At 41.3% G+C, this 144179-nt stretch overlaps 3 protein-coding genes across 13 annotated transcripts in view; 1 reads left to right on the forward strand and 2 right to left on the reverse strand.

Annotated features, from left to right (window-relative positions):
* The window catches only part of EMILIN2 (elastin microfibril interfacer 2), a 51762-nt gene extending 38488 nt beyond the window's left edge, over nucleotides 1–13274 (forward strand). The window contains exons 5-8 of one of the 2 annotated variants that reach the window (XM_049620383.1): nucleotides 7841–8254; nucleotides 8855–8887; nucleotides 9436–9564; nucleotides 11477–11880. In XM_049620383.1, the coding sequence (XP_049476340.1) occupies nucleotides 7841–8254; nucleotides 8855–8887; nucleotides 9436–9564; nucleotides 11477–11526 (626 nt within the window). In that variant the 3' untranslated portion in view covers nucleotides 11527–11880. Of the gene's footprint in view, nucleotides 1–7840; nucleotides 8255–8854; nucleotides 8888–9435; nucleotides 9565–11476; nucleotides 11881–12148 lie in introns of those variants that run through there. The other variant, XM_049620382.1, reaches the window with a different exon arrangement.
* Nucleotides 13275–15937: 2663 nt separating this feature from the next.
* On the reverse strand, nucleotides 15938–100427 carry LPIN2 (lipin 2). 3 transcript variants are annotated; one of them, XM_049620387.1, is made up of 20 exons: nucleotides 100345–100427; nucleotides 56950–57150; nucleotides 49161–49256; nucleotides 45789–46090; nucleotides 39507–39614; nucleotides 38703–38829; nucleotides 37521–37866; nucleotides 33330–33429; nucleotides 30207–30394; nucleotides 28347–28440; nucleotides 27832–27901; nucleotides 26861–26950; nucleotides 25802–25884; nucleotides 24162–24306; nucleotides 22941–23089; nucleotides 22295–22381; nucleotides 20765–20917; nucleotides 20218–20332; nucleotides 19457–19560; nucleotides 15938–19108 (listed from the first exon to the last, which is right to left on the reverse strand). In XM_049620387.1, exons 2-20 carry the CDS (start codon nucleotides 57139–57141, stop codon nucleotides 18964–18966), a joined length of 2694 nt encoding a protein of 897 aa, XP_049476344.1. In that variant the 5' UTR covers nucleotides 57142–57150; nucleotides 100345–100427; the 3' UTR covers nucleotides 15938–18963. The 3 variants fall into 3 exon arrangements, with proteins under 3 accessions (XP_049476344.1, XP_049476341.1, XP_049476343.1); XM_049620384.1 differs by lacking the exon at nucleotides 100345–100427 and adding an exon at nucleotides 99770–100251; XM_049620386.1 differs by lacking the exon at nucleotides 100345–100427 and adding an exon at nucleotides 80294–80966.
* A 36534-nt stretch (nucleotides 100428–136961) lies between these two features.
* The window catches only part of MYOM1 (myomesin 1), a 168652-nt gene continuing 161434 nt past the window's right edge, over nucleotides 136962–144179 (reverse strand). For 5 of the 8 annotated variants that reach the window (XM_049619691.1, XM_049619689.1, XM_049619687.1 and 2 more), the window contains one exon: nucleotides 142887–143720. In XM_049619691.1, the coding sequence (XP_049475648.1) occupies nucleotides 143427–143720 (294 nt within the window). In that variant the 3' untranslated portion in view covers nucleotides 142887–143426. Of the gene's footprint in view, nucleotides 137341–137575; nucleotides 137659–142886; nucleotides 143721–144179 lie in introns of those variants that run through there. The other 3 variants (XR_007455299.1, XR_007455300.1, XM_049619690.1) reach the window with 3 other exon arrangements.

The raw sequence follows: 144179 nt of genomic DNA on the forward strand, positions 1-144179 counted from the left end.
GTCCTTTGTCCTTCTGTCTGATGTGGCCATAACGGTTTGGCTGTCTGCCTGGGCACGCTCACTCCCATTGTCATGCGTGGGTGGGGCACTGTGCTTCTGGCCAGCACCCCCTCCATTTCCCTTGGTCAGCATCTTGTGGGGCAGGAGTTCCTCTGTGGCGGGCAGCTCCAGGGTCTGCTCCCTGCATGAGTGAAAGGTGTCTTTTCCTGCCTGGGCCTGAGGACTGCCCTGGCCTGTAACGAGCGTTGTCAGCAAGGCTGTGGCTGGCTGCCCTCTCTGACAGCCGGCACATCCCAGCCTTCTTGTGTGACACAGACGCTGAGCCCTGGCTGGACTCCAGCATTTCTGCTTACAGTAGGAGAGAGGGGACTTCCTGGTGTTAAAACACCTGGGGCTCCCGCTGGGTGGAGATGGTGGGCAGAGGAATATTTCTGTGCATCAGGGAAGCTCTCTTTCCCTACGTCACTGTTCCAAGAAGGGACATGCCCGCCTAGATGCCATGATGTTGTTTCAACAGACTCTAGTGACAGGAGTATCACTTCCTTTTTCAAATCTCCCCCCCCCCCCTCTTCTGCTCAAGTCTGAGGGCTGTTTCTCTTATAACTTGAATTATACTAAGCACAACATTTCATTTAGTTGTGTTAGAGATTTAGGAATCCCATCTTTATCAAGTTGCTTAATTCAAGCTCTGCTACAAGAATGAAAAAGCATGGATTTTCTAAATATTTAACCATAAAACCTGGCCAGGGGAAGAGTGGCCTGATGCCACAGTCATGCCCTCAACTTGAAATCGGCTGGGTTTGGGCCAGTTTAGGTCCAAGATGGCATGATGGACCAAGTCAGGGTTTTAGAAATAATTAACGTCTAAAATAAACTGCATATACTCAGACCATCCTGACCCCTGCAATGTGCTCCCTTACACCCTGCGGGCATCTGGGGTTCGTAATGCCCTTTGGTGGGGGTAAGTTGCGGCTGCCTTTCTGCATCTTAACCATTGAATTTAGAACCATGGTATTCTCAGGGCTGAGGTGTCCCATAGCTGCATGCAAAAATCCTCTGGGAGCTTTAGAAAAATAAGAACTCCTGGGCTCACTCAGGAGATTCCTACTCAACAGGGATGAGGTGAGACCCAGGAACTTGCAATTAAATTTGTTATTAAAACAAAACAAACCCCCCTAGCTCTGGTCCCAGAAGAAGAAGGAAGGCCACCTCAAAGGCAGCAGGATATAACCACCCAGGGAGAACTGTGCCCAAAAGAAGGGGAGAAACAAGGAGGAAAGAAGAGGAGAGAGAAGGAAAGCCATGACTTGGACACCGCACCAGCAACAAACGTGGACAGCGTGTGTGCTAGTTCACCTGGGGACTCTGTTGTAGTTGTTGAGACATGCTCTAGTCTTGAGTATGCAGCTTTGCCGTAGGTCTTAAAACCGGGGAGTGTAGACCCTGTGCGGTTCCGCAGAGATTTTAGAATCAGGTTGTGAAATTCTACAACAAAAAAATTCCCAAGCGATGCTGAGGCTCAGCTAGGTGAGAACCCCTGCCCACCCAACCCTGAGATTCTGTGATTGCAGATTCCTTCCCACTTCGGATGTATTTGTACAGCTGTCTGTATCTCCGTGTTCTCTAGGTTGTACTTTTCAGAAATGCAGAGCCGTTTTCGCTGTTTAGCCCGATTCCGGGGCTGCTTGTGTGGGTCACGTGGGGACTCATTGTCCCCTCCGTGGTGTAAGCAACACAGCCCTCCTCGTAGGCGCTGAGGCTTTCTTTCGTTCCAGCCCAAACCACAACAGCTTCCGGGTCACCATTTGCTCCGAGTAGAGTCATTCCCGCGAAGACCTGGTTTCCCTTCAGGTGTCGTCAGAACAAGTCCGGTTTTCTGTAGGTTGACTCCTCAGCCCTGAGCACACCTGCGGCCCTCCACCCCCGCGCCTCCGCCGCCCTTGCCCTTGCGCCTCAGCCTTTCTGCGGGGAGCAGGAGCAGCCGCTTCCTCCAGGCAGCCCCATTCTCATGGGCGCACAGTGTGACCGTCTACCGGCTTTGCCGGACGCACGTCGGCGTTTGGAAGGATTTTTGTAGAAATCCCAAGTCTTGATGGCCCCCGGGAAGGAGGTCGCGTTGTTGCCGGCTGTGGCCTGCAGGTGCACCCCGGCTTCCCGGGAGATCGGATGCCCCCTCAGCCGGACTTCGCGCCTGCGCCGTGTGTCCCCGTTAGGGATGAGCACGGGCGCCCTCGCTCTGTCTCGCTGGCACCCAGTTCTGCCTGGTTGACGAGAGGGCGCCGTGGAGCCGCCCGTTTAATGGACGGGGTGGTTGAGGTAGGAGGGGTCAGTGGCTTTTGCACGGCCGGGGTCCCGGGCACAGCCTCTGACACCCGGGGTCACCGTCTGTCCCCCGGCCTCTGGCAGTGTAACAAGACCCCACCACGCTGCCAGGCACACCTAAGGGCCCTCATGCTTGCAGTTTACTTTCCCGTGGCCGCCGGCCTCCCTTCAGGCCTCCCTGACAGGAGGCAGAGACAGCCTGTCAGGGGAGCCAGACACACGTTCTTAGCAGCTCGAGGATTAGGGCGGATTTTCTTCGGCAGGTCTTTGTTGCAGTGAAGTCGAAATTGGCTTTTAGTAAGATAGACTCTAGAGGAGAAGCAGCGGCCTTCCCTCCCCGGGTCCCTCTCCGTCTTCGGGGGGAAGGCTGTGGCCCTGCCTGAGGCCACACGGGCGCATCAGGACTGGAGCCTGGGGCAGGTTCCCGACCCGAGGCAGCACCCGTGGGGCCGCGCCGTCCCTTCCTGCGTGAGCCTCACGCCTTAACCACAAGGGCAGCAACTCTGGGCTCTCCGGGGGAACGCGGTTCAAATGGTCATTCTCTGAATTGGAAACACATGTTGAGTTCAGAAAGCCATCCGCTGCCAGGAGTGATCTTTCCAGAATGAGCAAAATGCTGTCCAGTCTGTGTTACAGCTTTGTAACAAATGCGTATACATTGGAAACACCTGGCATGAGATGGGGGAGCAGGGGCTGGGGGAAATGACTGCACCCAGGGCAGCATTGCGTGAGGTGACAGGTTGTCTCGGAGCAGTCAGTTGCCCCCGGCCAGGCATGGGTGTGCTCGCCATGGAGATGGGGGGGGGGGGGGGGGGATATTTGGCCCAAGGGAAATATTTGTCCATTCTTTTCCTTCTGCCTTCCACCGCGTGTGATAAACCTGAGTGTTGAGGGAGTGATGGACATAAAAGAGCCTTCACCATCTCTGTGTACCAGCATTACCCTATTTGGCCCCAGAACGACAATGATTTTTTGGCAGAATTAGGATGCCTAAGGTAATGGCTGGTAAGGTGTGGCCCATGATGCCTGCCCTCCTTCCAGCCTTCATTCATTCACCACACCCTTAAATGTCGGCAGTGTCGTGTACCAGGCCCTATGCCAAACCCTGGGGACAAAAGATCATTAAAATGTGTCCTCAACTGCTCATCATCCAGCATGACAGGAACAATAGTAAAAAATTGAAAGAGCCCTCCGAGGCTCAAAGGGCCTCAAGGTTCAGAGGCAGGACTATTCAAGCTCTATTGGGCTAATCCACGATGGCGTCCCGGAGCGGGTGGTCTCCGAACCGGGACTGAAGTGAGGGTGCTGGAAGAGGCTGTTTTAGGCAGCGTAAACACTGAAAGCAAAGGCGTGTGGCCAGGGAAGCTCAGAGGAGGGCTGGGCACCAGTGAGGACACGGAGGGTGCAGGAGGAGGTGGAGCAGGTGGCAGGGACTCAGGATGTCAGAGGAGATTTGATTGGATTTTATAAGCACTGGAAGATGATTGCAGATTTTTGAGGAGAGAGAGGGAGGGAGGGAGGGAGGGAGTGAATGAATATGACAGCGCCTGGGCGGGGGGGTCCGGGAGAACCTCTGAAAAAAAGCGGTGGCTTTCAGAGGAAGAGCGGTGGTTTGGAGGGTGCGGTAGGAACAGGTAAGAAAATAAGGACCAGTGTGAGGGGCTTGTACTTTGCTGACTGCAGTCCACTGAGGACGGAGGAGACGTGTTTACTTTTAAATTTTGGATGGAGACCCATACACTTGGACTAAAGGGCAGGAGCCGTGGGGGCAAGGAAAGAGGCCTGAGGGAGTGGATGGGGCAGCCCCCAGAGGGAAGACAGGCCAGCTGGGAGGAAGGGCTCTGAGCCAGGGGCTCCCTGTGAGGAGGAGGGAAGGGAGGACCCACCCAGAGTGCAGGCAGGTGCGTTTCTCTGGATGGCAAGGGTAGACGCAAGGGAGGGTCTTCTGCAAGTACGTTTTATAAAATATAAAATAGTACAGAGAGATTCATAATAAAACCAGGCCCTGGCCCCCCCGTCCCCGGCACTTCTAGCTTCCCAGAGGCAGCCATGTGCAATTCTTTTGGCTGTTTTCCCCTGACATTTACCTCTAGGTTTCTAAATTCATTTATTACTTTTAGATTTCTCTTTATACAGATATTATATATGTAGTATTTAGACATTATATATATCATGTAGCAGCTGTAGGCATTAGTTTATATATTAGGCTTGCTTATATCTCCCCTGCTTCCCCTCCTCCCCACCTCCCACTAGAATTTACCACAATAGCCAGTATTTATGCTGTTATCAATAGCCAATCAGTCGCCAATATTTATGCTGTTATGAGCTAAATAGCTCAGTACAGCTGAATATGATTATGTTGCTTTTTGTTTTGCTTTTCTTTGAATTAGTAGTAGTGTATTATTTGCTAGATTTTACGTATCTATTTTGGATTCCTCTTACCCTAGGATACCCTCTCAATATAATTTTCTATACCATAAAAAGTATCAGATCATTTTTTTGTTTTTTGAATTCATGACCTCCCTTCTGGAGTTCTCTTTTTGCTCCAATCTGGACTGTTTATTCTCTGGACTTGCTAAAGGACTTCAATTTGAAACTTCTTTCACTACCATCCTAGAAATTTCTTGAACCTCTCTCCTGTCTTGAACTTTTTTTTTTTTTTTTTTTTTTTATGTTTCTTTTTTGTATGGTTTGTTTCGGTGGAGTATGTTTTCTAAACTTTTTAAGAAAAGGGGCCTGAGGGGTACCTGGGTGGTTCAGTCAGTTAAGCATCTGACTCTTGGTTTTTGGCTCAGGTCATGATCTAGCAGTTTGTGAGTTTGAGCCCCATATCGGGCTCTGTGCTGTCAGCACAGAGCCTGCTTGGGATTCTCTCCCTCCGTCTCTCTCTGCCCCTGCTTACTTTTACTCTCTCAAAATAAATAGCCTTAAAAGGTGGGGGGAGGGGGGGCTGATCGTTTATTTATTTTTTTTATTGCATGTCTGAAAATACCTATTCTTGAATCATAATTGATAGATATTTTGGTTGGGTATAGAATTCAAGGTTAACAATTTCTCCCTCAAAATTTGAAGACCTTGTTCTTTTGTCTTCTAGTTTCTAGTACTGTTATTGACAAACCTGATGATGCCTTTTGGATTTGAAGTCACACTTTAATTTTTTTTTCCTGAAAGCTTGTAGGATCTCCCCTTTTCCTCAGTGCTCGGAATAGATCTTGGTTTAGGTCTTTTATTCAATAATTTTGCTGAAATAAAATGGTGTGTATGTGTGAGAATTTGATAATTCTTGCCTTACCACCTCATCATCCTATGTCCCAGTTTTTCTGATTTTTTTTTCAGGAAAGATTTCTTATTGTTTCCTTCCTGATGTCCATTATTTTGTCTTGTCCTACCTTTTTTTTTTTTTTAAGTTCTTTCTTTCTCATTTTCTCCTTCCTTCCTCTCCGTCCCTGTCTCCATCCCTTTCTTTCTTTGAGACAGTGCAAGTGGGGAAAAAGAGAGAGAGAGAGAGAGAGAGAGAGAGAGAGAGAATATCCCAAGCAGGCTCTGCACTCAGGGCTTAAACCCCCAAAGCTGTGAGGTCATAACCTGAGCTGAAACCAAGAGTTGACCGCTTAACTGAGCCATCCAGGTGCCCCATGCCTTCCTGTCCTACCTTCTGAAAGATTTCCTTGCTTTTATCTACCAACTCTTTCATAGAATTTGCTTATTTTTGGCAAGAATATTTTTATCAGCAAAGGCTCATCCTTATTCTCTGATTATGTCTTTTTAAAAAATGTTTTGAGAGAGAGAACATGTGGGCACACATGTGAATGGGGGAGGGGAAGAAAGGGAGACAGAGGATCCAAAGCAGGTTCTGCACTGACAGCAGAGAGCCCGATGCTCAACTGAGACACACAGGTGCCTCTGATTATGCCTTTCTTATACCAATGTATTCTTGCATCTTGGACTGTGTCTTCTGTTTGAGGGTTTTACCTCTTTATTTTCTTGCATTGTGTGTTTCCTCAGAGTTCCTTTTCATTGGTACGTTGGTTGGCTTGTTTTGATCTTTCTTATCAGAGGTTTTCTGTACATCAAGTGATCTTGACTATGGTTCACATTTAAAGGTGAGGCACTGGATAAGATTTTATGCTGGTGGGTTTCTTACAGGGTCATTTTGAAGATTCTCCCTATCCCCAACCTAAGCTATAAATAAGTAGGCGTCCTGGGTGTGAGCAGGAAATGGGGGCTGGGAGCTTCTTGATTCAATGCGTAGACTTCGCGTTTCCATGTTCTCATACTCCTGTCCTCCACTGTGGCTGGTGTCCACATGTCTTTAGTCCACCTGCCTCAGTTTCTATCTAACCCAGCCCTTCTCAGTGGTGGTTCTGAAGAGAATTAAGGCCTGATGCTATTCCACAGAACCACATGAATTCTCTTCTCTGCATCTAGGTGTTAGCTCTGGATTATCTTTGGGACTACTGAGGAAGTGGTGAATCATTCTCAGTAGGGCTGAAGTCTCTCATGGAGCACTGGTCAGGAAAGGCTGTTTGAGAAATAGCCTCCCTTGGGGGCCGGAGGTGGGTAAGCAACCTGGCTCTGTGGCGGAAGGGGAGGGGAGCATGTGTTTGATTACTGTAGTTATCTTAGCGAGTTTCAAAACTAGACAGTGGGTCAAAATGCAATCACTGATTTTGCCTGGACATTAATTGTATAGCTTTGGAACCTGGGCACACTGCAGGTACCACACAGACTGAAAAGTTGGGTGGGCCCTCAGGAAGCCTTCGTGGAAGGCTGGTTCCAGGAATGTATTCATAGGAGGAAGGAGCAGCCGCTTCCTGGCTGTGTCACAGTGCCCTCCCATGAGGGCAGGGAAATGTGAATCAGAAACTTCCTCCCGTGGAAATCCCCTTAGTTGGTGATAAGGCTGTGGCAAGAGGTGCTGGGTGTTTCTGTGCCTGCTGCTGAGGTGGCTTAAGCGCCCTAACACCAGCTGGGGTCACTGTGGCATCTGCTGCTCTCGGCAGGGTCCCAGCTTGTGGAGCCACCCACAGTGACCCCAACACTAGCTGGTTTGGGAGAACATTTGTTGGTTGGGATCAGCAGGTCCCTTTCAGTAATTTGTGATATATCCAGGGTATCATCATGTGCTGAAATCAGAAGTTTTGGTGCTGGGGCCAAGAATGGTGCTGTTTTGGAGAGCATTACTACTGTGTAGAAAGGAAGGCTGAAAATCTCCCCCCACTCCGCCCCTGTGCAGGGGGTCCCCATGGCTCTTCTTATCGGCTCCTGGGTGACCCGAGGGCAGCTTGACCTGTGGCTCCCTTCTGAAGCCGTGAGGCATGCTGCCCCCACACTGTGGTGGCTGCTCTGTGCTGGCCCAAGGCAGTGCCCGTGACTCTTGATGCTTTGGGGACAGCCACCAAGCCCACATCTTCACAGGGGGCCCAGCCCATCGAATCTCACAGAGGCGCCTGTGGCTGAGCAGTCAAGTCTGAGGTTTTTAATCCTGCATATTTCTCTCCATTTTCCAAATGCCCAGCGGAGGAGCCCTCAGAAGCAACGCAGCCCCCACCGCGAGGGAAGGCCCCACAGGTGCCTGGAAGGCCCTCCCACCCAGGGCCAGTGGAGGCCCCCACGGAGGCCTCTCATCCCAAGCCAACCCCTCTGCCGAGGCCAAGTGCTCCCCCGCTTCCTGAGGACCCTGGAAAACGTCCGCCCACAGGCCAGCAGCCTGTCCTACCCAAGAGACCCCTGCAGCCACTGCCCCCACCAGCATGGCCGCGCTGGACGGGGCTGCCCTTCCTGCCTGGCTCCACTGGGGTCATTATGGAGACTGGAGAGGCCGGGCCTCCAGGGAGGATGGGCGTGTCAGGGCGGGGCCTGCCCCAAGGAGTGGATGGCCAGACGGGGCAGGGACCCATCCCCAGTGCCGAGGGCTTTGCAGGAGCACCAGGTAAGGGCCCTGCGGCTGGGCACCTCCAAGTGGTGGGGGTGACACTAGATGGAGGGGCAGCCTGAGCCTTAGGGGGTCTGCTGCAGGGTCTTTCCGGGTGCGAGTTCCAAAATCCCCGAAGGACCACGGCTGCCAGGCAGGCAGGGTCAATGCTGGGAACACAAGGAGACACCTTTGCCCTTAGCCGTTCTCTTCCTTTGTTCCTGCTCAGCCACCCCAAGCTGCAGAGATCACAGGGCTCCCCCCAAAAACATGCCTTTCCCAGGAGGATACGCATTAGGGATGTTTATACTCCTTGGGGCTGTGCATTTGCCTGTCCATCCATGCTTCCGCCCCCTCCCATGCATCCATCAAACACTCGTCCAGCCTCACTTTCTTCTCGGATCCCCCCAGCCAGCTTGCCCTGACGGACCTTCTCTGCCCTGTGAGAGGGGGCTAGTGAGGAAGCAGGCACAGTGGGGGTACAGCTGTGCCCATTTCTGGGAGGGCAGCTTGGGAGGGGCGCTCTTGCTCTAGGTCTAGTTAAAGGAGAACAGTGGGAGGAGCCGGGAGAAACAGAGGAGCTCCTGTTTGATGTCCCACTCCCATTTTGTTTTTCAGGATATCCCAGCTCACCTCCTGTGGCCTCCCCAGGTACGTCTGCTGGGAGACCTTGGTGGGAGGCTGGTTCTCCTCGGTGGCCTCTGCCCCTCCCCTGCGTGTCCGGCCTCCTCCCTCTGAGCTATTAGCGTGGGTGGAGGCCCGGCCCAGCTCTTTTGTGCCCACCAGCCGAGGGACAGACCTCTGCTGACGGGACTCAGGCCCCCGCCAAGATTTGCTCCTCAGAGAGGGTCTGAGTCATGCCTGAGACTAGGACTTTTCCCTCACACATCTTCCCAGCCCATGGAGTTGGTGGTGAGGCTTACTGGCTGGGTCTCTGCCTGGTGTGGCTGTGCCTAGCTTCCTGTTCCTGCCACGAGCCCCCGACACTCACACACACAGTGTCACAGGGTCTCACATGTCCACTCCCAGACAGTGCTTGTCCTGCTGCTCACCGTCCCCACCACCGACCCGACGAGGACCGGCCTGGCCCTGTGTCCCACAGTGCTTTGCCACCTTAAGGCCAAACAGCACCGTGAGGCTGCCTCTCCAGACTGGCGCAACCTGACCCCTGTGAATACTTCATGTCCTCTCTGCTCCAGGGACTCCAGCGCCTTCTCTGGTGTCTTTCTCTGCGGGGCTCACCCAGAAGCCTTTCCCCAGCGATGGGGGTGTCGTCCTCTTTAACAAAGTGCTGGTAAATGACGGGGACGTGTACAACCCCGACACTGGTGAGTTCTGAGGCGGTGCATAGTCTCCACATGCCAGCGGGCCCCCTGTCCTGTAGGCGGGGTGGGGACGCCACGCCCGAGGTGCCTGAGCAGCTGTGGGTGCCTGAGGGACCAGTTGGCCCCTGTTGCTCCTCCCCTGATTTGTGGAGTTTTAGGTGAAGAAGTTTGCAGCTGCCAGGCTGCAGGGTGGGTGGGTGAATGTGCAGTGACCTTTTCTAGTCATGAGAGCAGCATACCAGTCCTTGGCACTGTTGTTAGACTCTGCCTACCACTGACTGCACCCTGGCCCCTCCCCGCTGTCCTCCAAGCCCTGGGGAGGTCTTCTTCCTAAGCATCTATTGTCCCAACACCCCGGGACAGGATGGGGGAAAGCCCACCCCTGCCCTGTCTCCTTCAGTGGCTCGTGGCTCATTAACAGAGCCAAAAAGGGTGACAGCACTCCTTCCTGAAGGGACCGGACCCGGTTGCGGGGTCTCCTGCTCTGGAATAGAACTGCTTTAGCTGTGGGCCTGGGTCCTGGCTGCAGCATCTGTCTTGTCGCCCAGATTATCAGTACAATGACAACGGAGGTCACCCTGGGTTCCTGGCTTCCTCCTTCCCACCACACCTGTGCCTGGGCTTCTGTCCATCTTTGTCCCCGGGGACTGAAGTGAGAGCCTTCCTTCCTGAAAGGCCAGACATGGGCATCTTGTCTCCTCTATAAGGGGAAGGCGTGTCAGGGCCCCACTTCCTGGAGGGAAGCACAGCTCCAGGTGTGGCTGGGGCAGGGTAAAGCAGGACCCAGGGGCTTGTGCCGAGGGCCCAGTCACCTTTCCTGAGTAGCTCACAGAGCTGGGGAGGCCCATCTCTGATCCCATCAAGTGCCAGCATGCTGCGGTGCCCACAGAAGTCCTCCCTGAGGAACTGCAGAGGTGTGAGGGCAGGAGGAGGTCAGGAAGGTTACAAGGGGTGGATGGAACAGGCAGAGATTTTGGGCCTCACTCTCGTGTTTGTCCTGCCTGGCCACCATCTAGCTAAATCCCACTGTTCCTAGGACAAGGCTTAGGTTTTAGTGAGCATAAAAGTTACCTACGGAACTTGGGAAAGGAACTCGGGGTCCTCCAGGCCAACTGGAGTCAAGCTCAGGACTCTACTGTTCTCCAGGCTGGGGTGTGGGAAGAGACTCTGCTTTCAGAGACCTTCACTTTCTCCACAAGCTCAGGTTCCCCCTGGGGCCCTCACCCCATGCTGCCTGGGTGGTGGGGACAGCTTGTCCACCCTGACGGGTCAGGTGACGTTTGCAAGCAGAGATGGTGACTGACATTTCTTTCACATTCTGGGTGACCCCGAGTGAGGCCTCCCCACAGGCAGTCTCTAAGCGGTGTAGGAGGCCGTGCGTTCTGGTGCCTCAGGAAGACTTGTGCAGCTTTATCTTACTTGTCATTAAAAGCTGAGGAAGGGAGCAACAGGGCCTGGCAGTTTCTGACCATTTTTCAGGGCAGTCCACAAGATTCCTTCTCGGCTCCTGGGCCCTCCATTCTGTCACTCTTGGCCTGTGGTCGGGGTCCATGCCTAGCCCTCCCCACAGCCCATGGAAGTGGCTGCTCCCACCAACATTTGGTGTAGGCTCCGACCCTTGTGGCTTTGGGGCATCTACAGTTGCTGCTTTGCAAATGGGTCTATCTACCAACCCATGTACCCTTCCTCATGCCATCCCCCTCCCTCCAACCACCACCTCCCCTGCTTCCCCAGGCTCAGAACCTGTGGGCCACTGGCTCAGTGAATGCCTGCTTATTTTTGGCCACAAATGGATGCCACCTGTACACTGATCCCGTGCAGGGGGACTGGCTCTTCCAAGTGAGGAGGGCTGGCTGTGGCCTCTCCCTGGGTTAGTGACAAACTTTATGGGTTCTTTTTGCTCTTGCCTCCTCAGGAGGCAACTCAGGCATTTTGTGGATGTCGTGCCCAGCACACAGGTTGTGAGGCTTATTCTAAGTTGGCCCTGGGGTGCTCTCAATGATGGAGGAAACTCCCAAAATGCAACCAGGATCTGGGCAGCTGCTGCTTCCCCACTAAACCTCGGGTGAGGTAGGAGCGGACCCTGCGTCTTCATACCTGCGCCGTGCACATAGCACTGCTGAAGCTGGTGTGTACCCCATCGCCAGGAGTGTTAAAGCAGCTGAACTCTCTTCCAGCAAGGGTGGGTGGTCCTCTCCGTGCTCACCGCATGACAGCATGGGGAAGGTTATTCTGACGGCTCCTCCGGGCGTAGGTGAGAGTTCTAGTCATCAGAGCACATCCTGGGAGTTTTGCAAGATTTGTCCTCTCCTGGATGTTCCAAGCAGAAGACAGGGGGTGTCACAGTGAGGACTGGGCCAGCTAAGGAGTCTGTCATTGGGTCGGTGGAGGGCAGGTGCGAGTACAGAAAGGGGGTACGTCCCCTCAGGGCAACCTATCTTCTAGAGGTTGGGTGACCACCTCTCCCCGTTGGGTCTCCTGGGACAGTCCTGGACAGAGATGGTTAGTTCCCCAAATCTGGGTTAACCGATAACCTGTCACAAAGGTCCTGTGATGGTGTGACAAGTGCCTGCCTTCATCCTCCCAGGGATCTTCACGGCTCCATACGATGGGCGCTACCTGATCACAGCCACCCTCACTCCTGAGAGGGACGCGTACGTGGAAGCTGTCCTGTCGGTCTCCAATGCCAGTGTGGCCCAGCTGCATACAGCCGGCTACAAGAGGGAATTCCTGGAATACCACCGGCCCCAGGGGGCTCTACACACTTGTGGGGGCCCAGGGGCGTTCCACCTCATCGTGCACTTGAAGGCAGGAGATGGTGTCAACATCGTGGTGACTGGGGGCCGCTTGGCTCACACGGACTTTGATGAAATGTACTCCACGTTTAGTGGGGTTTTCTTATATCCTTTCCTTTCTCACCTCTAGGGTGCCTGGGGAAAGGGAAGAGGAAAGATAGTTGTGAGAACTGGGAAGCTTTAATATATGCAGTTTATTATGTATGTTAACTGGAGCACTGGTCTAATTTTCTGCAGACTCCCCAACACCTCCCCCAAGATACAGACCTTACCTGGCTGCTGAGGCCACACACCCGAGAGTTCCCAGGCAGGTGGTGAGGACACATGTGCCTGATGGGGCCACCACCTTCTGTCATTCCGACTGGACACCTGAGGAGCTGGGGCCTCCCCTGCGGCTTCGCTCACAGAGCCTGTGCCGGGCACGTTGGGTGCTAACCGCGGAGCTTAATCTGCTGCCCAGATCCTTTGCCAGGATCTTGCTGATGGAGAAGAGCTGCTGGGCTGCAGGGCTGAGAGGCGGCGGGCCGGCAAAGTGGTTCCTGTGGACGCAGTCTGCATTTACACTGCCTGCAGGAGAGAAGTTCAGATGCACTGAAGTGCCAAGGTGGCACGTGCCACCCCAGAGACCTCAGGTCTCCAGGGTGGGCTGTCCCAGGGCTGGTTGGCACCGCTCACTTGGGCCCATGCCCAGCTGTGAAGGAAGGCACAGGGGGCTTGTGCAGCTCGTGGGGCTCCTTGAATGACATGTACATTTGAAGTGCAAAGACAGGGAGTGTCAATAAAGATGAAAAACCACTTCAGGTTACTCCAGTCTGGTGCCTTATGGACTGAGAGTTGCTAAAAAGCAAACTGCAGAAAGGTAATTTTTTTATGCTTGTAGAAAGTAAGCTTGAATAAATCTCAGCCATATCACTGTTACCCCTCACTATCCAAGCTATATACTTGGGGGTTGATTTTTGCTTGTAAAGACAAACCAGATGTGCTTAGAGGTCAAGGCCCCCCTGTGATCTCTGCAGCTAAAGAGGGGCTCCTCTAGGGGATGCTTAAAATTCACATCTAATCAGCAGCTGGCCGACTCAATGAGATCGCTCACTGCACGGCTCAGCTCACAGCAGATGCGGCTTTACAGACTTGCGGGTTCCCCGGCAACAACAGGCCCAACATAAAACTGATCACACGCTGAAAGCTGAGATCATCGGAGAAAAGCAGGCATCTTCCCATGGAGAGCACATTCTGTTCCAGGGAAGCCCAGGCACATTGCTCCTTTATCTGCAGCCACAGAAACCCCTAGGACACAAGACTCTTAGCTTTAGGTGGTCTCTGCTCATCAGGCTGGTAAAATCTGTTGGCCAATCAAGTGCCCCTGGGAGAGGCAAGTCGCCTAGAGTCCCAGGGAAAGTTGTAGATCATAGAAACAAGTTTCCTGGGCCTGAAATCAAGCCACTGGATACTCTTTTTTTTTAATTTATTTTTTAATGTTTATTGTATATTTTTGAGCGAGACAGAGCATGAGAGGGGGAAGGGCAGAGAGGGAGACAGAATCCAAAGCAGGCTCCAGGCTCTGAGCTGTCAGCAGAGCCCGATGCGGGGCTCAAACTCATGAACTGTGAGATGAGCTGAGCCAAAGTCAGACGCTTACCTGATTCAGCCACCCAGGATACTCTCATATGCTGTAAAAATTCTGTGAGTTTCTAGGCCTGCTTGCAAATGAGATGATAGGGTGGCCCCTGGACACTTCGGAAAGGAGCCTTCTTCCTCATCCCCTTCCCCCAGGTAAGCAGAAGTGACCCAAGAATTTCAGGTTTGTGGTTTTAGGACTTTAAAATCTGGATCTCTCTATCCAGGAGTTGGGGGGAGGGGCACTCTCCTTCCCTGTTTCCACAGCTGGGGAATTGGCTAACGGTGGCTGTATCACCGGCCGACCTAGACATGACTCATGGAAAAAAAACCCAATGCAGTGGAGCATTTCAGGAAAACCCAGCTGGCACGTGCACATACTTTAGCCCTCTCTCCCTCACACCTCCCTGTAAAGACCTTATCGCCAAAGGGGACAAATGCTCAGCAGCTGGAAAGACAGGCCAGACAGAAGGGAGACAGGGACCATTCTTTCTACTCCGTAGATGGTTGTCTAGAGCGCCAAAAACTTGGTCCTCTTCTCTCAGTGCAGACTGACTCATTTACCAAAAAAGGTACATTTCAGCTCTCTGTATCCAAGATAGGCAAGATAAATGAAGTCTAATGACAGCAGGTCCTGCATTTACTTCAAGATAAAATAAATGAAAACTCAGAAGTTTCTTCTCAGAACACAGCATCTTTCAAAAAGGAAAAGGCCGTCCTCTGTACTGAGGGAAACCGCAAGGCTGGCCAAGCTCAGGACCCTGGGAGCTCTGGAGCAGCCCCTTCCAGGAGCTGACAGGCTTTAAGCTAGGAATCATGCCCAGGATGCAATCAGGTACCAGAAAATGACTTCTCAAAGGTGCTGTTGCCGAGGAAAAGGTCAGGGCACTTAAACAGAGACAGGACTGGGACCCCACCCCCCCCAACATTAACAAATGGCCTCATTTAAATGATTAACCACAAATAAAGAGTGCAAATCAACACCCACTGCATTTGAAATTATTTCCATGGTAGCGCATTGATTCAGCTTTCTCAGTGACCCGATCATCTTTCGAGTGGTCTCACGAGTGATCTGCGGTTTGAAAGAAGGGTTTGCAATCAGGGAGACAGACCCAATCCACGCTTGCAGATCTAAAACATGGCATCGTACATATCCATGTCCACTTTCTAAACAAGTTCCTTTCCCCCCCTACACTGTCCTATCCTCAAGGTAAGGAAAAAGGCTGCACTCTTCAGGGCTGCAGGAAGAAGCCCATGCTGCTCTGCCCCCAGGCACTAGAAGCCGGTTCCTTACAGTCAATCTCCCTCCGAGCACTTTCTTTCTATTCCCCAAGTACATCCCCAAGACCCTCTGTCCCCTCACCCTGTCCTGCCCTCCCGTCAAGGTGAAGAAGCATGAAATGAATAGCTCTGCCATACTTGAAGGCAGGCTCTCGAGGAGGGCTTTGGGATTCGTGTCCAGCGTATGCTGCACCTGGTAGGGCCAGCAATCTGAGGGGACAAAAAGATATTTAAATAGTACGTGGATGTGGTTTTTGATCCAAGATCACTTGGACTCTCCTAGGCTGATGAAAACATCAGGAGTGCTAAGTGGTACTCACCTTGAGGGAGGGTCTAGTGAAAGGTGGGGTGGCGAAGGCTCAGAGCAGGTCTCCCAGGGGACCCCTGAAGGGCTGAGGGGGCAGCAGTCTAGAGGATGCCAGTGCGGACACACCAGGAATTACATATGTATGAATGAATTATTCTCTGGCAGAACGTACAAAGCCAGAGAGGTTGGTTCCTGTGGGTGCAGCCGCACTTTTAGAGTCAGGTTTTATAAAAATAAGCACCAAAAAGAAGTCCTTTCTGTAGACAAATTTAAGTGTCAGCAAAGATCAAAATGCTAATTTATGGAAATTATCAATTTCTGGCAAGAGTACAGAGAATACGGTTTAAATGTCCTCTGAAGGAAGGAGTCCAATGCACTCAGTTTACGTTTGTTTATTGTTGTAACATTCTGTTTTGAACATCAAACACTGCACCAAAATATGAGCCATTTATCTTAGGATAACTGTCTTTGCCGTGACTGAGTACTGTACTGATGTTTACAAGTAATTTCTGACAACTCAAAAATTGTTAGTGGCATTGCTAATAATCAAATACTTCATCATAGACTGAATGTAATTATTAAATTAAAACAACAAAGTTACCCCCTCCCTTTCTTACCTTCAAAACAAACCAAAAAAACTAGTTTTCACCTGGAAAGAGCACTTACTTTAAACAAAAACTCCATTTTTAACCGGTTTCATTAAACACAGCATGTTCTAAAGCAGAGGAAAACAAGGCTTCCCACAGTAACTTAAAAAGATGATAAAATTTCCTGGAAGAGTTTGTTTTCACCAACTAGCATTTACTAGAAAGCATTTACTTTCTACCTGATTTTAAAAGGTCTTGCTCACACCTTCAACAATGAAGTCCGAAAGGGCCACACGCAGTCCCTACAGGGCACAGGCACTTTCCAGTCACGTAGCTGTTGTTCCTGGCTGTTCTCCCAGTGATTATCAGCAGCTTTCATTTAGGACATCACACTAGGAAGTTTTTTCTTTCTCCAGTTGGAAACTATGCAGATGGTTTTAAAACACAGCAAACACAGTCCTCACGCAGGGGGGCTAAGTGTGCAAGCTCCGGGCCTGCACGTGCACTTCCTAATGCCTGCCAGAGACGCAGATGTCGACAACACAACCAGACAAGCTTCTTCAGCACATGGGCATCAAGACAAATACTCAAGTCAGGGTGAACTGGAGAGAGGGAGACGGGCCAAGGCCGTTTCACCAGGGGAACCTAGAGAACGACTTAGAAAAGCCCGATCAGCTTGCAATCACCCCGTGATACCACCCATCACCGAAAGCAGCGCGAGGCTAACGCTTCTTCATTAACTCACTATCGTAAGGGTCTGTGTACAAACACACTCGAGGGTAACGCTCTTTCACAGAAAGAACAAATGTCATTTGTACCAAATGGCAATGGGTTTCAGCACAAACTTAATACTTTCAGAACACTATAGTGATAGTAATCTACTTTCAGCAAGAGGGACTCCTTTTAAATAAGGAAAAAGACTCACGTTAATTAGCAAACGTACCCACTGGATCGATCAATCTGCAGCAACAAAATGACAAAGTCTAGTGCTTATGGACACCGGGGACAGAGGAGTCTGCCACCCTCAGCACACAGCTGGGAGACCCGGGTTCCTGGCCTGGACCTTGACAAAGCCTGTGTGTCCAGAGGCAAGAGCTTATCAAGGGAAAAAAACTGTCTAATCAAAAACTCTTTAAAGGACAACCTGAAAAGCACTACAGAAGGTATAGAAGATTTTCTGTACCGTGCATGTGCAGAGAAGCCCTACTAAAGCTCATGTTCTCCCTCTAAAGCCAACATGGGGGGGACACGCTGTGGCGTCTATGAGATCAATAGCGGCACGCTGCTCTGCCAGGATTTTGATTCGCTAACTGGGCAGAATTTCATATAAACATAACCTAGTTTGCCTAACCTACTGTACATAAATAAACTCATTAAACAATTAGTCTTTGAACTGTTTAAGGTGGGCAGGTTTGCATTGGAAGAAGCAGGTGTCATTCCTCCTCTGGGAACACGTGCCTCCAGGTTCTGCCACTGAGAACTGCGTTCAGGGGACTCTACCATTGTCACCGCATCCAACAGCGCTGGGAGAAACAGCTGAACTCAAAGGACTTCGACTCTCCAATCTGGAAAAATAACTACTCCCATTTCTCCGTCTCTAGATCACTATCACTGGGGTGGGGCCAACTAAAATGGGGGGGGGGGGCGAGTGCCACAGTACAAGTATGGGCAAGCGCTGGGGGCGGGGGGGGGGGGGGGGGGGGGACAGGAAACCATCCCCAGCGGGCGCCTGGATCTGCAGGTCCCCTCGCTGCTCTGGAACTCGGCTCACCGCTTCCCTCCCAGCTGAGGCCTGCGTGTGTACAGAATCCTTCTCTCCAACAGTTCTCTGGCTTCGAACACTGAGGTGACTATTGACACTGAGGCTCCCAGTTCTGGAGGGGCTGATGGGGCAGAACCCTCCCCCGGTGCTGTTCTGAGACTGACATGTCTCATTACAACCAGGCGGAGAAACTGAGCTGCAGGCAGAGCAAAGGACTCTCCCGGAACCCCACACAAGTATGTATTTGCATTTCTAAGGCCTCTCTGAAAACAGATCAGTTACTTGTTCAATCTACTTCTGCTGTTGGCAGTACTCTTCCTACAGGCACCAAGCAGGCCCAGCAACACCTGTCTGTCCTGGCTTTGTCCACAGCTGAAGGGACGGTGATCTAAGGGACTTTCCTTCCCCAGAAGCCCACATCTGTGGGGCTGGGACGGTGGCCTGGGCCCCTGTCCAGAGCAGCCCGCCTGAGCAGGTGTCTTGTCTCACCACAGGAGGGAAGGAGGCGCCCACAGAAGAAATGTGCATAGGCGGTGTGAACCAACATCAATCACTAACTGGACCTTTGGCAGCTCAGTGGACCCTGATCCCATAAAGAAAGCCCTGGTTTTAGAGAGAAACGCTCTCAACTGCCCAGTGGAAACGATAACACTTTTACTTTATACATTTTTTTTGTCCACTCTTATTTAGCTTCTTTTTTCTTCCTTTTAAATTATTCAGTTAAAGAAGCACCAGCACACACTTGACACAGCGCGTGTATGAGGACGACCAGTGATAGGAGCCCAGGCCTCCAAGGTCAGGTCCGAGTCCTCCCCTGCCCGCTTGCCCAGGGCACTGAGCCACAGCTCTGCCAGGCCTGGGAAGGGGAAGGATGACAGCAGTTCCAACTTCAGGAGCTCTCCCTGTGCCTGCTGGTGCCTGGCTGTCAGCATTAAGTCCCATTCTGCACCTGTGGCTTGGAGGGTAGCCCAGTGTCCTCTGTCCAGCAGAAGTGCTGGTCACCTTCCCTTGCTGTGAGGCGAGTGACGGAGGATCGCCCCTGGAGGTGCCATTTCACGCCAGGTCGTCCAGGTCCACTTTGGGGATCGGGTCTCGCCAGTAGCAGAAGGAGCTGAACTCTGGGCACGGAAAGGCAGAATTCTGTTCCTTATTGAGAAGTGGGAACACGTGCTCCACGAGCTCGCTCAGTCTGTGATACCTAAGAGAAGGGATTGGGGGAAAAACGCACAAAGTGTTACTCTGAAATTGATGTAAGAGCACAGGATTGCACGTCGTGAAGCTAGTTACAGAGATTCCTCAAAGCAGTAGGATCTGAGATGGGCATGCATCCCTTCCCAGGACATAGCCTTCCTCTTCGAAGTCTAAAATTGTCAGTGATCCCAGTACAGACACTATTACAGAGAAGGACACACCCAGGCAAAGAGGAAAGCCTCCAACAGACAGGTACACTACTGATATTTCGAGCTGGGCCTGATCCTCAGAACCTCTGTTCCCAACTCCACCCCTCGCTGCCGGGCGGCGGGATGAGGAGGAGGAGCACACTTACGATGACTTGTTTCCTTTGGTCCTTTCTTGTATTAATTCACCCTTGGGGTTCACGGTGAATATTCTGCAGTCTGGAACTCCAACTTGCGTGTAAGCATAGACATCCTGCAGAAGAAAACATTAAATAAGGTGATTATGAGAGAAGAAATCAGGAGATGTTTCTCTGGTTCCTTGTGAGCCAGAAAAACAGTATGAACACAAGGCTGTCTTGGGAACACGTGGCGCAGGCACAGTGTCCCTCTGCCACTGCTAAAACTGAACTTGAGACAAACTGAAAGAGTGGGGCCAAACCCAAGGGCACTCGGAGTCAGAAAACTGGGGGCTGACAGACGCCAGGGGCCCTGGAACAGGAGAGGGGCCCTGCTGCCTGACAGAGGCCAGGTGGCAACACCTTCCGCACGCCTGGAAACTGAGGGCCCGTGTGTGGGTAGGCAGGCCGGGAAGCTTTTGCGAAGGCGGAGCACTCTCTGGGGTGGATCCAAGGACATGGCTTAGAACCACTTGCACAGGAGTCAGGACTGCCCGAGGAGATGGAATCAAAGCCATAAAAACAAAGAGAAAGTGCCCTTTCTCATACACCAAAACTCTAGGGCAGATGTCCTACAGGACCCAACAGCAGAAATTTGGAACAGATAAATGAAAACCCGTTTAGCAGAACATTCATTCTGTTTATACAATTGGTTTGACAATTATATCCAGGCTGTACCCTAAAAAATACACGCCTCTGAATTTTACCCACCATACCAAAGGCTACACACTTACATTTGGACGGTTTCCAAAGGCGGCATAGAAGGGCTGCTTAGAGGGGGTAAACAGATTCTTGATATCATTTAGACACTCTATTTTGAATTTCTCTGGTTTCTTTTCTATCACTTCCCTAGGGAGAAAAAAAAAGTACAAATACAATGACCAAATCTGAAATGGTAGTTTTTCCTGGTATGTGATCCTGAAAAGATTTTAGTGCTCACAATCACTCATTTCTTAAAATATTTTGTAACTGGTATCTTTCTTTCTCTTCCTTTGCCAGTCAAGAAAGACTAAGACTCTGACTGATGGTGTTTAGGGAAGGAGAAAACGTGACAGCTTGATTTTTGGACTGTGTTTGACCGGACTAGGATGAGCTCTGAGTTAGAATGCTCTGGGTCTGGGGGAGCCAAAGAACCAAGAAATGCCGAAGCTCAGAATCAGATACAGACCCTTACGATGAGCTTGACCTCCAACTTCCCCATTCAGACCCTTTCCCCCAGTGCGAGCAGGCGCATGCACCCACACATGTGCACACACACGCATGCACACACAGAAGGTGTACCTGTGGAAGGCAGAGAACAAGCTGCTAGGGGATAACATCAGAGGGCCCCGAGGCAAGATTGTGCCCTTGTCATTGACCCAGTGCAGGTAGCCACGGGTCATGTCGGCCATGCCGATGGCACGGGCGGAGCAATACAGAAACTTGTAGCCATTCCTGAAAGAAAAGAAGAAAGAAACATCCTGTTTAGAAACACACACTCTGGCAAAAATGGAAAAAAAAAAAAGGCACTATTCTTTTAAAAGATCCAAATAAAGTTCCCTTCGTTTGTTGTGAAAATCAAATTCTTGAATTTAATAAGGAAAGTAGTTAGGATTATAAAGATCTCACTTCTCCATAGAAAACATCATAGGGAAAAATGGGGATATATGCAACTAGGGATTATGCTAAATTTATAAATACTGATATATCTTCAGCAACCAGTCAATGAAAGTCAGATTACGGAACAAAAACCCTGGACTATCTTTAAGTTATCTGCATAAAGGAAAGATGCAAAGGATCTCATTTATAAAGACAATTTGTAGAATGCAAACCATTCTGTAAGACAAGGAGCAAATCATGGGTAACAGACATACAATTTTCATACTATGGCATTCTCAACTAATGCTTAAGACACTAAGTTTTCTTTTTCCTTTTTTTTTTTAATATTTATTTTTGAGAGAGAGAGAGAGAGAGAGAGCGAGCTAACATGAGGGAGGGAGAGGCAGAGAGAGAGGGAGACACAGAATCTGAAGCAGGCCCCAGGCTCCGAGCTGTCAGCACAGAGCCCAATGCGAGGCTCAAACTTGCAAACTGTGAGCTCATGAGCTGAGCCAAAGTCAGACATTTAACCGAATGAGCCACCCAGGCGCCCCAAGACACTAAATTTTCAAATCAATTTAACTCATATGGATTATGGTCCCACAAAGGCCACAGCACTGTTTTCTCTGTTGCCCCAACAGAGAGGACCCCATGGGTGACCCCATGCATGCAAGTATTACCTACTCAGTGAAATCCAATTAAAAAATATCCAATTAGGGGCAACGAAGTGGCTTTTGATTTTTGAGTGTCCGACTTTTGGTTTCGGCTCAGGTCATGATCTCAGGGTTGTGAGATCGAGTCCCGCCTTGGACTCTGTGCTGGGTGTGGAGCCTGCTTCAGATTCTCTCTCTATCCCTCCCTCCTACTTGTTCTCTTAAACAACAACAACAAAGCAAACCCAATAAAAAAAATGTAAATCTGGCTCTTCTGTTAAAACTTAACCCCCCAATGATAACTATAACCACAGATATATATAAGTAGTGCCTCAAACTCCTAGCACTGTGAGGATGAGAGGTATAGGTTAAACATGTAACGCAAGGACTGATACACAGCTCATGTTCCAGAAATGGCGGCTGACACTTTTCTTTGTATGAGGCTACAGGAAAGGAAAGCAGGAATAGCTGGATCATGAAGACACGATTTCCATGGACTGATGTATGCCATTTTTCTGTAGTTCTTAAAGCAAAATTCTAGCTCACTTGAGTACGTGGCCATGTGGGACAAGATACCTACTCATTGATGGAATGGTAGAGCTTTGCTATACCCTGATGAGTCCAGTCTTTACCCAGCTGTGGAAGAATCTGCCCCAAAGCATCAGACCTGAGAGGGTAGAAATAGGAAAAGGTATCAGAAAACGAAGCATATACAGCCAAGTGTTTGCCTATTTAAATACCAGCTGCCAAAAACCACTGAGTAGAGGCAGAGTGTGGGGACAATATAATCTACAAGGGTGATTTTGTCACAGCTTGCATAGCAGTGAGGCAGTCCCCTGCATACTCACAGAAGAATTTCTAAAAATAGAATCAGACACAAGAGCCAGATGTTCATTTTCAGAGATAATTCGCAACACATCCTCTTTTTCTTCTCCCTAATCTCAACAGTTTTTTTTTTTTTTAATTTTAATGCCAGAACTTAGAGACTACATAACTAAATCTTGCTAAAAGTTTCTGATGTTAATTTGTACAGCTCCACCCATCTCCTCCATCCACAGAATGATCCTGTGTGTGACCACGTGTGACCTCTGTGTTCAAGTCTCCATGTATGTAGTTTAAAACACTTCCTGATGGTGGTCAAGGAGGGATTCCCCCACTCCTGCCCCCCATTGCACAGTGACCTGTACCTATCTCCTCCCTGCCACCCACCATGGGCTCGTGCTTACTTGGTTATTGTTCCGTCAATATCAGAGATGATGATCTTGTCATTCCAGTTCCACAGGTAAATGGTCCCTGCACACCGGCAGGTACCTTGATATTGGGTTGTAATACTAAACACAACATCATTTGGGCCATCTTGGAGCTTCAGTTTTGCCTTTTATAAAAAGTAAGAGAATAAAGAAAATCATAAAGGGAGAATTTTGAAAATTCATGGTGTATCACTTTGATGAAATTATGTGCAACTAAGTCAGTTTCCATTAATATGTAGTCACGGAGAGATTACAAAGGTATCATGTTAAGTGAAAAAAAATTCTAATCTCCTAATCTCTGAAATATATGTATGTATGTGTACATACATATATACACATATGTGTGCGTGTGTGTATACATATATATATATATATATATATATATATATGGCAGAAATGTATAAGGAATGGAAAGAAATACATAAATATGATTACTATAAGAGAAAAAAATGAGCTGAAAACATACAATTCTCAACAGGGTCTGAATATTTACAAACTACCACCAGTGTTTCAGGGCGTCAGCTCAAGGCAGGATGGTTTCTCTTGTGCTGGCACACACACAGCCCAGTGCTGCGTGCACAGCTTGTTCACAAGAAGCTGAGGGAGCCACTGCCTGAATGGTGTTTTGGAATTCTAAGAAATTTTTCTGATTCTCCAAAAAACCAAATGTCTCTGCTCTTCCTCCACACCCGACCGCCCTAGGGCACAGCGAGACCATTTCACACTGAAAATGTGTGAAAGGGAATGGGAAACCAACAGGAAAAAGGAAACTGCATTTAAGTAAGAAAATGACATTTCTCTGTTGTTGTGGCTCCTAAAAAAAAAAAAAAAAAGTGATGGCCTGGGCGCCACCCAGGCGCCCCATTTTTTTTTTTTTTTTAATTTTTTTAATGTTTATTTATTTTTGAGACAGAGAGAGACAGAGCATGAATGGGGGAGGGTCAGAGAGAGGGAGACACAGAATGGGAAACAGGCTCCAGGCTCCGAGCTGTCAGCACAGAGCCGGACGCGGGGCTCGAACTCACGGACCGCGAGATCATGACCTGAGCCGAAGTCGGGAAGAAAGTTAAAAATACTTATCTGTTGGTTCACTCTCAGAGACTGAAGTAGGAAGTCTGAGGTGGTGCAAGAAGCATGTCCAATTAAACAGTTACTAAAGTAATCTGAATGGATCCACACGGATCACACAGGACTCACAATTTGGTCTGAAGAGAGTCGAAGAGACTTTTTATAGGAGGTTGTGCTGCCATGGCTTGGGGGCTCTGTGGGAACAGGGTCCACTTTGATGGATTCTTCGAGCTCCTGTGACCCTTCATCACTGGATGAGTCATCCTCAGCCGGCCTATCAACAGCAATCCAGTTACTGAAGAGGCAGCAGGGCATTTTAATGACAAGAGCTTTTCTTTAGGATCAAGGAAACAAAAGAGATCCTAAATCCATTCCGGGGATGGGAAGAGTTGTTCACTCGATTTCCAGTGCCTGAGTATTCACATCATGAAGGGAGAAGGCCACCTTCTCCCTCTCATGATTAGCCAGCAGTCTGGCTATGACTGATTATTTTCTGCTATGACCAGTGAATGCCACTAGGTCTACTGACTCTTGTTGAAAAGATAACGTACATTTCAAAAGATAACAAACTGTAGAAAATATAATTGCTTATACAAATTTAAAAAACTAATAAAAAGGATTCTATATACCCTTCCTTTAAAAAAAATATTTATTTTGAGAGAGAGTACAAACGAGAGCGAGGGGGTGGGGGGAAGGTGGAGAGAGAGAGGGACAGAGGGAGAGAATCCCAAGCAGGCTCCATGGTGTCAGTGTAGAGCCTAACTTGGGGCTCAATCTCACAAACTGTGAGCTGAAATCAAGAGTCAGATGCTTAATGGACTGAGCTACCCAAGTGCCCTATAAACCCCCTTTGAAAGAAGAGGGTAAAGAGCAAGAAAATGAAAGCTCAGGCTCAGACCAGCAGCTGAATTAAAGAGCTGGAGCAGGAGGAGAAGGAAAAAATCTGGCTGGGCAAGTAGAAGAAGAGCAGAAATGAGAACAAGGTGCATAGTGGCACCTCCTTTCAGGGCCAGCCAATACAAATATCCAAGAGGGGCTACATTTTCCAAGAATGAAAAGGACCCACACTAATTTTGTTTTTTGTTTTTGTTTTTGTTTTTTTTTTAGGTAGAGTGCATACTCATGTGAGTAGGGGTGGGGCTGGGGCAGAGGGAGAAGGAGAGAGAATCTTAAATAGGCTCCATGCCCAGCCTGGGACTCCAACCCGCAACTGTGAGATCATGACCTGCGCCAAAACCAAGAGTTAGATGTTCAACCAACTAAACCACCCAGGTGCCCCTAATTTAAAGAAATTTCTACCCCACTGTGGGGCTCTAACTCATGACCCCGAGATCAAGAGTTGCATGCTTTATCAACTGAGCCCACTAGGCTTCCTCTGAAATTCTTTTGTGTCTCCCTTTTGTGTCGGATAGGAAGCTAGAGGGCAGAGACACCGAGGATAGCACATCTTAGGACTCCTCAAGATCCCTTTCCCAGAGGCCTCCATTTTACAGGCATCTGATTCCATGGCTCCAGGATGGGAGCAAGGCATTTAAAAAGCAGTGATGGGTGTATTTACTCCTCTAAACTGATTATAATTTTTAGAAAAGCAGAAATTATCTGCTGAGTGGCACAAACAAGCCACTTATGGTCATGGTTGTCCCTATGAGAAAGAAGTTTCTGACCAAAAATTAATCAAAATTGTCAAAATCAGCTTGAATACAATGGCTAAAAAGCAGTGAGTGAGTGAGCAAGTGCTGTGAGTCTGGAGGAAGAACAGGGTGCCCCACCTGCCACTGGCTGGCTCCTTTGCACTTGATGGCAGGTCACTGGTTGGCGGTACCTCGGATTTTCCTTCCTTGGCCTCTGGCAGCTAAAACAACAAGACAGCAATGGCGATGTGCAATTATTCCCCACCTGCCCCCAGAGACTGACAGGTAAAAATTTATCAGCAGCCCTCTCGAGCAATAAGCAAAATGGTTTTCTGAATCCCTAACTTAAAAATGCTTAAGAAACAGCCTTTCTCTACTTTGAGCCAAAGGACAGAAATCTGAGACAGAAGTCATATGCTGTTATGCAAAAGCTGTTCACTACAAAACAATTAAGAATTTTTTTTAAAGTTTATTTACTTATTTTGAGGAAGAGCAAGAGCAGGGGAGGGGCAGAGAGAGAGAGGGAGAGAGAATCCGAGGCAGGCTCTGTACTGTCATTGCAGAGCCCGATGTAGGGCTCAAACTCATGAACTGTGAGATTATGACCTGAGCCCAAATCAAGAGTTGGACGCTCAATTGACAGAGCCTCCCAGGTGCCCCAGAAGTAAAAACTTTTAAAAGAGCACCATTTCAAGTCACAGACTATAATACAACTGGTCCACATTCATTCGGTCTGCTCCAGGGACACCAGTACTACAGAACAGAGGGCCCCCATGCCGCCCGCTGTTCAGTAGGAGAACAAGCTCTTGCTTCTGTCTGGAAGGTAATATAGTGAGTGGGCAAAGGGAAAGAGGCTTTGGAGCTGAACCCTTGGCCAAACCGTAGCTCCGTCCTTCACCGTTATGCGTGTTTGGTCAACTCACCTCACCTCTTCGTGCCCTAGCTTCTTTACTTGTAAAATGGGAACTCAAACATCTATACTGAAGGGCTGTAGTAAAGGTGAAGGGTAATGAACATAAAGCATCTAGCATAGTACCTGCACATCAAACTGTTCATAAATGGTGGCTATAATTACCGTAAGACAGTATTATAAGCCCAAATTGATTTTCTTGTGCTTGGCAAAAATGTTTTTTGAAAAAATGAAAAATTTGCTTCTTTTCAGCCCATGGAAAAAAATTACCTCTCCGGGTCCGTTACCTGTTTGGCCATGCTTTCTCTCTTACGCCAAAACCACCAGCGACCAGATTTCTTTGGCATCTTATCTTTGACCCAGGACTCGACTGTGGCCTGGAAACAATCAATTTGGGTCAGTCTAGTCATCTGTCAGTCACAAAACACCCAACTGCTTTCTATCATCCCCCTGCAGGACAGTGCCTTATTATGGAATGTGAGCAACATTCTCTACACCTCTGAACTCCTCCAGAGTTTGTAACACCTCTGACAGATGGACAGTCCTCTTTTGTGGTAGCATGGCTTTGCAGCAGTTCTATGGGATGAGACTGAGTGGTCTGGCTAAACAGGAGCAGGGGGCTGGTAGGTGCTGCTCTCATTTCTCTACCACTGGAAAACATGTTCTCATGAGTTATGAGGACCAACTGCGCTGACAGATTTAGAACAAATCTTCAGGTTCTATATCACAGGCTTATTAGACATATCTTATCCAATCACGCTAACATCACACTTCTGGTGGGCACATCACCCTCGTCCCGCTGCTTCTTTCCATATTAATGAGAGGAATTCCTTTTCATGCATTCCATATTTAGCTAACAATCAAATCTCTCAACTTTTATACCCAACCAGAAACCAGTATAAACATCTAATAAAAATGACAAAGATATGGCAGCCCAGCAAATTTCCTAGATTTGGGGCATGAGATAATTTGAGTGGGCACATAAAAAATCTTTGGATCTTCTGTAATATTAATCTAATTTTATTAAAAACTTTTTTTTTTTTTATGTTGCTCCAACTCACCAACTGTGAGATCATGACCTGAGCTGAATGAAGTCAGACACTAAACCAACTGAGCCACCTGGGTGCCAGGTGCTAGAATGTTAAATTGATTTTAAATAAAACTTTGAGTAGTATCTAGTTTAGAAGTGTGCACATATGAATTTTTCTAAATACCATATGTTGTAGATACTTAGAAAACAAATGGTGGATCATCTTACCTTCGGCAGACTCTTCTGGAATACTTGCAAGCTAAGGATCATGGGAGCAGCCAAAGCCCAGTTATAGTAACTGTGAGAAATAAATTGTGTAAAACCATCACACAGAGAAGGGAGAGAGGGAGAGAGAAGAGAAGGGGGTAGAGAGGAAGGGAAGGAGGAAAAAAGAGGAGAGGATGGGGGCACAGAAACAACATGAAATTTCTTATTCTTTTCAATGAAGAGATGATCAGCTAAATTTTTTCCCCACATGAATGATCTCTGCTTCAAGCCAAACTTCTCTGAGCAGAGAAGTAGTAAAATCTATAAGACAGAATAACATTTCAATGCTTCATTGAAAAAAAAAAAAAAAAAGAAAAAAAGGCTGAGGCATCATTTTCATTTCAAAGTCACTGCCCACTAGCTCATTTATATGTGATGGCACATTTTATAACAAGAAAACTAGAACAGTTAAAAAGAGCACTTTGAAAAAAAACCCTGGAAGAGTATTTAGCAATTATGAAAGCAGGAGTATTTACCGGTTATAGATCCGTATTACAAGGTTAGGATTGTCGATAAGTCCAGGGTTTTCTGCAAATTCATGATAAGTAATGATATGCTCCATGAATTTTTCTGCAATGTAAAATAATGATCCTTTGGTTAGATATTATGTAAATTTCTAAATGAGAATATCACAATACTCTGCGTTGAAGGATCTAAAGGATAAAATGCGTCCTTTAAAAAAACTTTTTTTATATTCATCAAAAGCAAAATATCATTTTTTTTTATCCAGGACAATAAAGAACACTTCCTTTTTCTATCCTTCCCCTCTTCTACCACTCCTCCCACAATTAAAAACAAAAAACAAAACCACAACAACAAAAAACAACACAGGAAAAAGGGATATGCCACAGAATTTCAGGAAAACAGACTATACATGTGGCCAGAGAGAGAAAAAGGAAGATACACACGTGTGCACACACATTCTCTAGAATTAATGAAAACTGTAGTTTCATTCTTAACAAAGACAAACATTACTGGCAGGCAGGCAACTGCATAACTAGGGAATATTCATGGGGATCTTACAGCTGTCAGGGCATGCTACATTAGGAAAAACAATCAAAACATTTTACAATTGCTTGGAGAAAAAAAAAAACCTAATAAATACACACCAGACTATGGCTTAGGATCAGCCAAGAAATGAACCCCAAGTTCTTGAGAAATGAATGAGGATTCTGCGTGAATTTGTGTGCTGTGTTCCTAAATCTGCACGCTAGCAGATCAAGGCTAACAGGGAAATTTCTCGCTAGGACTGTTCCTCCTGGTGATTTGTAGATTATTTACGTTTACTTGCCATTTCTGCCTCCTCCAATAACAAACTCTACCTAAGTACCCAGAATTTTAAGTGTATATTTTATGGTTTATAGAACTGTGTACTTTCCATTCCACCCCCAACTTGTATTTTTTAAGATGAAGACTTATGAGGATTAAGAGCTATTGACTATAACCTGCTCTTAATTTCTTGCAAAAAATAAAACAAATAGAATTAAGAGATGGAGAAGAGGCAAAATGAGCACCTTGTGACCTGAAAAAGAGAAGGATTCAGGAAAGCACAATTATGACTCTCAGGCACCAAGTCTGCCAAACTCAGGCCTTCAGCTGCTCTGAGGGGGAGAGAAGACAAAAGATGATACTAGTTGTGGAAGGAAACTCTTTCCTTAGAGGACAGTCAATCAAAGGCCACCAGCCAAACTGAGATAATATTAAGAAGAGTTTAGGTACAAAGGAAGGTAAAACCAAAAAGGCCAAAGAACTTGGGGAAAGATACACCCGAGTGCTCACCCCACCATGGAGTCCTCTGAATTGCCTCTGCTAAGCTTCTTCCTTTCTCTTGAGCAACTATACTTTCCAGGGCCAAGTCTCAAGATTGAGACAGAAAGTAACCCCTTCTACTTTTTGCCGGAAAGACTATTTCCTCAGTGGACAATTAATTTTCCACAACTTCAGCCCTACTCTCATATCTAAGCCTCAGTGCTTTCCAGGAGGGCAGCTGGGCCCCAGTCCACACACATTTCAACTTTACAGATGAGAAAGTGGGACACAGCATGAGCTGACCCTGGCTGCTCCACAAACAGGGCAGCCTGAGAATTCTCCACCTCTCCACGTGAAATGAGAGCCTTCGAGGCACATGAACTTACTCGAGCCATTTATATGTAAGGTCACCCCATATGAGGTACCTTAAATGAGGAGCTATCTGACATTAAAGGGAGATACCTGTTACCTGCACAAGATCGTTAAAGAATTTAATTACCCCGAAGTGGCTGAACAGCAAGTTTTCTATCAAGTAATGACCAGGCTGCTTTCTCCAGTGAAGACAGGGGCATGATTGCCCAGCGTACCTTTGGAAATTTCTCCGTTCTCACTGAGACCCCCACAAAGAGAGAGGGTGACATCAGGCAAGTCCATGGCAGAATCTGAGAGGCACTCGGTGCCGCTATCTGCAGCCGCACTTCCAACGGACTGTGGGGACTGGGAGCCAGAGAGCGTGTCAGACTCAGGCCACTGCCGGGAGCCAGGGTCCGATTCACTGTGGGCAGGGGATGGGGAGAAAAGGATTTGCCTTATTACAACTTCTTGTATTCCTGGCTTACTACAGGGTTCTCTGAGGGCTTGAACCAAATAATATATCCCCTTAAAAAAAGGAACAGATTGACCTAAAGACACAGCTTTCCTTAGAGTTTAGACTCTATCACAAATGACATTAAAAATAACTTAATAGCACTGCTGAGGAATTAACTGTGAATACAGTAAACAGGTCACAAAAATCACTACAGCCATTCACAATAAGACAAACTTTTCAACTACAGCCTTTTTGATTTTAATTAAAGGATTCCAAGAGTCATAACCATTTATTTACATTTCCATGATGAAAATGACAGAGTAATTAAGAAAAATCTGATGTTTGGAAACCTTTGATCCTAACCTCCTAGAAAAAGCTGTGGTACTGTACACATCCTGTAGAAAATTACTGTAGTTCAGGGTTGTCTAGACCTTTCTAAATTCAACTGTTACTTCACAAAATAGAACAAAGAAATTAAGCAAGAGAAAATTCTCAGGATGGTAGACCTACCTTGAAAACATTTTGAGAAATAAACTGGAAATAAACTATTGTTACACTAACTAGCAAGGGTTAGGACTAAAAAGGTGAAGTTATTCAGTATTTTCATTTTTCTTGATGTTAGGGCACAGAAGCCAGGTTTTAGAAGATGATCCTAAGGGAAACTTTGTAATGGAGCATAAATCTCAATCCAAAAGAACAAGGAAATGGTACCTTAAGTTTCCTATTCATGAATGTTTACTGCTCTACACCCTTTGAAAGGATACTTAATGTCATGTTGAAAAAATGTTCTAGAAGTTTCAAATTCTTTTGTTTTATTCAAAAAGCCAGCCTACTTAATATGATCCATCAAAGTTTTATGACCTTTAGGGAAAAAAAAACCTTCAAATTTTGAGCAGTAGGTGGCAGCAAGGTACAGACAGGTCATAAATAGAGAGCAGTTTCCAAAGCTATTATGTTTTGCATTTGAACCAATGAAAGATTTAGGTGTCTGAAAATTTTCTTTTTTAGTAGCCATGCACACTCATACCACAATACTGAAATTAATTAGATCAACAGAATGTTCTTACTGGAAATGGTGAAAACGCCAACATAAAGCAGCAGTTATGGAGTCAGGGGGCAGGGATGACCCCGGGGAAAACATGAACAGAAGACTGTGATGTGTTTCCTCTTTCTCCTGGGCCCATGGCTAGGTCCCCTTATAGTGAGGTGTGGCCACATGACCATGACTGACTTTTTGGATGTGGACAGAGGGGTGTGCTGTGCCCTTCCCAAGCCTAGCCCCTGAAAACTCCCCTGTGTGAGCCTCCCTCTTTTCCCAGTCTTGGCCCTAAGGGAATGGTGGAGCCTCAAGATGGAAGAAAGCTTATGCTCCCGAATCCTTGTGTGCAAGGTGCCTCCCACCAAACACCAGCACTGGAATAGCACATGACCAAGAAATACATTTCTATTGTGGTAAGCCACTGAGGTCCTGTGTTTTGTCAGAGCAGTTAGCGTGATCCAAAGCAAAGTGACCCCTAAATAGATGGAGGAGGCCATCTGACTCAACATGTCACCAAATCCAAAGGAGTGATGTGGTTTAGACTGAAGTTTAGCTATAATTATTAATACTGGATACTTAGTCAAGATGACAGGATCGGGACGATTAACAAAACAAATGCTTAGAAGCCTTACAACAGTCTTAGTATCTTTAAGTATTTACGAAACATCTCCAGAAATAATTTGTTCAGTAGGGTCAGGAGGGAATAAGCTAATTTGGTGAACAGGTGATGACATTAGGCAGTCAAATTTATAGAGCACAGTAAGGTTCTATTGCATGAGTTATTCTCATTTTAAATTTATTAATTACTCCCCATTTTTTAAAGGGGAAACTAAGAACTTGATCTTTGGAACACTAATAAAGGACTGGGAAATGTGAAAGAAGGTGATAATTCTAGTATAGCTTACATTTTAACTTTCTTATTGAAAAAAAAAAAATTGGAGCACTTCCAATTCTTTCACCTTAAAAACCCAACTATTCCTTTATGTGAAGAAGATATTTTGAGACAAATTTAGGGCAGAGAGCTAGGAAGGTGTTTTAAGGACCTTCTAAAAATATCCATAAAAAATTTAAATATCTTCGTATTAACCCCATGTTTCTATTTTAACTAAAAACATAACAAGTTTTTCAATAATTTACTTAGAAGTGCTTAATAATATGTGCCTATGGCTCAGTATTTCAAACCATACTTTCTATGGGAAAAGTAAATTGTTTTTTGTAATCACAGAGTCCTATAATAGAATATCCTGAAGGATGGAAATAAACTTAGGAAAACAGTACAAATACAGCATATCTGAGGTTTTAGTTATTCAAAAGGGGGAAACTGAGAGGGGAGAAGAAAGGGTGACAAACGGTAAGGGGTCTAGGGAATGTGGGGTGTACAGGTCAACTGGAAATGGGGACCCAAGAGGCCCAGCCCAAGTTCACAAAAAGCCTGGGAGCTCAGACTCACTGAAGGAGTGAGGACATTCTTTGTAAAATGTTTTTGAGTAAAGATATTATTACCTTTAAAACACATAATAAATGAAATAATGCTAACGAATTTCCCCCAACATGTTCAGTTTGTATTAATGACCATAAGATTTGCTAGTCTGAAGTCATAACCATTGGTACACCCTTACACAGACTTAAGTAATGCACCTTTTCTCACTGTACTAAAACTTTCTTCATAAACAGGTAAATTATTCGTTTCATATCACTACAGTTCAAACACCACACAATTTCTCAATTTCCCCAAATCTGAAGCAATCATCCAACTTGGGTAAAGGTCATCATCACTTTGCTCTTTTTTCTCAGTGTTTTGCCCTAGATATAGCCATTATATTTCACAGCTATCCACCTTTCAACATCTAAGAAATACAGTACCTTTTAGGGAAGTAGAGGGCTGCAACTTCAGGTTCTAGAGCCTTTAAGTCATCCAGGTAAATATCATCAGGTCCTTGGTGTTGGCTTCTCTTGTGGACACCTATTTTTTATAAGAAAAACACACTGGAGGTAAGAATTTAAATTATTCTTCATTTACAACTCTGCTACAAAACAAAGGTTTGCAAACGATAAGACCAATCATGATTCAAACAGCGTTTTATTTTTAAAGGTGTCAACTAATGTTTTCCTACGTGTTGGTTCTCAACCATCCATGCCAAAGAAGGAGAAATTCGGTGTTACACACGTACAGTTGCACGATAAACATATGCTAAACTAAAAAAAGTTTTTTTTAATGTTTATATTTGAGAGAGAGAGAGTGTGAGCAGGGGAGGAGCAGAGAGAGAGAGGGAGACACAGATCTGAATCAGGTTCCAAGCTGTCAGCACAGAGCCTGACACAGGGCTCGAACTCACGAACCTGAGATTATGACCTAAGCTGAAGTTGGACACTTAACCGACTGAACCACCCAGGTGCCTCAACTAACTTTAAGTTTATTGAGAGACAGAGAGAGAGAGAGAGAGAGAGAGAGAGAGAAGAAGAAGAAGAAGAAGAAGAAGAAGAAGAAGAAGGAAGAAGGAAGAAGAAGAAGAAAGAAGAAGAAGAAGAAGAAGAAGAAGAAGAAGAAGAAAAGAGAGAACACAAGAGACAGAACATGAGAGAGACAATGAGAACATGAGCAGAGAAGGGCAGAGAGAGAGATCCCAAGCAGGCTCTGCACTGTAAGCACAGAAGCAGACATGGGGCTCAAACCCACAAACCGTGAGATCATGACCTAATCCAAAATCAAGAGTCAGATGCTCAACCGACTGAGCCATCCAGGTGCCTAAACATATGCTTATTCCTTCATCTGCTATTACATGAATAATCCTAGCTCCTAAGTCATTTATTTATATTTGATGATAACGTTTTCTTACAGTATAAATAAGCATGACCAAACCTGATGAAATCACTGGCATTGAGAAAGTGGTCCTTATTCTAAAACCATGAGGGAAGGGTTGCTAGAAAGTCACATGGTACCAAAGTATCACCAAGAATTACCTTCAGGTTGCAAAAGGACAAAAATCCCTTATAATGGATAAATCTGGAAGGTAACACCTTAAACAAGTGATCACATTTAGAATCACTAACACTGGGACATTATGAGATGCTCTATGAAGTACTCAATATATTCCATGGGTAATCTTTAACTCAAAAAATAAACAACGTTTAACCCAAATTTAATTAAGCCTCTAGGTCTGTACTGCCCACTACAGTAAGTCACCAGTGACATGTTTCTACTGAGCACTTAAGTGTCCTAGTCCAAAATGAGGTATATAAAATTTTTTTTACTTTTATTTTTTTTAATATAATTTATTTTCGGGGCGCCTGGGTGGCTCAGTCAGTTGAGCGGCCGACTTCAGCTCGGGTCATGATCTCGCGGTCCGTGAGTTTGAGCCCCGCGTCGGGCTCTGTGCTGACAGCTCGGAGCCTGGAGCCTGTTTCAGATTCTGTGTCTCCCTCTCTCTGACCCTCCCCCGTTCATGCTCTCTCTCTGTCTCAAAAATAAATAAACGTTAAAAAAAATTAAAAAAAAAAAAAAAATATATATATAATTTATTGTCAAATTGGTTTCCATACAACACCCAGTGCTCATCCCAGCAAGTGCCCTCCTCAATGCCCATCAACCCTCGGTTTGTTCTCAGTATTAAGAGTCTCATGGCTTGCCTCCCTCCCTCTCTGTAACTCTCATATTTTTTTTCGTAGTCTCCAGTCATTTATTATATCTTTGAGCTTTATCTTTTTTTTTTTTTTTACTAAAGAATAAAAGTAAAATGTTTTAAAAAATGTGTAAAACACAGGGGGTGCCTAGGTGGCTCAGGTGGTTGAACATCTGACTTTGGCTCAGGTCATGATCTCATAGTTCGTGAGTTCGAGCCCCACGTCAGGCTCTGTGCTGATAGCTCAGAGCCTGGAGCCTGCTTCGGATTCTGTGTCCCCCACTCTCTCTCTGCCCCTTCCTCACTCACACTCTTTCTCTCTCTCAAAAAATAAACAAACATAAATTTTTTTTTTTAAATGTGTAAAACACACACCAGATTTCTAAAACTTACTATAAAAAATGTAAAATATCTCAATTTTTATACTGATTACATGTTAAAATTGTGACTGTTTGGGCTTACTAGCTCAGAATATATTACTATACTTAATTTCGCTTATTTATTTATTTAAAAGTTTATTTATTTTGAGAGAGACAGAGACAGCCTGAGTGGAGAAGGGGCAGAGACAGAGGGAGAGAGAGAGAATCCCAGGTAGGCTCTGTGCTGCCTGTGCAGAGCCTGATGCAGGGCTCAGACCAACGAACTGTTGAGATCATGACCTGAGCCAAATCCAAGAGCTGGACACTTAACCGACTGAAGATTTAAAATGAATATTCAACTCACATTACATTTCTATTGGGAAGTGTTGTTCTAGAGTTAACTTCCAGTTTAAGGAAATATGGGGATGTCACCTTGAAAAAAACTAACAAATACAATCAAAACATGAGAAAGCATACAAAAGAACTGGCCAGACTCTTGAAAAGGTCAGTATCATGGTTGCAGAGGGGAAAAAAGGAGTGAGGGAACATGTGTGGATGGCACCATTCTAAATGAAAAAGGTTAATAAAAAACAAATGCAACATGTAAACCTTGATGAGATCTTGGTTTGGAAGAAAAACAGCTAAAAAGCTTTTCTTGGTACATTTGGGGAAACATGAATATCAATTCTTCAAGATGACAACTGTCCTGTGGTTATGCAGAGAGTGTTCTTATTCTTTGAAGATGTGTCTTACAGTATTAAAGGTGAAATCCCAAAATGCTTTTGAATGTTTTCAAATGGTTTAAACAATAAAAAACTGTATCTGTGTGAGTGGAGAGACAGAGAAAGCGAGGAAGGAAGCAAAGATGCATACAACTACATAATAAAAAACGAGGGGTGGGGGTGGAGAATGAACCCAACTGAATGGTGGAAACCGCTCAGTGTCCTGATCTCTATCTAGTCACTTCCTATATTATGTGCTAGGAATAGGGTCATTATTTCCTCCAGTCACTATGTGCTAGCAATAGGGGTTGTTATTTTCTAGTGTAATACAAAACATTCACCCTGAAAACTAGATTTTCCTCCCTAACATTTCTTAAAGCAGAATATGGCCTCTGGTTGCAAAAGTGCTGAGCTCTGAAAAAAGAAGGTCACAAGTTAAGCAGGATCATTACCTGGATGATCATATTTGGCCACAAATACCCCTGACAGTCAAATTCTTTTATTTTAAATAAGTTATTTCTGAATGACTCTGAAGGTTCATACCTGTAGTACTTTCTAAGTCAGTTTGTGATTATTTAACTTTTCGTGTTCATATTTTTAAAAAAGTGAATACAGTATTTGGCTATTATGTGACAGTGGGTATTTTCAATTTTTAAGTAAGGCTTTACTTCCATAAAAATAGGGCCAGTGTTCAGACAATGAGTATGTTCTGGCTCTTACTGTACTAAGTATCAATGGACAACTTTATATTTTAAATAGTAAGAATATTCTGATTTATTAAACTTGTTTTCCAAAAGTGAGACACAGCTGTTGAGCAGCCAAGAGCTGGACCCCATCTTTTAACTATTTTAGAGGAAAATAATCAATGAAAAAAAGAGAACACTAATAATTAGCATACATTTATTTATATCCCATGTTACTAGAAAAAAGGACTTAATCTGGCCTCAACTAACCAGATGCTGCTTTAGGTAAAAACATTTTTCTCTCATCCAATTATTTCTTTTTCAACATGTAATTTTTTAGGATTTCACTTCACTCTATTGACGTTTAGTCAATAAAGTGGTTAATTTTATGCATTAATTTGAACATGCTCATTAATTTTTTCAATAAGTGCTTCCCAAGGGCACACTGAGTAGCAGCAGTCAGGGGAGAACAGGGAGGAAGTCAGAATCCTGCTCCAGTGGCATCTGGAGTGCAGCGGGGAAGCCCTATTAAATAAGTGATCCCAACTGTACGATAAGTTCTGATCAGGGAGTAGAAATACAAAGGCAGCCATTGAGTATCATTTGAAACAGTGAAATAATTTATCATCTAAATTTGCAGTACCTGACGCCAAATTAAACAAACGATTACCTTTCTTCTTTGATGGTGAGTCTACTTTAGCTGCAGGTTTTGATTCTGAGGTAGCCTCCACTAATGATGGATTAGGAAGGTGGTCTGCATCTAACATAGATGAAATCTGAGGAGGCTCCAGGGGAGGTTCGAGAAGTTCTGCAGCAGAAGTTGCACTGCTCATCTGCTTACACGGGGCTCTGGGTTTGGGTTTCACTATGGTACAGACCGTTTCTCCCATGGAAGCATCTTTTTCAACTTCACTTATGAGGTTCTCCTCACTGGGAATTACCCGAAAGTGGGTATTTTCTGATGGTGTAATTGTAGCCGTCCTAGGATGATGATCAGATCTCTCTCTTTTGCTGACCTAAAAAAAGGTGAATTGTTTAAAAATTAAACTATTTTCAAAGGTATCTGTTATAATCTATTTCTTAATCTGGATGCAGGTAAACGTATTCATTTTATTCATAACATTCAGTAAGTATATTACTTTATGTGTGTGACATATTTCATAATTAAGAAGCTGGAAAAATAACTGCATTTTGTTCAATATCATGATATTTACAAGAGATCTATTTGTAACTGTTGTACTATGAAGAGTTAAGCACCAGAGAAGACTAAGGAAATACAACAATTTTTAGATGCCAAGAGGAAGAATGTTCATTATCAGGGAGAAAACTTGAGTGCTACATGAAAGGTTAGCCCTGCTTGAACTACCTCAAGGCTCTGTTGAAATAGCATAAAAGTGGGTAGTCAAGTATCAATGCAAATTACACATATAAGCAAATGTATACTTTTTATAAACTTACAGGGACTAAACATTTTCTCTCTCAAGTAATGTATCTTTCCAATTCTTCTTTCATTATGAGCTGGCAAAAAAGTTTTCATAATCAATTTCCTATTTAAAACTTCAGTGTGGAAATCCTAGTTTCCTTTAGGTACCTTTGACATTTTCCTTATTAAAATGTTAACTAACAATCAACATTACTAACTAGAAACACACAATATAATGCTGGAATCCCTCTGCTGCAGTTATGAAAAATGTTAACTTTGGATTTCTTTTATGTGACCACACGAGGGCACTACCATCATTTATATTCACGGGCACTGGCTCAGAAATCACCACTCCTCCTTTACTCAAAGACAGAGACACCTCACAGGTTTTTAACTGGACGTACTCCACAGGCAAGTGAACATCAGTACCTTGGTGGACTCTGGGAACCCTCCCCACGTCCACTCCATGTGGGACTCTGATCTGAGCAGGCTCTCAGCAGGTTTCACCTCCAGCTCTGAATCACTCTTAGGACACACTGCTGTTGGGGAATAGGGGCTGTAAACAAGGGACAAAAAAATGTGATGCCTTTAAAGTCAGAAACTTCAGTCTTGCTGAGCTCGACACATTAAAGGAAATATAAGCTTGAATATACCAACTTTATCCAGCCAGTATAAAGACTCCTATTGAAGGGAATATAAATTATTTCTTCCATTTGAGTTCTTTAATAATAATAAAAACAACATCAACCAGGATCTAATGAGGACTTGCTGGGTTCTCTATAAACACTTTATATACATTATCCTTACTGATTCTCACAAGAAACCAATGACAAAGATAATTTTACAGGAGATGAAATGTACAGAAAAGATGGGTTAAATGAACAAAATCAATACATGAGAGAAACTGGATTTAAACACAGAACAAAGTGTGACTGCGCCTTTCTTCACATTATCCGTCTACAGTTAATAGTTGACACAGTAAGATCAGAATTTAAGAATTGTAGAGGGCTAAATTCTATGCAGATTACACAGATCTACACTAACTTTGTGAGGGTTAAATCATATCAAATTTAGGAACAAAGTAATTGAGAGAAAAGGTCCATATTCGTGTTAAAAGTACACATTCAGTTCTCCTATATGAGAGAAATAGGAAATATCATTACTGTCAAATAACAGAAAACCTATTTAATATATCTTTTGTTAAACAAATGGAGAAATTTTAAAAATACTTACTTGTCTAAAGGGGACCAGTCTCCATCAGATAAGGGGTAATGGTCCCCAGAATGGAAGAGCAAAGGCTCCTTATATTCATCTTCCTTTAAGGAAGCATTTGAAGATCCTCTGTGAAGGAAAAAAACAAAATCAGGGATGATGACACTGTCAGCTTAAAAATATCCCCAAATCTACGGACACATTGTCTAAATGATGCAAATGAAGAAGACCAAATGATTAATAACTAATCCTCTTAGAAGAAAAATATGAAGGAGAAGGGGGATTCACTGATGCCACCATGCCACCCACCATACACTATTGCCATCACTATTTAAATACGGAATAAACAGAGGAAGGACAGAAAAGAATGTGTTTAAAAATGATGTGATTGGGGGCACCAAGGTGGCTCAGCTGGTTAAGCGTCCAACTCTTGATTTCGGTTCAGGTCATGATCTCACAGTTGGTGAGTTTGAGTTTGAGGTCAGGCTCTGTGCTGACAGTGTGGAGCCTGCCTGGGATTCATTCTCTCTTTCTCTCTCTCTCTCTCTCTCTGTCCCTCCCCTCCTCGCTGGTTTTTTCTCTCTCAATAAATTAAAACTGTGAAAATGATGTGATTAACAATTCCCAGGGTACCTGGGTGTCTCAGTCGGTTGAGCGTCTGACTTAGGTTCAGGTCATGATCTTAGAGTTTGGTAAGTTCAAGCCCCACACATCGGGCTCACTGCTGTCAGTGCAGAGCCTGCTTTGGATCCTCTGCCCCCTTCTCTCTGCCCCTCCCCCACTCATGCTCCCTCTCAAAAACCTAAACATTAAAAAAATTTTTTTCCTTTTATAGCCCTTCAGGGTAATTGATTCAAAGGCTTCAGGAGGAAAACTAAGGCTTTATGTATATTTCATTTAATCCTTACAAATCTGAAGATACCTTAGTTTTTTTTAAGTGTTTCTTGTGTGTGTGTGTGTGTGTGTGTGTGTGTGAGAGTGGGAGGGAGGGGAGGGAGGGAAGGGAGGGAGGGAGGGAGGGAGGGGGGGAGAGGGGGAGGGAGAGAGAGAGAAAGAGAGAGCGAGAGAACAAGTGAAAGAGGGGCAGAGAGAGAGGGAGACACACAATCTGAAGCAGGTTCCAGGCTCTGAGCTGTCAGCACAGGGCCTGATGTGGGGTTTGAACTCATGAACCCTGAGATCAGTGACCTGAAGTCAGAGGTTTAACCGACTGAGCCACCCAGGCACCCCAAGAATATCTTATTTTAGATATCAAATAAATCAAGAATCCAGAGAAGTTTAGTAATTTGCCCAGAGTCACAGAGCTAGTAAGTAGCAGTATTCAAAACAAATCCTTGTTCTTTCACTATATTCTTCTGTGTATTAAAGAAAATATAAGACTATGAGCTAAAAACAAGAGTTATGGTTCAAAAATTCAAAAATATTCTAAAAAACTCTTAAAAACATGCAGAACTTATTCTTCTTTTTGTTTGGACCAAGAATTACCTGAGAACTTTCTCCTTATTTAGAATCTACATGACATGCGGATATGAGGATGATGATACAAAAACGTAAAAAATGTTTTTTTAAGATTCATACACAGACCTTAGAACTATAGGAAGATGAGGGGTGCCTTGGTGTCTCAGCTGGTGAAGCGTCTGACTCTTGGTTTCAGCTCAGGTCATGAGTTCATGTTTTGTGAGTTTGAGCCCCCCCATGAGGCTCTGTGCTAACACCACACAGCCTGCTTGGGATTCTCACTCTCCCTCTCTCTGCCCCCTCCCCCTTGCACACGTCCCCATATTCTCTATCTTTATAGGAGGATGAACTAATGCCAATAGGGTTTTAATTAATTTACCCTTTGGTTTTTCTTGAATCTGCATAGTTAATGTAACTAACTTGCCATATAACCTTGAAAACATCCCTCAGAAGCACTGTGGGCCCCAGTTTTTCATATTTAGTTGGAAATTTATCACTTGTCCTGTCTATTTCAGAGTTTATATGAGATTTACGCAGTGTATTATGCTGAGAGCTCTGAGAAGTATCAAGAAAACTATACTTTCCAGTTTGAGAGCTTCTTATAAAAAATTCTACATTCTACCAGGACAGATATTCTACATAAAATGAGAATATCTGTATTTACTTAATACGGCAGACTAAAAATAAAGGTAAAAATCACTTTAATTTTTAATGTTACCTTTCTTCCTTTATATCTTTGTTTAACATGCTCTGCTTTACTACCTCTGCCATGCAATAGTTTTTCCATATAGTTGTATCTTCTAATTTAAGGTTTTCCCAACTCTAATATTTCTCTCAGAAGAATTAAACTCTGGTATAATACCTCATTTCAAGGGGAGAAAAACCTATACTTGAAAAAGGCAGATATCTAGCTAAAAACATTCTATTTCTCAAAAAAGGAACATCAGGAGGGTGTTTTTTTTCAGTTTTTTTTTTTTTTTTTCTTTTCTTTTTGAGAGAGTGCAAGTGGGGGAGAGGGGCACCAGGAAAGACAGAGAGAATCCCAACCAGGCTCTGTGTTATCAGCACAGAGCTCGGTGCAGAGCTCAATCTCATGAACCATGAGATCATGACCTGAGCCAAACGTTTAAATGACTGAGCCATCCCAGTGCCCCTTAAAAAATGAACATCAAATGGTAACAAAAAGGGAAAATGTGATGCTTATGAATCAGATGTTTATTTGACAAATTTGAAAGGACGCATCATTATCCATATGGTTTGAAAGTGGTTTGAAAAGAACAATGTAAAAGTCACAGAAACTTACTTATTTGGCATATATTTCACTGTAGTATAAAAGGTAAGTCAAGAAGAGCTCAGAAAGCAATCTGGTATTAGTAAAATATTGCTGAGAGAAAGAAAGATCAAGATCAGGCACCATTAAGAACTTATACCCCAGGGAAGACATGAAATGGTCTTCTCTGGGCATATCCTGACAAAAATTAGGCCCATTAGTTTAGACGATTATTTTAGGTGATGAAAAAGGTTGCTGATGTTGAGGTTCCCTTCGGTCCCATGATCCATTAAATAAAATAAGGCTTCTAAAAACTTGCTAATAAGCACTTTTCAAAATGGCACCTGTGCCTAAGAACATTCAACAAGCTAGGTAGACCATGACAGAGGAACTTAAATTCATGATATGAGGATAAAAGGGAGTGTAGATACTGGAATGGGAAGACAACAGTACCAACACTGACTACATCCATGTCAAAATATAGGACAATTACATACATTAACACTGAACAGCAGAGAATTCGCAGTAGGGTAAACAGTTTAACCCTGAGTCAGGGTTGGGGGATGTGGGAGGTCCAGTTGCTGGAGTTCATACTAAGTGTGTATAAGAGAACACTTCAGCCTTCACAGATGTATCTCAACATGGCTTCAAATTCAATACCATTTCATAAACGAATTATCCTTCCTATTCAAAAGCCAACAGAGGTTACATGATGTATATACAACTGACAAAAATCACTCAATTGCATACTTGCATATTTAAGTTCTATAAATACAACTATATGTAAATTATTATCTCATTTTTTTAAAAGCAGGGGAAAAAAAAATCAATAGAAAGTTAAAATAAATGGCCTGCTTTATTTATGTGGGATAAATTAGAGGGACTAAATGAGTCTTTGTCTATTTAACTGGGGGTATTATGTAAGAGATAAATAGGGTTGCTAACCACCATGACCAAAGATTACTAACTCGGTAAACAATATGTTTATCCTCAGCCTTAGCACAGTACTGGTCAATAAATTTCAGTGTGGCTAATGATCTCATTTTGCTTTTGGATATGGGACATTTCCGATAAAAGATAACCTCATAATAGGATTGAAAGGAGCCCTGCAATGTTTCTCTGTCTACTGTGTCAGAAATCAAAGGGAGGAAAGGCAGGGAGCAGGCTGTAAGATTCCAGTCATCAGAGAAGAACATGGAGGGTTTTCTGGAAGCCAGTTATTGATCAGGAGATGAAGTCCGCAGCCTCAGGGCAATAGAGGCTGTTTATAAAAAGTCTTAGGCTCCCTCTACTTAGCTCCCAGATACAACTTGCAAACAAGTCTGCTTTGGTGGATTAAAAGAAGAGATTCCTTTCTGATGGTGCAGTCTTAAGCCTCCATTTTTAATAGTGCTGGGTATTTTAAGTATTTTACCAGTGGCATATTTTGTACATTTGCACCCATGATTGTGCTACAGCACCATCCAATCCGAAAAGACTCTTCCCTCCAAAAGACTACTTAGCCTAGGTACAACATTTTTAATACATATACACACTAACACATCCTTCCATCCTCTGGAAGGACAAACAAGGCTTCCATGCTACACACAAGTCCATCTTGAGTAAGGGAGAGGCTCACTAGGTACAATTTACACAAAGCTCTCTGCAGTTTAAAGCTCTCCAATTTTCACTTAATGTGTTTCTCCTAGCTATGCAACAGCAACTTGGTTTAAGGGTGGTTTCATCTTTCACCTGCTTCATTCATGGAGCCTCAATTAACCTTAATTCTATTATCCATGAAATTCTTGAAAAGTAAAGAGAACGCTATTTAAGTAGGACACTATTTATCAAAATAAAATAAAAACCACTTTTAGGTATGTCTCTGGAAACAGAATTTCTTTCCTAAGTGGTAGGGGCCTGAGGAGGGGAAGATACTCGAAAGCTGCAAATGTCCCAACCCTATCTGATTTCTAGGTTGCACAACTGCAAAAGCAGTTGACTTCCTATTCTTTTTCTCTGATTAATATGCTGCTAATACTTTTGATCCTAAGTATCTTTCTCCAAATTATTTTAGAATCTACTGAGTTGGAAGGGGCCTTGCAAACCACACAGTTCAATTCTCTTATTTCATAGATTAAAAAACAAAGGTCCAGAGTAACCAAGTGGCTGCTATTCCACAATCAAAAACAGAAGAGGCCCAGTCTTCTACCTTTTAGCTCCGTGCTTATTTCAGTATACACCTGACCTGAATTCTCAAGACTGTTACATTTTGTCCTTTTTTTTTTTTTTAAGTCCTAATTTCTGTTGGCTGCATAATTAAGCAGATCCTTTTTTAAAGGAGATTTTAGGAAAGAGTTCCTCCACGTGGCAGTATCTATGATCCACGTAATCCAGAGAAAAAGCAAACCACCAAACTCCTGAAAATTATCATAAGCCACTACTTTACAAGCATTCTGACATGCCTGCTTACCAAGCAAGCAAGGTTCTGGCTCAGAGAGAAAGAACTAACAACCATGAACTGTTGACCAAATCAGTATTCTGACAGATTTGGCTGAAGCAGGCAGTTTGCACAATCTAGAAAGTAAGGCATGCACGAATATATCTGCAATGCATTCACTTTCAACATTAATTTTGTAAATTAATTCCTTTAGAATAATGATTCTTGTACATTTATCAGGTAACTCTGCATATGTTTTAGAAATGTTTTAACTTCCTAAACTGAAGCTGCAGGTTGTTCAAGAGTTCTAAACTTTGCTCAATTGTGTTATGATAAAGGACACGAATAAACTGTAAGGGCAAAAGTGTTACTTCAGTGTCCTTTCTGGTGGATCTTGGAAAAACTGTAGGTAGAACTTCAGGGTCACTGTGGGCAACAACTTCTTGTCCAATGCTCATCAGTAAAGTAAACCACCCCATGACACACATACGGTCCTCTTCCAATGCCACAACAGTCACTGAGTGAACAGGTGGGAAGATAACCTTTTACAAATTGAACTCTTGAACAAAAAAATACATGTTCTACCTCCTAACCTTCCAAACCCAGTGCTGACCTAAAAATTGGCATATTTGAGCTCTTCTACTGAGCTGGTAAATAAGTGGTCAAAGATTTCTCACTTGAAAAAAAAACACCACCACACACACACAAAAATCCTCCTTTCCTTTTCAATTTACTGGGAATGTTTTGATGATAAACTCAAAATAAAAACTCTAAACTTCTCAGAAACAGGTGAGATACCAAGACTACTGAGTAGGGATATACACCAGATGTGGCCTCAGGGCCAAGTCACTAATTCAGACCTTCTTTGTAACTTACAATTTATTTGGCTTTTGGAAACCTACTGATGGAAAGACACACACTGCCAGTCTGCTTCAAGTGGTATGTCAATACCACAGCAGGACGTCTGATGGCAAATTTTATAGAATAGCAGAAAGGAAAAAAAAATGCCTCTTACACTGATTCCACAATAAACTGTCATGGGGAAAAACAAGTGCAAAACTCACACTGCAGATCTATGAAAGAAACAACAACAATTCACTGTACCTGAGCTCTGCCCATAGCGTGTGTGGATGCCTGGCAACCACACTAAGAGCCCTACCTTGCTGACTGGGCCCCCTTGTCATCGTCAGAGCTCATTTCCACATCCACGGTATCTTCTGCAGCAGGAGAAGCGGTCTGGTCTTCCTTCTTACTGTCCTGTTTGCATTTCTTTCTCCTTCGTTTTTTCTTTTTCACAGAACTTGAAGTGAAAACTGTTTCCGTTTCCAACATGTGGGAGATGTCTGAACTCTGAGATGGTCTTTCATTTCCACCAGATTTCATCAAAGGAGTATCGATATCTTTAAAGAACTGATCTTCAGTAGGAATTGGTGAGGTGGCAAGGTAGGCAGGAAGCTTTTCCTTAAAGAGAACATGGAGAAACAAAAGTTGTCCCTGACAAAGTGGACAGTTAATCAAAACAATAATGAACTCTTTGCATATCTAAATTCACAGTGGTAGGAAGAATACATAGTCCTTAAAGGTAAGAATGTCACACTGAACTATGTTACTGCCCACTCTATTCTGAACAGGTCTTTACCCTGGTACACACAGATAATTCATCTGGTCCATGTAACTGAATATATTTGAAGGAACCAATATACCCAATCAGCACACACACATAAAAACTGTAATTAAAGCACAGCCAGTTAAATTTTCTATACAGGGAAGTTCAAAGCAGCAACAGCAGCATTCCAAGGAGGCAATACGAAGCACTCTGTCAAAAACTTACAAAGAACAGTAACAGGATAAAGCGGAAGGCAGGGATCAGGAACACCCCATCAGACAGGGGGCAGTAGGACAGGTAAGTGAAGTGAGGATCTCCGGTAAATTGTGTTTGCTAAATTAAATGAGGGTGAAAAGGTGATTAAAATACACAATACCCTATTACAAATGAAGTTGGCAGATTTTAAAACTGTAACGTTTTTAAAACATCCTTTCAGGAATTCAAAAGAAGAAAATAAGGCCCAACAGTTAGAAATAAACTCGTAATTTAATATCAAATAAATGACCAAAGTCCAGTGTTCAGAAGATTAACTTCGTAATTACTGGCTTCACCCCTTTGTATCATGGGGGAAATGGAAGGTAGGTAACATATAAATTAACTTCAAGTAACTTAGAATACTCAAGTTTTTACATAATAGTCCTGAAAATGAGTGAATTTCCATAATTGTTCTAAATCAAGCTTCTGAATTTGGCTTTGATAGACACATTACCCCGGAGCCAAAATTCTGTTTATCCAGCACTGTGATGACAGGATATTATTCCACATGTCCCCAGGGCACCCAAGTTACAGGCTGTGGTCTCTGACTTCCAGGGCCTTTTAATTCAATGGTCTTTTTTATTAATTGTATAAATAAAGTTTACTGGTACTTTTTAAAAATTTTTTAATTTGAGAGAGAAAGAGAGAGAGAGAGAGTTCATGCACGAGTAGGGGAGAGGGGCAGAGAAAGAGAAAGAATCTTAAGCAGGCTCCGTGTTGAGTGGAGGGGGCTTGATCCCACAACCCTGAGATCTTGACCTCAGCTGAAATCAAGAGTCAGATGCTGAACCGACTGAGCCATCCAGGTGCCCCAAAGTTTACTGGTACTTCTTAAAAGCTATTTTGTCTCTGGTGGTGTTTCCTAGTTCTATTATAGCACTATGTGTATTGTGTTCGGGGTGATGAAATAACCTAAATCTCTATCAGTACAAGAATGGTTAAATTGTGGTGTATCCATACTATGGATGATTGTGCAGCTATTAACAGGACAGGGTTAGATACAGAACTACCAGCTTGAAAAGGATGATGATAAACAGTTTAGATGAGCAAAGTCTGACAGAAACAAGTATGTAAATAAATGGCAGCCAGATGGGTGTTGGTAATGCTTATCCCTTTTATAACTGTAAACTCCTGGAGAGTGGGGGCGTATTTTATTCATAGTATGTGGCATACAGTAGTAATGTTGGATGAATTAATATTAAAAAAAAAAAATTTACAGAGAAGCATATGAAAGAAAATCTGAATAATTTGATGATACATGGGATAGGCAAAAGGGGCTGGAAAGTTGACACTCTCCAAGTTAACCTTACTAAGCATAGTTGTAAGTGGAATCATCAGAAATGACCACGAGAACCACGTAACAAACGATCGATAACCCAGCCCTCTCGCTCACTGATTTACACAAAGCCTAATCAACCAATGTCCTGAAATATACATGATTTTAAGGAACACATCAAAAATATTTTATTCTTGGGGCACCTGGGTGGCTCAGCTGGTTAAGCGTCCAACTCTTGATTTTGGCTCAGGTCATGACCTCATGGTTTGTGAGACTGAGCCCTGCATCAGCTCTGCACTGGCAGCGTGGGGCCTGCTTAGGATTCTCCCTCTCCCTCTCTCTGCCCCTCCCCTGCATCCATGTGTGTGCTTTCTCTCTCAAATAAATAAAAGTTAAAAAAATATATATTTTATTCTTGTGGTAACTCATTTATTGTATCATTCTGCCTCTTGCTTCTGTCTCTGATGAGGAAAAACTTTGATAAGGCCAAGCAAACACTGTTTGTTTCACAAACAAGGTAATATGAAAACAAGTAATTAATAGGTACTAAAAAAAAAAAGACTGCTCTGGACTGTTTTCATAACCATACTTTGCACTGCTGCTTTACATACTGGTATCTAAATTGTTGGTTTCTCTCTAAACTAAAAATGATAAACAATCTCATTCTATTTTTTGGTGACTTTTCTTCTTTGAAAACCCCAAAAAAGTAGTCCTGTATCCTTAATAACTTGAAGGTTATCAGTTTTGCTGAGATTTTATTCTTTATGATGAAAGCCAGAAGATGCCTCTTCTAAGATCCATCAAAAACAGTTTACCACCATCAGTGGATACATGGGGTGAAGGGGTGGGGAGGAACAAACTGTTCTCTCTTACTTAAAGAAGCCAAACATGCAATAATGGTTTAAAAAGATACAGGCCAATTAATTTAAATCTCTGGAGACCATAATAAACTCATTCACAAGCCTATTCAAGATTAGTGATCCAATGTCCCTAACCAAAATGGTTAAACATGTTTTCCAAGTTTAAAGGTCACACATGTACAAACACACACAGCCTGCAGAGAGATATGCCTTCATTACTTAGGTGGAACTAACTTCGAGTCAAGGTGTAAACTGTAACAGATACTAAATAAGAAAGCTCATTAAAGACAGAAAAAGAGCAAGTGCAAGGGCCTTCTGTATGCTCTCTGTATTCTGACACTTGGTGCTGAGAAAAGTGCCTCACTCACTCTAGCTCCTTTCTGACAGCTTAGTTCTTCAACCTAAAACTAAAGCTTGTTTAACCTGCAACAATCACCTCTATAACTAACCATGAAAACTGAACATTTCTGTCTGGGGACAGATCCTGGAGCCTGAATACAATGTGTAAAGTAAATGTGACCCACTAGAACTTACATATTCCTCTTCAGTCTCCTCCACAAAGAAAGCTTCCCCATTGTCACCCAATTTCATGTGAAGATCCACTGCATCGCCATTGATTTCTATATCAATCTAAGAAGAGAAAGTATGATTTAGTATTAAATCTTTCATTCATGCTAAACGAAGCCTAAATTCTGGGTTCTCAAGCCAAACTTAGTATTGAGGTTCCTGGAGTGATAGTCTCTGAGAAACACTGCTACCTGCCCCACCAACCTGCCTTAAAAAACCAAACAGATCTGGGAAGGAAGGGGATAGGTAACCAGGGATTGAAAGAAAATATTGTATCATTTTTAGAACATAAAATCTTGTACTTAATTTCCCAAATGGCATAAAATAGAGAAATGTTATGGTCAACAAGCAATTGAGCACTTCCAGAGTTACACCACAGACAGGCCTCAGCTGGCACGCTTCAGACAACCACAAATTTCAGTTAATGCAGTATGTTACCTGTAACTCCAGAGAGCACAGACTTCACTGCCAGCTCTCTGGCTACAGATCACTACATAAAAACAGATGCCCCGCATGATTGGTAACCCACTGCATCACTTTTTCAAAAAGTGCACTAGTGACTAGCGCACCAAATCTATTATTACTCAGTTCAGGCACAGACAGCAAAGCTTGTAGTGGTAGTTGTCTTCTTGTTTCCCACTGATAAACCCATGTGACATTTTATAAAAATGGATAATTAAGAGGAAACTGGCCAAGATCAAAATGCCACAAACTAAAAGTACCATTACTGGAAGTAAACTTCAAACTGAATGTCAACAGTTACGGAAGAAATAGCTGACTGCGGGAATGGGGACCCTGCTGCCACCTGAAAGGCTCAACATGTGCAGCCAGAGGCACCTGGTGAAGGCAGGCTCATCCACACAGAGGAGCAGAGTGGCTGTGACAAAAAGGATGAAGATGGCCCAGAGGAAGTGACGTGGGCAAAAAGTGTCCACACTGAAGGAACTCTGACATACTTCATGACATTGAATGTTTCAGAGCTGAAAACCTGAAAGGTGATCCAAATTTAGAAAAGCATACGAAAATTTGCCAAGACGAGAGATGCTTGTTCGGTATCCTAAGTTTTACATCAAGAAGGCAAGCACTGTTCAAACCAACTAATCTTGCTAAGTTATTTTACAAAGAAGACATGTTAGTTCTCAATGTTCCTAATGTTTTAAATTGCAGTGTACTAAACACCAACTTACTATTTTTCATTTTCTTACACATTTTTAACTGACAATAGAAAGTTTTTACAAAAATTTGTAAAATTCATGGAAAAATCCTAATTTTTCTCAGTTATTAAGTTTGCTTTGGGTTTTGACTTGCCCAGTCATTTTTTCTATGTATATATTTTTTATGAATAGAATTTATTGTCAAATTGGCTTACATATAACACCCAGTGCTCATCCCAACAAGTGCCCTCCCTCCTCAATGCTCATCACACATTTTCCCTCTCTCCAACCCCCATCCACCCTTAGTTTGTTCTCTGTATTTAAGAGTCTCTTGTGGTTTGCCTCCCTCCCTCTCTGTAACAATTTTTCCCCTTCCCTTCTCCCATGGTGTTCTGTTCAGTTTCTCAAGATCCACATATGAGTGAAAACATAGGATATCTGTCCTTCTCTGACTTATTTCACTCAGCATAATACCTTCCAGTTCCATCCATGCTGCTGAAATCTGCCCAGTCATTTTAATGATCTATATGACCATGCAAAGTAAGGACTGTTTATATATAATATTAAATACCACTTAAAAATAATGTAGTAGTTCATCTGTAGACTGTGAATAAATGTTTTTAAACATCTTATAATAATAAATGAACACCAACTTTCGAAACTCTTACAGATAAACTTGTAAACTCCAGTTTTAGACTGGTTCAGGGGACATAAAAACGAAAGTACAGAAAAATGTAATACGTATATAAATAGAGTAGTCCACAATTTAAGTGTACTTAACTTTGCAAAACCATTGGGTTTTTCCCAGTGAGGACCAATTAATTATCCCTTCTGACACTGAGTGCTGGGTCACATCAGGTCAGTGAAGATCATTAACTGAAATATGTTGTCAAAATGCTTATTATAAAAATCCTGTTAGTAACATAACCACACTAAGAGATAAGGAATAAAACTAAATATTCTAAGACTAAAGACAAAAAGAACTATAAACAAATATTGTAGTAATTAAAAAAAATCACAGAGATGTGGGTAACAATTCTAAAACTATTTTATGTGTATTTTAGGATTGAACAAAATAAGTAAACATATTGTAGGTAATAAGAGCCATGTTTCTCACTGTCAGAAAAAGAAGTTATAAATAAGGAGATGAGAAGGAACCTTCTAGGGATGGACTGGAATCAGAGGAATCAGTGTGAACTCATAATTTTTACAGACAAATGTAGGTACACATATTTACATACAGAGATTTTCCAGCTCTGCCTGCTGACAGGGCCTAGAGGCAATGACACCTCAGTAATGAGCATACCTAGTGACCAGATGCTTTGTTTCTAGATACGATTCTCTAATAAAAGGAACCACTGCTCCTCAGAGAAACAAAATAATTACATTCCAGGGCTGAGGCAGGTAAAGTAGATTCTTGTCAAATAGCTCATGGTGCCAAAAAGTAAGGAAGTGCTCAAAAAATGATGGGAACATATCAAAAGGACTCAACCTGAAGGAGCTACCTACTAATTGCCAAATCTGGGACAATTTGAGCAACTACATAATGATAATAATGGATTATAACCCAAAGAGTAAAATTAATATTCAGAAGTCCATACTGATCTGAATAAATAATTGAATAAGTAAACAGAAGGACAGCTCTTTGATACAGTAGAATTTCAGTTAATAAATGGAGTAGAAAGGATGGAAAACAGAAAATCATTTGGCAAACACCACAGTAATAACTACTGCAAGCAAAATTCATCAACGTATGCTAAAATCCATGGGGTGGAAGTACGATGAAAAACGGTATATTTGCACAATCTCCAAGTTTCTTCCCACAAATAAATTTTTAGATGAGAAACCTAGTAGACACCACTAACCAAGGGATCAAAGTTAACATCACCAATAATGAGATACGGCACCATGATGGGCCTCCTAAGATGATATACTGAGAAGGGCACACTATCACTCTGTGTTATTCTCCCCCAAATGAGAAAACATCAGACAAACTCAAATTGAGGGACAATCTGCATAATAACCATTCTGTCCTCCTCAAAAGTCAAGGTTGTAAGGAAAGACAGAATGGTTACAGAATATAGAATGAAAGTAATGTGGGATCCTGGATAGGATCATAGACAAAAAGACCATAGTGAATCTGAGTAAGGTCTTTAGTTAATAATATTATACCGATGTTAACTGCCTAGTTCTGATAAATTGTACCACGGTCATGTAAAATGTCAACAGTAGGGGAAGAAGTGGGTGACAGATATAGAAACTATTTAAAATACATTTGCAACTTGTTAAACATCTAAAATATAGGAGTTAAAAATATGCTAATGTCATTAAAAAACTGACTCAGAACAGTCACAGACTGGAAGAGACTGAGGACAGCTAAGTGTTCCATGTCATGACTACAGTGATGCTTTCATGAGTGCACCTATGGTAAAAGTTTTAAAATTATATCCTTTGAATATGTGTTACTGTGTTAATCACAAAACAAAAAAAGCTCTTAAAAAAGGAAAAACAATTATAACAGAAAATGAGAAAAATAGGCAACTATTAAATACAAAATAACAAAATCCTATGCAAAAGAAATTCCTATTTAAGAAATGTTAACAAAATTATTTTGTAAGAAACTCATTTTTCTTCCACTTTTTAAATTTTTTTAAGATCTTTTTTTATTTTTGAGAGAGAGAGAGACACAGCGCAAGCAGGGGGGAACAGAGAGAGAGGGAGACACAGAATCTGAAGCAGGCTTCAGGTTCTGAGCTGTCAGCACAGAGCCTTATGCAGGGCTCGAACTCACCAACAGTGAGATCATGACCTGAGCTGAAGTCAGACACCCAACCGACTGAGCCACCCAGGCGCCCCGCCCCTCTTTTACTTCTTAAAAGAAAAGTGTGCATAAAATAAGTTTCCACAGGACAAACATTAATTCATTTCCCAACTAAGTTCTTCATGTTTTAGATTACTGTGAATATTTATGGCTTAAATAAAGCTGGTTAGGACATGGAATCTAACGCTTCCAAAACCAAGTAGTGCAACAAATTCCTGGGCTAAAAAAATATTATTTTCAGGTTAAGTTTAAAATGTGTTTCATAATAAACTGGTTGAAGTCAAATAAGCATCTAGAATCATCTATTTCCGAAGCAGCTCTAATAGCAGCAGCTTCTACATAGGAAAAATGTTTTCTAAGTTCCATGAGGGCTGATGAAGTAAAGAAATAGATATATTTTCCTAGACTGTAAGAGCAAGGGGACTGGGAAAACTAAATTTGCTCCATAATGCCAAATTTTAGGTTTCTCAGGATGACTTAAATACTTAATTGCATTTTTTCAACTAGAAGTTGGACACAAAAATAATTGAAATGATCATTTATTGATTTGTGGTTGTATAAATTATTTAAGTTAAATTACACACAAATTAAATATTAAAGTTATTTTACCTTTCATAAAAAAACATAACAGATTCAAACTAGTATCCTTCAAAATTTTCATCTTTGTAGGTTATCCATTTACCCTAGGGAGCTGGGAAAATAGAACAATGCCTCTTTCAGAATGCAGTCTGGTTTTAAACCATCTTAAAACAATTCACCCTTCATTTATAGCCTGTCTGACTTTAGTGATCAAATATGACATTTTCCAATATGACTAGTCTCTTATTCTGCCTCTAAATGGAGTTTGGTTACCCCCAAATTAAATCTAACATCAAATTGTGGCAATACTAAGGGTACTAAAAGAATATGCCAGAAGCTCTTTAAGTAACAAAGCAAAAATATTAAGAAATATTTTGAGAGATGGCACCAAATTGGAATAAATGCTTCCCAAGGTGATTATTTTAAAGAGGGTACTCATTTTGATGTACTACTCCTTATAAACTGGTATCTAAAACAATATTCCTATCTACATAGTCTTACTTCCTACACTGTGGCTTAATCTTGCTCAATATATATGACTGAGATGTTGAAATAGAACTGATTTACTTTTTAGAAATACCTGCTATAGCAGACACTTGTTTTGGCAAACCACTCTTCAGGTAAGAATATCAGTGGTGTCCTCTGGAGATCTCCTCATCCTCTATTTCAGACAGTTTCAGGCGTGGCTTCATGGGGCTGCTGTCCAAGCCAAGCCAATCAGTACATTCCACCCCAGCTATAGTGACTGGTCTGCAAGGTACATGTGACTCAAGTCTGACAGGGAGATTAAACACTGATACTTCTGTGGGAAGAAGCAGCTCTCTTTCCCCTAGGGTTGCTGAGTTCATGGGAAATAAGCCAGGAGGTACTGTGGCCATCTTGCATTAGAGAGAGCATACACAAAAGGAGGCAGAGCTGAGAGGTGGGCAGAGACAGGGTTCTGGTTAACACCCTCAAAGACCTGATTAATTCAAATGCTCCTGGACATTAGTTATGCAAGCCAATAAATTCCCTTTTTTTGCTTAAGCTAGTGCGAGGTGGATTTTTGTCACCCACAATGGAAACTTCCTGTCTAATACACTGGATTATTTAACTTTGATAAGTAACCAAATCATTAGTTTTGCGTTAAATCAACAAAATTAGTATTTTAAAAACAGCAACTGCAGGTTTACCTTCTGAAATTCAACTCGGGTTATGAAATATACTGGGAGTAGTGGTGTTCTATCAAACAAAAACATACCAGTGACAGTGGGAAAATTATTATACGGTATCTCCCTAACCAGAAGCTTTAAGATGATTATGATTTCCAGTCCAGGTGCCACCATTATAGGTGTCACCATAACTGGGGTCTTAGTGTAAAATCAGTGAGTAGCTTTCCCTAGTCCAAACTGACCTAAAATAAGACAGTTAATCCAAACTGCCTGAGTATCTCAAGGCAGACATGGTTCTGGTTTTACTGTCGCAGGAAAGCTGTGTTTCAGTCAAAGAGCCAAATTTCTGCTCAAACACATCCTTTGAGCTCCTAGGGGTACTAGTGCAAAAGAAATTTTCTTTTCCTGTGTCTCATGGACAGACTATTAAAATCCAAGGGTTTGACAAGATACAGAATACAGTCATTTGGGTAGCCTGGTACTGAACTTGTACTTTCTTAATTAGAGGCACACAGCATGTAGAAAGAGGTATGTTGTCTGTCCAGTCACCATTTATAGATACACAAATGCTTACATATAACATCAGCCTGCAGATTCCATTCTGAAAGGCCAAAAGACTTAACCAATCTACTGATCAAAATCCAGATCACAGAAAAACAAACAAAAGTGCCATATAAGCCATTTCCTGAATAGATCCTTGCACAACTAATGGGAAATTTCAGCGTATAAACAATTTTGTACAGATTCTCCTAAAGCAGATAAAAACTGAAAGTACTATACGTTAGTGTTACTGGCTAGAAATAAAAAATTCCAAGAAGCTAAACTGTGGCTAAACACTGTTTTGCAAGGCAAAGTTTCCAAGTTACTAAGTGAATTGCGACTGCTTTTGGTTTCCAAAGGGTGTCTCTAAACAGAGGCCGACCATACAAACCCTGCCATCCTGCAAGGTGGCTCTCCAGTGAAATACTGATTTATAACACCTCGGAAAAAAGATGTGTGTTTTGAGGGCGGGGGGGGGGGGGGGGGCAAGTGGGGAGAATATATAGTTGTGTGCAACCCATAAGCCTTTTCTTCCACCCCCAAAAAAACTTAAGTTTAATTAAAACACAAATTTCTATTTTAAAGAATAAGATTAGCTATGCAAAATAGCCAAAATCTGAAAATAGATGATTCGAATTATGCCAGTGGTCCTCTAACACCTAGTTCTGTGACCCAAAATGGTGTAGATCTTTCATTGTGCTTTATAATCCTGACAAAATCTCCCTCCATTGTTTAGGTAAATAATGTGGGGTAAGAGCAGAAGGGGAAAATACTACCATGTACCTGCAAAGTTTTATTACTAGCTCAATTTTCTAACTTGATTGACATCAAATATACTAACATGTCTTACCATTGTTCCAATATTTGAAGGAGAGAGGATGTAAGAAAAAGGAAAATACAAATTATCTTCTTTCTAAATGAACCTTCCCTGAAATAAAACTAAACGCCAACAAGCCCATGATGTGAGTTTGCATTTAGTAAGATCTGGAGACAAGTCCTGGTATCACTAACAAAATTTAGATACAAATAAGATTCAACAGCTTTCTCAAAACAAGGAAAACTGGCATTAATTTTACTTAAACAAATGTAATGTATTCTTGATTACCTCAGTCTATTCCATTCATAAATGGTATGAAGCCACTGCTCTAAAAATTTTATAGTATATAAGGTAAAGACACTTTTTCTAAATACACCTAACATTCTCCATTTACAACTCCAGTTTCTCTATTTTGCTCCTCTGAGCTGCAACAAATGGGATTATCAAGATAATTTTCAGCTTTTTTTCCCCCTTGGAGAGACTTTCTATGCACTTATGAATTCAGCAGCAACTTCAAAATAAAACATAAAGGCTGACTTCTCATATGATTATCTTCAACATTATACAGGTTTTCCTTAAAAAAAAAAAAAAAAGAAAAAAAAAAAAAGAGCCAGAGAGAGTACACAGGAACAACTTATTCTGTTCCCATCTAACCTTTCACCCTCCTTGAGAACAAGCTGTCTCCTGTACTCACCACTTTCTCTTTGGATCTCAGGACTCCCAGCTTCCCAAATCGAACGTGAAAAGGCGAACACTGATAGGTGCCATCCTGCTGTCGCACCACAATGACATCGATGCACCCAGACAAAGTAGCTTGGTTAATGCCCTTGTAGAGTTCCTTCACAGTGACAATCACCTGCCCAGCCAGCTGTCCCACATAATTCATGGTTTGAAACTACAAAAGACAGGGGGAAAAAAAAACAGATGAGACAGTAACACTGAATCTGTGGATCTAATGACAGAGAAAAAAACAGTGGTGATTAAAAGTGTATTGAGCATTTGTATGTCATATTAGATAGTTAACTGTGCTGATCTTGAGCCAGTTAGTCTCACGCTACCACTGTTTTTACACAATTCCACACAACGACAAAATCAGATGGTTCTCCTTTGTATCATGAGAGGCTGTCCCAGCCAGGGCCTGAGGCATGCCACTAATTCACTTCTCTCCTCACCCCAGCTGGGTTAATTCATTCATTCTGTAGACATCTATTTAACTGTCATTCCCTCAGAGGAGCCAGGTTTGATTTTCTTTCGTAGGGCTGATCATGATTCTAATATATTAATTGTCTGTGTACTGTCTGTGCTTCCTGCTCCAACTCAAATTCCTTCCCCAACATTGCCAAACTGTAAAATTCTAAGTTCCCTTTCCTTTTCCATCATCATGGATTCTGCTAGCTGCCAGCAGGGGTGTCCCTCTGAAATTTAGAACCTGCACAGAACCACCAAAGAACCCGGACTACCACCACTGCCCTCTTGCCCAAGATCACTAGGAACCTGGGGCAACTGCATCCACTCTGGCCACAGCAGCCAAGCAGAAAAAATGACCAAGGATCACATCTGGGAGGAACCAGAAAGTCCACTGTTTCTGCTGAAGACAATTAAATGAGAGATGAATTTTCTACAAAACTCTACAAAAACTGAATATGGTTCAGAGGCATGCTAGATTAAATAAACAAACTCTGGGTGAGCTAGACTGGGTCTAACCTATTTATAGCGTTATTTTTATCAAAAATCCCCTCAGTGCTTGAACACAACTCACTAGAACATACATTCATGTTCTATAAAGTTCAAAGTACAGAAAAGGGTTTTAATCTTGTTGGTCAACTACAATTAACTAGTCAAATCGGGATCACTATGCTATAAAAGGATCCTCCAGAAAAGGTTAAAGATGGACATGAGTGTGCACCTGACCCAGGCTGCAGGGTCGCTAGGAAATGCTTGCTTCCTCTGCCCCACATCCGCTGTGGCTGAGGCTAGGGCTGGCTTTATCTGACCACAGGTTGGGGCGCCTACCATATAGTATGCAATGAAGACCAGCAGGGAAGTCTCCTTGAATCCCCCTCAATTCTTTTACTAATTAGAAAAAAATAGCTCTTTAGTCCTAACGTTATCAAATTTCATCCCCACTTATCAAATACCACCACATTTCATTCATTAGACAACAACAACCCTAGTATTATGTCAAAGCACAATTCAGCAAGTCATTCACTGGGGACAGAAGGGACATAGACCAAACAAGAGATCCTCCGTGGCTCTAGCTAAGCCAAAGGCCAACTTTCACTGAACCAGAGAAAAGACAATTTATTCTCCAGATCATTCCTCATAAACACATCTGTCTCTTTACCCCCAGCTTTTCAGGTGCCTTAAGCCTGAAGTTACATGCGCAGAAAAGCTACCAGAGATCACATTCTATGTTGTGAGAGAAGTCCAAAATTGAAATGGGAGAAAGAATGCTACTCCAGTGGGAAAACTTAGGGGTGTGCTAAGACATGTGCCTCCAGAGAAACTCACCCTATTCCTCACAGGTGAGCGAGTGCCTACTGGCAGTGCCCAGATTGCACTCAGACATTTTTTCTGCTCTTATACACAGATGAATGTGTAATCAAGACCCATCAGTTTTATACTACTAAGCACAGCCACAATTTTACCCCGGAAATTTGAGTATTTTAAAGCTAATGTTACAAAGGCCCCAAAAATGTACCTCCAGAAGAGATGGCTCTGAGGATGTAAACTGGCTGCAAAACTTACTAATAAATAAGGTAGTATCCTTTATAAAATAGTTGCAAGTTAGTTTTGATTTTGGTTTTAGAATAATTCATTAGGTAAGGCCAAATTAAGCATATACCAAGTGCCCAATAATTATTTCTTCAATGAATAAAGGATCAAATGAACCATCAATAAATGAGACAAAAAAAAATTAGAAACGTGTGTAGGGAGGAAATACTATCAGAATATTCGTATTACATCTCATTTTTAAAAATTAATCTTTTTTGTTTTGCAGTAACTATAGTTTTGCATGCGTGCAATTTTAAGAAATACAAAGAGACCCCACGTATCCTTTAAGCCAGGTTCCTCCAACATCTTGCAAAATTCTAGTGCAATATTACAATCAGGGTACCAACACTGATTCAGTTAAAATTGAGAACATTTCCATCATCCTAAAGATCTGTCCTATTGCCACATACACCTAATTCCCTCACTCTCTCCTTAATCCCTGGAGACCATTAATTCTGTTTTTCGTTTCTGTCACTTTTGACCTTTTTAAGAAAGTTAGGTATATAACCTTTTGTCATTCATTGCCTTTTCCCTCTTATACTGCTATGGAGACTCATCCAGGTTGTTGCATGTATCAACAGTTTGTTCCTTTTTATTGTGAGGCAGTACTGTATAATACGGAGGTACCATAGTTTGTTTAATTACTCAACTGTTGAGGAACACCTGAGTGATTTCATGTTTTTGAGTATTACAGTTAAAATTACCATAGCACTCATGTATAGGTTTTTGTGTGAAAATCAATTTTCAAGGGCGCCTGGGTGGCTCAGTCAGTTAAGTGTCCGACTTCAGCTCAGGTCATGATCTGTTTGAGCCCCACGTCGGGCTCTGTGCTGACAGACAGACCCTGGAGCCTGCTTTGGATTCTGTGTCTCCCTCCCTCTCTGCCCCTCCCCCGCTCATGCTCTGTCTCTCTCTCTCTCTCTCTCTCTCTCTCTCTCAAAAATGAATAAACATTAAAAAAAATTTTAAGAAAATCAGTTTTCGAATTGACTAGAATAATCCCCCCCGGGGATGTAACTGCTGGGTTCAATGAGAACTGCGTGCTTAGTTTTCAAAGACACTGCCACCAGAGTCACTGTACACATTATACACCCCCACAAGCAATGTCTGAGAAATGTAATTTTTCTACATCTTTGCCATCATTTGGTACTTTTTTATTTTACCATGATGACAGGTACAGGTGATATTAGTTTTAATCTGCATTTCCCTAATGGCTAATGACACTGAACATCTTTTCATATGCTGACTTGCTTGATTCAGATATCTCATTATATTTTGTTTCATAAAAGAGCACTACCACTTAGAGGAAAAGAGAATAAACATCTTTTTGTTCCTTATTTCTGGGGTCATGGTGTACAATTTTTATGTTAGGAATGTATCCAAAAACAAAGGTGAAATAAAATTTAATCTTGTATAGTTCATATTTTCACTCTCTTTTATCAGATAGTATTTTTTAGCAACCTAGAACTGTCCATCAGAATGTTCATAATATGTAATATATGCTCACGACATGCTTTTTGCTTGTCATGGCATGTACATTAATCAGCACCCAAGCAGTCCATCTTTGTATAACTGCTTGACTGACTGGTAGCCATTTAAAAATGAGCTTTGTTACAAATTTTTAAAAATTTTGTAACTAATTATATAGGCCTTTCCTTAAAAGAAACTGAAAAATGATAACTTTAAGCATCCTCATTCAGCCATAAAACAAGTCTTATAAACTAAATGTGTAATAAGCTTACATCAACTAGAGCACAGAATCCATAATTAAGTGTAACTACATCTATTCAAAATGATTTTAATTACCATGGTTAAAGGATGTGCTGTTATACAAGAAAGTCTATTGTGTAAATGCCAGTTGCTAAATGTAGAAAAATACAGGCTATCAAATGATTGGTTTTTTTCTTAGCAGATATAAAACAATTGTTTATATTACAAAGGCTGGTAAAACAAAAGTAAAGGGATGCCTGGTGCTGTAACATTCACTACACCCTGGGAATGAGGGGCACAACTCTGCTAGGAGGAGCACTCCAACTAGGTTGGGAGAGGGGGCTGCCCCATGGTTATGTCTGGGGGAAAAGCAGCTGGTTGTTATATGTGCGATATATTAACCAGTTTCATCCAGGGGCGCCTGGGTGGCTCAGTCGTCAAGCATCGAACTTCAGCTCAGGTCACGATCTCAGAGTTTGTGAGTTTGAGCCCCATGTCAACTCTGTGCTGTCAGCTCGGAGGCTGGATGGAGCCTGCTTCAGATTCTCTGTCTTCCTCTCTCTTGCCCCTCCCCTGCTCGCTCTCTGTCTCTCTCAAAAGTAAACATTAAAAAAAAAATTTTTTTTAACAACAACAAAAAAACCCCAGCTTCTTCTTTAAGCATTACCTAGTACCACAAAACTTTATTCCTACATGTCCAGCTCAGCACTAGCCATAATAAAGCCAAGTGAGAACAAATTCAGTCCTCTGACACCTGTCCTGGTCAATGCCTGGGAAAGTGGGACTCTGAACAAGGGCAGAAAGACAATCAAGTAACCCAGTCACATGTCAGGGATACACCTCATTGAAGAGACTATCTTTTGAAATAAAACAAAGATTAAAAAATATAGTAAAATAATATACATTGTACATTACTCACCATATTTTATAGTGAATGATGAGGAAAAAAAAGAGAGGAGAAAATAAATTCAAGGACAGGGACAAAGAGACTAAGAGGGATGCAAAAAGAGATAAAAACTCAGAGAAAAAGCAAAGACAGAGTAAATACATAATCAGAAAGCAGACAGATATAAAGATGCCCACACAGAGCAATGTGGAACTGAAGGATGTTCATAGAGCAGCATCCCTATCTTCAGGCTCACAAGCACAGAAAAAAATATAAAAATGCATTCTTAGAACTCAAAGTATTTATCTAGCCCAGTGTTTCAACAAATATCAAAAGTGCTTCTAGCACACCCCTGAAATATGGAAAGTTAATCATCAGAATAGCAGCAACTAATTTTTTGAGAGCTTACTATGTACCAAATTCCTAAGCATATACATAATCTCAGAACCACCTTATGAATGAGTAAATATTATTTCTATTTTTAAAGATAATAAAATTAAGGCTTAAAACAGTTAAGCATTGTTATGGACTGAACCTGTCTCCTCCTCAAATTTGTATGTTGAAGCCCTAACCCCCCAAGTGAAGGTATTTGGAGGCAGGGCCTTTGGGAGACAATTAGATTTAGATGAGGTCAAGAGGGTTGGGCCTCTACAGTGGGATTAATGTTCTTATAAGGAGAAAGAAAAACACCACAGATGATGTTCTTTCCTCCTACCATGTGAGGACACAGTGAGAAAGTGTGCAAGCCACGAAGAGGACCCTCACTAGGAATTAAATTGGCCAGCACCTTATCTTGGACTTGCCAGCCTCCAAAATTGTGAGAAATAAATGTTCAGATCACCCAGTCTGTGGTATTCTTTATGGCAGCCCAAGCTAAGACAAGTATCCTCTTAAACAACATAATTGCCGTACTGTTTTTCAATGTTGGGGTACTTCCTGTTGACAAAGATTCATTCCTTTCACCAAGAAGTTGATAACCGTATCAGACAGCCCTACCATTATGTCCACTAGAAGTCACCATGAATCTTCTAAATACCATTATACACCAAAGAGTTTGTTGTACAACTATAGGTCTCATCTATTCTGGGCTAAGCATTCTTCTAAAATGACTGGGTTTACTTTCACTTTTATGACAAACTAAAGAACTTACTTTAAATGGGAGATCCAAAACTAGACACAGTGGTGTAGATAGGCCTGACTAATATACAGTGTATACAATGTATAGTGTGTGTTTAGGTCCAGGCACTGGCTCCCATAGGCTGGGTTAGATGTTGGGAACTCCCGAGACAGGGAGGTACTTACTGATCAGTGAACTAAAAATGGGAAGAGTCGGAAGACAGAAATTAACTAACATACTTATTAGAAACCAAATGGCTCTTTATGTGTAAAATTCAATAGACTGAATTAGTCCTTCATGCATGAAGGTGCCCACTATCAGATTTTTCTCATCAAAAACTTACAAGTAAACATACACTAGTATCTGGAATAAATGGGTAGTTTAAAGATTTGCTTAGTAGCTTTTCCTAAGCATCAAAGAAACTAAAGCAACCCATCATGATATGTAGTAGAGATTTATAAATGGAATCTATCAGTAACGAGGTTCAAATACAGATCTTCTTTCTATAAAAACTGCTCAGAATCATTTAAAGGTGACATGTTCAATCAAAAACAATTTTTGCTAAAGAAAAGGGATATAGGTACTTATTAAAATACTGTAATTTCTAAATTGTTATCAATACAAAAATGGATACATTCTAAACACGTTTAATTTTACCCTCATATCTATTCAATGCTATTATTACTAGTTAGAAGTACAGCTACTAACAAACACAACTACAGTTGTTACATGTCCCTCATGTGTCAAGTGCTATGGAAAACTGTGTATTATCTCATGTAATTTTCACAAGTATCTGGAGTTTGGTATCAATATTCCCATTCATATGAGGACACTGAGGTTCGAAAGTGTCCAAGGTCACCACAGTAAGTGGTGAAGCTGATATTCAAACTCAAGTCTCACTACAGCCTTACTGCATGTCTCAGTGATAGAAAAGCTCTAAAGCACTGATCTGAATGCCTTGATGAGACCCCACCCCCACCCCAGATTTTTTGCTGCAAGTGGGTTGCTTTTAGAACCTGGAATGTTACTTACTTAATACTACTTGGCCCTTCAACTCTTTTCTGCACACTGTCATGAGAGGTAGCACTGACTACTAACTTGCCTGCTAGACCCACAATTCAAGATTAGGAAGTGGACTTCCTGGGAGATCATGTGTGGTTGGAGCTTATGGACAGAGATGAACTGCTTTTGTCTAAGAACTTGCCCTCAACATTCTAACCTTCTGCTCACAGATGTGAGGAGTGTGCTGTGGGGGAACAGAAACTTCTAGAAACTTCAGTAAACAGACAGAACACGTTCTGGCTTACACCTATGCTCCTAGACCAAACTCCTCCACGCACCAAAGCTTATATTCTGCCTTTGAGTAGCACTTAATATTTTTCAAGAACTTTCTCAAACATACCTCATTTAATCTTCAAAAAGAGAATTTAGGTTAAGTAAGGCAGATGTTTTCCTTTATTTAAAAATAAAACTTTTTTTTAACGTTTATTTTTGAGAGAGACAGAGTGTGAGCGGGGGAGGGCCAGAGAGAGAGGGAGACAGAATCCGAAGCAGGCTCCAGGCTCTGAGCTGGTCTGTCAGCACAGAGAGCCCAATGTGGGGATTGAACTCATGAACCTCGAGAGCATGGCCCGAGCCAAAGTCGGATGCTTAACCGACTGAGCCACCCAGGTGCCCCAAGGCAGACATTTTTCATTCATTTTACATTTAGACTGAGACAAAAGGTATTTAACTTTCCATTACTATTCACTAGAAACCAGCTCTACTGCACTCGTGGTCCCAACCTTCTTGCTATTTCCCACCAGTAGCTTAAAATCATGGGGCTCTCAAGATCAGCTGGTAACCCTGAGGACAAGAGACCTGAGGCTGAACTCAAGTTGTACTTAAGACTACAGCTCTCTATGAATTCCAGAGTCTCTTAGAGGTGGCCAAACATAAGCCTGGAGGGCACCACTGGCTGAGAACTTTGCCTCTTTGAAAGTAGGAGATGAAAGACAGCAATGGCACACACAGTAGCATCTGCTGCAAGCTTCTCCCTGGTCTGGGAGGTCAGGGGGTGAAAAGTCCCCCAGAGGACTTGCCCACATCCTGTCAAGACATTCTCTAAAACATTTACTCTGTGCTTAGCAGACACTATGGGGATCACAAAGAACTAAAGGAGGTTACAACTTGGCTAGACCTATGTAACGGAAAACTATTCAAAATAGTGTCATCTATGAGTGAGCTCAGACAACTGACACTAAGCCTGACAAATAACCAGTCTTCCTGGAAAAGCCACCCGTTGGCCATTTAAACTCAAATAAATGTCTTACTTTGTACCACTCAGCTTTTTATCCCCCATGACAGCAAAATGCTAATTTTTCTTATTTTATAATTAGCTGCTTTTTGACTCTCACTTTATAAAATAAGAAACAGGAAATAGCTGCAGCACAAGGAACAGCCCTTGCCCTCGGTGAAGGAGAGGGCCTCACCCCCAGGGCTCCACTGAGGCCCATCTAATCTCCTTGAAACCAAAGTCCACGAGGAAACGCGATAGCTGCACAAATTTTACTGCTCCAAGTCTCCTCAAGATCAAAGCAGCTCCCTTTCTGTCCTGCAGAACAGGGTGGCAGTTGGAACAGGGCTCTCCAATGTGTCTATGACCATTTAGTCCCCATGTACAGAATGTGTAAACTAAAACCCAGGGTCTTCCAGCAAAATTCCTGAATAATGTACAAACAATTCAAGTAAGAGATGGCACAGCTCTAAAGGCAGAAGAAGTGCAGAGAAGAATCAGTAGGACCTGTGACAGACCCAAGGCGATGCTAAGGGAAGGGAAACAGCTGGCTAGGATCACGCCACAATTTCTAGACAGAGCTACATCTGGCATGTAGTTGGGATTCAGTAAATACTGCTGAAATATGGAACTTAAATATGGAAATAAAAAGGGCAGATTTGGTGGGGAACTTCCTATTAAGGCTGAACTTCAAGAATTTTCACTTATTGCATTGGTTCAAAATTTTGTGTATATGAAAATCATCCATAACAGTTTTTCAAAAGGCAAATTTTCTTGAATTTTTTTTTTGAAGTTTAATAACTGATTGTAAAGATGAGCCAGGTTACGGAAGGATCGCTCTTTGTAAAAGCAAGAGATCCTATGATAACATTCCATGCCTATTTTTGCTACCTCCAAAATCAGTCTGTAATAAAATACATTACAAGAAGGCTTAAAGCCTTGAGTATTGTCTTGCATCTTTCTTCAGAGAAGATGTACAGGAAAGTTCTAGAAATATTTGAGCTGGCATCTGAACTCAAAAGATTCCTTCCTGAGAGACAGACTTAGCCAGGATGCGGTGTTCTTTGGAGGATCTAGTTTTCTAACCAGTACCCAGTAGATTGAGCTGTCTTTCTAAAGAGTAACCCTATTTTTTATATCAACTCCACTGTTTGAAGGCACAAAGGCCTTTTTATGTCTAAGCAACTTTTTTTCCTCTAAGTGAAGAAAACTGAGAAGGACCACAGTGTAGGTTAGTATTTCCAAAGACTAGATAGATCTCTGATCATAACAGAATCAAGTTTTGATGCTTAAGAGTGTAGATTCCCAGACCCCCAATCTAAACACAAAAAACTAGAAATGGGGTCTTAAGGATTGGTTATTTACGATTCTGATAGGTATTCATGTTTGGGAACTCAGTCTCTACTGCATGAACTTTCTCTTCCCAGTCCTCATTCAGCTTGAGAAAACCGAGTTGTTATGGGCTAACGTATGTATCCTGTCCTTTAACCGTATCTTATTACCTTGACCTGTAATCCAAACTTAATAGACCTTGAATTTCATATTTTATTTTTTTTACTGTGTATTTTTGAGAGACACAGAATGCAAGTGGGGGAGGGGCAGAGAGGGAGGGAGACACAGAATCCAAAGCAGGGTCCAGGCTCTGAGCTGTCAACACAGAGTCCGATGCAGAGCTCCAACTCACAAATCATGAGATTATGACCTGAGCTGAAGTCGGACATCCAAACAACTGAGCAACCCAAGCACCATGAATTCCATACATTTTAAGAAACAAATAGTTGGCCTGATCATTTTATAAGACTTGAATTCTAGGACTGACAGCGGTTGGGTCAAAAACTCATTTACAACTTTTTTGTTGTTGTTGTTAGATTTTAAGTAATCTCTACACCCAATATGGGGCTCGAACTCGTGACCCTGAGATCAAGAGACATATGCTCTACTGACTGAGCCAGCCAGGCACCCCTCATTTATAAAAATTCTGATCTGGGAAGACTGCTCTCCTTAGGGGTTCGTTCCCTAATTACAACCCACACAATTCAAAAACAACCATTAGGATAGACAGGTGAGTAGAGGGGATTTTTTTTTTTTTCTTTTCACATTTTTATTTAAATTCTAGTTATCATACAGTGCAGTATTGGTTTCAGGAGTAGAATTCAGTGATTCGTCACTTACATACAATACCAAGTGCTCATAAGTGGCCTCCTTAATACACATCACCCATCTAGGCCACCCCCCCACCCACTTCCATCAATCCTCTTTGTTCTCTAAGAGTCTCTTACAGTTTGTTCCCCTCTCTTTCCCTCCTCCTATATGTTCATCTGTTTTGTTTCTTAAATTCCACATATGAGTGAAATCATATGGTATTTGTCTTTCTCTGATTTATTTCGCTTAGCCTAATACACTCTAGTTCCATCCACATCATTGCAAATGGCAAGATTTCATTCTTTTTGATGGCTAATATTCCTGTGTGTGTGTGTGTGTGTGTGTGTGTGTGTGTGTGTGTGTGTGATCTTCTTTATCCATTATCAGTCGATGGACATTTGGGCTCTCTCCATAGTTTGGCTACTGTTGCTAATGCTGCTATAAACATCAGGATGCATGTACCCCTTTGAATCTGTATTTTTGTATCCTTTGGGTAAATACCCAGTAGTGCGATTGCTGGATCATAGGGTAATTCTATTTTTGACTTTTCAAGAAACTTCCATACTGTTCTCCAGAGTGGCTGTACCAGCTTGCACTCACACCAACAGTGTAAGAGGGTTCCCCTTTCTCTGCATCCTCCCCAACACCTGTTGTTTCCTGTGTTGTTAATTTTAGCCATTCTAACAGGTGTCAGATGATTTCTCATCGTGGTTTTGATTTGTATTCCCCTGATGATAAATGATGGTGAGTATCTTTTCATGTGTGTTAGCCATCTGGAGGTCTTTGGAAAAGCATCTATTCATGTCTTTTGTACATTTCTTAAGGATTATGTGTTTTTTTGGGTGTTGAGTCTGAAGTTCTTTACAGATATTGGATACTAACCCTTTACCACATATATCTTCTCCCATTCTGTAGGCTGCCTTTTAGTTTTGTTGATTGTTTCCTCCCCTGTGCTTTTTATTTTGATGAAGATATCTTATTTTTTATCTTGATGGAGTCTCAATAGTTTATTTTTGCTTTTTTGCCCCTTGCCTTTGGCAACATGTCTAGTAAGAATTTTCTCTGGCCAAGGTCAAAGAGGTTGCTGCCTGGGTTCTCTTCTAGGATTTTGATAGTGTCCTTTATCACGTGTAGGTCTTTCATCCATTTTGAATTTATTTTGGGGTATGATGTAAGAAAATGGTCCAGTTTCATTCTTCTGCATGTTGTTGTCCAGTTTTCCCAACACCATTTGTTGAAGAGACTGTCTTTTTTCCATTGGATCTTCTTTCCAGCTTTGTTGAAGATTAGTTGATCATATATAGTTGTGGGTCTATTTCTGGGTTTTCTATTCTTTTCCATTGATCTATGTGTCTGCTGTTGTGCCAATACCATACTGTCTTGAAATATAGATGGAAATCCAGAATTGTGATGCCTCCAGTTGCATTTTTCTTTTTTGGGATTGCTTTGGCTATTTGGGGTCTTTTGTGGTTCCATACAAATTTTAGGACTGTTTGTTCTAGCTCTGTGAAAAATGCCAGTGGTACTCTGATCGGGATTGCATCAAATGTGTAGATTGTTTTGGGTAGTAAAGACATTTTAACAATGTTTGTTCTCCCAATCCATGAACATGGAATGCTCTTCCATTTGTGTCCAAAGAAGGACTTTTCTTTAAAATATATGTATTTATTTATTTATTTTGAGAGAGACAGAGAGAGGAAGAGAATCCTAAGCAGGCTCCATGCTCAGTGTGGAGTCCAATGTGGGGCTCAATCTCACAATTGTGACATCATGACCTGAGCCAAAATCAAGAACTGGAGGTTTAAACAATTGAGCCACCCAGGTGCCCCTGAAGAGAGAATTTTCTGACCCAATATTCCTGTTTCGGAATTTGAACAGATACAAGATGCAATGGCTAGCTCAGAGCATAACAATAAGGCCCCGTGGATCACAATGATTTTGTCTCTCAGAGATCCCCACCCCCCCCCCCCAAACAAAGGGGTAAATCCCTAGATTTACAAAGTAAATCTGTACTTTGGGGCTTAGGCCTTGGCACAGCTGACAGTGGGGTGGGGAGACATCTGACCCAAACAGATATTCTTGAGGTATGTATGGAGAGCCAAAGTAAGAAACTAGCTGAGCTACTTGAGCAACAATCCAGAAGGCCCACCAGCTGAAGACACTGAGATGCCACATAGCCCCAGTCCTTGCTCTCTCATCATTTCTCTGACTGATGAATGGTTAGAAGTTTCTTTGTTTGCTTGGCTTAGTGTCCAATTCTGATATTTACCAACACAGTAGTTATATACAGATAAGCTGATACTGATTCTGACCTGATAAAGCCACCTGGAACTCTCTACAACACCCCTCCCATCCCCCCAACCCGGCCAAAACACCCTGAGAAAATGAGTGAAAGCCTTCCTCCCCTGAGCTCACACTTTTTTTTTAATATAAACACACAATGTTAATTTCATATGTACAACAGAGAGATTTGACAATTTGCTTTTGTTTTCTTGTTTCTGTGGTTTTTTTTTTTAAGTGAAAAAGCGTGAGGCTGGCCTTAAACTTGGCTGGTGAGTTGATGAATTCAGATTTCAAATATGTCACAACATATTCTCTTTAAGGAAGTTTGGAAGCCGAGATTTCTGCTTACTGGGCTCACTTCTCTATGATTTCACCATACTCACTATCTACAAAGTAGATGAACAATTATCTTGGGCTGAGTAAGGTTGAAAAAAGGGAAGACACTTGGCCACCACAGCAATATACTTTTTTTTCCCTAGTGGTGGACCAAAATTTTACACAAGTATTTGCTTTAGCTTTTCAGCAGGTACACTTGAAGAAAGACTATGTCACCTATTTCATCTTCAAAAACCATCAATTCCCCACTTTGTACCCCCAGTCACTGACCTAATAATTTTCAGGCCAATCCTCCGTAATCCAACCTAAGTTTTCTTCTCAATCTATCCAACTACTACTGTTGGCTGTTGATCTAATATTTTATAAGAGGAACAAGGTTTTAGTCTTCCTGGATGAAGAGGAGATGAGAACAAATAAAGTGTGCCCACAACAGACTGTGAACACACAGAGCACAATGCAAAAGATGAGAAAGAAATGGGGGTGGGGGGAGGTAGAGGCAGGGGCTCAAGGGCTGAGAAGAAAGCAGCAGGTGGCAAGAAGGGGTTTCTGGCTGCCCTGCCCTTTCCCTACTGCAGCACATAAGCACTCACCACACTTCAGTCATTTGCTTATGCACCTCCAAACTCTAAGTTCTGACAAAGAAAGTAAAAGTATGTATGCTGCTTCTTGTGTGCTTCACTGTCTCCCCAAAGCCTGGCACGGTGCTTAACAAAGGGAGGTTCTTAATGAGTATTTTGAGATGAAAGTGTATGAATCGATGAATACAAGATCTAGTGAATAGAATCAGCAAGGAGAGGGAGAAATATACACCATGTCTTGTATTGTAACCAACATGAGAGAAATTCAAGATGTATATGAAGATATATGTATATATACACATAGCCACACATTAAGAAAAATGCCAAGAATAGCAGGGACCAACCCAATGTTTCAAAAGTGATGCTCAGATATTCTGAAACCAATGCTTTTCTGCAGATGCTGGTTTAGACTTCACAGAAAAAACCTGCATAAATCTACTGTATGTGAGTGACAATTAAGAACAACACCCACCTCCCACGGGTAAATCTAAAAATATCCCCGTGAGAACAAATGACATCCATGCAAACTGCTCTGAAGAACGCTGAGCAGCTCTACAGCAACTTGTAGAAGAAGGGACCGCTCACTGGCCTGTGAGGGGAAGTCAGTGTGGTGAAGTCAGCTGAGGCAGAGGTAATGCTGCAAGTGACAAAGATCATACTGTGACCAAAGACAATTACAGAAAACAGCATGAAACGGAACAGACTCAGGTGATCATCTCCTACGAGCAAGTTTTAACTTACATGAAAATGCCCAAAATTACAATTCTATAAGGCACAGCCTTCAAGGTAAACAGCTGGTAGCAACAGTTTCTTTTCCCTAATGTTCAGCACTGTAAAAAAAATACTTTAACAATGTAATTGATGCAGAGCAAAAAAAAAAAAAAAATTAAATGTTCATTTTTACACATCTTTAGATTTCACTATACGTAATAAAATAGGTGTTCCTTGAGTAGATCCTAAAGTAGCGAGCAGCACACTAAGGAAAAGTGGGCCCTAATAATCTTGCCCCAAATGCCACATCACTCCTGTGACCAAACTCGTTTCAAACTATTGCAGCTCTGTAAAACTTAATGGTTCTTGTTCTTGTATTTCTTCTTCTCCCTTCATTTCCCAAATTACAGAATACTGCCTTGAAACAAAGGCAATTTCTGATAATTTAGTTATTTTTTCCTGTCATGGCTAAAATATGCCCAGTTCTAATCTATTTGTAACATGAGGTGACAGATTATGTTACAGGTAACATTTAACCTGACCAGAGACGAGAGAGAAACACAGAAGTAAAATCATTAGGAAATGTAATGAGTTTAAGATTCAGTGGATAATCATGAAAGACATTAAATTATTACTTAGTCAACCTTACTCTAATGGTTATGCCTATCAGCATATAAAAACTTCTAGCTAAATGTTCATATGAAGTCAGCTATGAAATGCAACTTTAAAATTTTAAATAGCTACACCTTGAACTATTAAAAATAAATTTTTTCAAAAAAAATAAAGGTGTATTTTACATAAAGTAAAATTAAGCCTTTTCTAGTGTACAGTTTTAACCATGCAATCATGTAATAACCACCACAATCAAAATACACAACCAAGTAGTTTCCCAAAATGCCCCATGCCCCTTTGCAAGTCAATACTTTATCCAATCCCCATGCTAACCCCTGATCTGGTTTTCTGTCTCTATAATCTTTACCTTTTCTAAAATGTCACATAAATGAAACCATACAGTAGCCCTCTGAATATGGCTTCTTTCACTTAACATAATGCATTTGAGATTAATCATTATTGTTGCAGGTATCCACAGTTTGTCCCTTTGTGTTAAGTACTGAGTATTCTACTGTATGGATGTTCCAAAGTTTGTTTATCCATCTACCAGCTGAAAGACATCTGGGTTGTTTCCAGTGTTTGCTGATTACAAACAAAGCCATCAAAAATGTTTGTGTACAGGCTTTTGTGTGAACATAATTTCATTTCATTTGGGTAAATAACTTAGGAGTGAGACTGCTTTAGATATATTTTGCAAGGGTGATTTTTGCAGCTACTGTTTTTAAGGTATCTTCAGTGTACTCAGAGGAGTTTGCTATTAAAATAAAATCATTCTTTAAATTATTTTACAAAGTGGGAATAATTTGATTGTTTTATGGACTTAGAGTTTCACATGTGGGAGTTGCTTAAAATATTCACTTAACACTGGTGAAAATTCAAACTACTTACTCACACTGTAACTTTTAGGCTATGCATATGCTTGAAAAAACCAACAATTCAGATTTTACTCCATATTCCTCCTAGTATTAGCCATGGGGAGGTGATGGGGGAAAAAAGAGAAGAGGGCACTAACATTTATCCCTTCCAAATGCCATTTCATATACCTCCTCTCATTTAATCCTCACAATTAAGTGAGGTAAATATCACATGCATTATACTAGCAAGAAAATTGGGGCTCAGAGAAGATAATCAACTTACATAACGTCAAACAGTTGCTCTGTGATGCACAGACACAAGCTCAGGTGTGTCTGTCTCACACAGGCTCTTTTTACTGTATCCTGGGGCCATTAGCTTCTAAAAACACTAATGCTGATAAGTTTATGTAATTTTCAGAGCTATGTATAGGAATTTCATAAGTAGCTTTTAGAAAGCCAGGATGATTCTTCCACATGCTATCATACATGAAAAATGTTATGCTTTTTATGATGAGCCCTAAAGGTATGATTATATTACAGTTACAAATATATGTTTTAAGGAACACATTCTCATCCTAAACTTTCTAGGACAAAAGAATTGTGTAGCTAACCTGTTTTGGTGATGACCACTGGTAACCGTAAGGAACTCTAAAATCTAATTGACTGGCTCACTTTCACATATGAAAGGCACACAATCTTAGCAGGTTTCTAAGGAAACCATATGTTGTATTTTCAGTGATGACTATCTCTTTAGTCCAGACACTCGTAGAACACAATTTCCTTTGAAACATTATGACTTTATTTGAAGTTCTTTTTACTCAGTGACTTAGACATCAGGAATTGACATCATGACTTCTACAGTTAAATAACAGCCGTGAGACTGGGAACAAATAAACATGTTCCTGTAGTTTGTAGGTCTAAGGAAAGACATGTTAAACTTATTTCATTTTCTTCTCATGCCCCCCAAAGAACCTCAGTTAGTGTCACAGATGAATTAGACATTTTAAACTTGTCCCATCTGTGTTAATTCCTTGGATTGAAAGTCCCTCAAGCCCCATCCCATCATATGGTACCCTGGTTAAGTCCAGGTAGGAACATGTCAGATGAATTACTCCAGTAGGATGTGAAGGTCACTGTACCTACTTTAAATACTAACTTAACAAGGGCGTGCAGGTCCTAACTTCACAGTCTACACATCCTCAACAGCCCAAGTCTGGAGGGTTTACTCTCAGCAAGTCTGATGGACCAAGTGCCTGCTTTAGAAAGAATGCTGTGCTTCAGAAAAAGAATGCAGGCAGCCTTATCAAAAAAGAAGGCAATTCAAGGACTCAAATAAATTTGGCTTTAGTGCAACTGTGAAACTTTTTGTCATTTGAGTTGGTTGTGTGTATACTAATATACACATGGCCTCCCTGTGTATTCAAACCACTAAACATTCCCTCATGTGCACTCAATTTCTCTGACAAATTTTTGTAAAAATGCTGGCCATGAGACTGGTTTCTACTCCTCTATAAAAAACTGGGGACTTTTTCTCCTAGCTGGCTGAGTTCCCTTAGTTACAAGGGCTAGGAGTGACATAAAAATTATTTTCAGTGTAAGAAATGATGACTAACCTAAGAATGGAAAATAATGATGATTCAACAACAAAGAGTATTCATCAAGAAAGACTACTTAACAAGGCCACAACAGCCTTTGGGTACACAATGTACCTTACATATCCAAAAGCCATCAATCCTCAAGTAAGATTAATTATAAACACTTGGGAAGCTTCTAAAACTACAATTTCCTAGAAGGAAGGCTAAAATGAACACTGTAGTATTGGACTAGAATTGGAAGTCTCCATGGACAGATGCACAAATATAGATGTGCTTATGCCTGGACTAGAATACATATTTAACATGCTAGCTTTCTCTGTTAAGAGGATCTGGAATCAAGGATACCATTACAAGCAACCAACACACCTAGAGCCCAGATCTTGATGTATAAATACCATTCTTCCAATAAAAACAACCATGGCTCCTTGAAGAAGTGACTGATCCCAGGGCTGGAGACAGGGAAAAATACAAGTTGATGCTGGAGCATCTAACAGTGCCAGAAAAGTAGGAAAGTGCTCAAAATCAAGAGAACAGGGATATGTTAAAGGAACACAGGAGCTAACGTGAAAAGAGCTCCCAAAGGTTACTAGAACAATCTGAGCAACAAAATGTTAGTATTATAACCTCAGAATAAAACACTCATGAGTCCATAATGACAGACAGACAGACAGACAGACAGACCTACATACATACATAACCAAGCAAGCAAGCAGGGAGACGGGGCAGTTTTCTCTTAAAGATGAATTCCAATTAATAAAGAATAAGGGAGATAGAAAACCACTATTAGAACACTACAGTTAATAATTGTGGCATGCAATGGATGTTTAAAAATAAGAGGACAAAAGTTTGAGGAGAAACAGGATGTTCACATATTCTTAAAGTCTCCCCAAAGACATATATTCATTACAAAAGGAAAAACAGTAACTTTACAGTAGAGAAACCTGGCAGATACCACCTTAAGTGAATTTGGGAAATTTCACCAGTAATAAAACATACTGATGAGGCGCCTGGGTAGCTCAGTCAGTTAAGTGTCTGACCCTAGCTCAGGTCATGATCTCACAGCTCAGGAGTTCAAATCCTGCATTGGGTTCTGCGTTGACAGTGAAGAGCCTGCTTGGGACTGACTGACTCACTCACTCACTCTCTCTCTCTCTCTCTCTCTCTCTCTCTCCTGCCTTCTCCCACTCATGCTTTCTCTCTCAAAATAAATAAACTTAAAAAAAAACAAAAAACAAAAAACCCATACTGGCATCATGGAACTCCTGATATGACATCACGTCTGTGGTATTGTTGCCAAAAAATACATGACTTCTGTCTTATTAGGAGACAACACCAAACAAACTCAAATTGAGGAAAATTCTACAAAATATCTGACCAACAGTCACTGAAAGTGTTAAGGTCACGAAAGATAAGGAAAGACTGAGGAACTGTCACTGGCAGACTACAGTGACATTACCAAACGCCAAGCTGGGATATTGGATTGGATCCTGAAACAGAAAAAAGACTTTAGCGGGGGAAAATATGAATAAACTCTATAGTTCAGGTTTAAAAACAAAACAAAACAATTCCTAAGCTCTACTGCCCCCTTTAATTGTCTGGGAAATGGGAATCTCTGCCCTTGGCTGTCAATAGAATCACGGGGGAGCTCTGAGGTATCCTGATGACCAGGCCCCCCCCCCCCCCCCCCCGCCAGATTACAGGTATAGGTACTTTTTAAAGCCCCAAGAGACCCTAAAATGGCATCTTACACCAAGCTGTGTCTGATGACTGCAAGCAAAGGGATCAATGCCTAGCCCCCTCTTGAGAACATCACTGAGTGGGGAGTGAACAGAATTGAAGGGTGTACTTCCTATTCCTCTCCTGCCTCACTTCCCGTAAAGGAATTACTTTTCTAATAAATCCTGACTATCACTCTATAATGGTTATGACTTCATGCTTTGTTAGAATATAAAAGATGACAAATGACTTTTACAATCTTAACTACTGCCCCTTGACCTATCATAGCCTATTTGCAGTTCAAATGAAGTTCAGATAAATTCCAGAGAATGCAGTAACATTCTGGAGATTACATAACTCTCCCTTCAGGTTTTCCTGGGATTCACTTTAGGCAAATTTCTGATGAAGGTCTTTCCTACACAGATATAGCTATGGTTAAGATGGTACAGCAAAGGCACACGAAGTTCTAAACATGATCTTATCACAGTTAAAATGGTACTCTAATAAAATAAGATCAGCATACTGTTACTCCTACCCTTCGAAAAATACCTTCCCTAAATATCTTAAGCAAAGAGAGCTCAGACAATGATTCTAGATAATGCAATAGGTTTCAAAGAAGGGACAAATAAATATATTTTTCTAGAACAGCCAGCAAGAGTGAAAAATAACCAAAAAAATTATTTTCCCTACTTTCAATTAGCTAAGTAATGTATAACACAAACAAAAATTATCTACTCTAGGGGTGCCTGGGTGGCTCAGTCATTTAAGTGTCCGACTTCAGCTCAGGTCATGATCTCACAGATCCTGAGTGAGTTCCAGCCCTACGTTGGGCTCTGTGATGACAGCTCAGAGCCTGGAGCCTGCTTCAGATTGTGTATCTCCCCTACTCTCTGCCCCTCCCCTGCGTGCGCTCTCTCTCTCTCAAAAATAAACGAACATTAAAAAAAATTTTTTTTAATAATCTACTCTAGAACTGGAGTCTATAATTTTTTCTTCAGTAGAAATGGGCTGATTTTGAATATTTAATACCTAAGAAATGAATATAAAACAAAGAATATAAAAAGGTAAATGTTTTTTCCAAGTGAGGTAAGATTTTTATTTCAATCCTTTCAGAGAGCTGTGTCTAATTCCTCTAGACTGGACGCACACCTGACTTGTAACATCTAAACACAGTGATGGGATCACAACTTCTTTTTCCTATGCATAAGACTGACTCACCAGCACCTGGATCAAATCTGCAATATTGGGATCATTCCAATCAAATGGGTAAAAGCTCAGCTAATAGGGAGTATGTAATCAGGACCAGGTATGTGGGTAAACTAAAAGAGGCGGCATTTATATAGCCACTTACTGAAATCTGTCCAGTTGTGTTACAAACTCAGAGCAGCAAGCAATTCAGACATATCAGTAAATGCAAAAAAAAAAAAAAAAAAAAAGTGAGTATCTAACAGATCCAGTGTGGCACAAGATTTGCTGAATGAAAATAATTTTTTCTTTAATAATTCAGTTATGCACTCTACAGAATTGTGGAGTAGTTGTGTGTATGCACATCTCTAAGTCTTTCATTTGTGACAATAGACGGGGGCACACATACAAAAATGGGTAATAAATAATTTTCAAAAAGCCTCGACATATATCTGGCCAGAGCCTCTATGCTACTCTCCACAACTGGTGAGCGCATCTGTGGCATCAGGATTAAAGAGGCAAACAAGTGAAATTCCAGGAGAATTTACTCCCCCCAAATTGCCCACGTAGGAAACAACACCACATTTCTGTAAGGAAATAAAATTCTATGCAACTAAATATTTAATTTTGTGAACACTGTCCATGCTGGATTGGAAGAACACGTTTGGTTTTGGACCCACTCATCCAGTGTTGTTCTAAGATTTCGGGCAGCAGGAAGTAATGACAAAATGTGCTATGGTTGGGGATTGAGCGGGAGGCTTCCCCATCTCCACAGAGGTTTCCCAGTTCAGTATAAAGTGCTCTGCCCCAAGCCACACGCCCCACCTACAGGGTGACTTGCTATCTTCTACTGCTGTTTGTTAGTAAACCTTGCTGTAAATAATATAAACATACAAAATTCTCACTTACAAAAAAAAAAAAAAAACAAACAAACAGGTCTTTTGGACTCAACCACACTAGTGCCCAGGTCCTTTGACAAAGAGTGCAGAGGGACAAGGACGGAGAAGGACTGCCTTCTTGGCTTCCTCGAGTCCCCTGCCACTGGTGAGGACATGAAAACACAAAGTCAAGTTCTCTCTTCTGCCCCATGAGCAGGTCTTACAGCCTCTGTTGGGGTTCTCATCTCTAAAAGGAATGGCCAGATGCTGTCTAGAGTCTCCACAGAAAGATTTGATTCTAAAAGTATTTCTTAGGATTACAAGTTTGGCTAAGAACTCCTGTAGTCAATATGTTGCCCTAATTTAAATAAGTGATGGAAATTAAGGCCAACAGATTTTGGAACTTCAGAGTATTTAAATATGAAATAATTTGGTCTTTTTCTTACCAAATAAAGGAATTATCTTCACTTGTTTAAAAATTATGGAAACCTTTTTTTCAATTCCTAATTTCTAACAAAGCACATAAGTCTTTTCATGGTTTTTTAAACTATTAGATTTTATACATTTATGTTCCAAATCCATAAAATCATCTCCTTTAAGATAGAGCCATTCATTCACCTTCCAACAAGAGGTGTGCCCAGGCAGCATATGAGTAGTAAGGAGAGTCAGGGTCACTGAGGGCCTGGATCCTGAAAACTAGGTTTCTCTGTCTCCCTGCTCACCACACACATACACACACACACACACCCAAGTTATAAAGTCTAACTCTGATATAATCAATACAGTTCATTAAGTAGATATCAAATCCAGTGTTCCAAACACTAGCCATCCAGAAAATCCAAGTTTCTCTTGGGGCAGGGGAGGTGACTCATGGGATTTCAATGTTCTAACATTAACATAAAAGGGAACTGTTAATAAAATGCAGTCTAATCAAATACCCATTGACCTCTCTCTAGAAAACACGAGTAGCACGAAGCATAAGAACTTTTTCTGGTGATGGGTGGTTTGCGTGTGTTAGTGCTACTCACTAAAAGAATTTTTTAAATATTTCATAAAGATTCAGCTATGTTCACTATTCTCTCTGCTGACCTTTATGACAAATGTGCATGAAGCCATAAATATATACTATTAAAAAGGAAATTTCAAAAGTAAATTACCTCTCCCTGTATACCTAACTTCCATTCATATTCAAACAATGTCCAGTTCCATAAGTTCCTGAGAACCCTGAACAAGTACACTTTCATCAAGTCCAAAAAGCAAAAGCACACACATGTGATAACATTTTTAAAGGTGACAAAAATTTGTGTAACTTTAAAAATCAACATGATTATGAGTCACAGATTTTTGAAATTATCAACCTGTTTTTATTTTACCCTTGTTTTCATGAAAACAAACATTCTTAATTTTCTAAAAAATACCTTTACCTCATGGTTATTTACTTCTGATTATTTTTAAAGGAAAAGGTTCCACAGGTAGAGTTAAATTATATTATCTTCTATTTACCTGATTTTATTTCCTTAATGCAGACTTCTAGAACTTATACTTCTGTATGATTTTTTTTTATTTAAATTTCTTTTTAATGTTTACTTATTTTTGAGAGAGAGACAGACAGACAGACCATGAGCGGGGCAGGGGCAGAGAGAGTGAGGGAGACACAGAATCTGAAGCAGGCTCCAGGAAGTCAGCACAGAGCCCGATGCAGGGCTCGAACCCATGAACCACAAGATCATGACCTGAGCCAAAGTCGGACGACCAAACGACTGAGCTACCTAGGCGCTCCTGACTTGTTTTATTTTATATCTTACCTAGATTAAACAAAAAAAAAACCCAAAAAACAAAAAATAAAAACCTCAATTTGCATTTTGCCCACATAAGTCAAGTTTATAAAATTTTTTTGTTTGTAATCACAGAAGAAAGACTGCATTCTTTTGTATCATAGAATAAAATGCCAGTTTCAAAATATTAGTTTAGTTTTCAAAAAATTGCGGCTAGGACAATAAAAACCATAAAATTTTTAAATGTTTTCTATTCCTCAACTACCAGATAGGTTTAGTGTGAAACCAGATAGGTTTAGTCTGAAGCCTAGTTTAAAAAAAATAAGCAGCAACCTCATTATTTTTCTAGGCAGAAAGTTATCTGTTAATAGAGAAATAGAGAAAATAGAGAAAAGTATAAAGATGGTGTAGCATGAATGAGGGAGAACAGGTATCAGATATTTCTGTTGAATGTAACATTAAAAGTTAATAAAATCCGTGACGATGTTACATTTTCCAAAGAAAGGGCATTAGCCATTTTCTTTTGGTGGGTGTCCCCCCCTCTTCCCTCCAGACTACAGACTGAGCCAGCGAGCAAGCAAAGGGAAGGACACTGATGCACGTAACTCACCAGGATACCAGCAGGGGCCTTTCCATGGTAAACACCTTCAGTTTCACTTAATAGGCCTTCACGAACCTTCTTCTCTTCATCTGTACTATCATCTTCTAAGTAAAACATCTTAAAACTGAACTAGCTTATCATGTCTTTTTTTCAGAGACAAAGTTACAGTTCTAAATTATCAAAACGGAAAGCCACTCTGCTGACAAACTGAGTACAAACCGTTTGCACACACAGTAATATGGCTAAAACTGAAAGGAAATGGTTCTTTAAAAAAAAAAAGCAATACATACAACGTCTTTACCAATAAGATTTGCTCAAAACACCTCAACCCCTTCTCTCTAAAGAAGATAAGGAGGGGCATGGGACAGGCTGTGCCATGTGTTTACACTGATAGGTACCAAGTCCTGCCCAATCACATGACGGTCCCTACAGCTTCCATCACACAGGACACGGATTGAGTTAATGATTCTCCAAATCAATCACATCCTTGTTTTTAGAAATAAAAACAACTATACTTATAGAGAAATAATCTTATACAATCATTTAAGGGAAAATAGTTTTCATATATTTTCTAAGCATCAACAAGCTTCCCAAAGACAGCAGGTTACACATGCTTTCTAGAACTCAGTAACCAACAATTTTTTGTCATATTGGCATGACCCAATTTATTTTCACAATTTCTGAATGGAAGATAGTGTACTCAGCCCTGTAAATAATGAAAAATTTATAATAAATTATATGTTAACATATTATTAATTATATTGTTATATATTAACCTGTAGTACAACAATGAAGATTATGACATTGAACCACTGTAAAAATCAAACATTCCTGGTATTTCCTTTCTACCTTTCTGTAAATCAACATATGTATACTATTTTACTCAATACAGTTGTCTAGGGCTGTGATGTTCCTTACAATTAGCCATCAACCACATGTGGCTATATCTATAATGTTGCTAGAACCAACTGAGATGTGCTGTAAGTATAGAATACTATACCTAGAATTAAAAAAAAGTGAAATAATCTAATTTTTTATACATACATGTTAAAATGATACTATTTTGGACATGTTGAATATGATATACTCTTAAAATTATATTTTACCTGTTTTTTTCTTTTCTTTCTACTTTATGTAATTTAAAATTACATAAACGGCTCCCATTGTATTTCTATTGGACAAAGCACGACTGTAGGGCCCTGAGACAATCTTGAGAAAAAGGATGTTTAGTTGAAGTTCTACTAATGAAGAAATGAAGACAGGATTTTTAATCATTCCATGGAAGTATTGTGTTAATTCATCAACAATATACTAGCTGATCCTCATGTATTTAATGTTCAAATTATTAAACTTTTTTTTCTATGTCTAAACATCACAAAAAGACAGTATTTCCAAATGTTTGACCAAGTAAGGGGAGGCGGGTAAGGTTTACCACAGCAATATATTGCTAAGATCCATATAATAAAAATATTAAATGGCAGAATTTAAAACTAAATTCACCAATATGAGAAGTGGCAAAAATTTAGCTTGATTCAGTAGGTTACACTGCTTGCTGCCCAACCTACAGATATTAATGTGTGCCTGGAGTACATGAAAGTGCCCACTGGTGCTTATTATCTAACTCAGTATATAACAGTTAACACAAATTCCTCCATTTAAAAGAGAAGTGTGGGTTTTTTTGGCCTAAATATTAAACATATAACAATTTAAATCTCTTCCTCAATGTCCTATTATAGTTCTAGATCCCTGGCATCAGACGGCAGTAAGAAAAAAAAACTGATATTGGGGTGCTACCAATGGGAAATAAGACATCGGGGAGAGGGAGAAGCAAATAAAAGAGAACGAAAAAGAAGATTAAGGAAAAACTACATAAGAAAATGAGAAAGGGGTTAAAAAGGAAAAACAGAGGAAATAAAACTGGGAAGTGATGAGAAAATACACAGGTGGAATGACAAGAAAAGGGGAAAACTGTTAAGGTAAATGGAGGGATAAAGATACCGGAAAAAGGGAAAAATAAAAACTTCATTTTAAAAATGAGTAAACTGAGGCATACAGAGACATCAGGCAGTTAGCCCAAGGCCACCCATTTAGTTGGACCCGATTTCTGGTTTGGTGCTTTCTCCCATAATGCCATGCTGAGACCAGAAGAGAAAGTGCTAGGGAAAGGAGGATGGTGGTTGACCAGAAGGAAAGAGAAAGGGCTAACAAGAGAAGAGAGGCAAGAGCCTAAGATTAGTGGGTATGACCTCTGTTCAGGCAACCTTCACCTCAAACACCTCTTACACAATAATCAACCCCTAGGCCAGTCACTTCAGTTTTCTCTTAAGTCTTGGTATCGTTTCACTGTTTGTTTGGATTGATGACTCACAGAATGTTCTGACTGCAAGTGAACATGCACCATGGACCCAGACAGGGTGAGCGCATCTTCCAAACACCAATTTTGTAAGAGGCACACACCTCCAGCTTCCCCTAGCTGTGACTGTGGATCACCTGACTCCCAGCTAGTACCTGACATTCTGGTTCCAGCCCATCATTTGAGTGGTGGCACTTTTTGGACTTAGTCAATAAAAGTTAAAATTACAATGAATAATTCTGAATTATCCATATGGTTTCTCAGAGAAAAATGTTACTGTACTGTCAAACTTTTCCTCTACAGGCAAAGATAATAAATGGTAAGTAGTCAAGAAAGACTACTTTTTACGTTTCCTAGACTTAAATCTTTCAAGAAAAGGTCTATCTTGGGGAAACAAAGCTAAAATGCTAGTCAGGAGAGTCAGAATCCTGTTTAGACTCCACAGCTGATAATGATGCTAGTAAAATACACATCTTTGTTTCTTTTCACTACTGATCCCCTAAGTATATGAGACTTAGGAGATTAAGTATTAAAAAGCTTTTAAAGGTGGCACAGGGATTTACTTAAAACTTCTTAACCTGAAATCTGCTTATTTGAGGTTGAGCTAAACTGGTTCCACAGAAGTACTTACACAAGTTATATTCAGACTTTGATACAAAAAATGAAAATAACCTACATCCCCCCAGTGGTCAAACTGTGGAATAGCAACTTATTTCTACTGAAATACCCATGACGAGGTAAAGAACACTAAAAAGTTCTTACTAGAACAAACTCATGATGAAAATACTTTTTAAAGCCTCAGTTACAAACCATTGATAATCTTTACCATAATTATTCTACAGCAAAGGGATTAACTCAAGTACATGTCCATATCTTCAAAAGCACTCACGACAGAGGCCCACACACAAAGGACTACAGAGTTCCTTGAGCCAGAATGGCTCTCATCATCTATACTAATGAAGTTTTTCTTCTTATATCTGGAATTACTTAAAATTCACTGTTTACTTACGAAAAAAGGGACTTATATGCATTCTTCAAAACCAAGAGCAAAATTCCCTTGATAATTCTCTGAGGTTTTTCAAACATTTACAATTTAACTGCTTATTGGAAAATGGCTAGTTTACTCAAGGTTCTAGTGTTTCGTTATATCCTCATACAATCCCCAACTCTCTGAACAGGGTAGCCAGTGACTATTTCACTTGAGCTTTGAATGAATGAAAAATCAAATGCATTTGGGTCTTTTCAGGAACAGAGGAGAAAAAACTGGAAGGGTCTCCTGAGGCCCAACTTAAAGTATCTTTCTCAAAGGTAATCTTGTTGACAACTTACATTTTAACCTTTAAAATTTAACACATTTTGCATTCTACTCTGATGCATCCATTTAATATGAAAAAAAAGTGACTGAATAAAGGTTTCTTCTACAAAATTCAAGGGTTAATTTATCACATTTACTCTAGGGCCTAGAATATCTTCAGTTAACATATCCCATTTTAGGGAGTTTGGGACTAAAAAATCTTTGAAGCTGAACCCTTCTGACACTAATGTTCTAGGTCAAACTTTCACCCAATATTCTGAGACCAGAGAGATTATACTGAAAGTTGTCAGGCTGTAGCTATCAAGTGTATCTGTTTGATCATTAAGATCATAAAGCTAAACAGCCCAATTAAGGATGAGAAGAATCATGGCTTGACTTGTGTCACCAATTCTGGACAACACTTCCAATAAAATAAAGCCAGAAACAAATGGGGAATGCTCTGCTCCAAATTCCCATGGCAGCTGCTTCAGTGGCTGTGGCTGTGGCTGTGGCTGTGTGTGTGGGTGTGTGTGCCCATCCACGTCCTGTTAATCACAACTGTTTCTGTTTAAATGTTTCTCTTTCTTTTCTCATTTCACCCTCTGAATAGCGGTGTGAAATGACCCTGTCGCCATGGTGACACTCAGAGATGACACCCTAAGTATATAAACAGTTTTCTGTACTAGGACTAGGTCACCCCATTTCACCTACACTCAAGAAATCCTGTTGAAATGCAAGCCATACTATTATCAAATTTAAAAACTGTAAATAATTTTAAAAGTGTGACACTTCTATCTTCTAGAAACAAATTTGCTGCTATAAACTCACCACTAACAGGAGCACACCAGTGTATCACACTGAGGCCAAATGAAGATACTTTAAAGGAAGTACAGTATTAGATTTCTCCATGCCAGGTCAAAAGTGAGATGGCTTAGAACTTGCCATAGAAAACTACGACAAATAATAAATGAAGTAAGCAAGACTTAATATCATTAACACAATCCAAAGAAAAATAAACAAAAATTCTAACAAATTATGAGATAAGCATCATGCAAGGACCCAAGTCAGTTGTACACTCACATTCCTTGGCTCTCAAGAGGAATTTCCCCTTCTTCAGCTAGTTTTGCATATATCTAACTAAAGATTTTCTGGACCACTTGAAAAACTGGTGATGGTTGTTTTAACTACTTTGTTGCTGTAACTGCACCTCCTTGAATTCCTTACAATTTTTTTAATTAAAAAAATACTGGTAATTAGCTGGTACTCGTCTTCCAGTCCTCTTCTTCCATCCATATAAGTGAACTGCTACTGTAATGTTGATTAAGTATTTAGAGACCAGGAACTCAGCAACAATCTCTTGGATATGTAGTTTCTTGAGGAAAATGTAAAAATTCTATCACACATAAAATTCATACAAATAATAATAAATATGCTAGGACCTCAAGAGAGAAGTGTATAAAAAGACATAACCAACTGACATCCCATATACATAACTATTACTGACAGAACCTGCTCAAGTTTTACAGCTGCTAGAGAAGCCAGGATATAATAAACCAAGGCTTGACTCCAGAGCCTTTGCTTTTAACCACTTCACTGATGTTTAATTTACAATTTGCTTGCTATCATACTGATAAACTTAAAGAAAATACCATCCAAGCAACTGGGATTATCATTTTAATAAAAAATCATCATGAGCACTACTGGGAAGAGTCATCCTGGTAGGACAAACAGGTGAAAGTATAAATTTTTATCTGTAGCCTTAAATGGGCCCCCAGTGTAATCTGGCAACCCTGCAAAAGGCTTGCTCTCCCAATTTGTTTCTTTTTCAAACCTGCAGGTTTCTCAATTTGATGGCATCTACCTCACCCTTCCCTTCCCATCAGAATATGCAGCATTTCATACTCTTGTATGCAGGTTCATTTGTGTTCTTCAGGAAATGAACAGCAAAATGGCTAAAATACATTGCTATGACAATGATAACTTTAGGAATTTCATTTTACAATATTAAGAAAATTCTAATGCTATATCTATATTGATTACCAGATTTTATTCAACTGGCTAAATTTAAACTAAAATGAAAATAACCAGAACTCTTAGATTATTGTCTTTCAGAAATTCAATCTGCCTACTTCAACCTAAAGTTCCCCTAAGATGCATTAAGAGAAAAAATTGTAGTGGGGTACCTGGGTGGCTCAGCTGGTTAAGTGCCTAACTCTTGATTTCAGCTCAGGTCATGATCTCACGGTTCAGGAAATAGAGTCCATCGTGGGGCTCTGCCCTGACAGCACAGAGCCTGCTTGGGATTCTGTCTGTCCTCTTCTGCCCCTCCCCCCATTTCCTCTTACTCTCAATACATAAATAAACATCAAAAAAAAAAGTAAAAACTGCATGATCACTATCATTACTATATGGTCACAACTCTTAAACAGCACAGAAGTAGATTATTGTTCATCTCTCTGACATGCATGATCCACCAGATGTTGCTCTAAATGACTTGTAGCTATTGTGAAAACCCTAACCAAAAACCTTCCACCACTGAGCATAAAATGATGTATTTTGAGACTCTGAAAGTAATTTGAAAAGAAAATGGCGTTCCAAAATGTTGTAAGAATGATAGCATCATTGAAATGCATATACTGCACTGAAGTGGGCAGTGTACATTTATTTGATCGCATTAAGCTTTTAGTCATATTCCTTCACAGGAACATCTTTTATAGGAGTATCAACAGTTTCCTTATTCATTTGTAATGGAGCTCAAAGCTGAAGAACTTATATTAGATCTTATGGGTAAACTTTACACTTCACAATGTGTTGCATCTTTTATTTAAATAGTATTTTTCATTGTGAATAATGTCCATCAATTGTCATCATCCATCACCCCCATCTCAATAAGCACTGTGAGGATGCAGGAAAGAAATGACTATTTGCTCACATCCCAGGACAGTCTTGTATCCAATATCATACATGTAACCCAGAACAACAGAACCACTTCTTGTTTCTCCCTTCCCCACCACACATAGAAAGCATCATGTGGTTTTACAGAGACCTTACCACAGGCACCAGGTTCTCTAAATCACCTAAGAATTTCAAACCTGATTGTTAGCTTTTGCATGAGAGGTACCAGATTCAACATTTTGTGAGTATGCACACTTCATTTTTGTAGCTTGTATTTTTTTTTTAAAAGAATTTTTAAAAGTTTATTTATTAATTTTGAGAGAGAGAGAGAGAGAGAGGGAGGGCAAGGGAGGGCGAGGGAAGAGAAGGGGCAGAGAGAGAGGGAGACAGAGAATCCCATGCAGGTTCCACGCTGTGGGCGAAAAGCCCGATGTGGGGCTCGAACTCCTGAACCATGAGATGGTGAACTGAGCTGAAGGTGGACACTTAATTAACCAACCAAGCCACCCAGGTACCCCAAGAGCTTGTATTTTTCTAAACCTACCTGAAATTCAAAGGAACATGACTGAGGTCAAAGCTGTAGCAATCACCTCTGGGACAGCATCTGAATGCCAGGCCATTTCCTTATAACCCTTCAGGATACCATGATGAAATCAAGACAGTACCACAATTCCAGTTAAAAGGTGACTTTTGCTACATAAACCATTTGACCAGTCTCACACACTGCATCAATCAACTTTCAGTGACTCCTCCTGCAGGTGGAGAGAAAGGTCTTCCCTGTACTGGTAGCATACGAATAAAAATCAAGAAAAAAAAAAGTACCAATCTGCCGGCTTACTTAAATGATGTCATAAAAGTGACCAGGAGAATTCCTAAGCTCCTGTAACACATATTCAGTTTTTAATAACACCTGCAATCTCTCTTACATTTAACTCTCAGAATGTAGCACCTCCCTCCCTGTTTCCCAGATCAGGAAGCACAAATTCACTACTTCTCCACTCTTCTCTTTGGAACTGCCTGGGTCTGTCTCAATTAAACAGAATGTGGTGACCATGAGGCCAGGAAGCAGGGATATGAACTCCTGTGCAGCCATGCAAAGATCCCACTCCCAACTCCAGGCATCCCATATTGGCCATATTTCCCAGAGGCTTCTGGGAAAACTGGGAGAGGCTGTGGAGATGGATGAGAGCCTTCCACCAAAATCCAATTAAAATATAACTCAAATTTCAGGCCCTGTTTTATTGTGCACAATTACTACTGGAACCCTAGTAGGATTTTCAGAAATGTTAAGGGGGGAGCTCCCTTTCCCGGCCTGGGAGGACATTTGGGTGGATAAAGGGAGAATCTGTGGAGACAGTAGCCATCGCCAACTGCACCACTATGAGAGCCACTCATCACTCCAGTTTGAGCTGTGTCCTAGTTTTACAGTTTTGCAAAACAAATGCCAGGTAAGGCTGAGCCACTTGTGTTATCACAAGCTGACTTGCACACTGAGCTACTTCAACAAGACAGAAGGACTTCCAAGAACAAAAGCAATTCAGTGAAGCAACATTTGGAATGTTGGAAAATAAAACTTGTTTCGCTCACTGATCTGTTTAAAAGCAGTGCCTACTTTATAACATGTTAGGCACTATTCTATTCTGAGATCAAGCAATGAACCTGGTTGATGCACCTGCTCTTATAGCATTTAGATTCTAATGGAGGAAGAAGAGACAAGAAATAAAAAATAAAATTCTAGACTGGGATAACTATTACACAGGAAATAAAAGAGAGTGATGCTGCCAGAAAGTAAGGGAGGAAGGGTAGGCTACTTTTAGGTAAAGGGAATGAGAAGCCAAAACCAAGAAAATGTAGGATAGAATTTTTAAAAACAAACAAACAAACTCAACCCAGGAAGGCTCACATCTGAAAAAACAAGTATAATTAACACGAAAGAGCATTAGAACCTGGCTGATCATACTCCCATAACTATGCCATCATAATATACTTAGGATTTACTTTCTCACAAGCCACTGCTGCTGTTCCTTCTTTAGTCATGTTGCCAACCTTCAAATTACTTTAGAAACAGAGCAAGAGTAGGAAAAAAATGAGGTGACTCAGATACTAAGTTATCAAACATTCAGGAAACCAGCAGAAATTTAACAGTCGCATAAATCTGAACAAAAACTGCAAACTGTAACCTAAAAATTACTTCCTGAGAGTTGCTTTCTAATCTTCAGTGAAGATAGATGTGACTAAAACAGTCTTTAAAAATATTACAATAACTAGACATTCTGTTAAACACAAAGGAAGACATACACTTTATTTTCATTCTCTCTTAAAAACCCAACTGTTCAGAGTTGAACTGTGCCGCCCCAAAAATGCTAAGTTGAAATTCCAACCCTCAATATCTCAGAATGTGATATTTGGAAACAGGATCTTTATGGAGGTAATCAGGTTAAAATGAGTCATTAGGGTGGGCCCTAAACCATCATGACTGGCTTCCACAGAAAAAGGGGAAATTTGGACCGAGAGAGCGAGAGCGCGCGTGCGAGAGAAAGAGAAATGGACAGACACACACACACATACAGAATTCCATGTGACCATTAAGGTATCTACAAGCCAAGAAATGCCAAAAATTGTCAGCTAACCACCAGAAATTAGGACAGAGGAATGAACAGATTCGCCCTACAGGCTTCAGAAGGAACTAACCCACCCTCTGGAACAGTGAGACAATACATTTTTCTGTTGTTTAAACCATCCAGTTTCTGGTACTTTCTTGCAATACACTCACTAACATAACAGTAAAGAAATTTAAAAGGGGTAACTCACAAGTATAAAGAATGGCTAGAGGCAATGACAGCAAATGAAAAGGGGTCAAGTTTTTAAAAGATGAAAAATGGATGGAGGAAAAAAAAATGGAGGATCAGAAAGTAATTAAGTGCTTAAAAAAAAGAGCCCACATTGGTGGAGGTATGTAAACAAAACAAAACAAAAAAACACATTAGAACTACATAAAATTATTACAACTACAAGATAATTTCCCAGGGGGGTGCCTGGGTGACTCGGTGGGTTGAGTGTCCAACTCTTGATTTCAGCTCAGGTCATTATCCCAGGGTCATGGGATTGAGCCATGCATCAGGCTTGGTGCTGAGCACAGAGCCTACTTAAGATCCCCTCTCTCCTTATCCCCCAGTCACACATTCTCTCTCTCTCTCTCTCAAAAAAAAAAAAAAAAAAAAAAAAAATTTCCCAGAGTCAAAAACATGATTTTCCAAAATGAAAGTTCCCACCAAGTGCCCAGCACAAAAGATGAAGAGGTACCTGAACTGTAGTGGCCTCTATCAAAGGCAGCCACAATGGAAAGATGCCAATAAACAATGTTAAAGGCTCTGTGGTCTTCAAGGACAAAGGATTCAGCAATCACCCTGTGGGCATGGCTACAAAAAGCAGGATGCACACCATGCTCTCAATCAGAGGCACTGCACCCAATGCCAGCTACCTCCCGAACTTTTCATGAGGACATACAGCTGCAGGTGATCCTGTCTGTGGGGTGAAGCCTCACCAGATCTGAGAAGCACTCATATGTTCTGAGTGTTTTTAGGCCCTCTGACCTACAGACACTGATGAAATACCTGCCTGCCAACCAGGCATGAACGTACAAAGCAAGGCCAGGACTGTGGGTTCACCGTGAAGCCAGGTGAGGAGGGCTCTTCCCAGTTGTTCCAGTCACTCCTTCACCATTAATGGTCCAGGGACCACAGCTGCAAATCACAAATGAAGGCACCTCATCAAAAGATGAAAGAGCGACTTCAAAAGGAGGTAAAGTTTCAAAAGAAAGAAAAGAAAAAGAAAGAAGAAAGAAAGAAAGAAAAAGAAAGAAAACCGGAAGAGAAAAGGAAAGGATACATAGAGTGGGAAGGAAAGAGAAACAGAAATTAAAAAGCTTGGGATTTCTCAACAGTAACAAGTCAAAATTCTAAAGGAAAACTACTTCCATTCTAGCATTCCATAGCCAGCTTACCAATTAAGTATGAGGCTAGAATAAATGTCCAGTCAAGTAAGGTCTCAGAGTTGACCTCCTGTGAACCCTTTCTCAAAAAGCTACAGGAGGATGTGCCCACCAAAAATGAGGAGGCAGGCTGAGAGAGGAATCTCTAGGAAAGACTACCCAACAGAGGTGAGAAACTAATGGGATGCAGGTGAGGTGTTCACTGCCCAGAGCCCTGTAATTCTGTCTAAAACTGGGGGCCTGAATTTGTGACTGGTACTAAGAAACATGAGCCAACAAAACAATTAACTCCAGAAAAAACAGAAATTTGAACTGGTGAAGAAATTAAATCACTGTATATGCCTAGTTTTGAGCAACACTTGGTCATGAAAACATAAATACTGAATATAGAGAAAATAAAAAATTATGATACGATTACCTTGGAAGGATAGAAGGAAAAGTGTGTAAGGAGGGTTGTATGAGAGATGAATCCTCATCTAGCAAAGTAAGAAACCCACAGAGAATGTCTAGATTTGGAAAAACAAGCTGCAGTAGTTTAGGCATAGACCCATAGAAGAAAATCCCACAGGAAACAGGTAAGAGTTCAAAGAAGTTGTTTCTAGGAAGCAGTAGTCAGGAGTGAGGAAGAGACTGGTGCTTTTCACTATATATCTCAAAGTGCTATCTGAATTTTTAAACTACACTTCAAAAAAATACACTTAAAAGTGTAAAAGACAAATAGCAATATTATATGATGGAACTGCATGCTGAAGAATCCTATCTACAGGAATGAAAACTATTAGAGAAAAGAAAAAAACAAACACCAAGCAAATAGCTCTGTGGGGTTTGGTTTTGCTTTGCTTTTACAGGAAAACCTCTTTTCTGGCTCTCAGCATCAGCACTGAGCTTTAGGTATGTCTCATTAACAAGACAAAACAAATGAACCAGAAAATTTAAATATAGTAAAGTTCTTATTAAGTTGCCCAGTTCATTCACTTGGGAAAGGGGAATGTCCTAACACAAAAGCCCTTTTCATTCTATAGCAAAGATAATAGCAAAAGATTTAGCTAACAGTTGAAAAGGATGATCCTTAGAAGATTAAAAAAAAAAAAAAAATCCACCATTAACAATACAGGTTTATTAGTATTTTTCAACTAGTGAGAAATTTCATGTAATTATATAATCTAAAGAAATTTTAATAACGATCACGTACTAAAATTTATAGAAAAATGTTACAGACTTTTGAACTAGACAGCAAGAGCTTTGGGGTTTTTTTTGTTATGCATTTACCTGCAGTGTATAAAGGACAGCTCTGCTTTCTAGATACAAAAGACAATGTTCCACCTATGGGCCTAGGCAACAAAATTCACAGAATAAGAGATGAAATGATGGCAAAAATCACAAGGCTTAAATTTACAAACATATGTAGTGCATAAGATTTGGATACAAAACAGCTAACATAAAAATGCATTTTCTATTTTGACACTATAGAGATAAAAGTTCTGGGTCAAGGAAATTTCAAGCAAGCACAAACATCTTTAACTAAACATCATATCCTCATGCTAAAAATATAAGCAGAGAAGTTCACTCCAAATATTTCCTTTGACTCATTTTTCAATGTTTTATTTATTTTTGAGAGAGCACAAGTGGGGAAGGGGCAAGGACAGGGGGGATACAGGATCCGAAAAGAAGTGAGCTCAGCACTGAATGAAGTCAGGAACCGCAAGATAACCTTAACAGGAGCCAAAGTCCGGACACTCAAGTGATTGAGCTAGCTACCCAGGTGTCCTCCTCTAACTCACTTAAAAAAAAATTTTTTTTTTTTTACATTTATTTATTTTTGATAGAGACAGAGCACAAGTGGAGGAGGGGCAGACAGAGAAGGAGACACAGAATCTGAAGCAGGCTCCAGGCTCTGAGCTGTCAGCACAGAGCCCGACGTGGGGCTCAAACTCACAAACCTCGAGATCATGACCTGAGCAGAAGCCGGACGCCCAACCAACTGAGCCACTCAGGCTCCCCTCCTCTGACTCACTTTTAATCACTCATGTAGTACTCCTTTCTCAATCCTTACCTGTTTTATAAAATTCTGCTTCAAACAAGTCTATAAGCTACTTGTGCTATTTGCCTTTTGCCCTTTGCCCCTGTGCCCCTCAACACTGGCATGTCTTGTCGGGTTAGAAATCCTAGCCTGCCACTCTTCCTCTAGACCTCTAGGTGGCTTCTGGCTCTGGTTTAATACACAGTCTCAGCTAGTCCTCAGAACCAGGCCATCAGTAGGTATTGTTATCTCCATATTACAGATAAGACAACTGATAAGCTATATGCCAAATGTGTAATCATGATTTAGGAATTCCTAACGGTCCATGAATATATTTGTTTCATAAGTTATTCTGTATTGAAGAATTGATAAATACCAACTTATCCATGTATTCAATTACAGTAGGTAAAACACCATTAAAATTCCATCACAAAGAATCCTGTCTGCAGATCTAGTTACCAAGCGAATCAAGTGATATAATGAAGAAAGTGCCAATTCCAAAAACAAATCTGTTCAAAAATGCAAACTCAGATACTCAACAATATTAGGGGTTTCACCTGGCCACCCACAATGTGATGAAACAAGGTTCCTACATGGATTAAGAGGCCAGAAGCTCTGTCCAATTCTGAAATGTTTAACTCAGGGCCCCTACTCACAATCAAGTTCCACATAACCCAGGGGTTATGGAGTGTAATTCTCATATCAGGAATAGTCAAAATTACCAAGGAAAATCCTTCAAGAAGACATCATGTTGGATACTGACATACCATGTCTCAAAAAGTCCAACTGAGCCCATTTCTTCTTCCCAACACTAAAAAGAATTGCCTTCCTCTCAAGCAGAGCCTGTGAGCAAAACTTAGCTACAATTTAGGGGTCAGGTTTTAAACACCTGATCCCAACTCAGCCCAGTGATGTGCTCATATTACAGAAGGCAGGCAGATGATCATCAGCTTCATATTGTTTAGCTCATTCCTGAGCAGGCACCAAGTAGGTGTGGTGGAGTCAAATCACCTCCACTGTTTTCTTGGCTGGTCTTTCTCTCCTTAGAACAGTTGGTTTTTGCATATATAAATGATTCAGAGAAACCCAAGGCTTCTATGCAGCAGGTGCTATCCCTCTACGAGCAGTTTATAGATGCAGACATTAAGAATAAGTTCTCCAAGGCACCTGGGTGCCTCAGTTGGTTAAGCATCCGACTCTTGATTTCGGCTCAAGTCATGATCTCACAGTTCATGAGTTCGAGCCCCACATAGGGCTCCGCACTGATGATGTGAAGCCCGCTTGGGATTCTCTCTCACTCCCTCTCTCTCTCAAAAATAAATAAATAAACTTAAAAAAAAAAGTCAGTTCTCCAGTTCTACCTAACAAAGTAAAAACAACACCCCCAAATTAGTTTTGGCATGTCAAGCAGATTCCTAAGAATTCTTACAGTCCCTTGGGCAGTGTGGTGGCATGGGAGCAGGGACAATGGAATGGGGGTGGGTGGGTAGGTCAATGCCAATGCACAGGTGCATGCCTTTGACAAATCTCTTTCCGCTTCACTGTCTTCACCTAGAAAATGCAGCTACTATCTCTACCTTGCAGGGTTGTTGTGCCTCTTAGGAGATAATTTATGTAAAACACAATGCCTCAGCCAAAGAAAGTACTTAATCATGTAACTGTAATAATAATGATAACCTTTTACAGACATTAAACACCTCCTAGAAACAGTGTTCCTAAAAAATAGGCATCAGCACCATTTTACAGACTGAATCTCAGTGGATAGAGTATGCTAAAGACACCAAAATTCCAAATGTTTACTTTTCAAATACCACTACTTTAGGCAGGATATTTTGAATTGGTTGAACCAGTTAGAAAACCCTACAACAAAAGATCAATCCTTACTTATAAAGCATCTCTAATACACATTTTAAATTCTAAAATAGAGAGCTTTCTATTCACAAAATATTTAGATACTTCTCTAAATAAGTCCTGTTCCTTTGCAGTTCATATATAAACAGATGTTATGAATATAGTTATAATGTCAGATGAATAAGTATTACTGATCCAAAAAACACTGAGATTAAAATAATTTAAAAAATATAAAATGTGGGCAGATAATTTTGCAATATTTTACAAAGAAAAAAATAATTACACTTAGTATTGTAAAGGAAACAAAAAGTATATTCCCCATGGTTCTTCAGTAAGCCCAAACATTGCTTGACTTAAACTGGTTCAAAAAAAGGCACATCACTTTACAAAGACCACAAATTTACAGGCAACTGTTGGAGAAAGTAACATACCACAATTCAGAGAGTTCCAATTCAGAGTTCATAATTCACATCAACTATCTGATGGTTTTGCTGTCTGAGATTCCTTTATATTTAATAGATTATGCCCAATACCTTATAAGAGCTATTCACATTCTGGATACCTCTCTTTTAGAATCAGTAAATACCAAGTCTCTAGTACAGCTGGACACATCTATCTTGCCAGGAGCAACACATGTCACATCATAATGCACTGAATAGATTAGAACCATCATGGAATTGTACAATCCCATTGTTTATTCAGAGACATAAAAAAAGCTTTTAGGTAGATTTCAATTCCAGATTAACCGGTCAATTTTTCGTTTGTAATTAAGATTCTTCCTATAAAAATAAAACATCTTACTATAGATATAAAAACAGATTTTTTTTAAAAAAAAGATGTTTACAACCAATTATCCCTTCCATTATACCAGAAATAGGTAAATGCAGAAATTTAGTCACTAAAGTTACTTGGTACCATATGCCTTTTTTTTTTTTTTTTTGAGCAAAATCACTGATAATTACTTAGTTATGACCATCAAAACCAAATAATTTTTAAACCTAGATACTGGTACACTTTGTCTTTGAAATACTATGTATTTAATCATGTTTCTTAAAACTTTTAGAATCCACATCCCTTTACACCCTGTAATGTTACTTAAAATTTCAACTAAATTCACGAGTGACCAAAAAAGTTAAAATATCAAAACAATGGTAGATAGCATGCCAAACCCTCAAAAAGTTTCCACTGAACTGCAAATACAAGGTCTGTACAGCCACTCCAGCTCACTCTATTTGAGCTTTCTTCTGCACATCAACCTATGAAGGTCTGTCCCTTCCTCTTTCCCCTTGTAGTTACTTTTAAAATCAACAGATCCTATCCTCAGGACCATCCTAAAAAGTTGCTCGTGTTTCAACGTCCTTTCCTCCTCTCCTCAAATTCTACTTTTTCTACTAGACTCTGAACAAAAAGGCTAACTTCTTACCACTTCCATTCAACAATCCATCTCTTCCCTACTGCTCCCCTTAGTTCGACATTTACAGAAAAAAGGCAAACTAGCGCTACCAGCAGGTCACATGAAGTGTCTAAAAATTTAAAGACAACAGTTATTTACTCTAATACTGGTTAACAGCTAGAGCAACGCCTCCCACAGCCTAAGTTAATCAAGAAAAGCGAGTACTGAAGAAAATGATAAATGTTTGGGGCCAGTGGAGATGGGAGGGAGAAAACGGAAATAAGAGAACAGAGATGGGAAACTTCTATTTCCTAAAACAGGTGAGAATGGATCACTGTAGATTCTTGAACAGTTAAGATAAAAAAAGATGCCAGGAGTTGAAAACAACTTAGAATTTATACATCACCTTAAATTTTATTTATACTTTGCCTCATTGAAAAAAAAGATTAGAGGCTGTTCAGACAAATATATGTATTATTCAACAGTAAAATTAAGAGAGTTGGTACAAAAGTAAATATGAAATGAAATAAAGTCAAGAAACTCAGTTACTATTCACAAAATTAACTACAGAAGACTTTCCCTACTGTTCAAATATGCCAAAAAGTCAGATAAAGCCAATCCCCTAGCTATCCAAACATCACAAAGTGGACTTTTCTAGTGTTTCTCTTCCAAAGAAGTAGAAAAGCCTAATTTGGATGGTTCATGTTGAAAATCTGTAACACCACAGATAAATATAAACATCACATAATAAAGTTCTAAATTCAAAGATCACAAAGATAACTACACGGATTCTAAATGGACTTTTAAAAGATCTCTGTGAGCCCTCCATTTTTCCAACGCATTTATGTAGTCTCTCAAATTATATATTTGACCTAAATAAAAGTTAAAAGATCCTCTTTCTAACACACAAGTCACCTGACTTTCAGCTAGACCCTCTTTGTACATAGGTAAAATGAAGGTAGCACAAGGAGCCAATGCTGTAACTTTTGTTACACTTTACAAGTTCAAGGATTTCTGGCTCCTTCCTCATTTTTTTAGTAATAATTTTAACACCAATCTAAACTGACAAATACAGGATGACAGAAATTTGGCATTCAAGGGCTTTAGAAGAAAAAGATTCTAAACTGTAGTCAGTGAATCAAATTTTTAAAATGTGTATCTTATCATTATTCTAATCCTAAAAGTCACATTTTGGGCTTATCTTGCATTGCAGCACAGCTTATCTCCTAACATTCTTTTTTTCTTCCCCTTCCTTCTTTATAGACTGAAAACTTACAGCAGAATCATCCAGTCTCAGCATTTTAGAGCAGAGGTGGACCATCTGGGCCAAGCTTCCTGTGGCTGGTCAGGAGAGCAAGGCGGCCAGAGGTGAGGCCAGCAGAGCTGGAATGGCACCCCCAACACATAGGTTGCCACGGACTCTCAGAGATACCTAGCTGCTTCATCTGGACCTCCCTGGGTGAGCACACATTTGTCTTAAAGACTAAAGGAGAGTACACATGTAAAGCATTTAGCATTAGTAATAGAGACACTGTGTTACTAAAAGAATCAAACCGACAGCAGACAGCAAGGGAAGTGGATACCAAAAAGTGCAGTTCATTGTTAGCAAAGTCACCGAGGAATCTTCTTTGAATGCCTTCTGATACAGCCATAAAGTTTACTACTCCAGCCTATAATAATTATCTTCCAAGTTTTAATAAGACAATTTATATAGCATTCTGCCAACTAGAGGTTCTGCCTACCAACTACCTAACTACCTTGTGAGTTATTTCATTATGAAGAAGGCAAATGGCAGTTCAGAAGACTCTGGGGCTCAGCCAGAAATACAACATCTCATAAATGAAGGGAATAAAACAGATAAAAAGGGGCTTTCAAAATAAAGGTCCCAACCACTGTCTAGCCATTGACTGGCTTAAGTTAATATGCACACACATACACACACAAACCGTGACAACTATTAGGGTCAGAGCAAAAAGGGTAGGATTTAAATTAAAGGCAGGTGGACTTAAATTAGACTTCAAGAAAAACCTCCTGACTTACATTACTAAGCACCTAAGAAAGGTAGCTGTATCTATCTCCCAACAAGACAAAGCTTCCAGCTAAGTGTTACCATGTTGCCTTATATGAGGAAATTACTTAAAAAAAAAAAAAAAGGCATACCCAGAGGGAATAGCTGTTGACACAGAGAACCAAGCTATATTTAAACTAAATATTAATATTTAAACTAAACATTGCAAAATGTTCCCTGTAATACTCATGAGCTTAATTTAACCTTTTACCACCTCTAATGCATGGCACCATCAGGATCATTCAACCAAAGCTCACAATTCAGGAAAGTTGAGTGTACAGGAAGTGCCACCAGCTCTCAGGTCACTGGTAAGGACACAAAGACTGACTGCTGCTTTCTATCTTTGTTCAACAGCCCTCCATGGAGATTCTTCTAAAAGCTGGCTCAGCATTTGGTACCAGGCACCTACCAGAGTCTGGCCTTCAAGGACTTTCAGTCTAGTGCAGGCGACAGTCCAGTCAGTAAACCAAAAATTACAATACAGGGAGATGAGTATCTTTATTGCTACATTCTTGGAGCAATGAAGGACACAATGCCCAGCTGACTCTCTTAATTGTTTCTTCACAGTAGCTTTACTATAGTGTTGAATGGTTTTCAAATGCTCCCGTTTCCAGTTCCTCTTAAACATAAAGCTTCTCTGTTGGCTCTCAACTGTGCCATCACGTTTTAAGACAGAATCTATCGTTTCATTTCTAGCATTCTAGTATGGCCGTCTCTGTCAACATTTGGACATGGAGATACTTCAGTCTGATATATCACAATCAACTGCATATTTAACTGGAAGGAAGAAGCCACACTCCCTGGCCAGTGCTCTTTCACAGGTGGCCTTAGGACTGCTTTTTATACACTGGCTGGGTATGGCCTGAGGTTGACTGCCCTTCATGAAAAGTGAGGATGCTGCACTAGGGGACCACGTGAATCCTTCCCCTGCACCTTGTGGGCCCTGTCTCTCCCCATCTCAGCATTATCTGCCATACTTTACATGCTTAAGCCGCTAAGATCAATATGAGACCATCAACATATCAACCATATGGGCCACTAAATGTGTATTTAATTTTTTTAATGTATTTTTTAATACATTTTGATACAATTTTTTTTAAATTTGTATTTAAATGTATTTAAATTTTGACTTTGTATTGTCAAAGCATTATGAACCAGCCAGACCAAGTTTTAATAAACGGTAACACTTACAGAACATTTCTATTGGGCAGAGCTTCAACAGGGCCTGGCCTGACACCAAGATAAGTGACTCTTTTTCACTTTAAAACAAACAAACAAACAAACAAACAGGTTTGGAAAAATAATCCCCCAATGTACCTTTAAAATTAGTATAGCGGTCTGTTAAGTAATACTTCAGAGCATTTCCAAATATTCAGAGTTCCAGCACTTTCTGCAAGGAAGGGTTATCTTTCTGCCTGTTCAGTATGCCTTCAAAATGTCATCCTAAATTTTCTACGAGAACAGTCTTAATTTGTTCGCAAGAGTGGAGAAAATGGTGATCCGCCGGGTTAAAAGTTGAGAGAGAAGCCCTTACTATATAAAACTGTATCTTAACACGTTCCATACAAATTGAGATTCACCGAGGGAAGGGGGGGTGTTGCGAAGGGAAAAATTACTCACACTTAGGACCGGGTCTACAACGTGGAGGTGGAGACACAGGGCAAACGAACCGCTGCAGAGAAATAACAGCAACTTCCCAGCCCTGGATTGAATGCGATCACGTGCCTCGGGCGCCCCCTCCCCCAGGGCCGGGGGCGGGATGGAGACGCGGCCTCCAGCCACGCTTTCCTCGGCGTGCGCGGCTCGGCCAAGCGTCACTTCGGCCTCCGCTCCAGCCTTTACGCCAGAAACCCGCGAGTTGGGGGGTTCTGAAGTGACTATCACCTCGGGCAGCGGCGGGGGCACCCGCATGTTTCAGTCTTCACGTCCCCCTCCTCACGTTCACCCCGCACCCGCCGGTCCCAGCCGACCCCGCAAACCCGTCCTGCCACGGCGCCGGCGGGGCCCGCGTCTACGTGACGGCGGCGGCGAGGCGGGGGCAGGGGTCCCGGCCTCCGTCAGAGCGGCACCGCACCGAGTTGGCGACCCCAGCCGCCCCGAGCGCAGAGACGCGACGCCCGCCGCGGAGCCCGAGCCGCGGCGGCGGGGGGTGGGCGGCGCAGCGGCGCGAGGACCCCGGCTCGGCGCCCGCTTACCTGCGTTGGCTCGGCTCCCAACCCGCAACGGCGCCCGCGGGCGGCCAACGGGAGGCGGTGGCTGGACGGCGACGGTGAGGACCGGCCTCGCAAGGCGGGCTCGTCGGAGGCTGAGGGGGCGGGGCCGTGCGAGGACGCGCGCGAGGCCCAGGCGCCCGCCGCCGCCGCTGCCTCGGGAGCCGCCTGGGCCGCAGCCGAGCCGGGCGGCCCTCATGAATGGGACGCGGCGGCAGCGGCGGCGGCGGCGGCGGCGGTAGCCGAGGGGCGGGCGAGCGGGCGGGCGGCGCGCAGGCCCCTCCCCGGCCACGTGACGCCGCGCTCGGCCGCCGCCTCCCGGCCGCGCGACACCCTAGCGGCCTCCCTCCCTGGCCAGCGCAGCCGAATGCGCCGTGGCGGCTGCTTGTCTCCTGCGCTTCCCGGCCAGGGGGCACTGCCTCTTTCTTGCGCAGGGCAATGCTAGGGATACTTTTCTAAAAAAAGTTTCTGCTAGTCTCCATGGCAACCATGTGGCGCGTCACGTGGAACTTAGAGCCCAACTGCCAAAAAAGAAGTATTAAAGTGCAAAGAAAGGTATACAGTTGAATGCTTTTTAATCCACTTTTGATCAACAGTAGCTACTTCGTCAGTTTGGTTATTCTCCCCACCCTTCTCCTCCCCAATCCCATTACATATTTTAAAATACACTTTTTTTAAGAAAGGGATTGCCGAAACCATATTACCGCACACGGTTTTTATCTTTTTGCAGCCTATTATTGAAAGTTATGAATGGAAGTATATGCGTTACTTACAAACGTCAGTTAGTTTCTCAGTACGCATTCTGATAATGATAATTTATATAACTTTGAGGATCTTGGAAAATAGGCACTAATGTAAAGCTCCTGCGTGGTGAGCCCAGCGGCTGCACAATTTTTTTCCCACAGATGGAGTGTGGCTGGGTTGGGCTGGGACCCAGGAAACCGGCTTCCAGTCTCAGGAACCCCCTGTGGTTCTGCAGGAGGAACAAGGGCAACCACTTCCTCATCTAAGTTCCTTCGGCCTCTTTCTCATCAGCCAAGCTTTGCCCCATCCTTAACCAAGGCCCTATGAAGACTAGATAGTTTCACTGGCCTAAGCACACTAGGAATTTTCCTCTTTTCTGTGCCTTTCACCTGGCTTCCAAGTGAATAAAAATTTAGAAAGACAAGAACTGGAATTTCTGCTCCATTATTTCAAAGCATTTTACTCCACTATGAAAAAGTGGAATTGAAGAGAGGAAAAGAGCTGGATCCTCACTTTGTACATCAGTAAGATGGAAATATTAATGCCTTTCTCACAGGATTGGTTTGCCTACAGAGTGCCTAATTTAGCTTAATGTCTGGAACGTGGAACATGCGGTTACTGTTTGCTCTCTTTCCTTTCTTCCATTTTTCCTGCTTTAGACTTTTCCTGTTTCTCTCAGGCTATTTTCACTACCTCCTGCCTAGGAAGGGAAATATTCTACCAAGCTTCCTTCCTTTCATCATTCAGGAAGACCTAGATATCTCCTCCCTTCCTCCAAACAACCTTAGGTTTGATACCTCACTCTGAATGACTCTCATTTCTAATATTTCCTCATTCTCTGGTGCCTACCTAATTTACAACACCACTTAAGCAAAGTAGGGACTCACTAAATATTCGTTGCATGATATCCCTTCATTTCCTTCCCCTGATGCCTAAGAAGTCTGTTGGGAACCACCAAATCCCACCTACTCCACTGGAATGTCAGAGGAAGGAATATCTTCCTTCACCTGTCCTCTGACCCCACCACCTTCCAGCTCCATGGGGGATCCTCATTCTGCTAGTTGTCCCCCCTTGCTCAATTCTGGATTCATCCCTTAGCTTCAGAAGACTCAGGCTTCTCCCACCACTTAAGATAAAGGAAGAGGTGGGGGAAGAGGAGGCGAGGGAAGGAGGAAAAGAAGCAGAAGACTTTCTTGTTCCTTTGTTCCTTCTTAGGCAATCAATTTATATCACAGCTTCACTCCCCAGCCAAGCTGCCTGGAAAGAGGAGTCTCTGCTTTTTCACTTCTTCAGTCTTCCTTCTGCTTTGGTCCTCTTCCTCCCCTGAAACTGCTCCAGCTAAAGTCAGCAATGACCTTCTGGTTGCCAAATACAGTAGATCTCTTTCAGTCTTCTCTCTCACAATCCGTAGGGTAAGACACAGTTGACCACGATTTCCTTCTTGAAACTCCCTCCTCCTCCAATCAGCCAGAAACTCCTCTGAGAGCCTCAGGCCTGTGCTTGGTGACTTTAGACATCTCCTCCACCAGCGTGACCCACAGTGATATCCAATTCATGCCCATCGTGTTTGCTTCTTTAAACCTGCTCCTCCTGAATCTCCTATCTTGGCTAATACGCCATCACTCATCTAGTCGTCCTGGCCAGAAAAAAACTAGGAGGGAGTCTCATTTCCCTCTACCTCATTCCATGTACATCAAGTCTGTTCATTTCTACTCTAAGGCTCTCTGCAGAACTGCCATGTTGGCCACTTGCAAGATCTTCTGCAGTTGCACAGCCATGTGTTCTCATCCCTCAGGAATCAGGCCCTTGCCACGTCTCTTATCCATCATAGAGATATTTGAGCTGGTCTTCTGCCCTCCAGTAGCCTCCACTCTGAATTGCAGATCTGACTGTTGCACATGCTATTGGCCATCCGTGCCTAGAGGAAAAAGTCCAAGTTCCCTACCATGGTATCCAGGGTGTTCTTTTTCTCTCCAATTTTCTCTCCTGCACCTCCCATCTCGTATGCTTTTGCCATTCCTTTTGAAACAGGATAATTTTTGAAATATTAACTTCTATTTTTCTCCACGCATTTTTCTTCTTTCTCCTTCCCACCCCTCCCACCCCATTTTAACAATATAGCCAGGCATTGTGCTTGTCTCAATGAACTTCTGGAAAGCAGAAGTGGCCTGCAAGACATTTCCTTTATGTCTCTAATTCCCAACACTCTAAACTCGCTGAGGGACTGATCTAAGTCAGGAGGGACAGGGCCAGTGAAAAGGGTTCTCTTTAAGGCAACTCAGAAGTGGAGAGGATTTTCCCTAGAATAAAAACCAAGTCTTCCCAGCTTGGAGTGGGAAGGGAGGTGGTTTTTATGCCCTCCCCTTGGCAGCTCCCATGGAAGGTGATTAAACCTTAGAAAAATAACTTTGTTATTCCCAGTTTATGCATCTCTTCTGTGAGGACTGTCAATCTCAATAAAGTGAAGTGAGTCAATCTCAAATAACCAGAACTTGAGGTTATCTAGGAATAGCAGAAGAATTACAATTTGGGAAACTTGTGCTACAGCTACAAGCAAGTCCATTGAGGAGTGAGTCCATTTTATGGGCAAGGAGTGCAAAGAAGAGGAAGTCCAGCCAGGGTCCAAGCAGTAAGTTCATTGGCTTGAGGATGGGGAAGGACTCTTGGCAGATGTTCACTGGTCAGAAAATAAGTCTCAGTCTTCTGTAAACCAGGCATTTACAGGAAATCAGCCTCTGAGTTCTTAAGTTCTGTTCTGAGGGTGCATGAGTGAGATTCTCCATTTCATATCCTCCAGTTCCATTTTAGGTTGAAATCCTTTCACAGGACAAAGACTACGTAGCATTTTCTGGGCCATCACTGTATGCTCAGTTCTTTTAAAAAGTCTAACTACAAGCCTATGAGTTATCTCTATCATTAACACCAATTTATTGACGCAAAGGAACTGAGGCACAGAGACTTTGAGTGACTTGCCTCAAGTCTCACAGAGAGTAAGCAGTGACCCTAGGTTTCATCCACAGGCATGCTTTCTCCCAAACCTGTATTTTTAACCACCCATTTTCACCACTGATTGTTGCCCCCACTATCCTACCCCAATGTCTCTTTTTCTCATGTTACTAGTTCACCTTGGATACAGATCACAATTATAGATCTTATTCCTCACATAGTAGGTGCCCAATAAATCTTTGATGAAAAATAAAACTAAGCATTTCCATTTTTAGTAATATGGTCAGCTAAATGTCTGGACTTTTTCAATTAAAATAACAGCAACAAAAATAGAGGGTAACATATTTTAAAATATATTCTTGAAGGCATCTATAAACTGGCAAGAAGTTAAAAACTAGCACGAGGACAGAGTAAAGGCCAGAAACCAGTGGGGTAAGCAGAGTTCAAAGTCAACTTTTGCCTGGAAGGTATTTGCTGAAGCTAGTGAATTTGACTATTAGTGTTTGCAGCCTTGGGGGCCTCAGGGGCAGAAGTGAAACCCCGAGTGTCTGCTTTGAACATGCAGTTTAAGTGAAGGTCCCAGTAAAGGTGGGATCCCAAATGCAAAATCATAGAATTAGAAAAAAAAAAAATCAATTAATTTTGAGCCCACCCAAAAACCTCACTAAAGTTGATCATTGATTGAGCCATAAGGCAAGTTTCAATGTATTTTGAAATTTTTATATCACAAAAACCATATTTTCTTACTGCAATGCAATTAAATCAAGAATCAATTTTTTGTGGGAGCGCCTGGGTGGCTCAGTCTGTTAAGCATCCGACTCTTGATTTTAGGTCAGGTCATGATCTCAGGGTCATGAGATCAAGTCCCACATGGGGCTCCATGCTCGTCATGGAGACTGCTTGGGTTCTCTCTTTCCCTCTCCCTTTGCCCCTCCCCCCACTCCACGCACATGCATTCTCTCTCTCTCAAAAAAAAAAGATTAAAAAAAAGCATCTATTTTTTTTTTTAATGATAACTAGAAATACCCATTTATTTGGAAACTCATGGATCAAAAAGCAAATCATTATGGAAATCTGACAATATATAAATGCTATGTATTAAATATTTGATACTATATGTAAAAAGTTGGGAGATAAAACTAAAGAAGTAGTTAAATTTATAGACCTAAAAGCTTATGTTAGAAGAGAAAATAGTTTGAAATATGAAGAGTAAAAGAGTTAGAAAAACAATAGTAAAATAAAGTGAAATAGAATAGAAGAAATAAAATGATGAAAAATAAGAAAATAATAAAATTAAACACAGACATACAATGGAAAGGACTAACTAAGCTAAAAACTGGATTTGTGAAAGACTAATACATTTTACAAACCTCTAGTAAAAATGATCAAGGAAAAAAGAGAAGGCACAACAATGTGAGAAATAAAGAAAAAGTTATAATCACACATGATACAGAAATTAAAGATTTAAAAAACCCTGTGAATCTTTTTAGGTGAATTAAATATGAAAATTTAGGTGAAGTGGAAAATTCCAAGAAATATAAGTTAATAAAACTGAAAGAGAAAACAAGATTAGACTAATAACCATTTAGGAACTTGAATCTACTGTTAAATATTTTCTGCAGGGAAAAATCTAGGCTGAAACAATTTTATCTGTGACTTCTACCAAACATTCCAGGAATAAATAATCCTAATCTCACACTATCTATTCTAGGATGTAGAAAAAGAGAGATTAGGGACACCTGCCTGGTTCAGTCAGTAGAGCATGCAACTCTTGATCTTGGGGTTGTGAGTTCAAGCCCCATATTGGGTGTAGAGATTACTTAAACATGAAATATTAAAAAAAAAGAAAAAAGAAAAAAGAAAAAGAAAGATTATTCCTTAACTCATTTTATGAGGCTAGCATAACCTTATGCCAAAATCTGACTTGGAGAATGTGAGAAACAGATATTTCAGGCCAATCTCACTCATAAATACAGACATAAAACTCCTAAACAAAATTTCAGCAATTTATGGTCAGCAATATAATACATTATAACCAAATTGATTCACCCAGGAATTTAAGGTTAGTTTCAGATGAGAAAATCAATTAATGTAATTCACCATATTAAAGGTTAAAGGAGAAAAATCATACGATGATCTCAGTAAATGCAGGAAAAGCCTTTGATAAAATTCAATATCCACCCAGAAGAATTTCATAATAAACTAGGAATATTTTCTTTGATAAAAAGTATTTACACAATTTACAATAAATATCATAAATAACGATTCCTTTTTAAATTGGGGAACAAGAAAATAAAATGGGGAACAAGAAAAGTATGCTGGCACTTCCACTTCTACTCAGTATTATACTAGGAGAACTAAAGAAAGGAGTAAGGCAAGAAAAAGAAATAAAATATATATAGACTGGACAGGAAGAAATCACAATGACATGACAGTGTGTGTAAGGAATTCAAAAAAATATGTACATAGTCTATTGAGATGAACATGAGAGTTGAGAAATATTGTGGGTACAAAAGCCAATATACAAAAGTCATTTAGCATCTATATATTCCAGCAATACACAGAAATGATTTTTTAAGAAGATGACAATGTTTACTATAATTACTGCATACTCCTTAACCTGCTATATTTCTATGTGACTGCCCACTCTTTATCAAACCTAGCACAAAAATACTAGTTTCCTAGGATTCTAACAAGTTTCTAACTTGTTTCTTCAGGTCTTCATTTCCTTATGAACACTCCCACATCATGTAAAACTGAAATAAATGTGTATGCTTTTCTCCTGTTAATCTGTCTTTGTCAGGTTAATTTTCCCACCCAGCCTGGGACCCTAAGAGGGTCAAGGAAAACTTTTTCTTCCTGTACAGTATCAAAAACCAAAGTACTTAAGAATAACTCTAGGGGTGCCTGGGTGGCTCAGTTGGTTAAGCATCCGACCTCGCCTCAGGTCACGATCTCACGGTTTGTCAGTTCGAGCCCCGTGTCAGGCTCTGTGCTGACCCTGGAGCCTGCTTTGGATTCTGTGTCTCCCTCTCCCTCTGCTCCTCCCCTGCTCACGCTCTGTCTCTCTCTCTCTCAAAAATAAATAAACATTAAAAAAAATTTTTAATGAAATGTTTCTAATGAAATATGTGCAAGATTTTTATAAAGACAATTCTAAAACTTCACTGAAAAGCTATGAAGAATACCTAATTAAAGAAATACGATATTTACGGATAGGAAAACCCAATCTCATAAAAATACTAATTTTCCACAAATTGACCTAGAGATTCAATGCATTTCCATTCAAAACCCCAACAGAAATCTCTTCTTCTTTTTTTTTTTAAAGAAATTTGTTTAATGTTTATTTATTTTTGAGAGAGAGAGAGACAGAGTGTGAGCAGGGGAGGGGCAGAGAGAGAGGGAGACACAGAATCAGAAGCAGGTTCCAGGCTCTGAGCTGTCAGCAGACAGCCCAACGCAGGGCTCGAACCCACGAGTTGTGAGATCATGACCTGAGCTGAAGTGAGACGCTTACCCGACTGAGCACCCAGGTGCCCCCAGAGGTCTCTTCTTTAAGAAACTCTTGAAGAACACAGAGGAAGGAATTACACTGTTATATAGGAAACCTATAGTAATCAGTAAGGGCGGTATTGGGACAGGGATAGACAAATAGACCAAACAAAATAGCCCAGAAAGAGACCCAGGATATATAGTCACTTGATACATGGTAGAGGTAGCAAGTCAGATCACTGGGGGAAAGGTGGACTTTGTGATAAATGGTGAGGAGGCAGCTGATTATCCACATGGAAAAGAATTTGGACTCTATTCTATGGCATTTCCCCAAATTAGCCTTAGTTGGATTAAGTTTTCCATAAAAGAAAAACAAATTTGCTTTGCTGTCATCATTTCAAGGATATACTTTCTTGTTCTTTTTGTCATTTCTGAAATTGTGATTTTTTTTTCTTTTTAAAAGTTGTTTTTAACATTTATTTATTTTTGAGAGAGAGAGACAGAGCACGAGCAGGGAAGAGGCAGAGAGAGAGGGAGACACAGAATCCGAAGCTGAGCTGTCAGCACAGGGTCTGACACTAGGCTCGAACCCATGAACTGCGAGATCATGACCTGAGCCGAAGTCGGACGCAAAACTGACTGAGCCACTTGGGCATCCCCGAAATTGTGATGTTTCTTATAATCAAAGGCAACTAATATTCAATGTGATATGTGATATATAACTTTTAGGAGGCAATAGAGGAGATTATGTTAACAAATTCTGGGTAGGAAAGTATTAAGGTACAAAAAGCACTAACGATAAAGAAAAAGATTTGACTACTTTTAAGTTAGCACTTTTTATTTTTTTTTAATTCTTTTTTTTTAACGTTTATTCATTTTTGAGACAGAGAGAGACAGAGCATGAATGGGGGAAGGTCATAGAGAGAGGGAGACACAGAATCTGAAACAGGCTCCAGGATCCGAGCTGTCAGCACAGAGCCTGACGCGGGGCTCGAACTCACGGACTGTGAGATCACGACCTGAGCCGAAGTCGGACGCTTAACCGACTGAGCCACCCAGGCGCCCCTAAGTTAGCACTTTTTAAAAAAAAGTTTACTTATTTATTTTGAGGGGGGAGGGACAGAAAGAAGGAGAAAGAGAATCCCAAGCAGGCTCCATGCTGTCAGTGCAGAGCCCAACATGGGGCTCAATCTCATGAACCATGAGATCATGACCTGAGCTGAAATCGAGTCAGATGCTTAACTGACTGAGCCACCCAGGTGCCCCTAAAACTTCTTTAAAAGAGAAAAACTTTCTTTAAAAGAGAAAATAGAGTAAAACAAAATGAAACAAAACTAAGCATCCATTCTAGAATATATTCACTACATATATAATCCACTGAATAGTAGAATCTAGAGTATATAAAGAACTCATATGAATCAACAAATAAGTCTAGCAATTGGTAGGAAAATGAGCCAAAGAAACAATGAGGAATTTCACACAAGGAAACCCATGCACAAATTGTCCATAAACATATGAAAAGGTGTTTAGTTCCATTAGTAATCAGGAAAATGTAAATTAAGTCTGAAGTGAGATACCATCACACACTCATCAGAATGGCAAAAATTGTTAAAGTTGTTCAATGCTGTGTCAACAAGGATATGGAGTGACCAAAAAGAGTTCAGACAGACTGCTGGTTGGAATTCAAATGCATAACACCTTTAGAAAAAGGTTGGTATTACCTAGACAGTTGAAACATACATACACAAATATCCAGGAATTCCAATGTTACATACATATACTCTCTAAAAGTCCTTGCATAATGTATTCAAAGATGCATACAGGAATCTTTATGGCAGCATTGCTCTAATTGCAAAAAGCAAGAATCCAGGGTTTGCCAAAGGTGGAATAGATAATTGGGGTACAATGAGACAAGGAAATACTACTATACAATTACATCGGCATGGATGAATCTAAAAAGTAAAATGTTAAGCAAAGAAGCAACAAAATGAAAGTATTATTCTACTTGCTCTGTTCCATAAATGGGCAACTCTAAACAATATATCATTTAAGAATAAAAGCATGGGCAATAAAAACTATAAAGAAAAACAAGAAAGCGAGTAACAGAAATTTCAGGGTAGGATCAGCTTTGAAAGAAAGGGAAACCTACGCAGTCTGAGAGCAGCATGCAGAGTGTCATGGGTAGGGTGTCTCATGTGATGAGTATATATGTGCTTTTGTGTATCTTTATTTTACAATGAAAATTAAAATAAATGAAGTACAAACAAAAATGAATCAATAAATGGCTACCTGTCTGTATTTTTAGAAAATGTTATTGTGCGCCTACAAGTTTTGCAAGTTTACCTTTATGGCTTGGGAGACAAACTTGTATGCCTTGCAACTTCCCTAACAAGCTGCAAGGAATGGGTTCTTTCCAACAGTGTGGTGCACAGCTTGTTTTGTAATAAATCCTTCTAAGTGATGAGCAAGAAAAGACGGACCAGAAGTGCAAACAGAAACAGTAGAAGCACAAAAGTTCTTCTAAGAAGGCATTCACAACACATCCATCTCCAAATCATTCCAGTTAGGTTTGTTTGCATTCTTTTAAACAGCAGTTATAATTCTCAATCCTGAGAACAAAGTCACCGAAAGATGGAATTTCTTATTTTCATTGGTTATGTGCTGCCAAGGTCAAAAAACCAGGGACCCAGGAGACCAATGTGTCTGATCTACCGCCGGAGCAGAAAACCTCTTAGGGATGTTATTGTCCTGTCTCTGCTTGAGTCCTTCCAGTGGTGGGCAGTTCATCATGTTGGGGGCAATTCATTCCATGATCAGGCGATTAGGATTGTTGCCTTACTCAGTAGGCGGAGCTATGTATGGGAGGCCTTCTTGGGGTCACTCAGCGTCACCTAGGAGACAGACTTTGTCCAAAAATCATTATCTTGTTGGAGTACCCACCACCTTCCCTAGTTGGGCAGTGCAGAGAAAACGTTAAGAAGGATTTGATTATCAGCGCCTTGAGAATTTTCTTCTCCTTTGTAGTGCCAAGTTTCATCAGTATGTATTATACATTATAACCAAAGAAATAATGTTAACGATAATAATAATTTTAGAAGCTATGGAGGGAGGGGAGATTTTATCTGGCTTGAGAAGCCCCCCAAGCGTACTGGAAAGCCCTCAGCAATTCACTGTTACACTTTACAGCAACAATTCTGAGACCAGCCTCGACAACTTTCCCTTTGTGAATATTAACTTTCTTATGCTTCCAGATTGCTTGTTTCAGCAGCTACTGTCTTTATTTCTTTCCAGAATAGCCACTAAGTTGAATGGAATGTCTGGACAACCACACACTCTTCTTAAAGAATGTGTTTGCAGAGTACGTCTTGTCTCCTTATCCTCTTCCAAAAGACTTCAAAAACTATCCTTTGTTCCTCCTTGGCTTGGAGGTGTTAGTCCTACATAATGATCCTGACCATGCGTGCACTCTTTCCCTTCTTTCACTCCTCCCCATTTTCTCCCTTAGGAAAGTTTTTCACTAAATTGATTTTCTTGGCAACACAAAAAGGTTTTCCCTTTCCCCCTCACTCCTTCATATTTCTCTAAATGGCTTACTAATATTAGATTTCTTCCAGTGTCAGGGGGGAAAGGGTTTGGTTTTGCAGATTCTTTCCATGTTAGAACTCGAGTTTCAGTGTTTTTACTAAGGGAGTCTTTTGTTATTAAATAATAATCTCTGGAATTTGTGCAATGAATGATCAGCAAGTTTAGAGTACTATGTAGTTATTAATTAATTAGCTGATCTATGGAGCATTCCGTGAGTGGGTTAGTTGTGATGTACCTTCCACACACTTATATGAGGAAGCAGACTACTTCAGAAGTCAGGGATGGGCCCAGTTTGTAAGTATTAACTTCGGGGTGCAGAAAAATATAGCACTTGTCTCAAAGGATACAGAAAGAAAGAAAAGGTACAGTTGGAATGGGGATTCTCAAAAGTTTCAATGTTGAAATATCTGCTTTTCCCAACTGTCCTTCATCCTCAGCCAACACATCCCACCCCCATTCCATCCTCCCCTTCGACACATAACACATGCTACTGGGACTTTCTGTTTTAGCCAGAGAGGAAAAGATAAAGGAAAGGTACAAACAGAGGAGTGGCAAGGAGGAAAGTGATAAGAAAGAAGCCCAAGCCTCTGCACATAATCAGAAATCAGCTTAAATAACTGTTATTAACTGAATTAACTTGTAATAACTGAACAAGAGCAGTTTGGGGTTGGGGAGGAGGGTTTGCTATGGGAAAAAAAATCTTCCCCAGAGCTGATGTTATCACCATCAAATGACCACCTTCCCTTCCAGGTTTCTCTCCTCAAACTTTCTGGGATTGCTTTTTATGATCCTTTGCCAGGAAACACAGCTCTGTGTGTCTACAGTCTGGAAGCAGATGCAGACTGGGAAGGAGGGCCTTTGAAAAGATCCTACAAGATACTAAAGGCAATTCGAACTGGGAATGTGGAATTTGCAATGAAAACAAACACTTGATCTGCAGTCCTGTTCTCAGATTTGAGTCTAAATTTAGACCATGCTATAGAAGAGTCTTGTCAAGTTTTTCCTGCTGAGCAGACATCTCTTTACCTCTTCTATTTTAGCCTCAGAGAGGAAGTTTTACATTGTTATTGTTTTAGAGGCAGAAAGTTCCTGAGAAGCCAGCCCTTTGGCTTCAGAGAGTCTTATCAACTCACTTCTGAGTTGTACTCAGTGAAACCATAATAACGTTTGCTTAAACGTCTTTTCATATCACTGTTAGATAGTGAGGCCTAAAGGATATTTGCTTGGGTGTAACCAATATAGTTGTTAGGGGCTAACTAGTTTCCAATTTAAAGTTTCAATAGATATCACTGCTCTAGGTCTTTAAATTGCCGGCTGGTTTTAAGAGAAAACCCAGCAAACTGGAAATATTCACAGCAGCAACATCACCCCTGTGGTCGTTCCTCAGCTAGACAAATGAAACCCTGAAGGCTTTGGTGACATATACCACTCCCTCTTATCCCCACCATTTCTTTCATCCATCCTCTGGTCCCAAGTGTTAACTAGATACACCCCCTGTCCTCCCCTCCCACGTTAAAAAAATCCCTTTCATGTTTAAGATCTCAGGAGCATGGCAGCATTATTACATGAAGTGAAGTGCATCTGTATATCCTCCCAACTTTGTTCAAATTGTTTCCTCTTTCTGGAATGTTCTCCCACACCCACAATTCTACTTATTCTGCCAGGTTCTGAGCAAGTGCTGCATCTGCAAGAGTCTTCCTTAAGCACATCAACTAGATGTCATTTTTCCTTTCATATTATTGAATGGCAAAGCAATTTGTGTCTCACATAATGCCCCCTATCATGATTATTTATATATAAATCCAATCTCCCTTTCCAGATTATTTGACACTCGATTGCCTGATACATGGCTAGTTTATTATTGTTGCTTCAATAACATCTAACACCGCCTAACACATTGCAGAAAAAAGCTTAATAAATATTTGATGCACAAATGGATGAGTGTGGCCTTAAGTAAGAGCAAAGATGTATCTACCCAGTAGATGGATCGTGCCATACAGTTGGTGTCCTAAGGGAAAAAAGTTGCAGGGCAGTGAGCAATTTCCTCAGCCCCAACCCAGGCTAGAACACAGAGTACTTGCCTCCACCAATCTCCAACTTGGCTTCCCTTCTCTTCCCTTTACTCTACATACCAGCCAAACTCATCTCCTCATCACTGCTGGAAAACATTAGGCTCATTCCTGGCCTGCAGCTTTTATTACGGCATTCTTCTTATCTGAAATTCCTTACTCCTCTGCTTCTAACTGAGTCTTGCCCTCCCTTCCAGGCTGAATTTAAAGTCCTCCACTGTTTTTACAAAAAGATTCGAGATAGATTTTAAAAAGAATCAAGCTTCATTTAAAAAATCCCTTTCATGTTCAAGATGTCAGGAGCATGGCAGCATTATTACGTGAAGTGAAGGGCATCTGTAGCTCTCCCACACATGCAGTATTTAATTTTCAAAGATTACTAAAGACATTTACGTCTTCCAAATTTAGTGCACTTCTAATTAAATGTTTTCCTGTCTCATTTCATTAGGAAAAGCCATAAAATGGCAGGCAGATCAATAAGCAGCAGTGATATTTGTTTTAAACTTCGCATCATAAATCACCTTGGCTTTAGAGAGCCACACACATATTGGGGATTTGGTCTATTGGCTTTAGTGATTTATTCTTTGCAAAAATCTCAGAGGTTAATGAAAGTGGGAAAGCATAAAGCAGAGAGGTGTGTAGATGTGAATGTTTCTGTTCTAGAGGTGGTGTTTGTGTGTTAAAAGATAAAGTTGGCTTATGTGGCCATGGATAACATATTTTAGGAGAGCTGGGTTGAAATATTTGGAGGGGACTGAAATAGTAATTACAGCAGTCATGGCAAATTTTTAATTCACATTTCTCAAGGGTGGGGGGAGGTAAGAAAGGCATCTATTTAAAGAAAAAAAATGGGGGGTGCCTGGGTGGCTCAGTCGGTTAAGCGTCTGACTTAGACTCAGGTCACGATCTCGCGGTCCGTGAGTTCGAGCCCCGCGTCGGGCTCTGTGCTGACAGCTCAGAGCCTGGAGCCTGTTTCAGATTCTGTGTCTCCCTCTCTCTCTGCCCCTCCCCTGTTCATGCTCTGTCTCTCTCTCTCTCAAAAATAAATAAATGTTAAAAAAAATTTTTTTTTAAAAAAAAGAAAAAAAAAAGAAAAAAAATGGGAGCTGAATTTATATAAGCCCCTTAAAGGAGAGCAAAGAATATGGAATAAAAAAGTAGGAAATATATAATTTAATTAAAGTTTAAAAAGGTGGTAACTATTAAATAAATTCCTAATTAAGTAAAAGGGAAGATTGAGGAAGGAAAATTTCCTAAATGTTCAGAAACTGGAAATATGGAATTTGGACACATGATAAAACATTTATTTTACTTTCATAATTGTGTGAAGAATAGGGGCACCTGGGTGGCTCAGTTGGTTAAGCGTCCGACTCTTGAATTTAGCTCAAGTCATGATCTTGCGTTTCGTGAGTTCAAGCCCCACATTGGGCTCTGCACTGATAGCATGGAGCCTGCTTGTGATTCTCTGTCTCCTGTCTCCCTCTCTCTCTCTCTCTATACCCCTCCCCTGCTTGTGCTCTCTCTCTTTCTCAAAAATAAATAAATAAACTTTAAAAAAAGAATAAATTAATGTTTATAACAACATATAGCATAGAAAATTCTAGGAGTTCAACTAAACCAATCTAAAAACACAATGGGATATATATTTGTGAACTAAACATATTTTTTAGTATATGACAGACACATGATTTTATATGGATATCCCCAGTTAATTTCCATTCACTGATTAATCCTTACATCACTCCATTTAGATCAATGGGTTCATTTACATATCACATATACTGATGCAGAAACTATTAACCAGTCAGTAACTAACTGAGCCAGTTGTGTGACTTGACCAAAGATACTCAGTTAATCACGGTGGAGTTACTTGTGAACAGAGAATAACCTCTGATTCACTGTGTAGCTTTTCCTGGTTGTGAAACTTTTCTTCTTCCTGTTTATATTTTCAGTTTAACCAACATACACTGTATACCTGGAAGGATTCTACACATGGCACAAGGCGGAGAGAAATAAGGCACGGTCTATTTCTGGCTTTCCCCATCAAGATTCATACAGTGGGGTTTTCTGTGAACAAAGGAAAGGGGTTTGGACTTTGGGCAGCCACCAAATGACAAATACCTACTGCAAGGTCAAACCTTTAAGTAGAAGTTATAAAGTGAAGACAAACACTTTGCTTCTTAAAACTTGCTTTTTCTTAGAAGCTGATGTTAAATATACGTTAGTTCTAGCTACCAACTAAGCCAAATAGGGTCTCTATCTCAACCATGTTGTTTAGTGTTTGGTGTTTGGACATTTTGCAACCTGAAAAGAAACTGAATTTTTTACACTGTAATAAAGATCACTTAAATACTATCAAATCACATTTTTTTGCCTAAAACATTTCTTCTAAGTATTCAAGTGGGTATAACATCTAACTTTTGTGACTCCTCTGAGTAAGACTATATAACCTATTGCATAATAATAAAAGCCTAGTCCTAATAAGTGCTTTACATATATATATCAACTCCATCCCCACAGCAACTCTAAGAGGTAGACATTATTTATTATCTCCATGTTATGGATAAAAAAAAACAAAAACAAAAAACTGATGCCCAAATGTCAAGTCACACAACTAACAAGTGCCAATTGCCATCAGAGACTGGCGGGCTCCAAAGCTACCACACTATGTAAGCCCGGTTAGCACATGTGAGAAATGGACCATCATACATGTTCAATTTTATACAAGCCTTTGTGAAATTTAGTTTTTCCCATAAATTGTGTTTTCCCCAATCCACTTAAATTTTATAAACCAGGGGAACAATGTCATCTCAATCATTGGGAACACAGAAACAGGATATTTTAATGTCTGCACAAATCAATGTAAGTGAAGAAGTAATGAAAAAGCACAAGAAAGAGAAAAGTCTTTTTTTTGTAAGTTTACTTATTTTGAGAGAGAGCAAGTGCCAGGGAGAGGCAGAGAGAGCCCCGACATGTGGGATCATGACCTCAGCTGAAATCAAGAGTCAGACACTTAACCAACTGAGCTACCCAGCTGCCTCAGAGGGAAAAAAAAAATATTTTTAAAACTTCAGGCTGAAGAGGAAAATTACTACTTCAGGCAGTGTCCTTCACCTTTTAACCTTAAAAGTGATTGAATTTCTTTCTTTTTTTTTAAATTTTTTAAAATGTTTATTTATTTTTGACAGAGAGAGGGACAGAGCATGAGCAGGAGAGGAGCAGAGAGAGAAGGAGACACAGAATCCAAAGCAGGCTCCAGGCTCTGAGCTGTCAGCACACAGCCCAACGCAGGGTTCGAACTCACGGACCGCGAGATCATGACCTGAGCCCAAGTCAGATGCCCAACCGACTGAGCCACCCAGGCGCCCTGTGATTGAATTTATTTCTTGGCAGAGGGCCATTTTGTCTGTTTTTAGCATCTCACAGTACCACAAAGTAACAAACTGACATGACAAAAATGAAAGAGCCCACAAGTCTAAATTTAAAATAAGACAAGAAAGCATAGGGCTTTTCAAAGGTAAACATTACACAGACCACCACTGAGCAGCTATCTTTGCATTACATAAATCAGAAACTCTAGAGAGTCTCATTAGGTCAAATTATGCTCATCATACCACAGAGGAGCTATTCAGAAGCATCTCCTGTTATTTCCTTCTTGCTCCTAACTTCACCTGGCATTCATTGCCCAAAGTTTCCTTCCATGAAGCACATTTCTGCATGTTTCCGTGTCTTCTCCTCTTGTTACTTGTCCTTCCAGGTCTTGTTTTTGCCCCACTGTTGATCTTGAGCCTAATTTCTTTTCAGATCTTTCCAACTCAGTTCTTGCTTCACTGCATTTCAGTAATTCAGGTGTAGCATTTGTTTTTCCTGGAGGTTCTAGTCTGAGTCATATGGAAAGATGCTCTCTCTCGACATCTGGTGAATGGAAGCAATTGCTCCGGCAGGAGATCATTTGGGTGGGATTCTCTCCACTTTTACCAGCAATCATTTGGCTCTACAGAGGCAGCATGACTGGAATCCTGAAAGACCTTGCTCCCCTGAAACATAGCCCCTACCATGGGCCCCAGATTTAGCACCGGGGGCCTTTGTTAAAGTAAAATATGTTTTTCCAAAGGGATTAGAATTTCCAGTCGGGGTCCCATCACTCAGCTTAGAGGACAGTGAGGGAACGGACTCAGCACAGGGATGTCATGAGGGGGCTGGTTCTTGGGGTAGGTAGACTGTGGTGGGAGACGGGCCTGATGTGAGCATCACAGCCCAAGGGCCTAGAGGTTTGATCAGCCGGGAGCCAGCATCAGGTGAGCGGGCTCCAGGTGTAACTGGCAAAAGGAAGGTGTGGGATACCACATGGATGGAGATAATTCCCCTGAGTGGCAGACTGCTCCAGGCTAACCCCGATTAGTTACACTGCACCAGGAGTGCTTACTATTGGAGAAATAGATCTTAACATTCTCCCCTTGCCTCCCTATCAAAACCCAGAAAAGCAAGAATACTCGCTTCGCAGAAAGAAGTTTTCTTGTGCAAAGTGAATGGAGAAATTTGTGAAGCATCTTATTGCTTTAGTTACTCCAATACTTGGAGTGAAAATATGCTCCTATATATTTATTTGCCTAAAACTTAACGCCAGTTGTCACAACAAACCAAAATGAAGAAGAAAGTAGGACTTGCAAGCATGTTTTATAGACAGCTGCCATCTGTCTTGATGAAACCGTGAAAAGCTCCTCAAGAACAAGACTTTTGCCCTGATTCTTATCTCTTATTTATTTAATCCCCTCCCATTTTTTCTGTCCTCCCCAAGGCAAAGTGTTTACTCTCCAATAATACAGAAATTGTACTAGGCTTTTGGGGGAGGGCCATGGGAAGCTGGCATTGTAATAGAGGAAATTCTTAGGTACTTGGGGCAACTGACATTTCCACCCTCTTTCCTCGTCAAGGACATTGTTCTTTTCATACCCCATAGCAAGTCATGAATTCATCTAACAAGGATGGCTTCTCCCTGGGCTTTTGAAGATTGGTACCTCAGCGCAGTTGGGAAGAGAAAGTAATGGGGGTGAGGTGTTGAGAGATCTGGGCTCCACTCTTCCTGCCCTTACTTGTTGCATGAACTTGAGCAAAGTGCTTCACCTCCCTGAGTGTTAGTTTGCCCATCTATAAAATGGGGACAAATAACTTGAACTGCCTCACCAGGTTGTATGTATGACTTTATGTATGCCCATAGTGCTGTCTCAACTAGGAAGCACTTAAAAACATATTTCATACAAAAATAAAATAGTTCCAGTAAAATTTTAGGCAATGTAAGTAAGAAAATTTCACAAAAATGAGTTCCTGATTTTACACATTCCAAATGATTTCTGTACTGTGAACGGGTACAGAAGCACTTTCGTAATATGTTATTTGCCCTTTAAAAAGTTATGCTCAGGAAAACAAGGCAGGAACTAAGGGAGGGATAGGGAAGGGAAGCCCCTTACACACCTACTATATGCCAGGTGCGTTCCTGGGTACTTTAAAAATTTTGTTAAGTTTATTTATTTTGAGAGAGAGAGAGAGAAAAAAGTACACTCGTGTGTGCATGCAGTGTGGGGGAGGGGCAGAGAGAGAAAGAGAATCCAAGTAGGCTCCACACTGTCAGCCCAAAGCTCAATGTGGGGCTTGAACTCACATGTCATGAGATCATGACCTGAGCTGAGATCAAGAGTTGGTCACTTAACCGACTGAGCCACCCAGGTGCCCTTCCTAGGCACTTTTTAAAGAAATGAACTCACAAAATCTCCATATGGGAGATAGTGCAACGTCCTTGTCCCTTTCTAGTGGCATAGGTAGGGAATCTAACTTTTTCCAGTGCTTTCCTGTGGCACAGGGGGAAATCTAACTTTTACACAGTCAGAAAGTGGTAGATTTGAGGTCAGTCTGTCTAGTTCCATGATTTTTCTACTGGACTAGAAGAATCCAACTCAACTCTATTGCTCAATAATGCTGATCTACAAGGGAATAGCGAGAACAGTCATTTATACACACAATGGGAAAAATTTTTACACATAAAAGATTTAATTTTGTCTCAAATGGCCTTTAATTAGTCAAACTTTTCGCACAAGACACAGAACTTTTGATCGTGAGTAGCAAGACTCATTTGAATAGCTTCCTCTTAATGATGTGAATAAGGCCCCACCCCCATTGCGATGTTTAGTAAGATAAGGTAGAATCTGATGTTAGAAATCCAATAGGTTGCTTTCTGTTCTAGTCAGGAGTGGTGGGTCCAGCTTTTTGGTCTAGCCTGGTGATTGACTCTTTATTTTCTGTGCTAATTTTTCTCACTTGTAATAACAAGTGTGCTTACTTAGGAAAGAAAGGAACTAATGACACTATTTAGCCCTCAGGGAAGAAGATATTACTGAAAAGTTTTGAAATATATATAACACAGCCATGCTTCTCTATGACTTCTGTCACAGTACTCGTATCTTCACCTAGACTATCTCATGCCCCTAAACTACCTCTGAAAAGGGCCTCTGTGGTGGAAAAGTAGTTTGTGAATTCCAGAAAACAGTTTTAAAAGGCCTGAGGATTACTAACAGTTCTGGTCTAGCTTCTGCTTGCTGAAATGGGCTAACTGTGCAGATAAGTCATCCACAAACGGCCTAGGGTTGGGTTGAACAGGGACAAGTATTTACTCAAGACTGAGAAGAGATCCAATCCTGGTGGAAGGTAGTCAAGATGGAGCAAGGCAATAGTGAGCACCCTGGGGAGGAGTCCTGAGCACCGTGGGGAGAAGTCCTCTGTGAGGAGGCAGGGTGGGAAACAGCATGCAGGATCCAGGCTGGGCTACCCCAGTGCTGCAATGGTAAGGGGAGCTTGTTTTAAGGCCAGCTGAGGCTGAGGGAATGGAAGCCAAAAGGTAACCCAGGTAGCTGTGAAATAAGCAGCACAGATGGCATGACGAGGCCAAGGGATGGTGAAAGGAAGCAGAAGCAGCCATTCCCACATTCAGCAGGCTTTATGCTTCCCAAAATAAACAACCACCACAAAATACCAATCACGACTTGCTTTGCATCCAATCCCATAAACATGCATTGAATGTCTACTCTGTGCAAGACACAAGACACAGTGCCAGGTGCAAAGAGGAGGAGTTAACTCTGATAAAGTTGCACACAGAAAGAGGACAGAAGAACAAGACGCTAGTGGGGGAAATAAACCAAGAGGAACTTTCTGAATAGTATTCTCTCAACTGCCCGACTGCCTTGGCCTCACGTCACCTCTCTTCCCCTGGATCTGTCTGTATTACCCGGTGGGCACTTTCTTGAAATCTTGTATCTTGTACTCAGCATGTTCGTTTATGATGAAACATTTATGGAGAAGCTACCTCGTGCCAGCAGTTGAGAGATGTACTAAGGCATCAGACGCAGTTTCTGCCCTGAAGGAAATTTCCTCCCTCGCCTGGCTCCATGGGTTAGTCTGAGGCGTCTGAGGCCACATATTTTCTTTGCAGCTAAGCTCTTACCATCACCCTAGACTCCCTGAGCCCCACATTCCTTAGCTGCCACACTGCCCACAAAGCTGTGCTTCGTGTGCCACAGTCTGTCAGTATCCCCACCCTGGCCCCTGCCCAGGCCCAGTGCTGTTCAGCCTCACCTGCTGGTCCTTTTATGCGTCTGCTCCAAACCTTTTCACTCTCCTCCAGTCAGAAGCATGCCCTTGCACTTTACTCCACTCATCACCTTACCTCTCAAATTCCTGGAAACCTGCCCAAGTACATCGAAAAATGCAATGATGTTCACATTTTCTCTCACCTTTCCCTTTGGCCTCCTTTCCTTCTTTCTTGGCCCAGAAAAAACGTGTCTGGCTTCTCCACAGCACCTCTCTCTGTTCCCAAGCAGACCAATACCGTTCATTCTAAAAAGAAAAGCTTTCCTCCAGCCGGGCATCTCCTATCCTGCTTCAGTCTTAACTTTTCCTTCTCTTCAATGACAATTTCTCCATGGAGGACACACCAGCTGGTCTCTGTTCTCTCCTCCTAGCCCACCATTGTTCTGTTCCCTCCCTACCTGACGCTCTGCAAGAGGTCACTGTTCCTGAAGACATCACTGATGACCCTCTCACCGCTCAGCTACTTGTGAACTTCGGGACTGTCACCTTCTACAGTTCCTGTGATGTGCTACGTTCCTGTTTCTCCTGTTTTCTGGCAGCCCTTTTCCAGATCTTGTTCTGGTTCCTTGTTGTATCCAAGCAATAAGCGTGTTAACTAAGGTTCTCACGCAGGCACTTGTTTCTCTCACCACGTCCCTTTTTCTCCGGAGACCTCACAAACGCTGTACTGCTGCTGTCACACCACACTGGCACCTTTTACATGTATGTGTAGGGACTTGGTGTCTTCCTCAGTTTCAGACCCAAGTTTACAACTGTTTGCTAGACATCGATTCCAGTTCAACACCTTCAAATTCAAATGCATTATCTGTTCCCAAACTCTCTCTGTTTTGTCTCATATATCTCAGATAAGCACATTACCATTGTCCCAACGCTCAGCCTGGAGTCTTTGGTGGTCTTTGATACCCCCGATCTCTCCCTCTTCTCCATCCATGCAACTTTGTTGCTCACCCAGGTCCGTTCTTCAGGAGCAGCCTACCATCCGTGCTCTCCTTCCTACTCCTTCCCTGCTTCTACACTTCAAGACTTGGAGGCGTGTGGTGCAGCTGGAAATATGGAGGCCAGCAGAATAGATTCAAATTCTGATTCCACTGCGACCTATGAATAGAGCCCAGGAAAAGTCACTCTCTGGGCCTCTACTTCCTCATCTAAAAATCCGGGTGATGACACCCTCCTCTTGGGATGGTCATGAAGATTGATGTAAGGCATAATATGTGTAAAGGACAAACCACTATGCATGGGACGATGTAGACATCAAAATACATTAATTCTCTTCTCTTTTCCTTTTACTCAGGTTGTTTTGGAATGAACTTTTTAAAGAAATTTTTATTATTATTTTTAATGTTTATTTATTTTTGAGAGAGAGAGAACAGGGGAGGAGCAAAGAGAGAGGGAGACACAGAATCTGAAGCAGGCTCCAGGCTTTGAGCGGTCAGCACAGAGCCTGATGTGGGGCTCGAACTCACAGACTGTGAGATCATGACCTGAGCCAAAGTTGGATGCTTAACCGACTGAACCAACCAGGTGCCCCTGAAATGCACTTTTACTCATTAGCCATTTTCTTTTCTTTTTTCTCTCTTTATACACTATCCCTCATTCCAGTACTAATTAGTTTTCTAAAACATGGATTTAATACTCTGTCATTTTCCTGGTCAAACTACTACTTCTGATAATTTCCTATTGCCTGAGTATTGCCTGCTCATATTCCACCACATGATAGTCCAGGCCTTCATGATTTGTGGCTATTTATTTCCACTGGACTGTGAACACATCTGCAGGACTGTAAATACTCACAGGGCTAACACTGAGCTTTTTATACAAGTTCCTTAAGCCCAGTGACTGGAACAGAGTAGAGAATTAACACATGTATATCCTGGTTACATTTGCTGCTGTTTTACCACCCAACTTCACCAAACATTCATTCATTTCCTTCAATGCATTATTCCTTTGGACATACCCACTCTGCCAGAAGTTCCTTAGGGCCATTGCATTTTAGTCATTTCTGTATTCTTAGTTGAAAACCTATTTGATAAATGTTTATTGATCATTTCCAAACTAGTCGTAACAGTTGATGAGCCCTGAAGGTCCATTATTATATTATTCTTTCTATACTTATGTATCACTGAAAAGTTCTATAATACAAAATATTTTTAGATTGAGTAAATAAAGGAAATGAAAGAATGCATGGGTGTACATGTACCCACCTCTGTCCATTTGTTCATTATATTCACTCTACCTGGTTTGTCCTCTCCATTTCTGCCAGTCCAAATAGTACAACTTTCAAGACCCAACTTTCTTTCATAAAATGATCCTCAGTTCTCCTAATTTCAAATTGATCTTTTTCTACTTTTACTCCCAAAGCATCTTGTTTGCTATTTGTGGCTGAGAAGCCAGTTCTCCTACAATATCCATTCTCTCTTTCTTCCATAGAAAGACTCCATTTGCCAGCTTATTTTGGCTTGGAGTAACCAGGCGATGAAGTCCTGACCAATGAGATATAAGTAGGATTATCGTATGGTGACCTCTGGGAACCTTCCTCAAAAGACAACTGACCTGTAGTTACTGACCAGCTGGTGAAGAGGTGTTTCTAATAAAAAAGGTGGAACTCGGGTTTGGTGTTTTTTTCTAGGTGCCTAAATAAGCAAGGCTGTTTATACAGAAACATTTTCATAAGAAAATGGTTTTACCCAGAATATCTTATTCCAAGGCAGCTTGGCCAGCCAATTCGAACCTGAATTTGAGGTTTAGAATGTGAGTTTGTGTTTGCGTTGGCCTTGAGGAGTTGGAGAGTGGGCAGAGAAGCAGTGTTAAAATGTGTCAGGTTAGATTACTTAATGGTTCCTCCAAAGTGAAGGAAAGGTATTGAAAGAATGACGGCAAGAAGAGTAAGGGAGCTAGAAAGTATCTGGATTTACTGCACAGCATGCAACAGCCAATATTATTTTATAGGTTTTTTAAAAATTTTTTAAATTTATTTTTGAGACAGAGAGAGACAGATCATGAGCAGGGGAGGGGCAGAGAGAGGGAGACACAGAATCTGAAGCAGGCTCCAGGCTCTGAGCTGTCAGCACAGAGCCCGATGTGGGGCTGGAACTCATGGACTGTGAGATCATGACCTGAGCCGAAGTTGGACGCTTAACTGACTGACCCACCCAGGCACCCCAAATATTATTTTAAACTAAATTCCGAGAGAACAGTGTGATATCCAATGTATACGAATCTATCACAATATTGTGGCACAAGCCCAGGAAAAATAGATCTATTTGCAAATAGTGTTCCGCTGGGCCCCTCTCTAAGGACAAACAATCAGGTTTAACTCAAACTCTGTCATGAACCATGACACGGAATCTTTTTTTTATTGAGTGTCAATAGAAAGTTAAGAATCAAGGGATTTTAGTAATGTATTCAATGCCACTTCTTGCCATCACTTTGAAATTGTTAAAATGGACATAGTGAGTTCAGAAAGCAAGCCTGATGTCTTCATGAGAGGTGCAGTCACAATTCATGCTCTGGGTGGGATCACCTCTCCAGGAGAACATTATATTTTCTCTTAAAGGCAAAAAGCCTGTAGGTTTTGCCTCGTTACTTTGTATGTACCTTTAAGGTTATACTTATTCATCTACTAGCATTTATGGAATCCTATATTTGGGATGCCTTTTCTGTAATAAAACATTATCATTTGTAAAAAATAAAAAAATGAAAAAACAACAGTAACTTACCTGTACCCCTTGTCTCTTCTCTTTGCCCCAACCTCTATCCTTCTGTCTGGAATAAGAATGTAATGGCAGGGGATCCAGCTATCTTGGACCATGAAGGCCACGGCCACAACCTCAAGATGATAGAGCAGTAAGCTGAAAGGAGCTGGGTCTCTAAGAATTTCATGGAGTAGACCCTGGACTGGATACTTACCTGTGGAATTTTACATAAAAAGGGGAATATGCCTTTATCCTGTTTTAGTCACTGTTATTTTTAATTTTTATTTCTCAGAGGCAAAGTTATTTCTATTAAATACATACTTTTTCAATAATTTCTTCTCTGAATTATATTTAGCTCTAGATATGCTGCAGGACAGGATGTTTCTTTTCATTGGTCCTCCTACTTTCTACCTGGCTTACAGATTACAGAGATGGTGTCACTAACAGGAAGGGAAAGGTTTTGTTTGTCTTGTGGGCTGAACATGAAAGACATAAGCCAGTGTGGGCCTGTGGCTGTCCTGGCAGGATGGAGCCCGGTGAAGTCCAGTGTCTTAGGGATCTAGCAGAAGGAAGGTGGATGGGTAAAAAGACCCCAGAGGGTAAAGGAAGAAAAGAGTGAGAGACTAGAAGTTGAAGGGGCTCATAGTGAACATCTGAATGGAACAGCATCTGTGTGAACTGGTTGGTCATTGAACTGGGAAATTGAGACACATTTCTATGTTCCCCTGACCAGGGTATGTGTCTCTGGGGAGTGACTGGTTAAGACTGCATTCTCTTGGGTGATGGATGATACTTTCAAACCCCTCCATATCAAACTTATGGGTGATGTTCTTATCTTTCTCCATTGAGGTATGTAAGCTTCTCCTGAGCAGGGTCTGTATTTTATTCATGTTACTCTACACTTATTACCTTTTCACAGTTCATAGAGATGTGAAATCAATGTTTGGTGTCAACATTGATGAGCCTGACGATGACTAGCTTCAGTTTTGCAATATCAGTCCCTCTGCAATTTTTTTCTTGTATCAAAATTTGAAAAAGAATAAGATACCTTGTCCTCTCTGGTCCCCCTCCCCCAAAGTGTTTGGAATGTTTCTTGGAATTGGGGCCCCTGGGTGGCTGAGTCAGTTAAATATTCAACTCGACTTTGGCTCAGGTCATGGTCTTGAGGTTAGTGAGTTTGAGCCTCATGTCAGACTCTGTGCTGATAGCAAGGAGCCTGCTTGGGATTCTCTCTCCCTCTCTCTCTACCCCTTCCACACTTGTGCTTGCTCTCTCTCAAAATAAACAAACTTAAAAAAAAAAGAAATATTTCTTGGAGTTTCCCTAAGTAAATATACACCCAACACGTGTTTTTGTGCAGAAGGAAGCATTGGTAGGTAGAGTGGCTTTAGCCAAGTAGTCATTAGCTTATTGTGTTGATCGTTTTCTATTTTCTATTTCTATCTTTTTCTATTCTATTTTTGGAATTTTACTCCCCCCTTTCAGTTTTAGGCAAAACAACCAGAAAGGGAGGGAATGAATCTTCTGAATGAATGAATCCTTAATAAATATTTATTGAATGAATGAGTAAATAAATGAAGTCAACCTATTTCTATAAATCCTTGCTACAATCAGGTGATCATCACCTGCTTTGTGTTACTTCTTGGTTACTAAAGACAATAATGGTGTGTCTAACAGTCAGGGTTTACTGATTTATCCCTGGTTATCACACAATCCCTGTAATCATACAGTCAACTACCATAATAGCGTGTTTATCAATCAGTATTCACCACATGTCAATTTCTGTGTTAGTGTGAAGAATCCACAAGACCCACTTTACACACTGAGTAGAAAATACACAAATAGAGAATAGTTTCATTCTGACATGTAAACATAGTACTCACTGTAAATAGGAGTTCAAAGAAGAAATATGCACATAGCCTGGAAGGAAAAGTTAAAGGTGACTTCAAGCAGATAAGCAGCAAAGAACAATTAGGACTTGGTGACGCAACATGGAGGAACTTGTGATTCTAGGGGCTGGAAAATCATGAGCCAAACTCATGGAGCAAGGTCATGAAGTTGTGAGCAGAGGAATAGCAAAAAGTACATTCTAGAACAGTGGTCTGGTTGTGTTCACTGGGATAGAAGAATGCTTTTCTTTCTTATCATAACATAGGACCTGGGCCATTGTGGGGGCCTAGTCCATGTTTGTTGAGAGAATGAATAAATAAATGAATGTCTTATTTATTATAGAAGTAATCACCCTCCCTCCTTTATTCCAATAGGAATACAATAAGTGACATGGTCCTCTTCCTCTTACCTCCCATTTTTCTTTCTTTCTTTCTTTCTTTCTTTCTTTCTTTCTTTTCTTTCTTTCTTTCTTTCTTTCTTTCCCTTCCTTCCTTCCTTCCTTTCCTTCTTTCTTTCTTTCTTTTCTTTCTTTCTTTTCTTTCTTTCTTTCTTTCTTTCTTTCTCTTTCTTCTCTTCCTTTTCTTTCTTTCTTTCTTTCTTTCTTTCTTTTTCATTTTAGAGAGAGTGAGCAGAGGAGAGGGGCAGAGGGAGAAAGAGAAAGAGAACGAGAATCTTAAGCAGGCCCCACACTCAGCACACAGACTGACACAGGGCTTGATCTCACAACCCTGGGATCATGACCTGTGACGAAATTGAGTCAGACGCTCAACCTATTGAATCACCCGTTTCTTTTTAAGTATTTTTTTTTCTTTTTAAATATTCTCTGCTTTTTCCACCTTCAGATTCATTGCCTATCTTTCTCTCCCTCCTTTCATTTATTGGAGTTTAAAGCAGAAAGCAGCACAGGAAATGAGATAGAAGGACAGGACACTACAGTGCTGCCTGCTGATCCCTGTGTCCAGCAGGATGGATGGCGGTCACTGCAGTTATCACCTGCCATTTCCTCCCTGAATGTTCCCACTCTGACTCCAGGAAGATGCCAGAACTATTTTTACCAAGCCTTACAATAGTGTGTGTCTTCCAGCTCACGCTACTGCATTAACTACATTTCCCAAAGCAGGATAATTTAGTTATCAGAAAAAACATATATTAGAAAAAGAATGTTGTACCTTCTTGTCTATTCATGGGCACCATTATTTTCTGACAAGAATAATTTTATAATCAAGTAATTCAGTTTGAGTCAACTGCTTCTTTGTGATAGATGCTGTCAGAATAAATATTGTGAATTAAAAGCTTTATTTGTTAAAGTTAATTAAGTCTTACAGCAGAATTCTGAGACTGGTATATATGTATATTCTGCACAGCTAGGAAATAAAATCAAATTGGATATTTTCTTTGTTGACCAAATATGCTCACATTTAGTTTTGCTTTCACACAAAAACATAGTGAAGCACAAAGACAGAAAAAACAAAATAAACTAAGAACCACCCATAGTCCCACCCTACAGATACAAAATGCTAAAAGTTTGATAGTTTTTCCTTTTTTCCTTTTTATTTATTTATATGATTTTAAATTTTAAAAAAAGGAAAAGCACTTTCTTTTCCAAGTAGGCAATATACCAATGAATATTCCTGCATTAGGATTCTCTCTGTGGATGACTACATTTTTCTTAGCCAATCTCCTATTTTTTTTTTTTAATTTTTTTTTCAACGTTTTTTATTTATTTTTGGGACAGAGAGAGACAGAGCATGAACGGGGGAGGGGCAGAGAGAGAGGGAGACACAGAATCGGAAACAGGCTCCAGGCTCCGAGCCATCAGCCCAGAGCCTGACGCGGGGCTCGAACTCACGGACCGCGAGATCGTGACCTGGCTGAAGTCGGACGCTTAACAGACTGCGCCACCCAGGCGCCCCCAGTCTCCTATTTTTTAAAGAAAGTTTATTTATTTATTTTGAGAGAGGGAGAGAGAAAATCCCAATGTGGGGCTTGATCCCACAAACTGTGAGATCATGACCTGAGCCAAAATCAAGAGTCGGACACTTAAGTGACTGAGCCACCCAGACACCCCTCCTATTTCTTAGTATTAAAATTGTTTTCCATGTTTTGATATTATAAGTAGTATCGTGTTAAACATTCTTTTTTTTTTTCAAAAATTTTTAATGTTTATGTATTTTTAAGAAAGAGAGAGAGTATGAGCAGGGGAGGGGCAGAAAGAAAGGGAGACACAGAATCCGAAGCAGGCTCCAGGCCCTGAGCTGTCAGCACACAGCAGGGCTCGAACTCACAGACCCTGAGATCATGGCCTGAGCTGAAGTCGAAGCTTAACCAACTGAGCCACCCAGGTGCCCCATAAACATTCTTATTCAAACATCTTAATAGATCATCTCTATTTCTTTACAATAAATTGTTTAATGCAGAATTCCAATGTTGATTCAATCCATATTTCTGCTTTTTGCCCCCTTTTATAAAACTTTTAGCTATGCTCTAACTTTAGGGAAACAATGCCAGGCCCAGATAAATTGTGAAGGCCCAAACTTTCTGGTTCAGGTGCTTGATGTATCAAGCTCTTTTCCACATAGAAACCTGTGCTCTATAAATACTCTGATAAATTTATTCTCACCTAAGGGTGAGGTTGTGAGAATGTCACCGTTGGGAGCAGCATTGCTGAGAGGTGCTTACTAATTACTGAAAGGAGTGGATGAGGTGTGCCTGCCTGGGGGGGCATAAGTCATCTCTCCCACAGGGTTTACATTTTAACAGGAAGTCACTTGATGATGGAGAAATGGCTTTTTAATTATGCAATTTCAGCCAACTGTGAAGAAGTAGGGGGATGTATTCTGGGCAAGGTGAAGACAATGAACCTTTCTTGTTATTTCTGTAACCTCACTCCACAGATGGTTACTTACTCTGCCTACTCATAAGGGGAGGCTAAGGGGGTGGGAAGTATCTCTGAAATCTCAAATTTAAGCATTTCACTCTCTGGCCATGACTCGTTATCCTCTGGCCTACTTACTAAAATGCTTTATTCCAAATGGTTTAATCTTATTGGGGGTACCCATCTGTTGAGCATCATTTTTCAAGTATTCTTCTCCCCTTGTTGCCCAGCCTCAGACTCCACCGTCCAACTCTGTAACTGCCTCCGCACCAACTGGCCTTGACTCCATTTCTCCATTCTCTCTCCACTTATTCAGCTGGCAAAGCGTCCGTCCTCCATCCCAACTACACTTGTGCAACTTAATACTGTAGAAGGTTGCACAACAGTGCTGGTGAGTCTCATTTTTAAGATGAGTCACAGGTTTCTATGGGCTCTGGACACTTCCTGGAAACCCCCACATTTTCTGCTAAGACATTTATATTGTTCCCTTTCCTCTCTTCAATTCCTAACCCGATCCTCATCTTCTTCCTGCACCTTCACTTCTAACTGATGACTTAGCCTCGTAATTCATGAAGAAAATGGAAACGGTTAGATGGGAACTTCCTCATCACCTCACCATTAAGTACTCACGTCTGCTGCCTTCTGTCCTATTGCAGCACAGGGAAAGGGTCCCCGTCCATGCAAAGCCAAACCTCTGCCTGTGCTCTGCATGTTGTCCCTTCCTGCTACTCAAGGGCTTCTGCATCCTCTTTCTCCCTCTCTGCTCAATCATCCTCATCAACATCTTTTCACCTCTGATATCTATCATCCTAGATAATTCTCCTCTACCTTACTCCAAGTCCCCTTCAGCCACCATCTCATTTCTTTAATCCCCATTCACAACAGCTACTTGAAATAATTATCTGTACTTTGTGTCCCCACTTTTTCCATTTCCATTTACTCTCAAACCCACTCCAAGGCTTCTGTTACTAAAACTAAACTCAATGCCAAATGTCATCCTCATCTGATACAGTTGTCCACTCTGTTTGGGACGGATACTCCCTGGTCCTCTTTCTACCTCCGAAGCTACTACTTCCCAGTTTCCTTTGCTGGATTCTCTGCGTCTTCTGGAACATTCATGCTGGCCTGCATCAGGACTCTCTTTCCTCATTTCCTTCTTTACAGAGGTGGTTCTCTCTTGGAAGCCGATAGATGTTGGTAGTGTCTAAAGTTCAGTGACTCTAAAATAGGCATCTCTCTCATGATTTCTTCCCTGAACCACAGATTTCATCTGACTTCTTACCTGTCGTATCCATCTCCATTGGCAGGTATAATAAGTATCTCAAAATAACATATGCCCAATATGGGGTGTTTGATTTTCCTGTTTCTCCCCATCTTTTTACCTACCTCAAGTAGTGATACCCTTCCAGTGGACTGGCCAAAATCTTGAAGTTATCCTTGATTCTTCTCTTCCTCCTTCATTCACTAGATCCAATGCACCAATAAAACTTTACCCTCAAGTTATATCTCAAATCTGTTTGCCTCTCTCCGACTCTACTGTTAGCTTTAGTCAAAACTGTCATCAATTCTCTCTTTAATTGGTGGGAAAACAATTTAACTCCTTTCCGTTCTTTAATTTTTATCCCTCAATCCATTTTCCACTAAGCACCCAGAATGACCTTTTAAAAAAATTAATCAACTCATGTTGTTCCTCTGCTTAAAATCCTCCAGGAGGTTCCCATTGGATTTCGAATAAAGTCCAAACTCCTACCCGACTCTAAAATTGCCTCATATAATCTGACCCCTGCTTCCTTCTCCCCAGTCACTGTCTTCCAGACACACTATGTTCCAGATCTACTTTGTTATTCAAACATAAATGCAGACCTGGCTCAGGGCCTTTGCACTTGCTGAATGCTCTGCCTGGATCATTCTATCTAAACCATTTAAACTCATTATCCATTGTCCTGTTGTATGTTTTTATAGCTCTTAACTCTAAAATTTTCCACAAAGCATCTTACTCTTAGTGGATGCTCAATAAATATTTTTGGAATAAACAAATGATGCTGATCAGTGAAGCTTGTTCACTGATTGATTTATGCTTTAATTATCTTCAATAAAAAACATGGTTGGGGAATCTATCCAAAACTGAAGCAAGACTAAAGTTGAGGAAAATGTGAATAGAATTACAAATAATATATTGGCATTACTTCAGAGTCAGTCCTTTCATTTTATTTATTTATTTATAAATTTTTATTTGAGAGAAAGAGAGAGAGAGCGTGTGTGTGCATGCATGTGAGCAGGAGCGGGGCAGAGGGAGGAAGAAAATCTCAAGCAGACTCCATGCTCAGCATGGAGCCCAGTGTGGGACTTGATCCCATGACCCTGGGATCATCACCTGAGCCAAAATCAAGAGTTGGATGCCCAACTGACTGAGCCACCCAGACGCCCTGGAGAGTTAGTCCTTTTATTTATTTATTTATTTATTTATTTATTTATTTTTTCCCTAAATTCTTTTTTTTTTTCAATATATTAACTTTATTGTCAAATTGGTTTCCATACAACACCCAGTGCTCATCCCAAAAGGTGCCCTCCTCAATACCCATCACCCACCCTCCCCTCCCTCCCACCCCCCATCAACCCTCAGTTTGTTCTCAGTTTTTAACAGTCTCTTATGCTTTGGCTCTCTCCCACTCTAACCTCTTTCATTTATTTTTTTTTCCTTCCCCTCCCCCATGGGTTTCTGTTAAGTTTCTCAGGATCCACATAAGAGTGAAACCATATGGTATCTGTCTTTCTCTGTATGGCTTATTTCACTTAGCATCACGAGTCCTTTTAAATACTATATTTGAGATAGTTCCAGAGACTGTAATAAAATTCTAATCTAGCTGTTTTCCCCCTAATCTATTCACCTCCTCCTGTTGACAAGACAGAACTCTGATTCTCCTACCAAACCAGTGCTCTCTGCCCATTGAAGCTGAAATTTGTGAAGAATGGGCAAGAATGAAGTGCATACTGGCCACACCCCACTCTCTATGCCTGCTATGGGTTCCTTAGCACCCAGCCTTACTCACACAGGAACTCTAATATTTTCCCTTTGTCTTTAATATTCTTCCTGCACTTTGTTCTGAGAGGTCAACATGTGGATTTAGTTTTTATTTCTGCTCATATAGGGAACTTCACCACTTATCTTTAATTTCAGATAAAATATCCATTTTTCAATAGTGATTTTGTTCTTTTTACTTTCTTCTCTGGAAGTGTTGTTTGACTTGTTTGGTATTTCTCATTTTAGTCTCCAGGTCTCTGAAATGACGTTCATGGTTTTCTTTTTTTTTTTTGAAAAAAATTTTTTAATGTTTTTATTTATTTTTTTTTGAGACAGAGAGAGACAGAGCATGAGCAGGGTAGGGGCAGAGACAGAGAGGGAGACACAGAATCTGAAGCAGGCTCCAGGCTCTGAGCTGTGAGCACAGAGCCCGACGCGGGGCTCAAACTCACGGCCTGTGAGATCATGACTTGAGCTGAAGTTGGATGCTCAACTGACTGAGCCACCCAGGCACACCCATGGTTTCCTTTTTCATATCACTAGTCTGAATTCTAAAATATGTCTTCAGCCTATCTTCCACTTCATTAACTCTCTCTCTGCTCAGCTGTTTAGCTTATTCTCTTTGAGGTTGTTTTTAAAGTTTTTATTTATTTATTTTGAGAGAGGGGAAGAAGGAGAGAATTGCAAGCAGGCTCCGCACTGCCAAGCCTGATGAGAGGCTTGAATTCATGAACTGTGAGATCATAACCTGAACCAAAACCAAGAGTTGGACATTTAACCGACTGAGCCACCCAGGTGCCCCATCCTCTGAGTTTTTAAAAAAATTCCAATTAGTGTATTTTTCATATGTGGAATTTCTTTCTATATGTTCTTTTCCAAATGAATATTTTTTGTTAATATGCTATTCCTGCATTATAAGTTGTATTTCTTCTTTTACCTCTCTCAATATTTTAAACACAATTATTTTAAATATTCTTTCATGTTGTTCTAGTACCTCTTGTTCTTAGATAGGAATTATCTCACTTGTGGTTTTTCCTTGGAGTGATTCACTTCCTAGATGGTTTGTAGCTTTTACCTATGTTTTACCTATGAGCTCATCCATGGTGGATGTTGTTTTCTATGAGTCCCACCTTCCTTGGTTTTGTAGACACATTACAGGGAGGGCAGGTCAGTTTCTTGTGGCTTCTCAGAACTGGTTGCCTTGAGTGTCCTAGTCTCTGTTTCACACATGGGACAACTCATTGGCCTTATACAGGAGTTCTTCTTAAACAGGTTAGTGGCTTCATCTTCTGACATGTGTGAACATCATGTGTTTGATCTGTGAACATTGGGTACATGAACATCAAAACCCCAGCTCCCAACTCCTGAAGCTTGTGTCGAGTTCTAACACCTTGTTCCTCGGTCCAATTTTACTGTTACTTTGGCTTTGAGCTTACTGCTCATTTTCTAGCCCTTAAAATTAGTTTCTTTCGTTCAACAAACATTTATCAAATGCATCCAAATGTGCTAAGCACAATTCTAAACCTTAGAGAATTAGTAATAAACAATGTCTTTGCCCTCAAGCATTTTACTTTTGAGAGATTTCTCTTTCTTCTCCCTATGTTTTAGAAACAGTTTTGTTACATTTTGTCCAGCACTTCTATATGTATGTATGTGGGGGCTATGGGGGAGAGGGCATCTCTCCGCAGAGACTCAGTTTACCAGAAAGCCCAGTTGTTCCTCCCCTCCCACCTTTGCCTGGCAAAGGTTAGAGGATGCTAAGTCCTCTTTTTATTTTTTCTAATTTTTAAAACATTATTCATTTTTTGAGAGACAGAGACAGAGCGTGAGTGGGGGAGGGTTAGAGAGAGAGAGAGGGAGACACAGAATCTGAAGCAGGCTCCAGGCTCTGAGCTGTCAGCACAGAGCCTGATGCAGGGCTTGAATTCACAGGCTGCGAGATCATGACCTGAGCTCAAGTCAGATGCTTAACCAACTGAGCCACCCAGGGGCCCCTTGGGGGATGATAAGTCCTTTGGCATACCTTGCAGACTATGAATATATTTCTATCCACATGTAACCTAGAGGCAGTTGAGTATAATTAACTATTAAAAATGTGGACTTTGAAATCTAAATGCCTAGGCTCAAAACCCAGTGCAACCACTTAATAGTTATGTCTCTCTTGGTGCCTCAGTTTCCTCATTTGGAAAAGCAGTCCAATAGTAGTATCTTCCTTATAGACTTATTAAAAGGATTCAGTGTCTAAAATCCTTAAAACAGTACCTGGAATATTGTAAGTACTTATTAATTAGTAGTTGCAACACAAATATCAGTGGCTCCTGTGGACTGAATTGCATTGCCCCCGTCCCCAATTTGTATGGTTAAACTCTAATCCCTAATGTAATTGCATTTGGAGCTAGGGCTTTTACGAGACATTGAAGCTTAAATGAGGTCATAAGGGTGGAGTCCTAATCCAAGAGGATGGTGTCTGCATGCCCGTACCAAAGAAAGGCCACATGAGTAAATAGTGAGAAGGTGACCATTTGCAAGCCAGCAAGAGAGATTTCAATAGAAGCTGGATTGGCTGCAACCTTGACCTGAGACTTCTAGCCTCCAAAACTGTGAGAAAATAAATGTTTGTTATCAAAGCCACCCAGTCCATGATATTTTGTCATCACAGCCTAAGAAGACTAATACAGTGACCCAGTGCTAAATTACAGAATGCTCTATGCCTTGTAGGGCTTCAGGAGATGTTTATTGCTGCCTCTATTGCTGTATTTTGCTTTGTGTCATATGCATGACTAATGGGTCAGGGCATGCTGGTGAGATGCCCCATGAGTGGTCCACGAGTCTGGGCTGAGTTGTAAACTGGAGCAAGATAGAGAGCTGGGAAATCAAGCCAGATCCAAACCAGGTGAATGTCTAAAGTCTAATGTCTAGATGGAGACTGTATTAGTTTGCCGCCATAACAAAGTACCAGAGTGACTGGGCTTAAACAATAGAAATTTATTTCCTCACAGTTCTGGAGGCTAGAAGTCCAAGATCAAGGAGTTGGCAGGGTTTCTTCTGAGGCCTCTCTTCTTGGCTCGTATATGTTTGTCTTCTCCCTGTGTCTTCACATGGTCTTTCCTCTGTGTGTGTCTGTGTCCTAATCTCTTCTATTAAGCACACCAGTCATATTGGATTAGAGCTTACCCTAATAACTTCATTATATTCCTCTTTAAAAGGCTCCATTTCCAAATATAGTCACATTCTGTAGTACCGGGTCTTAAGCCTTCAACATGAATTTTGGGGAACACAATTCAGCCCATAACAAGGACAGAAAAAATTCTGCTGGACACTTCCTTTCTGTGGGAGCACTTATTTCAGCTTATTCCTGTGTAGACTTGTCTGCTCCTGAGATGTGTTCATGGTGCCGAGTGATTTCTAACTGAAATACTTCTTTCTTCAGTCTCAAAATGGCTAAACCCCATGGGCTCATCAGAGCTCAGAAAAAATCCTCCTACTTCTACAAAGCCTGTTCTGAATCCTGTATCCCACCTTCTCCTTCATCCTCCTATCACTATACAGCAAGTATTGCATCCCTCGTTTGAACTCAGATAACAGCCTGCTGTCTGTATTTTCCTTGTGAACTCGTTGCTTCTAATGGTTCTTCATGTTCCTGCCCTCTCATCAGTTAGGGTTGAGCATCTAAAGTTCTCCATCTGATTCACCTTTGTGTCCTCACAGTCTGTGCTCTGAATACTTGTTGAATGAAAACATGAATGTTAACAGTGACCGCCAAACTGACCTATGCTTCATACTTGAAGTCAAGTATTGAGAAGTTCCCCCAAATCTCTGATTGATAATTGACTTATTGCAAGACCTTACATGCTTAGTGGAAGTTTTGCTAGCTACTGAAGGTGAGCATGTTGAAAGCCTGAGTGGAAGAACCATGAAATTAATGTATGCCTTTATATGGGCAGATGGATACCTTTAGTGGAGAGAAGAATGTCATGCTATAATGACGTGGAATTCTCAAGAACCCACACAAGAGGTCCACAGCAGAAGTGATGGGTTGGATTTTTTTTTTTTTCAGTGACGCAATTGATTTCTATATGAGATACTTTAAAGGCTAGAAAAGTAGACACTTTTTGAATTTTTTTCTACTTCATTTTAAATGGAGTTCCCAGAGTTTGACTTTTGTTTTGAATGATGTCTTTATAACAAATCTCCTGTGTTGTCAAGAGACACACTGCATTTTTGTAAATGCAGTTCCACAGAAATGAGGAACAGTTCCAAATGTCTTGCTAGTTTAAGGTCTTTATGCAATTTTTTTTGAGATTTCAAGCCCCATAATTGTTATCATGTGTATATCTCTATAATATACACTTTAATAAAATATAATACAACTATAATATGCAACTGTATCTCTAAATAATACATAATATATAAATATATAGTATATCTGTAATACAAACAATACAATGATAATAATATACAACTCTATCTCTAGAACATACCACTATAATAATATTTCAAGTAATGTGTTTCAAGATTTAACTTTTCCTAGTACCTTGATTTATTTTGCTTTATTTATCAACAGAGATCTGAACACTTACAGAATATCTTCTGCCTTGTGGTGATAAACTTTTCCCTTTATTTTAGTTTCATATTATTAAAGTAGAAAGTATTTAAATTTAAAGTATTAAATTGGCTCTGCATCTCTGCTCTACCAGAGATCAATCTACTTCTACTTCATAAAAGTTGTTAAATGTCATTGACTCAGATATTAGCAGAACTAGGGACAACCAAATGTCTCTGTTTTATAAGGCAGAATGATTTGAGCATGACCATATTTTAAAATACAAATAGTTTCTTTTATCACTCTAGCTACAACAGTAATAAATTGTTGTATAACACTTATTAAAATAAAAATAGGACACTAAGTTATATATTTACTTACAGCTTTTCTATTTCTTTGGTGCCTCATACGTTAAGGCAACAGCCTTCTTTAACATAGTGCTAGAAGTGTGCAGCAAGTTTTTGAAATGTTAACCATGATGTAGCCTAGGTAAGAAACAAAATTAATATTAAAAGACTGAAGAGATGTAAAATTGAGAAGTCCAATTACAAGTGTTGACACAAAATAGTCTAACTCTTATAGATGTGAAGTTGAGGCATAGAAGCCAATAGTCTCTTTTCCTTTCCCTTCCTTGTCCTTGGCTTCCAGCCTCCCACACACCCAGCAGCTCTCGTCTTGCCCCATTCCCCCTCCAGAGAGACGGAAAAAAACAGTTCTCACCCCAGTTCAGTTCCATGACTTCTGGGAGAGTCTGTGCAGAGGGCAAAGCTGCCTGGGATTTTCCACTGTCACTGGACATAAACCTGGTGAGAAGGCAGGGATTTTAGAGGCCAAGAGTGTTCTCCCCACTACTGAGGTTCAGTCTGTCATGCTGGGAAGCCTGTGAGGAACAGGGCCTGGACCAGACCAGTGCCAAGTCAATATTCGTTGATGAATGAATGAGTAGAAAAAAATGATAGCTTATATTTTTATTGGCATAAGGTACAGGTCATTGTCATCTCCTTAAGTTTTGAGAAGGAAACACAGATTTTTTTCCATTGCCATAATTTCTTTATCTTTACTTTCAACACTGCTGAAACTTTCTTCTGAGAGGAGGATTTCAGATTTCTTGATTCTGCTCCAGCAATGAATGAGTTGTTTTCTTCTCCCTTGGTACAGTTTTCTTTTCAGAGAAATAAAAAGCCCCTCTTGGCATTGTGGTCCCTGTTTCTGGGTGTGTGAGGAAGAGGTACATCTCCTGAGACAGTATGGTGGATGGGGACTGGACTTTGGGGGAAGCTCATGAACCAGGGGTGCCTGAATTGACAAAGATCTGAGAGCAGAGAGCATTCTGCTGGTGATGGATCTCCCAGCTTTAGTTTGTCAGGTAAAGTCTTTATGTTGCCTTAATTTTTTAATAATATTTTCTGCAGGTAGAGAATGCTAGGTTGAGAGTTTTTTGCTTGTTTTCTGTTAGGCACTTTAAAGAGTTTGTTCCATGGCCCTTTGGCTTCTATAGTTTCTCCTGAGAAGTCTTTTGCTGTTCTCACTTTCATTCCTCTGTACATGTCTTTTTCTCTCTGGCTGTATCTAAGATATTGTCTTCACCAATGTTCTCCAGCAAATTTATTATGACTCTTGGTCATTCTTAGTATTCTTCTATGTCTCTACTTAATATATCCAATCTTTCCTCTGGTTTCTTGAAAATATAGAATGTAGTTATAATAGATGTTTTAAAGTCCATGCCTGCGAATTCTATTATTTCTGTCATTTCTGGGTTTGCTTTGATTAATGTATTTCTCCTCCGTGCCTCCAGAATGCATTATTTTATTAGAGATCTGCTAAATTATATTTATTATAGAGATCTGCTAACTTAGGTTAATGATTATAAAATTATACTGATGACATTTCAAGTTATATTCCTACAATCCACCAACAGATTGCTGATATACACATAGCTTGCCATATTTCAAAAGCTACTTATGTATCTTTTCTTGAAATTATTATTATATTTGCTGTTGGGATTACATAGTGTTAAAATTACTAAAATTTATTTTGGATTTTCATTATCTGCTCAAATAATTTAAGTTTATATTGAATTATTCTTGATATTTCCATAATACTTGTGTATAAAGTATTTTTTCCAGTGTTATTGAGATATAACGGACATAAAATAGTGTATTAGTTTAGATATACAACATGATGATTAGACATATGCATGTATTGTAAAATGATTACCACAATAAGTTCAGTTAATATCTGTCACCTCACACTGTTACAAACTTTTTTTGAGTGATGAGAACTTTTAAGATACACTCTCTTAGCAACTTTCATATATATGATATAATATTGTTAAGTATAGTCACCATGCTATACATTGTATCCCCAGGACTTATTTATCTTTTTTAAAAAATGTTTTAATGTTTATTTATTTTTGAGGGGCAGGAGGGGCAGAGAGAGAGGCAAACATAGAATTCAAAGCAGGTTCCAGGCTCTGAGCTGTCATCACAGAACCTGACGTGGGGCTCGAACTCCTGAACCGTAAGATCATGACCTGAGCTGAAGTCAGACACTTAACTGACTGAGCCACCCTGGCGCCCCTTATTTATTTTAAATGTAATTTTCTCCTGGTTGTTAGTCGTATTTCCCTGCTTCTTGGTTTGCTTGCTGATTTTTTTACTGGATATCCTGTAGAAAGAATTTCACACTGTTGGATAATGCATCCATTTAAAGTCTGCTGCACTTTGTTCTGACACACCATTAGATTATGATAGATATTTGAGCCTTTTGAGGCTTGCTTTTACCCTTTGTTAAGGTGGGTCCAGAGTGGCTTTTAGTGTAGGGTTAACTTAGCCCTGCTTCTAAGGTGAGAAACTTCTGAGGATGCTCATGATGTTCCACATATTACAAAGTCCTTTCATTCAGGCTGGTGGGAGGAAGGACTAGTCCCAACCTGTGTGAGCTGCAAAAACTGCTTGGCTTCGTGCTTCCCCGCGGCTCTTTCCCCAGCACTCACAGAGCAGTGCTCAGCCAGAGACCCATGTACAGCTGTCCAGCCCTGCTCCTCTATGCAACACTCTCTCCCTATCCCTTTTTCTCTACAAATTCTAGCCGCCTCAGCCTCTTTGAACTTTGGTCTCTGCGCCTTCGGCTCAATGAGACTGTCAGGCTCTGTCTGGATTCCCACCGGTTGAACTCCAGCCTGAACACTCTGTCCAGGGCAATGCTCCGTCCAGGCAATCACAGATCTCTCATTTCTCTTTCTCTTTCTCTTGGGATAACAGTCCTCTATGTCTGCACGCTGGTGCCCTTCCTTAAACAGTTTTTCCCCCCATATATTTTGCCTGGTTTTCTAGTTGTTTATGGTAGGAGGACAATTTCCATAACAGTAATCCTTTGTGGCCAGACACAGAAGTCCCTTGTGGTGTAGTTTTACATTTGCTTCTCTAGGGCCCCAGACATTGGCCATTTTTATGGGAACTCTTGGCTTGAGATTCCTACACCATGTGGTGCTGTAAATTTGGACCCCACAAGCATGCAGTACTGGCTTCAGGAATCCATTAACTTTGTTTTTCTACCCAGAACCACCCCCAGGCAGATGGCAAGCTTCCATACAGCTTCTCTGTCAGTTGGTGATATTTTTACCATTCCTATTTTTTTTGACTAAGCTACCCTTTGTGTACCCCAGCTTTGTGCAGGATCTTGGTGCACAGCCACCCATCTCCAGCAACGGGAGCCACGTCTCTCGCTGGAGGAGCTTGATCTAGGTAGAATTAATATTTTTGCATTATGGCATCTGGACATATTTGATTTTTAGGTACCTGGGATGTTTTAGATAATTTATCCCAGTAATAGCTCAGCTTTATGATTTTAACCTAAAATGTTTAACTGTAATTTTATGTGGAAGACTTATTAGTAAGTTTATACACCAAATGACAAATTTAAGAGAACTCAAAAGCTTCCACATCTATATACTCAGTTTCATAGGTAAGTAAGGTTATTTAAGTTTTTGGAAAGTTTTTGTTTGGTAAGTCAGACAATAGTAGTACCTAAAATGGAAAGCAAATATATTAATTTATAAATACAGCTTAACAAGTTAAAGGGAATTTAGTTATACTACTAAAGCACCCTTAAATCTTTTCAATGGTTAGATTTTTTAAATAGAAAAATAAGATCTTAAAGCTAACCTTCAAGGATTTAGGAAGAACTAGATTTTTAACTTCATTACTTTAATAGAGTAAATATTAATTTTAAAAAACAAAACTCTGAAGAGTCTTTTTTTTTGTGCTTCAATATGATCCTTTGTGTACCAGTAACTCACATTTAGCAGGTCACAGATCCATGAATTCTCATGAGTTAGAAAGATTTTCAGCATCATTAAATTGATAGATCTACACTTTTGTTCTATTTTCCCTTGTAGAAACAGTGGCTTTTTACATAAACCATCAAACCATAATGTAGTTGATTTAGCTTTGTCGTTACAATGGCTGAAATAATTCTTACGACCATCTTGTTGAGAAGTCTCAGCTTATAGAGCTATGAATATGAAAGCCACTTCTCCCCCTACGTGCCACCTTGCTCCATCAAGTCCCTTGGAACTGGATGGCAGGGATCTTGGTGATGCACACTTTGATTTCCCAAGTTTTCACAGTTTCAGAACTCAGGACACACTGTTGGGATTCAGCGTCCTTCTTGTTTTCTCTCTGGTCTGGGCTCCAGTGGACTGGAACTGGGACTGGGGGTGGCAGGTTATGCTCACACGCACACCTCCCTCCTTCCCTTCCCCTAACACTGGCAACTTTGCTGCTGGTTCTCATAAGGGGGGCATCTGAGGTGTGGAGGAGAGTCTTGGGGGTCTCTCACCTGCACAGCTCCCTTGCATGCAGAACTGCCCCTGCTTTACTCCTTTCTCCTCTCTTTGGCTTCCCTGCTGGTGTCCATTTTCCTTAGGTCTTCTTGTCCAGAGACAGCCCTCTTGCTGAAGGGGGGAAAGCTTCAGACTACACAAGGTCAGCCGCCCTTGGCTTTGACCCTTGGGAAGCTCATCAACTTGCCATGCCTGTTAGTGAGAGCACAGCATCTCTCCGCTGACTGGCATTCAATGTCACAGCAGCAGCAGGGGGCACTTGGCTGCACTTGGGAATCAGCAACAGTCAGATGAGGGGTTTCCAGTCCTGAACGTTGCAAAGGAGAAGATGTGTAGGTGTACCTCCAAACTTATAAGAGGGTCAGTTGTCCCATCCCTGACCTTTGGCAGGAGGATGGAGAGGGGAAACCTCCTTTTACCATTACTGTTTTCCTCTAGTGGTGTGTGAGTGAGCATGAGTGTGCGTGTGAATGTGTGTGGTAGAGGTGGTTGTGGGGTAGTGATGGAGGAAGAATCAAATTTCCTAAAGCATAATGCTGTCTGCCAGCAAGCCCTGCAAAGAGGGGCAGGCTCCAAAGCTGGCAGTTCTCTGAACTCAGAATCAGGGTTCTTCTTTTCTTAGCTGTGCACCCTTATTCACCAATTCTGGCACTAGACTCCCACACCATCTTATTATCCTTAATTGACACATTACATGCAATTACTCTGGGTATCTTAACAATGGAATAGACTTGATTGTACAGTAAGCCACCAGATGTACAGTGACAGCTCAATTTTACACCTTGGATCCTCAATTGACCTTGGATGACTCTGACAAGTCTGTGAAGGTACCACTTTATTTAAAAAAAATTTTTTTTTAACATTTATTTATTTTTGAGAGAGAGACACATACACAGTGCTAGTGGGGGAGGCAAAGAGAAAGGGAGACACAGAATCCGAAGCAGGCTCCAGGCTCTGAGCTGTCAGCACAGAGCCCGAAGTGGGGCTCGAACCCACGAGATGTGAGATCATGACCTGAGCCAAAGTTGGCCGCCCAACCAACCGAGCCACCCAGGTGCCCCATGAAAGTACCACTTTAACCAAGAGGAACTTACATCAGAAGATGCCCTATAAGAAGCAATGAGAAGGATGCACCAGAGACCGCTAAACTGAGCAGCCGAACAGGAAGAATAAGAGAAACACTGATGGGGAAGAGGAGAGGTGTGAGGACTGTTTATTAATACCAAGGAGGCTCCAAATCACAAGACCGCCAATAGAAATGCACGTCACTATCGTAACAACACACAAAACATACTGGTTGGCTTAACAATTCATCCCTGTCTTGACAAAAATGCTGAAGTATGATTGCAACCCATGAGAATTCACCGGGGAAAGTCTAGCCAAGTCCAAACTCTGCTCCACAACACATTCGTCTGCTCTCTGACCATCGTTCAACGTCCCTCTGACTTTTATTCTGGCCTTTTCCTTAAAACCATTTCCTAATGTTTGTGCTACCAATGGTATTTTCTTAACACAGAATTTGCAGATAAAGAAAAACTATTAAAATGTTGTTAGTTGATGCTTTTTTACAGGAGTAAAAGATTTCACAATTTTCCCCCAAGCAGCACAAAAATAGGGAGTAGAAAGCATGAAGACTTCCTTGTGCTTAACTCAAGCCATTTGCACACAAGTAACTCGAGGCAGCTCAGTGCAGCTGCCCCTGCGCACACTCTCAGCGGTCTCCCGTCACTTGGACTTCTTGTTGCCTTTCTGGGGCTGCTCAGTGGCCTTCCTTGCCTCCTCCTCTGGGATGAACACACTGATAGTGAAGTCGCTTATCTCCGAGCCATACTTGTTCTTCACAACCAGCCCGTATTTGCCAGAGTCGGCGGTGCTCACCCCACTGATGGTGAAGTAGGCCGTCTTGCCAGCCTCAAACTTGACGCTGCAGTGGTCGTCTGTGACCAGAGGCTTCTCGTTCTTCAGCCAGGACACCTCTGGAGTCGGGTCACCCCACACGATGCAGGTGAGATTAAGCGCCTGCAAAACAGGTTTTATCAGAGGGAAGGAAATATATTTGGTACGATAATCCAATTTCAAGAATCCTTCTGGTGGTCCGGCAGGACCCAAAGGAGGATAAATATAAAACCCATGGAATGATGGGTGGAGTTACGTGGCATATGCACCTGCGTGGATTACAATTTGACTTCAGTCCTGAGTAGGTTTCTGTAGGGCCTCAGCCTTCTGGCTTTGGGAGTGCTTATCATCAGAACCACACGAAGGAGTTTGCTTTCAGGTCCCACAGGCACTCTTGCTTTCGTAAACACCTAGATATGCCTTTTGTTCTCATGTGGCATCTGGACGCTGTCTCGGTAGAGAAATCTCATTGCCGTAATTACCACCTGCTCACTTTGCATTCTGTCTGCCTCACAGAGCCCGGCAGCAGAATCGTAACAGCTGTTTCAGATAATGGGACTGATTTTCAGGTTCCACCTTCCT

This window comes from Panthera uncia (genome assembly GCF_023721935.1).
Source record: "Panthera uncia isolate 11264 chromosome D3 unlocalized genomic scaffold, Puncia_PCG_1.0 HiC_scaffold_8, whole genome shotgun sequence".
Lineage (NCBI taxonomy): Eukaryota > Metazoa > Chordata > Mammalia > Carnivora > Felidae > Panthera > Panthera uncia.

Excerpts from the sequence above, each read along its gene's own strand:
- LPIN2 (XM_049620384.1), bottom strand. The coding sequence starts at position 100,060 with ATGCGGGTGCCCCCGCCGCTGCCCGAGGTGATAGTCACTTCAGAACCC. Across the intron at positions 22,382-22,940 it reads ATTGACGGAACAATAACCAA|GTCTGATGCTTTGGGGCAGA; the intron begins GTAAGCACGAGC and ends CTACCCTCTCAG. Across the intron at positions 19,561-20,217 it reads CCTTTGGAAACCGTCCAAAT|GATGTCTATGCTTACACGCA; the intron begins GTAAGTGTGTAG and ends TTTCTTCTGCAG.